Raw genomic sequence first — 119,316 nt, forward strand, 5'->3', positions numbered from 1 at the left:
TGTACTTCCAGTATCATGGGATAAACTAGATGAATGTGGTTTTGCCCCACATTAGGAAAAATTGGACCATGTTCTGGAGTTTGTTTGAAGCTTTCTACTCCAGATGAGACCCACATTTACCAGCTAGTGTAGATCCAACCATAGTGTATACTTAACTAAGTAGCAGATAGATCAGGCATGGGCAAACTTGGGCCCTTCAGGTGTTTTGGACTGCAACTCCCACAATTCCTAACAGCCGATAGGCTGTTAGGAATTGTGGGAGTTGTAGTCCAAAACACCTGAAGGGCCCAAATTTGCCCATGCCTGAGATAGATATTAGTGGCTGTCATTTTTTCCCCTCATTAAAAAGCCTGTTTACACCCAGAACTGCTACATCCATTAGGTATCTCTGCTACTTACTAATTTGTATGACTACATTCTAGCTAAGAAATCTTTCACTATATTTCAATATGAAGTTGGGATAAGTTCGCCAAGTTCACTCTGAGTAGGATGTATATTTCGTTGATGTGTCTGCAAATTCTGTTCCACCTCATAGCCGACTTCACAATGGCTTACAAGATCAAAGGAGAACAACACAATTCATCTAAGAAGGAAACCACAGAATAACAGTCGAAGAGCAACTAACAACTAGATTTTTACAGATTCCCATTTTAAATTTTCAAGGAATTGGGACAATTGCTCTCAAAAGTTTTTGCGAATAAGAAGATCTTTGTTGTCTTCCTAAAGCCTCATAATGTTGACGTAAGGAAACTGACAATCCTGTGGAAATGATCTATATGCAGAGATGCACGCCCATACATCAACACTAGGGTATTCCTTTGCTGCTTTGTTGGAGATTACATTTTAGATAAAACGAGCTTCTTGTACTTAAATCTCAAGGACTTTATTAATTCATGACTCTCCCATCTGTTCACATTTAGCAGGTGACTTGGTAGTTGGTATACAAATGCCACTAGAGGACAGTGTGGATCAAAATACGTTCTCTCTCCTGCTTTCACTTGAAACTCGTTTTTATTCTTTGTGAACAAAAGAGCAGCAGCAACCTGCTGTCTAAAACCAGAAAATATGTCTTTTCAATAGTTCAGTAGTGAGGTTTTGTTTCTTTCTGTGGCCAGTAAGATGTTAGCTTTCACACAGTGTCACCAAGTTATACCCGAAAGCAAGAAATACTTTCTCCATCTTCAGCAGCAGACACTTTACACTTTTACTGTGGTGAGATAAAAAATGAAGACTCCTTCCCAACCAGCTGCCTCAGTGCTGGACCACCACTGCCACAAAATCTGAAGATCTCCATCTTTCCCACCACTGGCAGACTCATTTCTCTCATTCTCCTAAGTGAACTGGGTTGAGTCAAACTCATTTCTAGATCTCTTTTTGTCTTTCTATATATGTTGTAGTGGTTGCATGTCTTCAAGTGATATCTGACTTATGAAAACCCTATAAGGGTATCTTCCTGGAAAGATTTGTTCAGAGGGAGTTTACATTTGCCTTCCTCTAAGGCTGAGAAAATGTGACCTTCCCAAAGTCAGCAATAGATTTGCCTGGCTGAGTGGGAAATCAAAATGTGGTCTCCAGAATTGTAGTCCAGCCACTACACCATGCTGACTCGCCTCCTTCTATCTTGTTGAGTGCCTTTAAGTTGTTTCTGACTTGTGACAATCTTAAAAGTAAACCTATCACAGGGTTTTCTGAGGCTGAGAGAGTATGATGCCCAATGCCACTCAGTGGGTTTCCACGTCAAGTGGGGAATCAAACCCCGGTTTCCAGAGTTATAGTCCAATCCTCAAAATACTACACCGTTTTAGCTTTCTTCTAATCATCCTGCTTACTATCCTTTTGAGCATCCCAAACAGTCAATCAAAATCATTCCTAATATTCTATATCTTTCCTCCGTCTCAACAGATCCTTACTTTATAATATATGTTATACATTGCATTACAACTATACCTTTATATAGTGAACACAACAACATTTTTTTTACAAAAGTCCAAAACCTCACAGCTTACAATAGCCACCATCATGTCCTGTGTTGGCTTCAGGATTGGGACTGTGATAGTTTAATAAATCTGGAAGGCATAGGATTGGAATAGTCTGCTGGGCAAGAATGTCAGAAAATGACAATAAAGGGACAAATAAATATTATATACATCTATATATAGGACAACAACTATACAGAACTCAGTCCAAACTTGACCAGAGATGCCAGGAGTGTCCCTACAAGGGAGGGAGGCACAAATAAGAGGGGGGCACTAATTTAATACACAAATAAGAATTAGTTACCCTCAAAAAATGTATCTATGACTCCAAATTTCTAGAATTACAGTAACTTAAAACTTCACCTGGGCATTTAGAAATACAGTTAGACCACCCCAAGAAAAGGGACTAGCAAGTTATCAAGGAAATGTAAATACAGCCAATATGAGAGATCTAAACATGAATTATTTTTGGTGTCTCACTCTATGCAATGCTAGAATTCTGGAGACTGAAGGAAAAATTCTAGCCTTTCCAAAAAAAAAAAAAATCCTGATCTGGAGGGGCAAGCTGTCATTTCTCCCCACTCTGTAGCTATGCCCCCAAGAGTGGTTTCCAAAATAATCATACATCGAAAACAATACTTTTAAAAATGTTTAAAATATCCTGATTCTCTAATTCACAAGAAACCTTGAAAAACCCAAACATGTGGCTCACAAGTTCATCCGCAGAAGTCTACAGGCATCCAGTAATGCCAGCTCATCGTTGTGCAAATTAGATGACATTTGAAGATGAAAAATCAACATAATAGTCATAAGGGCAACAGGGGAAAAGAATGATATTTCCCTAGCATCTACATATTGTAACATGTATGGGAAGAGGAAGGATGTTTGCGCAAAGGTATAGCCCAGAAATCAGGGAATAAACATTTGGCTTCTCATGACAGATTACTTTGAGCAGTTACATTTGTTGCACAATGAAATATCTAAATACCTTTAGACCAGTATACAGAGTTGAGACTGGTTGCCTTAGTCTTGACACTGACAAGGTATGTTTGAGTCCCTGTTGGTGCTTTTAGCATTCTCTCCGCAGCCTTCGAAAACTTGGAAACTCCAACTGGTTAAAATATGGCAGCCAGATTGGTTACAGGAACATTCAGGAGTCAGCACATTACACCTATCCTACACTCCACTGGCTGCCAATTAGTTTCTGAGCAAAGTACAAGGTGTTTGTTTTGACCTTTAAAGCCCTACATGGTTTGGGTCCAGGTTACCCACAAGATTACCTTCTCCCATACAATCAGCCCTGGATACTTAGGTCCTCTGGGAAGTGTCTACTCCAACCAGCCAGAACCTCTGTGGAACAACTTGCCGGAAGAGCTCTAACAGCTAGATCAGCTGTCCGAATGTAAGACACAATTGAAGATCTATCTCTTCCGGCAGGCCTACCCAGGCAGTTTTAACTATGAATTTTAAGCTCGCATCTTGTTCTGTGTATTTTAATATGTATTTTACACAAATACTTTTTATAATGTGTATTATATAGAATGTTTACAATGATTATGTGTGATGCTGTATTATTATTATTATTATTATTATTAAATATTCATCTAGAAATATCTTAGACTCCTTGGAAGGATCCTTTAGCTTATCTGTGTTCAATGTTTTCCCAAGTAGCATTTTCTTTAATTACGAAATACATTGCTCTATAATACCATCTCTGAAGGGTTTTGGCTGCTTATCTTGCAGGTGACAGCAAATTTTACTGATTTCTTACTTAATTATTTGAAGTGTCAAACCTTCCTTACTGATTATATATGTTGTATTCTGACAGTGAAGCCTTTGATACTGGTTGTCAAAGTTGGTACGATGGTAGGGACTGCTACCTCAAAACTGTCAACATTACTAGTCCTGATGTGAAAAGAACATTGTCGTAGTCAGTGGCCATATCTGCTTTACATGTAAAGTTGTTATTCTTAATTGCTATCAAGTTGACTTTGCGTGATGCTATGAATGAGAAACTTTGAAGTCATCCTATCATCAACTATCAACACAGAATTTTCTTGGAAACTCAGGGCAATGGCTTCCTTTATTGAGTCTATCCATTTAGAATGCAGTCTTCCTCTTTCCTACCATCTTCTATCTTGCCATGTAGTATTATCTTTTCTACAGAATCCTGCCTTCCCATGTTATTACCAAAGTACAATAGTCTCATCTTGGCTTCTAGTCCATACTCGGCCACGAGTGATTGTCCCTGTATCTTCAGATTCATCTATTCAGTAAAATATCTTCAGAAATGGTACTCTTTCACATAAAACCTCAACGGTTTATTTCAGCCATGTTTCTCCTTCAAGTGTACTAGATGCTTATTGAGAAAACTGGAGAGAAGAAGATCTCTATATGGAAATTAAGTTCCTTCAGCAGAGAATGTGCAAGTACTGAAATGTCATTCTGAGAAGTTGACATTATCTCTTCCATCGGCATTGTGGCAAACTAAGGAAATCCGTGGTTGCACATTTACCACTAAGAAACATGTATAACCAAGTGTTCAACTTGTATAAAATTAAAACAAAAGGTAAAGTGAGCTTTCTTTGCAGAAGCTGCAAGTTGAATAAACTATAGTATGCACAAATGAAGGACAAATTCACTAGTAGGATTAAACAAACTGTTCATTGTTGCTATTCATCTCACAATGGCTGGGTCCTTAATGGGGCAGAAAACTGATCCCTGTGTATGAAACTCTGCTTCTTGGTCATACTCCTCATGCCCTTAAATGGGAGGTTTTAGACCCAGCAGGATCAACTTTTGTGCAGAATCTGCAAAGAACTGGGCCTTACAACAGTGGAAGCTGTTGACTCCAATATCGGTAGCACTTAGTTGTTGTTGTTTGATTCTTTAAGTTGTTTCTGACTTATGGAGATCCTAAGGCAACTACAGCATCTTCTTGGCAAGATCTGTTCAGAAGATACTTGCCATTGCTTTCTTCTGATCTGAGAGTGTGCCTAAGGTAGCCTATTGAGGTTCAAGGCTTTTCAGAGATCAGAACCTCTATCTCCAGAGTTATAGTTCTAGTATGTCCAGGCATGGGCAAACTTTGGCCCTCCAGGTGTTTTGGACTTCAACTCCCACAATTCCTAACAGCTGGTTTTCTTGATGCACTTTATCTCATCCCTCAGTTGAGAATAATTTCATTGTTTAGCCCACCTGAGTTTCCCACTACATGCAGCATTTTATCTATCTACCTCATCCATGAGTTTTACAATTTCTATGCCTCGCACTTTGCCCCAGCTAGCCCTAGTTTAAAATTTTGTACTGTTTTTATACTTTGTTTTATTATGCCATTGTTACTATGTTTTGTTTTACTTTGTTATTGTATAAGCATTTTATTGGATATTGTTGTGGGTCTTGTATGTATTTTATTTTGTTTTATTGTAATTATTATTATTATTATTATTATTGACACAATGACATAGTATGACACAGCAAACAAGATAGATATGCTGGATTTCGTATCACAAAATCACAAGTCAAACACTTCCCAAGCGTTTAGGACTGTGTGATGTGTTTTCGGATGATGCGCGCAGATCCCAGTAGGGTGGCCTTTTGCAGTTGGCAGATCGTAATTTTGTCAATGTCTATTGTTTCCAAATGCTGGCTGAGATCTGACCCAATGTGCCGATCATCGTCATCATCATCATCATCATCATCATCATCATCATCATCATTAAAAGCTAGGAATGAGGGAAATCTCCCCACTGCACCACTGGGTTGAACATCCTCAGAGAACCATTCGTTATTATTTCCCTGTGTCTGAAACTGCCATACACAGTAGGAGTCTGGTAACTACCCTAAATGCATCAGATTCTGCCTGGTCTTGGAAAATACTAGTAGTAGGTTCACTAGTAGGCTTAAACAAACTGTTCATTGAATGTACTACTTGAATGGGAGGCAACTAATGAATACTAGATGCTGTTAGCTACATTTCAGGGAAATAAACATGGTGCATTATGGTCTGGTGCAGAAGTACATGGGCTGGCACCATGAGTTACCACAGTGGTTGACATTAACTTTAGTGATGCCACTACACTGTGATGTATACAGGCAGTCCCAAAGTTACAAAAGATAGCTTTGTTCATAAATTGAATTAGTATGTAAGTCAGAACAGGTACATTTTCCAAGCATAACTCCAGCCAATTTTTCAAAGCTCTGGATAGCATGGAGAGGGGCCTTAATACCCCTGTGGTACTTGTTTTGCTGTCTGTACCCCGTTCAGAAGATTTCGCCTCACTTTCTGTCCCTGTAATAATTGGATTTTGGAAAATTTGGCTTGTTGTAGAAACAAGGATTAGTGATAAAGCTTCAGTGGAGACACCTTTTCCCCATGATCACTCTTTCAGGAGTGATTTTCCCTTTGGAGGGGTAGATTTCTCTCACTCCCTGTTGCCCCCCCCCGGTTCTTAACTATGAGTTATCTTTAAGTTGAATGTTTGTAACTTGGGGACTGCCTATACTGTATTTTGGATTTTGTTGTAGCTTATTTTTAATCGTGCATTTTTATTTCATTTGATATTATTTTACTTTTATTCTGCCATGGATCTTCTGGCTCTGAATCTTTGGATGCAACAGATCCACAAAACTCCCAGTAAACACAGGGTGTTTTAATACTTTGTTTCACATTGTAACTCTCATGGGATGCAGAGTATACATCACAACGAACATGATGCACACTCCCAATTTTCTCATATCTGAGCACATGAGGGTAAGGAATGGCTCTCTCAGAAAAGCACGGACCACTCTGAATGGTCAGGTCTTCAGGCTATTTGTAGCTTTCAAAAATGTTCCCACAGATCTGTTTCAGTGCATGTATGTTTCACTTGCCCAGCATCAGTAGCTAGTGGTTTTAAGTACAGTAGTAGCAGTAATAATGATACCAAAAATATCTAATTACTAATAACATCCTATTGTTTTTAAAGTTTCATGAATTGTGTTTGTAGATGACTCTTTCACTTTCCAAGAATTAAGGCAATTTAGTTTAATTGATACTCAATATGGATAAGGAGATGGATAAGGAGACCTTGGCACAAACCTACATGCCGGCTATGCATGCAATTGGGAAATGTCATCACAGGACCTAATCACTGCATCCACAAGATTAGAGGTATTTTCACTTGCTCATCTTCTAATGTGATAGGTAGATCGGCCCAAGACTGTGGTGGAGGCTCCTTCTTTGGAGGTTTTTAAGCAGAAGCTGGATGGCTATCTGTTGGCGGTGCTTTGAATGCGATTTTCCTACTTCTTGGCAGGGGGTTGGACTGGATGGCCCACGAGGTCTCTTCCAACTCTACGATTCTATCATTCTATGATATATGCCCTTTTCCAGCACTCTCTTTTGGGCAAACAGGCCAGTCTCTGTGCCAGAGAATAACTGGGCATAAATCAGATGACAGGAATACAGAAAAACCTGTTGCAGAAGCCTCAACCTTCCTGGGTATTCTTCTCAAACATCAGAAAAGCTGTCCTCAGACAAAATAATTACAAAGGAAAACTGGAAAGGAAAACAGCAGAATGGGAATATATCTACAGACTCCAGCACATTGATAGTGGCTGGAACAGAAACAGTAGCACACTAACACTCCAGTCTCATCAGTGCCCTCCCATCTAATTTATCACGTCTCCTTTCTGATTTCCAGCCTGCATCATACTACATCTCATATTCACTACAGCATTCATGTGGTTATCTACTCTCACTCCTGTCTTTGTCCCCAATAACCATTGTTAAAACTGAGGTTGTCACTTCATCATCATACCCACAAGTTTGTAACCTCTGTTGCTATTCACAAATACAGTCTTCTTATGAAAGTTTCTTCCTAGGCACTTCACTCTATCCATCTGAAGAAGTACAACTTAGCTTACAACAGCATATGATACCAACTTCTCAGTCTCTATGGTGCTTCAGGATCCCTTTGCATAGCTTAACTGTTATCATAAACATGTAGCTGGTTGTCAAAATTCTGTTCATGAACTACATCTAGCCATAACAAGGGCAGATAGACAAAAGTTCAAATGGCTGGTATGCCCACAAATAGGCAGAATGCTTGGTGTATAACAAAATCAAAGTTTGTTTTCCGCAAATATTTTTGATCTGTGGTTCATTAAATCCATAGATACAGAATCTGTGAATATAGAGTGCTGACTAGCTTTTGCATGGCTGGACATAATTATGATCCCTGTGATCTCCAAAAAAAGTGGGTTACAATAGCTGAAGTAACACTGTTGTAACTTGCTAACAGCTTGTTAGCTGTTGGTTTTTAATCTACTAATCCAGAAGCCACTAATTGCCCCACAGGTCCCACCAAACATTCAGATTTTCAAGTTATTATTTGGAGAAGCTGTTCCAAAGTGGATACATTAATTTACAATTTTTATAGACCCAGAGGTCTCCGTCTGGTAAAATACTGAAATTCAGATGTGAATTATGGATAGCATGACAAAGGCATTTCTAGTAAACTGAAAGTAAAAGAATGTTAAACTCCAGAGTAATATTGACAGCCTTTCACCTTTGGCATTACACTTGGAAATTGCTAGACCCACCTTCCAAGAAAAATCTTTGTTTTCACTTTGAAACTAAAGTTGCTAAAGAAGTAGCTTGATGCTGACCATCAGTAAAAATAATGACTATAACAAAAGGGTGAAGGAAAGCAAGTGTGGTGGTTGAGTGTGAAAGAGAGGGAGGAGGCCACAGGAAAAATATTAATTTGCTTTGATGAAATTTAAATAGAAAATTGGAAAAATCTTGAAAATGCTTTCTGTCCCATATCTCACATTCTACTCTGTTAGTTCACTTAGGGCACACCTACATTGTAGAATCACCAATCTGGATGAGCCCTGGATTACTTTGTTATTCATGTGTGCCTTTAAGTCATTTTTGATCCAAAGTGACCTTAAGGTGAGCCGATCTCAGGGTTTTCTTGGCAAAATTAGTTCAGAAAAGTACAGTAGAGTCTCACTTATCCAAGCTAAACGGGCTGGCAGAAGCTTGGATAAGTGAATATCTTGGATAATAAGGAGGGATTAAGGAAAAGCCTATTAAACATCAAATTAGGTTATGATTTTACAAATTAAGCACCAAAACATCATGTTATACAACAAATTTGACAGAAAAAGTAGTTCAATGTGCAGTAATGTTATGTTGTAATTACTGTATTTACTAATTTAGCACCAAAATATCACGATATATTGAAAACAATGACTACAAAAATGGCTTGGATAATCCAGAGGCTTGGATAAGCGAGGCTTGGATAAGTGAGACTACTGTATTGCCATTGTCTTCTTGTGAGGCTGAGAGAGTGTGACTTGAAATCCAAGCTCACCCAATAGGTTTCATGGCAAACAGGGATTTGGACCTTCATCTTCAGAGTCATAGTCATAGCTCAAAACATTATATTAGTTACCTGGAGCCAGTCATTTTTTTCTTAGGACTTGATCAGATGGAGCTGGGGAAAGTAGGGAAATTGTCTTATTTGCATGTAGAATCTCATTTTCTTTGGATTCCATCTTTAAAGACAGAGAATTTACTTACCTCCATCACACAGGATCATCTCACTTTGTCTCTGACTCAACCATTCGTACACAGATGGCATCCTTTTAAAGGCAGACACCACTTTTCTGGTTTCCTTTCCCTCCCCATCTCCTTACTCTCAATCATGGAAGTCCAAAACCTTCTAGACTCTTGAACTTACTGTAGTTAATTTTAAAAAAAGAAAACAAAGTTTAAAAGCTAGCACTAGCGCAATTTCAAAAGCCAAGATTGCTGTGAAGGAGCAATGACAGAAAAAATAAAGTGGTAATATTTTGAATGTGAAAGTAGTGATATTTTAATTTTTTTTTAAAATTAAAAAATTACCATACCAGGCTCATGAAGTAGGATTTTGGGAGAGAAATGTCAATGCTTGGTAGGAGACTGTCGATAGGAATGTGCATTATTTCATATCATTGAAGCGATTCAACATGGACAAATTTGACAGATCCCATCCCATGTGTCCCTCTCTGCATCAGGAACTCAGAAGATTATTTCTGACCACCTCCAGTTCATCACCCTACCTCATTTCTCTACATTTTCGAGGTAATTCACAGACCAATCAGCACGGGGGAGAGGGGGAAGTCCCCTTGCGTCATATGATGGGATCCACGTTGTTTCATCTATTAACTGTTTTAGAAGTGTATGGAAATGGGTGGAAACTTGCATGTTATGAGGTCCTTAGTGGGCTGAAATACTCAGAAGGCATGAGATCCTGGACCTCATCATATGGAGGTCTGGAAGCCTGGCGACAGTGGGCAGTGCCCAGCTTTGTCCCCTTACCATTGTGGGTTGTGGGCTGCCATCCCACAATGTTCCCAGGCTGTCCCTGATTTCCTCCCTGGTGTTGTAGCTCAGCAATCAACTGAGGATTTTTCTGATTTCTCTGACATGTCAGAGGATGAGGCTGGCAGTGTCAGGAGAGAATTGTAGCCAGAAGAGACCCCAAAAGAGGCCAATGTTTTGGATTCCATAGAGGAAAGTGAAAGTACCGGGTCCCTTGGGAAATGGATTTCGGTTGATGGGGAGTTTCATGAGAAGCTAGATTAGGCTTGAGAAAGGAGGGAGTGAAAAATTGGCTAATTAGATGCTCTGAGAGACTCTGTGAGAAGACCTTGAAGCCCAGATGTGTTCAACATGATCTCATGTTTACTTGCTTGAGCTTAAATTTAGGAGTGCTGGCTCCATTCCTTTCAGAGGAGACAACGTTGCCATAGGAATGGCTCTCCTGTCTCTGCTCTCAAGTACATGATTCAAGTATTCTCAAGTTATCTGGTTCATGTCATTGTTTTCTTGAAGGATTTACCTTGGAAAAGTTCTTGCTTTCTGGTTTATGGATTTATGGTTGAAGTGCTGCTGTGGATTTTGATTGTCTTGATTTTATGTACTTTGGCATTTTTGGATTTTTACTATTTTGTATTTCCTATTCTGCTGAACCCTTTTGAAATGCCCCTTTCCCCTTTTCACCTGCTTTCTTCAATAAGCATCTTTAGATAGAACTAGCTGTGCCCGGCCACACGTTGCTGTGGCAAAGTGGTGGTGGTATTGGTTAAAAATTGTTGTGTAATTTTTATTTGACTTTATTTGCATTTTTTAATTAATTTTATTGTAAGTTATATTTTTATTTATTATATTTTATTATTTTCTTATATTATTTTTAGTTATTTTCTGTTATTATAGTATTTTACTAGCTGTTCCCGGCCACGTGTTGCTGTGGCGAAGTATGGTGGTATGGCAAATAAAGTATCTTATATTATCTGCTTAGAACTGGATTATATGAGGCCCCTTCTACACAGCTGTATAAAATGCACACTGAAGTGGATTATATGGCAGTGTGGAGTCAAGATAATCCAGTGCAAAGCAGATAATATAAGATTATAAATGGGTTATATAGCTGTGTGGAAGGGCCTTGAGTCTGCACTGCCATATAATCCAGTTAAAATCAGATGATCTGTATTTTATAGGCAGTGGGAAAGAGGCCTAAGTGAGGCTGAACTCTGCCTGTCCCCTGGGCTGAGTGGGCTGCTAAGAGACCAAGTGGACGGAGCTTAGCCTTCTAACTGGCAGCAAATGGCTAAAAACAATTCTTCCTCTCCCTCTAATTAGGACTTTATTTTTCTCTTCTTTTTGTTGTATGAACGCATGGATGAGGGGTTGTGCTGCCAAGTTTAGTGTTTCTGGGATGTGTAATTTTGTTGTTTTGTCCTAGGCCGAAATTTCATTACCCTTTTATATATATAGATTGTATTAATTTTTAGTGTTTTTTATTATTTTTTATTGGGTTGCTAGGAGACCAAGTTGGAGGAGCTTAGCCTTCTAACTGGCAGCAATTGGATAAAAGCAATTATTCCTCTCTCTCTAATTAGGACTTTATTTTTCTTTTTCTTTTTTGTTGTATCAACCTAGAGGCATGGATGACGGGTTGTGTTGTCAAATTTCGAGGTTGGGGGGCATGTAGTTTTGTTGTTTTGTGGGTCGCCGTGATGCCATCACTCTTTTATATATATAGATTACTGGACTCTGGTATGGTGCTGGATGAAAAGGTGTTTTCAGTGCTAGAGTGCAACACCCAGCTTCTTCAATGAGGAGACAGGTAGTCACTTGACTCCTTAGGGCTCCTTCTTAGCACACTGCTGGCACAGGGTCCAACGGAGCCCCACTGGAAGTAGCCTTGTGTCATTTGACGGGCTCTGACAGAATCCGTCCCGGCAGCATGCGAAGACAGGGAAAACTACCTGATGAGGTTGTCTGTCTGATCTTGGTAACTAAGCAGAGTTAGACATGGTTAGTACCTGGAAATGAGACTGCCAACCAATATGAGATGCTGGAGACTAACATATTTCTGAGGAAGGAACTGGGAAAAAAATCTTCTGGGTACTTCTTCCTTAAGAAAACCCTATAAAATTCATGGGATTGTAATACATTGACACACACACATACACAAAATGCATCTGGCGAGTTGTGATGCTAGAATGGAAAATGAATATTTCCATTTTCACTGGTTTAGTAACTGTAGATTTTTAAGTATGTTTTAATCTGTTCAATTTATTTTTTGCAATTTTAAATTATTTTAAATTGATAAAAGCTGATGTACTTGTACACTGCCTCAAATCTTTATATATAGGGCCAGATATAAATAGCGGTAGTTTAATTTTAAAAGATGGTCATGGATACATGAATGGCAGAAACATAAAAATAACAACACAGTAAAAATATCAATCAAGAAATCCTGGCTAAAAAGAATATAACTCCACTAAAATGAACCTCATAAAATAACATTTGTATTAATGCATTTTCCAGAACTATGTAAAGCATTTCTCCTAAATCCTAGGTGTTGAAACAGAAAGTTACATACAAATTTGATTTCCTTCAAAAGCATGACTGCTCAGAATTAACAGTAAGTCTTCTTTCCCACTCCTTCCTGTTAAAGAAATGGTTTTACCACATTGATGGGAAGAAAAGAAAAAGAGTTTCCCGCTTAAAAAAACTTTGTACCTTATTCACTAGTTTTCTTGCAGCACTTCAACATTTGCTAGGTTGATTCACCACTGGAAACCCCAGACTTTGTTACTGAAGTTGCCTGTGGGTTTTTGTTTTTCGAATAGTCTCAATCACAAATTTGATTCAATGCCCCACTAGATGGTGCCAAAGTGTTCATTGCTTTCCTTCTATTAATATAATACAGGCAGTCCCTAAATTACAAACAACCGAGTTACAAAAAACTCATGTTTAAGAACAAAAAAATCCTCATATTTAAGAACAGGGGTGAGACAACAGGAAGTGAGAGGAATCTACCCCTCGGAAGGGAAATTTATTCCTGAAAGATTTATCACGGGGGAAAAGGTGTCTCCACTGCAATGTTATCCCCCATCCTTGTTTCCACAACAAGCCAAATTTTCCAAAATCCAATTGTCACAGGGACAGAAAGTGAGGTGAAATCTTCAGGTCCAGAGATTGGAAATACTGTAGAGCCATCCCAATACAATTGTAGGTTTGACTTTTGCAGAGTTGAATATTCATGAATTTGATTTTTGTTGTTTATTCATTCATTCATTCACTTTTGATTCTTCGTAACCTCATGGATCGGCCCATGCCAGAGCTCCCTGTCCGCTGAAACCACCAGCAAGTCACTTCCAGGACACCTTCCATCCATCTTGCCCTTGGTTGGCCCCTCTTCCTTTTTCCATCCATTTTCCCCATCACCATACTCTTCTCCAAGCTTTCCTGTCTTCTCATTATCTGCCTCTAATATCCTTCCCTCCAGTGAGCAGTCAGACATTATTTCCTGGAGTATGGACTAGCTTGATCTTCTTGCGGTTCAAGGCACTCTCAGAATTTTCTTCCAACACCACAGTTCAAAAGCATCTATCGTCCTTCGCTCAGCCTTCCTTATGGTCCAGCTCTTGCATCCATAGGTTACTACGGGGAATACCATTGCTTTAACTATGCAGATATATATTCATGTTTTTTTCACTTTCTTGGGGTCTTGTGCCCCTAATCCCAGTGAATGTGGAAGGCTGGCTACATTAACCTACACACAACTAGTTCATTCATTCATTCCAACCTACGATGGGATAACACAGTAACATAACTATGGTATATTGTAACATCCAATACAAGCAAAACTAGGGCTAACGTCTGCTCAATTTCATGTTGCAGATCTCCAAAAACATGCTTCATAAGGTTTAAGGTACCCAGGGTAGAAAGCTGTTGATCAGGGTAAGTTTACCAATACTATTCGCTTATATTACAGGCAGTTCTCCACATTTGCAGGTTTACTTTTGCAGAATTGATTATTAATGAATTTGAGTAATAACTTTTTTCTAGGAATTTCCATGTCCTCCAGGATGATTCTATGGTCAGCATGCAATACATGGAGAGTTTGATATGTGTCGGAGGTGGTTCACTGTATCTGAAGCACCTTGAAAAGGCAACATGTGATGACCCTTATATATGTTTAAAAAGTAGTTGTGTATTTTGAGTCAGAGTTTATTCCAAAAGAAGCTGCAATGCAAGAGGAATGTTGCGTTGAGTACCCAGCTTTGGGGAAAGAGTGGAGTCTGAATAAAAATAACACAATACAATGTTGTACAGTACAAATGCACATAACACCGTTTTATAATAGTTTGTCTTCTAGGTTTAGTTCCGTCATGTAACATGTTCAGTCAATAGGCTACAGGCAAGGAAAAATTGCATCGTTTATTTGTAGCAATGTCACAGGCGTTATCCAATACATGTTTATGAAACTGATGAAACCACTTTTTCTCCAACATCCTCCGCTGGGGAAAATATAAAAGGACACCAGCATTGTATTTGAAATGTCAAGGAAAAAGAGATACCTGGCAGACAGATATGTGGATGCTCTATAAAACAATGCAAGCAAGAGAAGGAGAGGGAGGGAGAGGAATAACATCTATTTCTTACACAACAAAACAATATATGTGAGGGAAAAACCCACAAGGACATTTTCCTCTAGTGGGTGGTTTGGTAGTTCATCAAGGAACGTGGACTGTAGTTTGTGGAGCAAGGGAGTGACAAGTCCAACTTTTCACCAAATCTCTGCATTATGAGTGTATCTACACTATAGAAAGAATGCAGTTTCACACCACTTTAACTGCTGTGCCCTCAATGCTAAGGAATCCGGAAAGTAGTAGTTATATAAGGTCTTTAGCCTTTTCTGCCAAGAGTACTGGTTCCTCATCAAACTGCAACTCCCATGATTCCATAGCAGTTAACTGATGTCAAACTGCATTAATTCTTCAATGTAGATGTGCCTTAATTCTCAGGATTCCTGGGGGAATCCATGGCAGTTAAAGTACATAAAGATGTGGAGAATACACCGTGTGCTTTCATTAAGAGGCACACAGTGTATTCTTCAGTTGGCTGAATCCACCTCCCAAGAAAATGCCTGTGTGCACATGAAAACAAGAATCTGACTCATATTGAAACTCTGGTTCCATTCTTGAATCCTTGGGTCAGGGAAAGATGTTTTTAGTATACAGTATAGCCACAATAACAGTGTGTACTATACCAATGAGGATATGGGATTATCCAAAAGGAGAAGTCCGTGACTTGAAACAAAAAAGGTTCTGGTTTCCTATCCCTTGTGCAAGAGGATAATTTTATTCCTGTCTCTAAAGTTCACTTTTGGTTTTTAATTTGGAACACTCAAATAACAAGTTCAGGTTCAATTTTATTGTATACAATTACAGACCTGTTCAAAAACAAATGGATCATCAAAGATCATCGTCATGCACAAAATGAGACTAAAACGTAATACATCATTGTTATTTGCTGTCAAGTAGATTTTAACACAAGCAATTCTAGCCAAGAATCTGCCCATTAACAGTATATAAAAACGTATCTGTTATTGTTATCATTGGCAGAGAACCAGTTTATTCATTCAGTTCATTGGTCTAGTAATTGATATTGCAAATTGTCTTTTTGTACTCTGAGATCAGGTGCTCCAGGCAATCTGCAAGGGGATAGAGAAGGGGACATTGAATACTTTTTATACAACAATTTTTGTTGTTGTGTCTTTCCCAATTTATGGTAATCTTAAGGTGACTCTATCAGAGGGTTTTCTTGACAAGTTTGTTATGTGTGGTGGGTTGCCTTTGTCTTCCTGAGGTTGCAAGAATATGAATTGCCCATGGACACTTAGTCAGTTTCCATAACTGAGCAAGACTCTGAATTCTGCTTTCCAGAGTCACAGTCCAACACTTAAGCCATTACACCATATTGTATATAGAAGCAGTAAAAAAGAAGAAAGTTGCAATATATTTCCAGTAATTGTACATATGCACCCTTCACAAATCATGTAAAACAGTTACTTAGTTGTGTGAATGAACCACATTTATTTTGTTAGTATGGGTGTATTGCTGTTGTGTTTGAGCATTGAATGTTTGCCTTTGATGTTTAGAATCCGCCCTGAGTCCCTCTGGGGAGATAGGATGGAATATAAATAAAGTTTTGTTGTTGTTCGTAATCTTCTTTCCTTTACAACTATACATATTTAAAAAGCAAAATGTTGAGGTATTTCAAGCTGATGATATTATTTTTCAAGTAAAAACAAGATAAACTGGGTAACTATTTCTGTAATTATTTTCTTGATACTGACTTATCCTAAGTGTTAAGAGTCTTTCACCTCTGTAAATATTAATATAGGTGAAAAATACATGCATTTGTCTGAGGAAAGCTTAGGATAATTAAGAATGTATTATTTTGTATAGAAAGTATTGGCACTTTTTTGTTATTCTTCAGGGAGAGAGGGCGGGTTATAAATAAAGTGTTATTATTATGTTATTAAAGCTCCATACATTTCTGGTACCCAGGACAACTTCCCAAGTATTTAAAGTCCAGTTCTTTCGAATCAGTCTTAAAGCTGAGACTTTTGGCCTACTACTAAAAAAGCAAATCCACAACCTTGAAATCCACCCACCTCTGCTGAATGTGTTGCAAAAACGGGACATCCCATTAGAGGTGGTTTCCTATCTCACCGCTGCATGGTGAAGTGAAAAGCTGCACCATTTTCTGAGCAGTTTTTCTCCCATTCAACCTGAGCTTATTAATACAAAGCATTTCCAAATGTCCAATGGCAGCTGGTAGCTCCCATGTTGGAAGGATGATCTGGGTTTTAATTCCAGTTTTAAATAAGCATTGGAACCTGATAAAGCAACCACCATTCAGTTTGTTATGAAAATAAAGTTGTTATGAAAATAACGTTTTGCTTTATTAAACCAGACTCTAACTAGCTTCTTTAAGATGAGACACTGATCATTGAAGAAAGTCATTGGAAAATAAATATATCCACATGAAAGTCACCTGGAGATCCATGACCCAAACCCAAGAGACCACAGGAGGGTGAGACATCTAGACATCCAAGGCTAGGGGCCAGCTTGAATAGGTCTACATCGTAGTGGTACTTTTGGTTTGGTTCATTCTGCCATCGAAATCTATTGGGTTAACCTTGGGCAAGCTACACACCCTCAGCCTCAGAAAACCTCATGCTTGTCATGAGTTGGAAACAACTTGAAGGCACACAACAATAATGGTTCAGCACACAGGAGGGGTTTTTATACATTCAAGTATACATTCAATGAGTGATTGAAAGTACAATCTCCATCAAAAACTATGGGGAAAGTAAAGTTCTTTTGGTTCCCTGACCACTTTGGTGTGGAGGGAGCCATATTTCCCTGCTTGAGACTTTCATTTGTGAAAGTAGAAGCACAGGTCACAATGCCAAAGTCATAATGTGAGCAACACAAGTAGAGCAGTATGGGATATTAAGGGATTACTGATGTCATGTTTCAGAATTTAAGTAATGGAATGGAAAACAAGTTGCTAGGTCAGAACTATCCAAGGGTTTTCAAGCCAAAGCCTGAGCCATAGCGATAATCAGTTGTGATGTAACACCTTGTTGATGGTGATATCCTTATGCATGATACATTAAGCATCAATGTAATCCTACCGAATTAATGTACCATTCATATTTTAAAAACCCAAACCTAACTATTGAGGAAAACAAATATATATGCATACACATCTTTTAAGGCAGTACTCTTACCTTGAGATTCCTCCTCCTTGCTTAAGAACTGGCAAAGAGGATACAAACCCTGAGATCTGGCAACTCTGGATGTCACACAGGGATGGGATTCAGGTAGTAGATAAGGGTTTCCCCCTGATATTAAGTCTAGTTGTGTCCAACTCTGGGGTGTGGTACTCATCTCCATTTCTAAGCTGAAGAGCCACCGTTGTCCATAGACACCTCCAAGGTCATGTGGCCAGCATGACTCCATGGAGCATCCTAATCTTCCCACCAGAGTTGTACCTATTGATCTACCCACACTTGCATGTTTTCGAACTGGTTGGCTGAAGCTGGGGCTAACAGAGCACATCCCATTCCCCAGATTCGAACCGCCGGCCTTTTGGTCAGCAAGTTCAGTGGTTTAGCCTGCTGCGCCACCGGGGATTCAGGGAGCCCTCCAAAATCCCTGTCCTAGGCAGCAAAGCAAAGCTGGGATTTGCAGTTGAGCAACATCTGGAGAGTTGCATGATTATCATTGCTACTGTAAAGAGCAAAATTTTCTACTTATTTTAGCAGCACATTCAGAGGAATTCTCCAGGCTATATCGTTATTACAAGCTCCCCTCTTCAAGGAACAATTCAATGAAAATAGACAAAAAAATGACTTTTCAAACTTCACTATGAATAATAACATTTACTTTTTTAAAATTAATTAAGTTTTTTATTCCTGTCATCTTAAAAAGTCCCCCACTTTGGCACTGGATTGCCCCAAGGCAGGCACCCTCAAACTATGGCTCTCCAGCTGTCTTGAGTCCCAACTCCAATGGTCAGAATTCCTGACAATTGAACAAGCGGGCTGGGGCTTGTGGGAGTTGGAGGCCTAAACAGCTGGAGGGCCACAGGTTGAGGATGCCTGCCTCAAGGGCTTCTCTCGCTGCACTGAGAGGGGAAGCATCAATGCCACTTCGGGGGTCAGCTGCCATTTCCCCACCCAAGTATTCAAAAAGGCCAGAAGTTGTATCACGGCAGAGAGTAGAAGGGATGGGTTCTTCTTTGAGGATTTCCTGGGATGGACTAAGCTCTTGACTCTTCTCTACTCAGAGAAGACAATGGTACCTTTTCTTTGAAGAGAGTTAAGGTATAGTACTCACACTGACCCATGAATAAGTCGATCCAGATTTTCTGGGTTGATTTTTTTAACTAACGTTTTTATATATATTGGGTAGTGTGGCGGTTGGATGGCTAGTTCCTACCATCGGCAGCCAGCCAACACTTCCTGGCATTGCTTCCTGATTGACACAACGGATGGCAAATCAGCACAGAACAAAACACAACTTTTTTGTGAGATGGGGTGAGCTCCCGTCTGTCAGCTCTAGCTTGTGGGGACAGGAGAGAAGCCTCCCATCAACACATCCGGGTGTCCCCTGGGCAATGTCTCTGTAGACGGCGAATTATTTCACACCAGAAGCGACTTGCAGTATGTTCCCAAGTTGCTTCTGACACGATAAAATGGGAAAATCTGCATTGTCATTGCTGAGTCTGCAATATATCAGCAGTCTTACAGCTACATGTCTAATGGCAGTGTTCAGGTTTTCACACAATTTGATATCTAGCTTTAAATGGAATATAAAGGAACTGAATTGCTCGGTGCAACCTCTTGCTCACAGGTTTGTATGTTCATTATCCCTTTTGGTTTCAAATGCTGCCACATATTCTTCCTCTTTTCCATGAACACCAAGTCAACTCCTGAAAATGAAGGCTGGGCAGTTGCATAGGTAGAAAATACAATACATTCTTCATATTCTAGTTTCTACAATACGCTTTGGATTCTTGGCTGGATGTAGAGCACATAGTGGAAACATGTAGAAAACAAAGCGTTCTGTTCAAAGGCCCTCTGACACGTTTGATACATTATTTCGATATCAGTGCGGCTTCCCGATGTTCAGTAGTCTCCAACCATAAGATGAGGTCCACGGTGAAAGAGAATAGTGTGTGATTGCTTTTACATCTTAGGAACCTCTGAGGAAAATTTCATCTCGGCAAAGGACCGCTGAGAACATCGTGCCTGGGAATCAAGCCAAAGTTTAAGGAGCAATGTAATAGAGGACAGACTTTTTCGTGGTTCCTCAAGACTTCATTCAAGTGTTTTAATTCATCTGTCAGTTTGCTGATCTCTTTTTTCAGGGAAGTATTTTCTTGTTCCAGGCATTCATACTCCTGCAATGCATTATCAAAACAAATAAGAAAACAATACATTTTTATTTTGTTATTTCTTTCTCAAATGGTACATAGATGTTGGACTCACATCCAAAGAGAGATCCCAGCAACTGCTATGAAGTAGATAGAAACCATTCCTTTCACCCAGTCCAGCCTGAGCTAGAGAACCGGACCTTACAGGGCAGCCCTGAAAGACCAAGGCCCCTTCCACACTGCTCTATATCCCAGGATCCGATCCCAGATTATCTGGCAGTGTAGACTCGCATAATCCAGTTCAAACAGATAATCTTCAGATCCTGGGATATAGGCCAGTGTAGAAGGGGCCCAAGAAACCAAGAGCCAAAAGCAAAACCCAGTGGCCCATAGTCATATAGGAAACCTCCGATACTTGAAATAATTGAGGTTATTATGCCATACCCTCCAACTGTCCCAGTCTGGCAAAGGTAGCCCCAATTAATCCTCTATCTTCACATTTTTTTTTCTGTTGCTTTTAAAATATCCCAGTTTCACTTCTTCTCCCTTTCCCCTTAGCTTACTTTCATTGCCATGAAATAAGACCAATGTATGAACTCCCAAGCTGCTTTAGCAATCTTTGGCCCCATCTACACTGCCATATAATCAGGTTCCTGAATCCAGATTATCTGCTTTCCCGTTCAAAGCAGATAAACTAGATTTAGAAACTGGAGTACATGGCAGTGTAGATCCACCTTAAGTTGCTCCCCAGTAACCAATCATGGGCTAAAACCCCACAGAGCTTTCATACTTCCTTCTAGAGTTAATGCAGCTTGACACCACTTTGACTGCCATGGGTCAATGCTATGGAATCCTTGATCGTAGTTTGGCGAGGGACCAGCACTCTTTGGAAGATAAGGTGAAAGGCCTTGCAAAACTACAACTCCCAAGATTCCATTGAAGTGGTGTCAAACTGCATTAGTTATACAGTGTAGATGCAACCTAGTAGGACTTTGGGTTCAGCATATCCTCAGCACCTTTCCTCCAACTGACCCTTTGGAAACTATGAGGCCACAGTTTCTTTCATCCTTCTCCACACACAATGCCAGTGGTTCTCAGCCTGTATGTCCCCAGATGTTTAGGCCTTCAAATACCAGAAAGCCTAACAACTGGCAAACTGGTTGGAATTTCTGGGAGTTGTAGGCCAAAACATCTAGGGACCCACAGGTTAAGAACCACTGCACTATGCTGTCTTGGGTTGATGTGATTTCCAACAACCCAGCGAAATGCGAGGGTTACACATTCCCTACCACTGCAGTACAGGGAAGGAAGAGAGAATGAGAGTTGGCACAACAGTTTCACAATGCAAATGTACACCAAATAGTTAATTTCCTCCCTGATTTGAATGTGCATAGAGCAGAACTTATATCAGTGTGCTTAAAACACAACTACATTGAGACAGAGAGAGAGAAATACTTCTGTTCAGCCGCTGTGACCAAAATGCTTGAAGGTTACGCTGCATTACTGCACCACACCTGGAGTTGCTAGAACCTGCTTTCTTCCATGGAAAAGGCAGATTAATATCTTGATCTCCACCCTTAAAATTTTTTTCCCCTTAAATAACATTCATGATTGCTCATAAGAAAGCTTGCAATATGAATGATAACAATGGTGGTAATAATGGTCAGAAATTCAGGTTCAGCCAACACCCTTATTGCTATGCATCTGACTGATTTTCTTGAGAAAGAGCGTTACCATAATCAGTGAAGGATACATGAGAATGAGATGGAGTTGAAAGGATGCAGCAAATATGAGAAATGGGTTGCTGTGAGTTTTCCAGGCTGTATGGCCATGTTCCAGAAGCATTCTCTTCTGACATTTCACCCACATCTATGACAGGCATCCTCAGTGGTTGTGAAGTCTATTGGAAACTAGGCAAGTGAGGTTTATATATCTGTGGAAAGTCCAGGGAGGGAGAAAGAACTCTTGTCTGCTTGAGGCAAGTGTGAATGCTGCAATTGACCAGCTTGATTAGCATTTAATGGCCAGCCATAGCAGATCACTTGAGGAACCAACCTGGACACAGCATATTATTTGAGAATACAGAAATGCTGGGCCACTCTTAACAACCACCATGTCAGACTACACAGAGAAGCCACTGAAATCCACAAGCATGTGGACAATTTCAACAGAAAGGAGGAAACAGTGAAAATGAACAAAATCTGGCTACCAGTATTAAAAAAAAACCCCTCTAAAATCAGCTCAGTAAATAAAGAACAACACTCTGAACAAAAGGGAATGCCAAACCAATCTCTTGGTGGAAACACAGGAGGGCCTTTTTGGTGGCTGTTCCCAGGCTGTGGAACTTCCTCCCAAGAGAAACCAAAATGGCCCCATCCCTGCTGGCTTTCTGCAAGTAGGTCAAGACATTCTTCTGTCAACATGCTTTTGGGAAAGGGTAAGGGGAGGCTCTGGGGAGGATGGGTGGGACTGGGGGGGATATGAGTTTTAAAGCCCATTCTAATGTATTTGTGATATTTTAATTCTGTTTTTAAGGTAGGTAAAGGTAAAGGTTTTCCCCTGACATTAAGTCTAGTCATATCCAACTCTGGGGGTTGGTGCTCATCTTCATTTCTAAGCCGAAGAGCCAGCGTTGTCCATAAACACATCCTAGGTCATGTGGCCGGCATGACTGCATGGAGTGCCGTTACCGTCCTGCCGGAGCAGTACTTATTGATCTACTCACATTGGCATGTTTTCGAACTGCTAGGTTGGCAGGAGCTGGAGCTAACAGCGGGCGCTCACTCCGCTCCCTGGATTCAAACTGCTGACCTTTCAGCGGGTTAACCCACTGCGCCATTGGGGGCTCCCAATTCTGTTTTTACCACACTGATATTATTTAATTGTTTTTGAACTTCTGTATTACTCTTTTTAAACTGTTTAGTGTAGATAGATGTTAGGCACCTTGAGTCCCCATGGGATGTACTGTAAATAAAGAAGAAGAAGAAGAAGAAGAAGAAGAAGAAGAAGAAGAAGAAGAAGAAGAAGAAGAAGAAGAAGAAGAAGAAGAAATAGTCAACAACATCCAACAACAACCTCCAACAAAAGTTGTAGGTCTACTTGATTGCTATGCATTTGGGGAAATATATGACCAAGAAGGGACACGATTCACATTTAGGGAATAAAATGAATAAAGAAAAACAACTCAGCCATGACTCAAAACATTACAAACTCCAAATCACCTCCTGAAATTACTAGGAGGCAGGTACAGTTTGGACTATATTTCTTCATGAGAGGCGAAATTAATCTTCTCTGGGATTCCCCGACACAGTCTGTTGTAACAGCTTCATACTCATATTTTAAAAGGTGTTCATGGAGAAAAATCAATCCATGTGTGAGAGCAATATACTGTTTGGGCATTTGGTACATAGATCCAGGGAGCAAGGAGCTCTGCGAGTGTTCCTGAACTAAGCATTTGGCTATCCCAGCCTTGGATCCCCAAATGCTGAACTACAATAGCCACCAACCCAAGTCAACATGAGCAAGGATTGGGGTGGATAGGGAAGATATAGTTCAAGATCTTCCAATGAACAAAGGCTGAAAAAGACTGTGCTAGACAGCAGAAAGAAAGAGAATGATCTGAGATCTAATACAGTGAGTCTGAACTTCAGAGGGAAAACAGAAAGGAGCCGAGGCATTTTCCTGCCAGCTGCTTTTCGTATGCCCTTCTTCTCACCAAAAATGAATTCACAGAGTGCATCTACATTTCAGAATGAATGCAGTTTGACACCACTTGGAATCATAGCATCTGTTGGTTTTTCTGTGGATTATTCATCTGAATACTGACCAGGAATGACCAGTAGCTTAGCTATGGGGGAGAGGAGAGACAAAAGTAGGGTGTTGCCCCTAAAATAAGAGTTTTCATGACATTTTTTCAGTCCTTACAAAGCAGAATCAACCCTGGTTAGTACTCAGAGGGGAAACCAACAATGATGCATCCTGACAGATTCCTTAGAAACAGAAACATTCATGAGCCACGATGGCTTATCTGCCACAGTGCATGAGTCAGTCTTTCAGATGCTACAAAACCCTTTGTCATTTGTGCCTGAAACTGAATGCTAATATTTCTGGAAGGCAGGGCAAGAGTCACCTCATGGAGTTTGTCTGCTTTCTGTGTTTGTTTCTTTCGGCTTCTCTGTGCAGCCACTCTGTTCTTCTCTCTCCTCCTTACTTTTCTTTCATCATCTTCCTGACCCTGACAAAAAAATGAAAAATCAGGAGACTTTCAGTTAGTTAGTTAGTTAGTTAGTTATTCCTTCCCCACCTGATTCTTGTGATCCCTTAACATTCAGAAAATTGTGAAATGTTAGCAATAAAAAGATGTATCATCACCAAACAGGATGAGGGCAACATGAGCTTACGTTCCCGTTATACCCATCAGGAAAATAAAGAACAGAAAGTCCTGGCTGGACAACAATGAATTTTGATATACATTTTTGGTTTGGTTTGGTTTGGTTTGACTGTTATTGCATTCACACACAATAATTTATAGAATGTGGTTTGGACAAGGTTTTGAGAATGACTGGAATGCAGTTATCGAATCTGGCTACCAGTATTAAAAACTCTAAAATCAGGACAGTAAAATAAAGAATAACACACTGGAAACAGGAATTTCAGACAGGAAACAATCAGGGCCAGTTAACACCACCCAACAAAGGATTCCCCATGGCAGGAAGCAGCCAGGCTTTGAGGCTAGATCTACACTGCCATATAATCCAGTTCAAAAGCAGATAATCTGGATGCAAAAAAAGGATTATATGGCATTGTAGATGGGGCCTGCCTGAGCCTACAAGGAAGGGCAAGATTCTGGCCCCTCGTGTCATCTCCTCTTTATCTTAATAAAGCGTAAACTACTTTTGCACTTTGAATTCTATTTGTAGTAATGGAAGTAAACTGAGGACAAAGCGGGGAAAGTGGAAGGAGAAAGCGGAGCATTGTGAAACCAGCTGAGAAAGTGGGACAACCGAGAATTAAGCAAGACTGTCCCTGCTGAATTGGGGCCATTGGAGGGTGATGTGTTGTCAAAGGCTTTCATGGCTGGAATCACTGGAATGCTGTGAGTTTTCCAGGCTGTATGGCCATGTTCCAGAAGCATTCTCTCCTGACGTTTCACCCACATCTATGGCAAGCATCCTCAGAGGTTGAGAGGTCTGTTGGAAACTAGGCAAGTGGGGTTTATATATCTGTGGAAGGTCCAGGGTGGGAGAAAGAACTCTTGCCTGTTTGAGGCAAATGCGAATATTGCAATTGATCACCTTTATCAGGTTTAAAGTTTGGCTGCTTCCTGCCTGGGGGAATCCTCAGAAATGAAATGCCACTCCTGGAGACTTTTGGGTACCCTCTATATCAGGCATAGGCAAATTTTGGCCTTCCAGGTGTTTAGGACTTCAATTCCCACAATTCCATAAGCTGCCAAGGGGGGAAAGGAACAGCCCGAGGCTGTTAGGAATTGTGGGAGTTGAAGTCCAAAACACCTGGAGGGCTGAAGTTTTCCCCTGCCTGATCTATATTGTAAAATGAATACATCCTGACTTCACTTTAATTGCCATGGCACAATGCTGTGGAGTCCTTGGAGTTGTAGTTTTGCAAGGCCTTTCGCCTTCCCTGCCAAAGAGTGTTGATGCCTCACCAAACAACACATCCCAGGACACCATTACATTGAGCCATGGCAGTTCAAAGTGGAGCCAAACTGCATTCATTTTACTATGGAGATAGACCCCAAGGGCCATTCAGACCAACCCCATCCTGCTATGAAAGAAGATACAATCAAAGAATTCCTGACAAATGGACATCCAGCCTCTGCTTAAAAACTTCCAGAGAAGGAGATGACATCATTTCCAAGGCATAACTATCAAACAGCTGTTTAACATCAAGTTGGGTTGCTGTGAGTTTTCCGGGCTGTATGGCCATGTTCCAGTAGCATTTCCTACTGACGTTTTGCCTGCATCTGTGGCTGGCATCTTCAGAGATCTGTTGGAAATTAGGCTAGTGGAGTGTATATATATCTCAAATGTCCAGGTTGGGAGAAAAAATTCTAGTCGGTGTGAAGAAAGTATGAATGTTGCAATTGGCAACCTTCATTAGCATTGAGCAGCCTTGCAGCTGCAAGGTCAATGAGTATTTGCATTGAGGTAGCCTGGCTGTTGTTTGCCCGGAGGCATCCTTTGTTTAACTGGCACTTGATTGTTTCCTGTCTGGAATACCCCTATCTTCTGAGCGTTGTTTTTTATTTACTGTTCTAATTTTGGAGCTTTTTTTAATACTGGTAGCCAGATTTTGTTCATTTTCATGGTTTCCTCCTTTCTGTTGAAGTTGCTTGTGGATTTCAATGGCTTCTCAGTGTAGTCTGACATGGTGGTTGTCAGAGTGGTCCAACATTTCTGTGTTCTCTGATAATATGCTGTGTCCAGGTTGGTTCATCAAGTGCTCTGCTATGGCTGACTTCTCTGGTTGGATTAGTCTGCAGTGCCTTTCACGTTCTTTGATTCGTGTTTGGGCAATGCTGCTGCATTTGGTGGACCCTATATAGACTTCTCCACAGCTGCATGGTATACGATAGACTCCTGCAGAGGTGAGGGGATCCCTCTTGTTCTTTGCTGAACGTTGCATTTGTTGGATTTTCTTAGTAGGCCTGTAGATAGTTTGTAGGTTGTGTTTCTTCATCAGTTTCCCTATGCGATTCCCTTGATGTATGGTAGGAACACCTTTCCTCTGGGTGGATCTTTGTCTTTACTCTCCTGACTTGTTCTTGGTCTTACAGCTCAAGTTCTTCCATATATATATATATATATATATACACACACACACACACACACACACACACACACACACAGCAGAGTCTCACTTATCCAACATAAACGGGCCGGCAGAACATTGGATAAGCGAATATGTTGAATAATAAGGAGAGATGAAGGAGAAGCCTATTAAACATCAAATTAGGTTATGATTTTACAAATTAAGCACCAAAACATCATGTTATACAACAAATTTGACAGAAAAAGTAGTTCAATATGCTATGTACTAATTACTGTATTTATGAATTTAGCACCAAAAAATCAGGATATATTGAAAACATTGACTACAAAAATGTGTTGGATAATCCAGAACGTTGGATAAGCGAATGTTAATAGGCTTTTCCTTAATCTCTCCTAATTATCCAACATATTCCCTTATCCAACGTTCTGCTGGCCTGTTTACATTGGATAAGCGAAACTCTACTGTACAAGACAAAAATCACACAAAGCATAATAACGCCAAGAAATGAGATAAAAATAAATAGTAGGCATTAAAAACGTTTAAAACCAATTACAATTATTGTGGAGACTCATTGATTAAATTGTATATTTCGCTAAGCTCAGTGCAAATCAACCTTGCTGTCCTCAGCAATTGAATTCATTCGTCCAAAGCTTGCTTGACCAGGTAGGTCTTCAACTGGTTCTTGAAAGGTAACAGTTTTAATCTCAATGGGAAGGGAGTTCCACAGGGCCAGGGCAGCTTCTGAGATGGCCCTCTCTCATCACCGCCAACCGCATTTGTCTGTTTTCGAAGACTTTCATGGCCGGTATCACAGGGTTGTTGTCTGTTTTCCGGGCTGTATGGCCATGTTCCTGAAGCATTCTCTCCTGACGTTTTGCCCACATCTATGGCAGGCATCCTCAGAGGTTGTGAGGTATATTGAAGGGCCTCTCAGGTTGATAAGAGGCGATGCGGTCTGATGCGGTAAGTTGGGCCTAAACCGTTTAGGGCAAGCATGGGCAAATTTCAGCCCTCCTGGTGTTTTGGACTTCAACTCCCACCATTCCTCACAGCCTCAGGCCCTTTCCTTTCCCCCCTCAGCCGCTTAAGCGGAAGGGGCCTGAGGCTGTTAGGCATGGTGGGAGTTGAAGTCCAAAACACCAGGAGGGCTGAAGTTTGCTCATGCCTGATCTATACTGTGGAATGAATGCAGTTTGACAGTACTCAGGGCTACAGGTTCCTGGGAGCTGTAGTTTGACATGGCTTTTCGGAGGAGCCCAAGAGTGCTGTTGGAGACTCTCCAAAAGCCAGAAGATGTCCCAGGCAGCTAAAGTAGAGCCACACTGCATCTCTTCCACGGTGTAGACTGGAGAGATGCTGCGCCCTGGGTCGGCCCCCTGTGAGTCTCCCGAGCAGCAGAGAGGAAGCTGTCCGCCTTCCTTGCAACGCCCGCCCTGCCCTCCCTCCTTCCCCTGCCTTACCTGCGAAGCCCCTTCCGATGAGGAGCTCCTCTGCAAAGCCGGCGGCGCCAGGGACATCCTGGCCGGGGAAGGCGCCGAAAAGACTCGAAGCCGAGCGCCCAACGCGTGCGCCTCGGGAGGAGGAAGAGGAGCTCTGTCTGTGTCTGTTGCGTCTGAATTCGGAAACCCCGGGTAGGGACGTCCCGGCAGCCGGTTCCGCCCGGTTTCACAGCAACCCCCGCGAGACCCGGTCCGGATTATCCCTCGGGCTCCCCTTCCGCGCCGGAGACAACGCAGGAAAAGCCCTGCCGAAGGGACCCGGAAAGCGCCGCCTCCGCCTCCTCTCCTCCCTGGATGGAAATCACGTGGCGGCCTTGAAACCTCGGGAGGGAACTTGGGGAGCTGCACCTTCTCCTGCGCTGGAGGCGAGGAGGGAGCCCTGGAGTTTGGGAGAACTTCCAAGGAGCCCGCGCAGTCCAAGCTGCATTCATTCTACTCCAGGCATGGGCCGACTTCGGCCCTCCAGATGTTTTGGACTTCAACTCTGACAATTTCTAACAGCATACCGGCTGTTAGGAATGGTGGGAGTTGAAGTCCAAAACACCCGCAGGGCCCAAGTTTGTCCATGCCTGCTGTAGAATGAATGCAGCTTGGACTGCGCGGGCTCCTTGGAAGTTCTCCCAAACTCCAGGGCTGTTGTACAGTATAGAAGAAGCAGTCTTTGGTGTCCCTTGGCTAAGGCTCGGCACGAGACTGAAGGATCTGTTCGCTCTCCCCCGGGGATCCTTTTGGAAATGGACTCTTTGCCTTTCTTTTTAAACCAGGTTTGGGTAAAGTGTGGGCAGGATGTGGTCCGCCGGTTGGTTTTGACCGCCTTCAGTCTCTCAGGCTGGTAAAGGAAGGAAGGAAATAAGGGAGGGAGGGAAAAAAAGAAAGAAGGAAGGAAAGAAAGAAATGAAGAAAGAGGGAGGGAGGGAGGGAGGGAGGAAGGGAAGGAAGGAAGGGAGGAAGGAAGGAAGAAAAAGAAATAAGGAAGGAGGAAAGAAATAAATAAGGAAAGAAGGAAGGAAAGAAAGAAAGTAGGACGGAAGGAGGAAGAGAGAGAAGGAAGGAAGCAAGGGAAGGAAGGAAGGGAGGGAGGGAGGGGGAGGAAAGGAGGGAAGGAAGAAGGAAAGAAAGAAATAAGGAAAGAAGGAAAATGAAGAGAAGGAAGGAAAGAAACAAAGAAGGAAAGAAAGAAGGAAGGAAAGAAGGAGGGAGGGAGAGAAGGAAGGAAAGAAAGAAAAAAGGAAGGAAGGAAAGAAAGAAAGAAAGAAAGAAAGTAGGACGGAGGGAGGAGGACAGAGAAGAAAGGAAGGAAGGAAGACGGAGAAATGGAAAGGAGGGAAGGAAGGACAAAAGAAAGAAAGAAGGAAAATGAAGAGAAGGAAGGAAAGAAACAAAGAAGGAAAGAAAGAAGGAGGGAGGGAGAAAAGGAAGGAGGGAAGGAAGGAAGAAAGGAATGAAGAAAAAGGGAGAAAAGAAAAGGAAGGAAGGAGGAAAGAAATAAAAAAGAAGAAAAGAAAGAAAGAAAGAGGGAGAGAAGGAAGGAGGGAAGGAAGAAAAGAAATAAAGAAATGAAGAAAGAGGGAGAAATGGAAAGGAGGGAAGAAAGAAGGAAACAAAGAAAGAAGGAAGGAAAGAAGAAAAAGAAGAGAGGAAGAAAAGAAAAAGAGGAAGAGAAGGAAGGGGGGTAGATTAATATGTTGTTGAAGGCTTTCATGGCCGGAATCACTGGGTTGCTGTGGGCTGTATGGCCATGTTCCAGAAGCATTCTCTCCTGACGTTTTGCCCACATTTATGGCAGGCATCCTCAGAGGTTGTGAGGTCTGTTGGAAACTAGTCCAGTGGGGTTTCTATATCTGTGGAAGGTCCAGGGTGGGAGAAAAAACTCTTGTCTGTTTGAGGCAGGTGTGAATGTTGCAATTGGCCGCCTTGATTAGCATTGAATGGCCTTTCAGCTTCAAATCTGGCTGCTTCCTGCCTGGGGGAATCCATGTAGACAATTTCAATAGAAAGGAGGAGACCATGAAAATGAACAAAATCTGGCTACCAGTATTTAATAATTCTAAAATCAGGACAGTAAATAAGAAACAACACTCAGCTACAGGGGAATTCCAGACAAGAAACAATCAGGGCCACTTAATCACCTCCCAACAAAGGATTCCCCCAGGCAGGAAACAACCAGACCTTGAAGCTGAAAGGGTTTCAGTGCTAATCAAAGTGGCCAATTGAAACATTCACATTTGCCTCCAACAGACAGAAGTTCTTTCTCCCATCCTGGACCTTCCACAGATATATAAACCCCACTTGCCTAGTTTCCAACTGACTTCACAACCTCTGTGGATGCCTGCCATAGATGTGGGCAAACAGTTTGGAGAGAATGCTTCTGGGACATGGCCATACAGCCTGGAAAACTCACAGCAACCTGGAGATATATTAATTTTTCTCCTTGAAGTCTCCAGAAGTGGATTTTCACCTCTAAGTTAGACTGCCACCCAGCACTCTTAACATTAAAAACATTTTTCAAAATAAACAGTTTTTTTTTAAATAGACTAATTGAATTGGAAGTGACCACAAGCACCATCCAGTCCAATACTGTACTGTAGAATTAGTGCAGCTTGACACCACTTTACCATCCATGTTTCAATGCTGTGGAATCCTGGGAGCTGGAGACTGGTGAGGCATCAGCCCTCTTTGAGAGAAGGGTATAGACCAGAGCTTTCCACACTTTTCATATGGGTGGCACACTTTTTAGACGTGGTCCTTGGAGATCTCGTCCAACTCTAGCGAAGTATAGACTGCCTGGGATTCCCATGGGATATCCCTCTCTGGAGGGTTTTGAACCAAGACTGGATATCTCTCTTTTAAACCTTGCAAAACTGTATTTTTTTCCTTTTGGGGGGCATTTTAACACTCATTGTGGTTCTCCACCCTTCGTCCCAGGAGCACCATTTTGTCCTAAAGCTTTTGAAGGATTGCACAAGAAAGCAGAGGACCAATGCTAAGGAGACCCTCCTTGTTCTTCTGTTTGTCAGAACATGTTGTTTTCCTTGAGCGAGTGGAGTGGCACATTGTAGGAAGTGAGAGAGAAAGCCTTGACAAAAACCCTGGCCAAAAATACATTGGCACTGTCACTGTGGTCTGTGGTGGGGGCACCGTGGACCAAACCAGAAGGGACAGAATTGGAGTAAAAGGGAAAAAAACATTACAAAGTCTGGCAAAAAAGGAGTGCTTTCTAGGTAGCAGTCATGGTGAATGCATGCATCTTCCAAAACAATTAGACTTATCTTTATATATGCAATTTTGTGGTGTCTTGGTTTTCAGGCCTGTTCCTAGGGTTCTTTGGGGCGCTGATCCAGAAAAATGCATTGGATAGATCACATTAGCTCTAGTTTCTTAGATATGGTCATCATGGTTTTCTTGAGTGAGTAGACTGGTGGATGCCATATGTTTTGTACCTCAAAAACTAGAGCGGATGGAGAGAAACCTGTCACTATTTTTAGAATCAGCAGGTCAAATATACAGAGAAACAGAGCTAACAGTTGAAACGCCAAAATGCATGTTGATCAGTGTTATGAGCATTAAAAAGTAAAAATAGACACAAATTAACTTGTTCCAGATTAAAGCTCATTTGTCTATGAAGTTCAACAGGGACAAATGCAAGATACTCCACTGAGGCAGAAAAAAATGAAATGCAAAGTTACAAAACAGGGAATGCCTTGCTCTACGTGTGAAAAAGATCTTGGAGTTCTCGTGGACAAGTTAAACATGAACCAACAATGTGATGCAGCAGTTAAAAAAGCCAATGGGATTTTGGCTTGCATAAATAGGAGTCTAGTGTCTAGATCCAGGGAAGTCATGCTACCCCTCTATTCCAGACCACACCTGGAATCACACTGTGTCCACTTCTGGGCACCGCAATTGAAGGGAGATGTGGACAAGCTGGAATGTGTGCAGAGAAGGGAGACTAAAATGATCAAGGGTCTGGAGAACAAAACTTATGAGAAGCGGCTGAAAGAGCTGGGCATGTTGTTTAGCTTGCAGAAGAGAAGGCTGAAAGGAGACATGATAGCCATGCATAAATATGTGAGGGCAAGTCATAGGGAGGAGGGAGTAGGCTTGTTTTCTGCTGCCCTGGAGCCTAGGATGAAACAATGGCTTCAAACTACAGGAAAGGAGATTCCACCTGAACATTAGGAAGAACTTCCTCACTGTGAGGGCTGTTCAGCAGTGGAACTCTCTGCCCCAGAATGTGGTAGAGGCTACTTCTTTGGAGGCTTTTAAGCAGAGGCTGGGTGGCCATCTGTTGGGGGTGATTTTCCTGCTTCATGGCAGGGGGTTGGACTGGATGGCCCGTGAGGTCTCTTCCAACCCTATGATTTTGAGTCTATGAAAGCCCATGCTGCCAAATGTGCAGCAATCTATTTCCTACTGCACCTTGTCTTTTTTGTGAAGGCCCCTTCTAATCACCTATTGATTAATAAATATCATAGAATTTTCTTAGGCAAGGGATACTCAAAGGTGGTTTGCCAGCTTCTCCCTCTGAAATATAGACTTATTTTTTGTCAGTCTCCCATCCAAGTTCTAACCAGGACTGATCCTGTTTAGCTTCCATGATCTGATTTATTTTACTACAAGGATGGGAGTTTCCAGTTAAAGATCTTAATTCTGTCACAATCAACTCCACCTGTTATAGAAAGAAAATCAAGCTGTTTCTGATGTATGGTGATCCTAAGGCCAAAATGATCACAGGGTTTTCTTGGCAAGATTTATTCAGAAGTAATTTGTCATTGCTTTCCTCTGGGGCTGAGAGAGTGTGACTAGACCAAAGTCATCCACTGAGTCTCATGGCCGAGCAGGGATTTAAAACTTGGTTTGGAGTCAGAGTCCAATGCTCAAACCACTAGTTGCTGGCTCAGAAAGTAAATAATGTCCTTAAACAAAAAGTATACAGATCTATAAAAGGCGATAAGGATTTTTTTTTACTTTTTCTGAATATTTCTTCTAAAAATTAAACAGCATGCAAGTGCCCACTTAATAATCTAAAAGAATGTTAAATATTGGAAAGACCAATGCTGCAGTTTTCCTTTCTTCCATCAGACCCAAATAATGGCATTGGCACTGATATATAATATAGGAAGTTGATGTATATCAAGTGGAGATAATTTGTCAGATTTCAGATGCTTTAAGCCATGTTTCTCCTAATTCTTGACTATATTCTATGGGTGTAAGGGCTTCTGAGAGTTGTAACTTTTCAAGGTTTCAGACATGATCCTTTCCCAGCCACAACTGGAAAACCCAAGGACTGCAACTGGAAACATTTGCATGCAAAATGTGTATCTTTATGTGTTTCCCCCCAATGGGCTGAAAAGAAGACACCACCCAGTCTCATTTTCATATGAAGTGACCACATCACAACTTCAGGTTATCATAATTCTTGATGTTATGAGGCTTTCTAAAGTGACAAATAACATTGAAGCTGCATATCTGAAAACTTAATAGTCTGTGTCCCTACTAATAGTTTGTTCAAAATAGTTGTGGAACTATTGGGGGTAAATTAATTTCAGATGGCAAACAGTGAAAATGCATTATATAGAATATCTGTGATCCAAAGATCCTTTGCTTGTCTTGAATGGTAGGTATACCCATCACATTATGTGAAATGCAAGCTGCTATCTTTTGTGTAGCTCTCCTGTGGCAGACTTGAGCTATATTAAGAAAATAGCCAGACGTCTTCTGATGCAACACCAGTTTAAGCCCAAGTTAAGTTAAAAATAAAATAAACTTGAATGTTGTAACATTTCAAGCAAAGGAAGGATTTTAGACTTTTTACATTGACTCCAGACTGGAAAGCTGAAACCACACATGTAGCTGAAAGGAGAATTTTCTCAATATAAATGAAACTGTTGCATATTATTTGACACATCTACCATGTAAGTTTTCAGAAAGTAGCATTACTTTGCTTAGCAAGGTTCTTTATGCAGTAGGTCCTCCACATTTGTGGTTTTGACATTTGTGGATTTGATATTCTCAGATTGGAGTAATGTTTTTCTAGCAATTGTTGGGTCCTCCTGGTTCAAATATGAGAATTTCTTCTGGAAATTGGCCGTAGAATTTGATCATAGAATTGAGCTGGAGGGCCTAGATTCACAGATAGATGTTTTCCCATATTTAAAAATTAGTGTTTTAAAATCCCACTTTGGCCAAGGTCTTTTACCCCAACCCCAGGAAATGTGGAGCACTGACTGCATATTTGAACTTCCATCCGATTTGCCTCTTTAAAGCCAGTGTTACTCTTATCAAAACTGACTGAATATTTTCATGATTCGTGCTTGAACCAATCACTGTGCTGCTTATTTGTTCAACTTTCTTCTCCTAGCTCTTTTAAATTCTTGCTTTAAGCTCCAATAAATAATTTCATGTCACTCACTGTCAGATCAAAATGCTTCCATGCTTCAGTTTACACATTTCAATTAATATGTCACTTTCTTTCAGTATCTCTGGGATGTCAGATTGCATCATTGCATGGCAAGGAATTACCCATCATAAGTAAGCAATGTTTGATGTTTCTACATAGCATATTCAGCTAAAAGGCATTGTGAAGCAACCTTTCTGGCTTAAATAGGTTTACTATAACAAGCAAAAAGCAGTAGCGGGAACAGACCCTTGGAAAGTTCAGGCAGTACTATTGTGCAAGTGTAGTGTTTGTCTCCAAACATTTTATCTTTAAGGAGAAATAATGAGATCTCTGTGAAAAGAAGCTCTGCCTTAAGCAAAGAATTTAGTGAGAATTCTATTACTAATAAAATTTTCATAAACATTTGAAAACTTGATTTTCGATTTTAATTAAAGTGCCGTCACTTACATTTCAAGGAAGCATGTATTAAAGATTCATTTGATCAGTGACAGAATGGTGACATCAAAATTTAGAAAATCTATTTTTAATTCAAGCCATTGGTGTTCATAATATCCACCTCTAAAAGAAAGTTAGTGATCAATTTCTTTACTAGGGTATCTGATGTAATAATCATCTTATGTGTACATAACAGAGAGCCCCCTTAGTAGAATCGGTATAGCAGCAATGTTAAATAAATAACAAAATACAAAAATACAAAAAGCAGTATTTTATTAGCCAATCAAAATGCACCAAACACATGATGCAAGCTTTTGGATCTCTATTATAGTTTTCAATCAAAAATCAGAAAAAAGTGATGATGTTTCAGTTACATTTCAGCTACATTTTGTCTTAGATGTTGTTTCATTTGGATGTTGTCTTTCTGCATGGACAATGAAGTTAGCCCTATGTAAATTTTGTTCATTTTCAAGATATTGCTATGTAAGAGACCTCATTACAATCCAAAAATTGTGACAGACAGCTATGCTGTTCACCCGCCTCTCTGCTCCTTGAGAAGGGGAGAAATGGTGTACCTTGGAGTGTCAAATTTGCAGTGGAAAACAGGATTCTGGTCACTTGCCTCCTTTTCTCAAGGGAAGAGAAAGGAGTGCGATTTTAGTCATGATACATTTGCATGGAGTCAGTTCTGCTGTAAGGAAAACACAGTTCTGATCCTTGGCATTGTTCTTATGGAAAGAAAATGCATTTTGAAGTTTTGGAAGCATTGGAAAAGTGGCAGATTTGCAAGGAAGCAGTCTGGCCTAAAAAGTGTTCTTCTTCAGGAGGAAGAAAGGATATGGTAATATTTGGATGCATGAGGATGAATGAAGGCATATGTATAATGTGAATGCTGAGTAAAAATGTAATTCCCCTTTGTTAACCAATGTAACTATAGATTGTTTGTGAATTCAATGTAGTTACATAGAATCTGTATGTCTGTATGTCTATTGCCATTCTTTGCGCAGAAGTGTAAAAGTTTTGATACTCTCTCACACTAAAAATTGTTTAAACACCAGATCTAAAGATGGTTGCTTGGAGAATTCATCAGATATAATTTTTAAATTTTTTTGTCTCTTAACATGCATTGGACAAACAGGAGTTACTGGAAAAATGAGATGCTTAAAATCTCAACAACCTCTGAAACATGGACATCATCGAATATAGAAATTGCCACTTTGATTTGCATAACATATATATCATCGCTGACAATGGAGGCCCAGATCACTGCCATAAGTAAGCAGGCCTTTTTCATCTTCGCCAGGCAAGGAAATTGGCATCCTACCTTTCGACAGAAGCATTGGCAACAGTAATCCATGCAAGTCACCACTAGGTTGGATTATTGTAATGCCTTGTATGCCGGCCTTCCGAAGACAAAAACCCATAAGATCCGAATGGTCCAAAATGCAGCGGCCAGGCTGCTAGCGGGATCATCTATAAGATCCCATATTACACCCATTCTGAAACAACTGCATTGGCTACCAATAGAACTTCGGATCTCTTACAAGATACTGATCCTGACATTTAAAGCTCGAAATGGCCAAGGACCATTATATTTTAGGGACCGCCTCATTCCTTTTTTCCATCAGTGGTCACCTCGATCCTCCCAGAAAAATCTCCTATACGTACTGGGCCCTAGGGAGGTACGCCTGGAAGCTACAAGGCGTAGAGCCTTTTCGACCCATGCTCCAATTCTGTGGAACTCATTGCCTCCATATGTTAGAGCAATGTCGGAGTTGCGACCTTTTGTAAAAGCGCTCAAGACTTGGCTGTTTGGTTGTGCATTTAAGTAAATCAGATCTAATTTGCCAAAAAGTCACTGTTAAATGTTTTTATGTTGAATGTTTTTATATTGTGGAATGATATTTTAAATTGTAAGTCACTCGGAGCACTCTGGTGAAGAGCGACTAATTAAGAAATAAAGTGAAGTGAATAAAGAAAGTGAATGGTCTGGGTGTCAGCGGGCTGCTGTCCCCGCTTTCATCCCTTCTTTCTTTTCCTTTCCTCTTCCCTTCCCCTCTCCCTTCTCCAGCTCTAAGGATCTACCTCACACTGTCTCCATGGAAACATGGCTCTTTGAGATTCCTTCCTTCCCTTCCCCTCATACACGTCACATTTCTTTCCCTGTGACACCACAGCCTTTTCACCTAGAAAGCGCTGATCCATCACATAGCATTAGCCAATCCAGTGACATCACAGAGGGCTACTTTACCTAGCCTTTGTGGTACAAACAGACATACTTTGACTTTTGTATAGAGAGATGGAACAAACAGCCAATACTGAATATGTTTCAGCAGCCAAAGTTCTCATGTCATGGTGTGAACAGTATAATAAAATGTGTAGTTAAATATGTCACAAAGACAGAAATGTGAATTGAATTGAAATCCAGTGAAATTTTCTACTCTCTCTTATACAAAAACAAACTATTTCGGGGGAAAGGCTTTTTTTTGGGATATCAAGTTCATTGCTCCCTTGCAAGTTTAAAACCACTGGTAATTCCTGCTCTTGGATTTTTATTTTATAATGGCTGTTTCTTTATTTAAACTATGCAGACATAGATTGCCCTTGCTTTAGTACTGTTTTCTATATACAATTTTTCAACCCAGCAGGTGTTTTCAAAACTAATCAGAAACATTCCGGTGACAATTTTGATGCTTTAAACTAGAATTTGAATATAAATACAGCAGTTAAGTCTTGAGAAGTATGTGTATAAAAAGAAAGCTTTATATACAAATATACATTTTACAGAAGAGACAAATGTACAGAAAGCAAACACTACTCCACTGAGACACGTGTTTAAAATAAAATTTCATGAAAGACATTTTGTTATTTGATTAGTTACTTTATGAAAAATCCAAACAATAATAATTTTACTCACATAAAATCTTTTTGCCCATTTAGAAACAATGCTTTCCCCAGTAAAACTAATTAGGATTTTTTTTAAGTAAAAATGAAAACAACACTTTAAGTGCTAATTTTGGAAATTCCAAAAACTAACCTTTTTAGTGCAGTTATGGTATATAAATTAATGAACTCTTAAAAGATAGGGGATTCAGAATTTTGATAGACAGGGGAGGGCAGGAGATTGAGCTTTTTTTAAAAAAAGACAGAAACAATTAATCTACAGATGCCTCTATGATAGTTTCTGTACAAGCCAAAGCATTATGTATTGTTTTAAAGCAAGCACAGAGACATATAGTGGCAGCTCCTAAGCATGTAGGTCCAGCAATTCCAACTCCAGAATTGCCTCTTTGCAGCTTTCCTTGGATATATGTCAGCTTAGCACCATCAATTAAAAGGTTATAGTTTTAAAGAGACCTAGAAAGCATCATCACTCACTTTTAAGAAAACACAGATATATATCTATATGGAATTCACCTGAAGAATAACATAGTTTAATTTTTTCTCACAAGAATTCTAGAGTAAGAGTGCTTTAAATAATTGCTAAGCAATACACAGAGTAGTGGTCAGAATCCTATTAGGCAATTAGGATTATGTACCCTATAGTTATGTATTTACAACTCCTTTGTAGTTTTTAGTAGAGATCGTGAAAATCGCAATGGGATTTTGCTGACCAAAAAGCAGCAGACTGATATTCCCATTCCCTCTGTATGAGTGACAGAGGCCTTTTCCTTGATCGAGAAAGAGAACACCATCAATCCCAGTAACTGCTAACCAGTAAGTAGGGTTTGAGAGGTGGATCTGGAGAGGATCCATTACACAGCTCCATAGTTACGGTGTTACATAATATGCAATGGTCATATGGGATCATAGCTATTAATCCTAAACTGGCTTTTCTCGGGCAGACACTGAAAAACCAGTATGTGTATTGGGGGCCCTTCTGATTTAATTGTTTTAATACCAGACAGAAATATGCACCACTAGACTGTTTTAATGTAAAAGCAACACTTTATGGGAGTGAATATTTCTTTTAGCATTTCAAAAGCAGGTATATATATCCAAAGCTGCTTGAGAAAACCAATTGTTTGGCAGCAGATCTGGGACTGGGTGATTGAGTTTCCACTAAAGAACAATTTTGAATTAAGATGTTATGGACAGAAGAGGAATGATTCCAATAAATACTGGAATAAAAAATCAGTTGCAGAAGAGAAATCTGGGAACAAAACAGCAGGTGTGAAGAATAAGTTGCCCTGTTGAATTACAGCCCTTCCTCCAAGTCCTTTTTAGATGTTTAGTGAAAGATCCATCTGCAACAAGGCATATAAATTAGATTTTAAAAATGCAGACCTATGTTGTGATCCACATAGACCTTTCACATGCACTTTAGGCACTGGGCATTTGTAACTGGGTTGGGACCTTTCTTTCCTTTTTCTTTTTTCAAAAAAGAGCAGATACTTTGTGCAAAACTGCTCCTAAACACATAGGACCACATGAAATCTTATCCTTGGATGATGAACCAGAATCTTGAGCATCCTAACACATAGCTTTCTACACTGTGCAATTACTCACTGGAGAATGACTCCACCTTTTGTAAGAAACACAAGGTTTTGTTGCTGCCCATTTTGCTATAATGCAGTGACTATGCAGCAGCTCCAGGTTTCCATTTTGAAGAAAAATGCTCAAATTTAATTCAGAATGTACATAAGCACTCAATGTAATATTGATGAGAGTTATGAGAATATCTAGCAATGTACTCCTCCACACTACCATCTGAGATCTGTGTCACTGTACAGTTTCCAGATGACACCACTTCGGGTGCTTTGGCAGTTTGTGCTTAGTTGCTGCAGACAAATTCATATAAAAAAGAGGAAGCTTATGAAGCCATGCAGTTGTTCTCAGGTATAGAGACTGATCTTTCTTCGTCGAAGCGGATAGCGATCCTGTGGGGAATGCAATGGTCTCTTTATTTTGAGCAAAACAGAGTTACTAATAGCAGTTAGTGGGGGTATGACTTCCACTTGTGATGCGAGGTCTTTGACATTGATTTTGGTCTCTTTTTTCTCTTCTGAGACATAGACAATTTCTTGGTGGACTTTGCACTGTTCCAAAGTTGGCTCCAGAGACAGAACTTTTGAGAAGCCTTCTGCTTTTCCCACAAGAACCGACATAGACTAAGGTCATGTGCATAAAGGGGTGGAGAAAAAAAAGAGAAAACATTTAAGATATCAGAAATTAGGTATTATGTATTGGAATTTATAAACTTCAATTTATAAAGGCAATTTAGGTCGGCATGTAGAATTTAACAAGAAAAATCATAACTCAGAAACTAGTCAGGTGGCTGACAGAATAAAATTTAATTTCTTCTAGAGAATTACATATGCAGTATTACAGTTCCACAAAACCTATATGCTTATATTTTCTGCAGTCACAATAATAATGTATTTTAATAGCATCAATGCTCCATATTCCACAACAGTACAAAGGCGCTCTCAGTGCTATAGGTCAAACTATACAACTCCTCTCTTGGGTTTCAAAGCCTAGGCATATGTTCTGTGTTCAAATAAAATTTGACCGGAATGGAATTAGTTTCTGTTGTCATCAAATAAAATAACACTTTATTTATAGGCCGCCCTATCTCCCTGAGGGGACTCAGGATGGAGTTTCTATACAAAGAAGTATAAAACTGTTCAAAAATTAAATTAGACTGCTTCATGTTAAATTTTTGGTATTTCAAATACAACACAAAAAAACTAGTAATCCTTAGTTTAATGACAGAAAATATTTCACATTATTCTTTTAATATCTTTGAACTGGCTTCTACATACTCAAATCTTAATAGGCTAGCTATGCAAACTGGTGAGAGTAAAAACCCAACAGTTAAGAACCTCATCATCTTGATTCAATCCTAGATACAGCGGTATCTAAACATGCCCAATTAGCAGAATGATTAGAAGTCACTGTAGTAAAGATACAAGCTTTTAATAATAATAATAATGAAAAACTTTTATTTGTATTCCACCAACCTCTCCCTGGAGGGACTCAGCTTGGCTTACAGGACACACTTAATAGTGCAACACAATACGAATACAATAGAATACAAAGATGTAAAATAACAATAACAATAAAATTAAGCCCATTACACATAAAATGGTGATTAAAACCCCTATCAGCTGAAAATACTAAAAAACTTGACAAGCTATAAAATAGCAGCTATGTATAATACTTGTCCTCATAAAGTTCAACAGTGACCACTAAATTGTGAAATATAGTGATCATAATCCTTAAATATGATCAAAAGCTTGTGAAAAAAGCCATGATTTTAGGTGTTTCTGAAAAATCTGGAGGGTGGAGGCCACTCTAATCTCTTTAGGAAAAGCATTCCAAAGTCGGGGGGCCACCACTGAGAAGGCCCTCTCTCTCTCTCGTCCCCACCAACCACACTTGAAACAGAAGAAGGGCCTCCCCGGCAGATCTTAGGTTCATAGAAGGAGATGTGGTCTTGAAGACAGACTGGACCTGAAGCATATAGGACTTTATAGGTAATAACCTACACTTTGAATTAGGCCCGGAAACTTGTTGGCAGCCAGTGGGGCTGCTTTAATAGAGGCGTGGTATGCTTCCTATAGCTAGCCCCAGTTAATACTCTGGCTGCTGACCTTTGCACTAACTGCAGTTTCTGAACCATCTTCAAAGGCAGCTTCACATAGAGTGCATTGCAGTAGTCCATTCTAGATGTAACCAAGGCGTGGACCACCGTGGCCAGGTCAGGCTTTTCAGTTTACAATAAATTAAAATGCTTTGACTTGATAAGAACCACTGGGTTGGATCCAGGTCTTAGAAAAGACAAATGAATACTGACTGGATATAGATCAAACCCATTGTCTGATGTTATAAATCTCACCTTAAATGATTCTCCAATGTGTCTCGTGGCATTTTTTGTGGCAAGGCTCAAATCTGCCATATGGAAATCTGAAAGGAAAGAGAATAATTTCACCAGCTGTGTGAAAAGATAAAATGGGAAAAAGAAGAGTTGCCTACTACTAGACTGGGTTTTTTAAAGGCAGGGGAATTAAAAGACACAATCATGGGCAGCTGATAACATTTCCAGTACTTAAACAGTTTTAAAATATCACATTTCACTGAAAAAACATCAAAATTTTCCTTTGGTCTTCTGTTGATCCCTAGCTGGTCAGGTTTAGACTTACTGCGCCCTCCAACCTCCGCAGGGATGGAGGACCTACAAAAATGGTCCGCCCCAGGAGGCTTATGGATCCGGATGGATTCCTGACGGCTCTTGGGGAGTTTCCCACCACCTTGGCTGGTGATTCTGTCGATGCTCTGGTCGCCCTCTGGAACAAGGAGGTGACTAGGGCAATAGACACGATTGCTCCGAGACAGCCTTGGTTGCCTTAGTCGATGATCTACGCCGGGAACTGGACAGGGGGAGTGTGTCCCTGCTGGTTCTGCTGGACCTCTCAGCGGCCTTCGATACCGTCGATCACGGTATCCTTCTGGGGCGCCTTGCCGGGATGGGTCTCGGAGGTACTGTTTTGCAGTGGCTCCGGTCTTTCCTGGAGGGTCGTTCCCAGATGGTGTCATTGGGGGACACCTGCTCGACCCCACAATCATTGTCTTGTGGGGTCCCGCAGGGGTCAGTACTGTCCCCCATGTTGTTCAACATATACATGAAGCCGCTGGGAGAGATCATCCGGAGTTTCGGGGTTCGGTGTCATCTGTACGTAGATGATGTCCAGCTCTGTCACTCCTTCCCACCTGTCACTAAGGAGGCTGTCCAGGTCCTGAACCGGTGTCTGGCCGCTGTGTCGGACTGGATGAGGGCCAACAAATTGAAATTGAATCCAGACAAGACAGAGGTCCTCCTGGTCAGTCACAAGGCTGAACAGGGAATAGGGTTACAGCCTGTGTTGGACGGGGTCGCACTCCCCCTGAAGACACAGGTTCGCAGTATGGGTGTTCTCCTGGACTCATAGCTGAGCCTGGAGCCCCAGGCCAGGGGAGCATTCGCGCAACTGAGACTTGTGCGCCAGCTGTGCCCGTTCCTTGGGAGGTCTGACTTGGCCATGGTGGTCCACGCTCTGGTTACATCCCGTTTGGATTACTGCAACGCTCTCTACGTGGGGTTGCCTTTGAAGACGGCCTGGAAGCTCCAACTAGTACGACGGGTGGCAGCCAGATTAATAACTGGGGCAGCATACAGGGAGCATACCATCCCCCTGCTAAGCCAGCTCCACTGGCTGCCGATATGCTACCGGACCCAATTCAAAGTGCTGGTCTTGACCTATAAAGCCCTAAACGGTTCTGGCCCAATTTACTTATCCGAACGTATCTCCTCATATGAGCCAGCTAGATCCCTAAGATCATCTGGAGATGCCCTGCTCTCGGTCCCACCTGCCTCGCAGGCGCGGCTGGTGGGAACGAGGGACAGGGCCTTCTCGGTGGTGGCTCCCTGGCTGTGGAACACCCTCCCCACAAATATCCGACAAGCCCCAACTCTTCTGGGTTTCAGAAAGGCTGTGAAAACATGGCTGTGTGCACAAGCTTTTAACGAGTAATATGATAACGTCGACATGGTCCGATTGAAGGCTGAAGCATGAGGGTTTTAGACAAATGGATCTAATTTACGTGTGTTTTAATTTTTATAATGTATTTTAATGATGTATTTTTATAGTTTTAATTGATTATATGTACTGTTTTTGTTTTATTATTATGTTCTTGGCATTAAATGTTGCCAACTGTTGTAAGCCGCCCTGAGTCCCCCCGGGTGAGAAGGGCGGGGTATAAATTCTGGAAATAAAATAATAAATAAATAAAGATGTAATAACCCAGTGTCCTTGACTACAGAGCATAAATAAGGTGGACCAGAATTAGGCATAACTATTGAAACAACCCTTTGTTAGAAAGGTTAGTAGTCCATAAGCAACCAAAAGCAAAAGTAAATTTCAAGTAGTTTCAAATCAGCTTTAGTTTTCACTTACTGAAATGACAACTATTCCTTTCTCTTAGCATGTGAAATAAGTTAACCCCAAAAACAAAAATCGGAAAGCCCATCCACTGCAAAACAAAAACCTTCTGTTGGGTCAAGCCCTGAGAACAGGAGCTTTTAGAATGTGGGGTTTCTAAGTTGAAACTATTAAAAATATGGAAAATGAAATTAAGTAGAAATGACTTCTAAAGTAGTTTCCCTTACATTAAAAACATGTGCAGTTAAAACTGGTGCAATGACAACAGTTCATCCAGAAAAGCACAGTGGGAGCAAAGGCAGTCTTACCCATAACATAACAGAGCAACAGCAGAGAAGACAAAAGTCCCTAAAACTTTCTGAGTCACACATCACAACTTCATTCAAGAGAAGAGGTGCATGAGAACAGAAGCCTGTTACATCAGCCAATACAGGCCGATGTGTTTTCAATAAAAAGGCTTTACAGGAAAGTATAGGCTATTGCTTTGGGGACACTGGTTACAATCCCTCCCAAAGTACTGAGTATTTAAAACATTTCCTGGAGATTTGAGACAAAATTGCTCAGGGTCTGGGAGATTCAACAACCAGTATTATATGGTTGTGATTACCTCTCAAAATACCTGCCTGGTACCGTCATTTGTTTCACCTCCTTCCAATTCTATCCCCTCTAAACCTTGTTTCCATTTATGACCCTGGCTTGTTTTCCATTATCCTGTTGAAATTACAACTAAATACATGAAATAGAAATCTACAAAACCTCTCTTAATTTATCAGTTCCATTACCATTCCGTGCTGTGAATGGATCTACTGAATCAGTAGAATTTACATAGACATTGACTTACCAAAATAGTATCAATTCAAATAGCCTACTTTAGCTGGGATAGCAATAGGATTTAACCCAATGTATTAAGATTTTGTTTCATATGCAGACAGGTTTGGACAGCTGGAGTGCTAACTGGTACCGTGTTTCCCCGAAAATAAGACAGTGTCTTATATTATTTTTTACTCCCAAAGATGTGCTAGGTCTTATTTTCAGGGAATGTCTTATTTTTCCATGAAGAAGAATTCACATTTATTGTTGAACAAAAAAATGAACATTTATTCTATACTATACAGTAGTGTCACCACAAACCAACATAACCAAACCAGACAAACTGTGAATCTTATCAAGAATTTCTTGCTACTACCCTTATTTCCATGTACAACAATCTATGGTATGTACATTTACCAATCCTGCATGCTCTGATGTTCTGTTTGGGGGGCATGCTTCCAAACAAAACCTTTGCTAGGTCTTACTTTCGGGGGAGGCCTTATATTTAGCAATTCAACAAAACCTCTTCTAGGTCTTATTTTTTGGGGATGTCTTATTTTAGGGTAAATAGGGTATGTACAGAAGACCTGATGGTAAAAGGCACTTGGCTCATAGTAAAAAATCGGGCTAAGAAAACCGTGATAGATTTGCCATAAGTCTGAAACCATTTGAAGCACACACCAACAACAAACAATGACCTTTTCTGGTTCTGAAACAGTAGGGCCAGAAAAATGGTACAACTGCCCCCATTCCTACCTCTACAGAGTTTGGAAGCAGGTTTAGTTTTAATTCTATTATGTTTAGGATGACTATAACCTGGATCAGATGGACTAATTCCCTCAAAGTGCTCATTATGTATATTTTGTTTTATCCTCTGATAAATCCTTCCTTTCATCCAAGTAATAGAGCAGTTCTGATATACGTTACTGGGATAGGTCTGCTCAAAGTTCTGCATATACTTTTATTTTGGAATATTTGCAACTCAAAGCTTTGTATGAAGAATACATTTACTCATATTCCCCTATGTCAAACTTTAGTCTGAAGTCTCCTTAAGCAGACCTATATTCTTGTAGTCTGCAAAGCACAACGAACACTGAAGACACTATGGCGGAAATAAACTTATCTTCTGCCAAGAGTATCTTGGATGAAGCTAGCAATTTATTTATTTTTAGCCTTAGTTTCCCATTTGATAAAGGCAGTCACTGTTACAGCTTCCCAGTAGCATTGGACTGTTTTAATCTTTGACAGAACAGTATATAATTTGAACTGATCTAGCCCAGTAACTGTGCAATACATAATTAACCAATGAGACCGTTATATGTGAAAGGTATTTGGTTATTTAGTAGCCGAATTAGTTACATGACTTTCAAAACACAGGGAAATGAAAAAAGGAAATGAAAGGTAGCGAGTGATCTGAATCTCTTTGGTTTCTGGCCTACGTAGCTACTAAACAGGGATACATAAACATCACAGAAACTATGTAAGTATGGCAAACACATTCAATATAGCACATAAATCTGAGCAAAAAACACAAATCAATAATTTGTTTTTCTGTTCAGTTTAGAATGACAGATAAGAAGCATAGTCTGTGAGAAATCATAAAAGAACTCAAGAGTGTTAATAAATATTTAAAGCTCTAATTCAAAGCTATCTGCTGACTGACTATACTGTATTATTAGTATAGAGTGTGACATGATTTCTGAGTTTCTGTTCAAAGAAAACCTCCTAAATCAATGACATATAACAAAATTCCATATGCAGACAAATGTCATACCATCTGTCATTCCAGAAAATCTATTCTTCAAGTTTCCAAACAATTAAATTACATTTGCCAGACATTTTGCCAAATCTCATGTAATTTCTTTCAAATCAACTGCTTAATCTGTCTGTACTCACTAAAAATTAATCTCCACAATTTTTAGACTAGTGAAGGAGAAAATGCAGCCCATAGGCTGTCTGTGGCACCCCTCCTTTTTTGCAGCCCCTAAAACCTTCAGAACAATGTTTTTTTCAGGAAAACATCTGTCCTCAAAAACACCCCCAAACACTGCCTGAAGCAATTTAATGTACTAAAACAACCCCCTCAAAATTTAGAGAAGTGCTAAAAATCACCTGAAAAAAATCCAGAAGTACAAACTGGAAAAGAGTTCTGAGTTGCACTTGCAGTTGAAAAGGCAGAAAGGTAACTCTGTCACAGCTGCCCATCCCTACTTTACATTCCTGGATTGTGTTTGGGTTTCAAAAAGGCAACTGTATAAATTCATGATTATTTGGAGGTGGATAAATAGAAGAATAAAGCCATTAAACCCACAATTCTTGAAAAAGAGAGTGGTCATGAACTAAAAAGTGAAATAGTTTTTTGTTCTCTTCGCACTTTTATTAATCACTAGCTTGGGGACCCGGCGATGCCCGGGTCATTTGAGAATGGTATTATTTGTCTTTTAATGTTATGTATTCTGTGTTGTCAAAGGCTTTCATGGCTGTGTGAGGATGCCTGCCATAGATGTGGGCGAAACGTCAGGAGAGAATACTTCTGGAACATGGCCACACAGCCCGAAAGACATACAACAACCCTATTATGTATTCTGTTTGGAGTGGGTGAACTACAATTCCCAGAATCGTGGCTGAATCCTCCCGAAACCCTGTCAGTATTATAAGTTGGCCATTTTGGGAGTGTGTACCAGGTGTGGTGCAGTACTCTCTGGATTGGGGTGAACTACTGCAATTTCCAGATTCCCGGGGCAATTGCCCCGAAATATCTATCAGTATCCACAGCAGGCAATATTCAGTCTGTGTGCCAAGTTTGGTCTAGCTTCATCATTGGCTGGGTTCAGTGGTCTTTGGATGGAGGTGAACTACAACTCCCAAAATCAAGGGCCCTTCCCACAAATACCTGCAGTATGTTCAGTAGGTCATGAGGCTTCTCTGTGTGAAGTGTGGTCCTAGTGCATTGTTGGTGGGGGTGAGAATTTATCTGGTTGCAGGTGAACTATAACTCCCTTTTTCCCAAACTTGTCCAATATGTTGTATTGGTTATGGGGGTTCTGTGTGCCAAGTGTGATGCTCATTCATTGCAGGTGAACTATAAATCCCAGTACCTACTACTCCCCAATTTCCAGTCCAGTTCCCCTCCAAACCCACCAGTAGTCAAATCTGGGCATATCGGGTCTGCATGGCAAGTTTGGCCGAGAGCCATCATTATTTGGGTTCATAGAGTTCTGGGTGTAGGTGAACTACAACTCCTCTATATTCTCCAGTAGGAGTGACAGTGCTCTGACTTGATGCGGGGTGAACTACAACTCCCACCATGTGGAGTCAATCCCTAAACTCTTCCAGTAAGTTTAGTTGCAGCTCAGTTCTGCTCTGTTTGTTATGCAGAGAGATTGGAAAGGAAAGGGCAATGGGCGGGGCCATGCAAATTCCAGAGCAACGGAGAACCCTGGGATGCCTGCCTGTGGTGGAAGAAAAAGCAAAATCTAGGATGAAATGGTTCCCAAATGAAAGTATTCCTTGGGTGGTGGGGTGTAGTGATTGGGAAGGACATTGGCAGGGGCTGGGTTGCATGTTCATGGCGCTCGCTGTAACCGCAATGTCAGTGGAAAAGAGTGACTTGCCAGATTCTTAACCCTGGGAACTATAGCTTGTTTGTGGAGGCCGGAGGCTGTCTGTGTAAGCAGACATCCGTGCCACATACACACATACGGGTTTTTGCTTTTATTATGGATTTAGATTTAGATAGATTAGATTTAGATTAGATGTCTGTGTGCATACCTGCCAACCTAGGATAACATTTTATATACTGATTTGGTGGATTTGAATTGATAAACCTAATGGATCCAATGGGTCTACTTTAGAGGATTTGAGCCATCCTAAACACAAGGCTATTATTTTTTTGACAGACTAACAGCTACTTCTCTGGAAAAGAACAAATAGATTATGAGGTCTTTTAATATGAGGCTACACACAATCAGAAAACAATAATGCAATGTTTACTTCATTTTTCAGTTAGCATTAAACTATATAATTTTACGGTCTCAAACAAGTTACCTTGAGAAGGTTTCGATGTTATTTCTTGACAATTTCCAGCAGTTTGACGATGGTCCTGCACAAACAAATGTACATTTTAAGCATCTTCTCTTGGCTAGGTGTACATTTTTTTCAACACAACAGCACTGCTTATTAGAATAACTGTTTCTTTTGTATACAAAGGGGAAAGTTTGGGTTTAGGGAGTCAGGTTGTAGAAAATATTTATTCATCAGCATCATATATTTCAAAGCCTGGAACATAAAAAACCAGGTCTATTTTGCTTTCTGACCTCAATGCAATTAAAATCATATCTAAACAGTGCCCTCTGTTGTACAGTTTAGGAATTAAAGCAAGATTTTTTTTTCATGTCAGGAGCGACTTGAGAAACTACAAAAGGATGATTAAAGTTCACATCAGAACCAAAAGTCTATGCAAGAAATACAGGCACTAAATACTATTTTTAACTCAGCCACAATTGACCAGTGAAATTAACACGATTTTTATTAGTGTTGATTCACAATTCAACAACTGATTTAACAAGCTTATTCTTACTGTAAGCATAAGCAGAAACTTAGGTTGAAAAACTACCATCATTTCATGCCTAGTGACACAATTTGTGTCCAAAGCAGATGCTGCATACCTCTAAAACAAGCTGAGTGTGATAGAAAGAAATTTCATGTCACAATGATGTGACAAAGTGGGTATCACTGGAATGCTAGTGGCAGCAACATCCCCATGGGATGTCTAGTCTTAGTGTGGTGGACTGGGTAACTTAGACTTTTAAGCACAAAAGTCTATGTTTAAAAATTACTTAACTGTGAGACAGGTTGGATGATGTTGGGGAAGTCATCTACCACACAAGACCGTGGTAAACATAAAAGGGCATACCCTTCCTTTTTAAAAAAAAATAAATCAGAAATTACCAAAGGAAGGTTGAGATAGATTAGTTCCAATCTCCAAGGATTTTAAATATCATTTTATTTCAAAATCTTAAATCAAAATTTATATGAAATCTCAGATTATGCTACAAGGCAACTTGTACCAATGGGAATATTTCCTTAAAACACAGGAGTTCCCTCCTAGGAATTTATCTACCCGAGTAAAGGATGCTAGTGGGAATTAAAAGATATTACAACATAGCAAACAAGATAGATATACTGGATTTAGTATCACAAAATCACAAGTTGAACACTTCCCGAGTGTTTAGGACTGTGTGATGTTTTTTCAGATGATGCACGCTGATCCCAGTAGGGCAGCCTTTTGCAGTTGGCAGATCATAATTTTGTTAATTTTGCTAAGGGTTAGAAGGCACGATCATCAAGTTTGCAGACGACACAAAACTGGGAGGGATAGCTAACACTCCAGAAGACAGGAGCAGAATTCAAAACGATCTTGACAGACTAGAGAGATGGGCCAAAACTAACAAAATGAAGTTCAACAGGGACAAATGCAAGATACTTCACTTCGGCAGAAAAAATGGAAATCAAAGATACAGAATGGGGGACGCCTGGCTTGACAGCAGTGTGTGCGAAAAAGACCTTGGAGTCCTCGTGGACAACAAGTTAAACATGAGCCAACAATGTGATGCGGCTGCTAAAAAAGCCAATGGGATTCTGGCCTGCATCAATAGGGGAATAGCGTCTAGATCCAGGGAAGTTATGCTCCCCCTCTATTCTGCCTTGGTCAGACCACACCTGGAATACTGTGTCCAATTTTGGGCACCACAGTTGAAGGGAGATGTTGACAAGCTGGAAAGCGTCCAGAGGAGGGCGACTAAAATGATTAAGGGTCTGGAGAACAAGCCCTATGAGGAGAGGCTTAAAGAGCTGGGCATGTTTAGCCTGCAGAAGAGAAGGCTGAGAGGAGACATGATAGTCATGTACAAATATGTGAAGGGAAGTCATAGGGAAGAGGGAGCAAGCTTGTTTTCTGCTGCCCTGCAGACTAGGACACGGAACAATGGCTTCAAACTACAGGAAAGGAGATTCCACCTGAACATCAGGAAGAACTTCCTCACTGTGAGAGCTGTTCGACAGTGGAACTCTCTTCCCGGGGCCGTGGTGGAGGCTCCTTCCTTGGAGGCTTTTAAGCAGAGGCTGGATGGCCATCTGTCGGGGGTGCTTTGAATGCGATTTCCTGCTTCTTAGCAGGGGGTTGGACTAGATGGCCCATGTGGTCTCTTCCAACTCTACTATTCTATGATTCTATGATTCTATGAATGTTTAGTGTTTCCAAATGCCAGCTGAGATCTTTTGGCTGATTACCACCGGGACCACCTGTACTGGTTTCTGCCAGTCTTTGAAGTTCGATCTTGAGGTCCTGATAGTGGCTGAGTTTTTCCTGTTATTTTTCATCAATCCGATTGTCACCTGGTATGGAAACATCAATAATCCAAACCTTTTTCCTTTCTAAAACTGTGATGTCTGGTGTGTCAGTCTGGATTCGAAAGTCTCACAGTACCTTTGCGTGTTCATTTTCCATTACTTTTACAGGTTTGTGATCCCACCAGTTCTTTATTGCTGGCAGATGGTACTTGTGGCATAAATTCCAATGAATCATTTGGGCCACATAGTTGTGTCTTTGTTTGTAGTCTGTCTGTGCAATTTTCTTACAGCAGCTGAGGATATGATCAATGGTTTCATCAGCTTCCTTGCACAGTCTGCATTTTGGATCATCAGCTGATTTTTCGATCTTGGCCTTAATTGCATTTGTTCTGATGGCTTGCTCCTGGGCTGCAAGGATCAGGCCTTCTGTCTCCTTTTTCAGTGTCCCATTCATGAGCCATAGCCAGGTCTTCTCCTTATCATCTTTTCCTTCAATTTTGTCAAGGAACTTTCCATGCAATGCTTTGTTGTGCCAGCTGTCAGCTCTAGTTTGTAGTGCAGTCTTCTTGTACTGACTCTTTGCTGTGCTTTGAGGAGTTTCTGATTTTTTACTTCAATCAAAGCAGGTTATTATTATTATTTTAAGTGTACAAGTGTTAACTATTTCTCTTTTGAATTATCTCTTATTTTCCTCAGTTTTAAAGCCTCTGTGAAATTAATGTTTTTGGAAAAGACACTCCATACAAATGGATTACAGTTAATAATTGGCTAGGCATGCATAGCAACGTAGCTGCTCTGCATCCCATTGGTTTGATCAGTTATCAAAACCACTTTAAATTCATATTAGTAATATTTTCAACAGTCCAAGGTAGGTGTTACTATAAAGAAGACAAGGGCAGACAAGAGCATGGCCTAAACAAGATGAGTTAGCAATCATGGCTGAAACACAGTCCAAACAGGCAATTCTTACTTTAGTAGTACTATAATAAATGTCTTTTTGGATACCTATAACCATCTCTTAAACAGAACTTTAAAATACTGTGGATTTTTTTATTACACTAGAGTGACCTAGAAAGCATGACTTGGTGACTCTGGATGTTATTGCTCAAAAAGGCATGTTTCCAAGCGCTACTACTAACCTATCTATAAGCAAAATGACTGATTGAGTTTCCCTTTGAAATGCATATAACTTTCCCCAGAGAATCAAAAATTAGGTTTACTCACCAACAATTTTTGCTTTGTTTTGAGGGCCTTGATAACATGAATTTTCACTTCCCTGGGATATCGACTACGCTTGGAAGCCACCTCTACTATTAGATCATCTAGCTTATCTTCTAGAAGTTTGATAGTCATATCAACTTTAAAAGAAAAATATTAAACATTAATACATGAAAACACAGTTTGTTTGCAACATCTTTGCAAGAATGTGCTTTGTCCCAGAAAGACTTAACTATATAGATAAGAGAAGTATAAACAGATAAAACATTTAAATAACTACTAAAAAGATTGGAACACTTTTATCTTTATGTATCTTTTATTTTCTTTTGTACTTTCATCTTTTTCTCTTTCTTGTTTCTCTCCCTTTATGTATACTTTTCAATGTACTTAGAAATCTTCAATCAAACATATTAAAAGAAAAGAAAAACTTTGAATAATCAGTTCCTAGTAATGCTAAGAAATTCACAGATAAATTGTCTTCTTACCCTCTTCCCACAAAGATTAAGACATTTAACTTCAGTATCAAACAAGAATTAAAAATGAAAAATATAACACAAGCCATGGTTTAATCTTGACTTAATGAACACTCCAGTTTCAATTAAAAATATGGGTAAAAAGTGACTTTAGTTAAAGAGTGTGAACTTTCCATGTCATGTGATGACAAACATGAAAGCTATTTGAGTCTGTTACTATTAGAATTTAAAATATTCTTGAAATTAAAGTTTACTGAAAGATGAAATACATTAATAATTCAAAATGAGACAAAAGGCTAAATAGCCCATGCTTACTACTATATGGTTTTTAGTTAAAGAAATAAAGAACAAGATTATTTTAATGGAATTTAAAAAAAATAGTTATGATATGTAGGAAATTAAATTAATCTGAAGACCAAGGTGGGCTCTCACTATATTTTTCTCTGTACTGCTGAATTTCAATCCATTTTCATTGTAAAACACGATGTGTAAGAAGCACAATTCAGGAAGAATGTTTTGGCTTTAAAGTTATGTATATTCATTGGGGCTTAGGGGCACAGGACCCCTGTGAAAGTGAAAAATTATGAATAAAATGATAGCTGTTTTTTAACCTGAGAAAACAGCTCTTATGTCCTCCAGCATAACTTTTGCCAGAAGCTGACCACAAAATCACGTTGGAGGACCCAAAGATTCCTTGATAGGTGTTTTCTCTAGGAATCTTTAGGCGTGCATCTACACTGTAGAATGGATGCTGTTTGACACCACTTTAAATCCCATGGATCAATGCTATGGAATCATGAGAGTTATCATTTTAAAAGGTCTTCTCTGCCAAATAGTGCTGGTGTCTCACCAAACTACAACTCCCAGGATTCCACAGTATTGAGCCAAATTAGTTAAAGTAGTGCAGATGTATCCTAGGTACTCCATAGGATCACTGAATTGTACTAGAAGACTTTCACTTTATAAAATATTATGTACAATCCATATATTAAAATGTATTTCTATGAAATACATATATTAAAATACACAGAACAAAGATTAAAATACAGTAAACACAGGACATGAGTTTAAAATTCATAGTTAAAAAATTGTCTGGGTAGGCCTGCTGGAAAAGACAGGTCTTCAACTGTCTCCTAAATTTTGACAGCAAATTTAGTTGTCAGAGCTCTTCCAGCAGGTCACTCCACTGTCTGGGATGCCAGTCAGGTTCTGGTGGGTTGGCATAGCTGCCTCCCAGAGGACCTCAATGCCCGGAGTGGATTGTATAGGAGAAGTCGTTCCTGTAGGTAACTTGGACCCAAACCAAGTAGTCTTTAAAGGTCAAAACCAACACTTTGTACTTTGCCAGAAACTATTTGGCAACCAATGGAGTGACTTTATCATAGGTGTAATATGCTCAATCTTGGATGCGCCTGTAACTAATCTGCCATATTTTGAACCAACTGGAGTTCCCCAACTTGATGCAGAGGTAGCTCAATGTAAACCACCTGCAGAAGTTCAAGTTTGAGGTTGCTAGCTTGTGTACTACCAACTTTTGGTCCTCTGATTCTAGAAAGGATTTTGCACAGCAAAATCAAAGATTTCTTTTGGAATCCCTCCTCCTCCTAATATTTTGAACTGCTGTTGGTTTACTCTGTGAATGAAGAACCCGTTGTTACAGAGGCCTGAGCATACTAGCCCTCTCTAATTTGTTCTCTGCACTCACCTAGTGAGTCAGCAGATGGCAGTAAAGTTTGGTAATCCCCACTCCATAATTCTCAATCTACAGTTCTAACCTAAACTCTTATAGACTCTTAAGAATTTTGTATTCCAGGGGTCTTAACTTACTGACATTTCATAAAATGATATCCAACTCTTATGTTCTGAATACTATTATCCTTAACCAGAATCCCACTCAAGACTCAGTGCAGGTGTAGCTCAGTTAATAAAGTCTCTGACAAAGAAAATGCAGTAATTTTCACAAAGTGCTTTTGTTCTGATTAGCTGGATGTTTTTCAGCAGCCTTGGCATTGGGAAGATAATGAAAGAAAGACTTCAGTGTTGCATTGCAGCAGGGTGACTTGACTACTACTACTACTACTACTACTAATAATAATAATAATAATAATAATAATAATTTTAATAATAATACTTTATTTGTACCTAGAGTGGCTTACAGACAAACATAATAAACCAACAATACAATTAATAACATAACCAATTACACAATCAAAATTAACATGACAGATCAATGCAACAATGCAACTAAATAATGCAACAGAGTTTGAGTTGAAAAAAATGTGGGATTTTACTCTGCTTCTTGCTACTGTAGTTGTGTATGCTTGCCTACAACAAGATAAACAGCAGTGTGAACAGCAAAGCAGAAAGGAAAGGGGAAAATAAAATTTTCCCCCTTTAAAATTTTATATAATGATTTTATTTTGCAATGGTATCTGTTTTATATGAATTGTTGTTTTGTAGATTGTTTTATATGAATTGTTGTTTTTACATTGTTTTTAGGCATTGAATTTTTGCCTATTTATTGTAAGCCGCTTTGAGTCCCCTCGGGGAGAAAGGCAGGGTAAAAGTGATGTAAATAAATAAATAAATAAATAAGCAGACTTCACCAGCTGCTTATACAGTAATCTCACTTATCCAAACTTCACTTATCCAATGTTCTGTATTATCCAACACAGTCTGCCTTTTAGTAGTCAGTGTTTTTGTAGTAAATGTTGCAATGTTTTGGTGCTAAATTTGTAAATACAGTAATTACTACATAACATTACTGTGTATTGAACTGCTTTTTCTGCCAATTTGTTTTAAAACATGATGTTTTGGTGCTTAATTTATAAAATCATAATGTAATTTTATGTTTAATAGGCTTTTTTCTTAATCCCTCCTTATTATCCAACATTTTCGCTTATCCAATGTTCTGCTGGCCCGTTTATGTTGGATAAGTGAGACTCTACTGTACGATGTTTTCTTGTGGTGTAGGAACTTATTCTTATTTTTTCATTTTATCTTTGCCCTGAAGCCAAATTTTCTGTTTCAGTAATAGTATGCAGGAACACAACCATTTTGTTAAATGAGATATGCCTGTACTTAAATTAAAAAATAATTCACCCCTGTTAACATCACTGGAATCAAGTTTGTATCCCCAGACAAAACTCTTTACCAGCAAATTTCAGAGATTAAAAAATAGATTTGATTAAGCACATTTAGGGTTGAAGAACTCCCAACTGGAAGGGATCCTATTATCTTTCTCTCAGATTTTCACTCTATTCAAAATATCTTTGACTTAATTTTCCTGAGCCCATGAAAGTTGGAATCTGACAGACGAGGACAAGTTTATTTACCTTATTCACATTAACTTATTTTTCTCTCAAACACTTCTATGCCAGGAAATTGAACTGAGTGTTTCTAAACAATGCCACCAATTCTATCGCATGAGCAAGTAAATTCCATTGATATATACAAAATTCAGAGGACCAAAACAAATATAACCACATAAACATGGTAGTAAAATAAGCAATGTATTGTGGGCTTTGCATTAAGGGAATAATTTTCTTAATGTATACTGTGCATTGGAGACAATAAAGGACTGTTCAGTCCTCCAGAGATACTGTATCAATAGATTCAATCATCCAAAGCTTGAAAAGTTTTTTTTAGAAAATACATTAAAAAACAAACCCTGATATTTCCATTTCATATAAGTCTTTTCCCATTTTACGACACCACTGTATTTAACAGAATTTGAGCACCCTCTGATTTTGGTGCCCATGGTTGTCCTGGAATTAAATCCCAAGGGATCTGAAGGGCCCACTGTAATTATTTCTCACAAACCACTTTCTGTAACGTAAGTATATATTTGGAATAAAGCAATAAAGTGGAGCATTTGATTGGAAGTACACTCAGTATTAGACAGCTTTATTAAACGAGACATATAAATGTACACATACTAATTATTTTTATCTGTGCAATCCAACAGAAATATTAAACACGAAAGAAATTACAAGTCAAAGCTTTTGTACCATTATGAAGATCATCAGATGACTCCTGCCACGGCTGCCCATTAACAGTGATGTTCTCTTGTACAGCTGTTTCAAAGTTCTGTAGAAAAAAGTGTGCATGACAATTCTTTAAAATGTTGTTTTGAAAGTTTAATATAAATTAAAAAGCTAAATTAACATTTACCATTCCAGCAAACATCCTCTTTCTCCACTTATATGGAAAGAACACAGAAATCTATGAAGTAAACTCAGGAAGGATGCTAAAATGTGTCGCCTCAAATGTGCTTCCTTGCCACAACTTTGTGCTGCTACCATTTTAAAGTTGATTTTTTAAAATTGTTTCAAGTGAATAGGCATGTATACATTATTTGTTATTTATAATGTCCATTTTCTTATTTAAAAACACATAACAAAATAGGGGGGTTCAGAGGGCCGGAACTGATTAATAGCACTTCAATGGGAAAATTCATGTTGAGGTAAGATCAATTTGAGTTAAGAGCTCTGTCATGGAACAAATTAAATTCTTAATTCAAGGTATCACTGTATTGCTTATGTTTTCTTACTGCAAGCATTATGGAGCTGTCCCATAGTATCATTTCAGGTGGAAATAATTATGCGAAGTATTTATTATTTATTTATTTATTAATTTTAACTGATTTATAGTGTATTGTACTGTTTTTATATGTCTGTTTTATTGTAAGCCGCCCTGAGTCCCCTGTTGGGTGAGAAGGGCGGGATATAAATATTGTAATAAATATTGTAATAAATACATGCATTTATACCCCGCCCTTCTCCCCGAGGGGACTCAGAGCAACTTACCTTCTGCCACGAGGGCCAGCAACAAATATACTATAAAAACAAAACAATTAAAACATGATAAAACATGATAAAAAGTATACAAAAATTAAAACGCTGCAAAGCAAGTACTGCAAAGTTCTTTGATATTTAGGACAAGTGCACATTTAGCACTTGTGCCTTTGAGATTGGGGAAAGGTTAAAGGACATTGTAACACCACACATCCTATCCACAAGCCTTATCTCTAAACCTCACTGTCCTTACTAAACAGAACAAACTGCAGTCTTCCAGATGTTACTGCATCACAACTCCCATGAGCTCTAGTTATATCTAATGACGAATGCAGGAGTTGTCCAGCATATGGAGCACCACATAAAAGGACACAGCGGGCTGGGTTTGGCCCACGAGCCTTGAGTTTGACACATGTACTATACACAAAAAGAAATGTGCTGTAGGGTCTCCATCTTACTAATGACTGAGGCCAGGGACTGTTTGTGGGCTGGGAGATGCATCTAGAGCAATCCTTTGAAACACTATGCCCCACCCTTTCAAGGGTTAATAGTTTCATATGTGGGTGGTTTGTGGTTGCAGAGATATAGCAATTTCAAATGGATCCATTTTTAAAAAACACCTTGATTTCAACTCTGTGAGGAAAGGCAGGTAAAAATAATACTTATTATTATATGAAATATCACAAAATCTGAGGGAGGAAAATCAGGATTCTAAGCTTTTTGGGAAAAGGGATGCTCCATTTGTATTTACATCTAAGGGCCCTTCCGGACAGACCCTATATCCCAGGATCTGATCCCAGGTTTTTTGTTTATACCAGATCATCAGGTAGTGGGGACTCATCTAATCCAGTTTAAAGCAGAAAATCTGGGATCAGATCCTGGGATACAGGGCCTGCTTGGAAGGACCCTTAATGATCCTTGTTGAGTTACAAAGAACACTTAAAAGAGGAGCCAACAATCTGACAGAAAAAAGGGGAGCCTTGAGGAGAGGTGGGAAACAAATAAACAAAGAAGAAGAAAATATCCCAAAATCCAAGGGAGGAATAAAAATCCTGATTCCAAGTATTTGGAATCTAACAACCACCATGTCAGACTATACCAGTGGTTCCCAACCTGTGGTCCGTGAACCACCAGTGGTCCGCAAGAACTAAAATATGGTCTGCGGCCTCACCGCTACTACACAGTTGCAATGAGAGCGACTGGTCTCACCAAACCCTCTTACAGTGCCGAAGCAACAGGGATGTCGGGAGGGGAGAGGTTGATTACCCGCGAAAGGCACTACAACAAGTCTCCTGATTGCTGCTTCTCCTCCTCCATCTCTCCCTCTGAGCAGAGCTGTTAAACGTGGTGCCTGGAAGTGGGAGCGCCTTGGTGTCTTCCTTTTTAGGCCTGTTCCTGGGGTTATTTGGTGTGCACTGGATAGACCAAATAGCTCTAGGTTATTACATATGGTGTTCTGTGAGAGAGCAGATAGCAATTATGAGATAGCATATGTTCTATATCAGACACTAGAGCTGACATGGTCTATCCAATGCAATTTTCTAAATCAGCACCCCAAATAACCAAATTGTATCTAAAGTTGACTAAAAGCGGATTTGTAACCCTTCTGGTACTAATGTTGGAGGGGTGGTCCCTGATCAAAGTGGTCCCTGATCAAGAAAAGGTTGGGAACCACTGGACTACAAAGAGAAGCTACTGAAAACCAGAAGCATGTGGACAATTTCAACAGAAAAGAGGAAACAATGAAAATGAACAAAATCTGGCTACCAGCATTTAAAAACACTAAAATTAGGACAGCAAATATAGAACAACACTTAGAAAACCGGGAAATTCCAGACAAGTAACAATTAGGGCCAGCTAACACCAAGGAGTCTCCCAGGCAGGAAGCAGCTAGGCATTGAACCTGCAAGGCTATTAAATGCTAATCAAGCTGGCCATCTACAACATTAACACTTGCCTCAAACAGGCAAGAGTTCATTCTCCCACCCTGGACATTATTCCAAATTTGCCTAGTTTCCAACAGACCTCACAACCTCTGAGGATTCCTGCCATAGAAAGTGTCAAGAGAGAATGTTTCGGGAACATGGCCATACACCCTGGAAAACTCACAGCAATCCACAAACGCTACATCAAAATTACACACCCTTCCTAGTCAGGCTTTTTTTTGGGGGGGGGGGGGAGGACCAATTTATGTATTTTAAACAGGCCTTTAACGACTCTGAGCTATTAATTTCTAATGACCTCATCACATTAGAGCTTGGATCCACTTTCAATCCACTTTGGGGAGGGGGCTTTAAACAGCTCAGCCAGACAGATCCTGGGCCTCACCAAACTACAAACCCCAGAATTCTGCAGGAGGCAGAAACTGGATTTAAAGTGGCTTCATGCTCTAGTGTGATGAGGCAGTTAGGAGTCCAAATGTTGAATTCTACCTTAGTGTTTACCTCTTTTGAATTCTTCTGATTTGTTCTAACCGCTCTGAGTCGCTATTACGAGAAAAAAGGCGGGCATATTGACAATAATAACACCAATAATGATAAAGTTAGCGAGTTCCAAAGGGCGCTTGAAAGGGAAGCCAGCAGCCTGACAGCGAAAGGGCCTCTCCTTTTCCTTCTCCTCCTCCTCCCTCAGGCCTTCTCTCCTCACCCCGATAGCCTCGGCCACGGCCTGCTTGAGGGCCTCGGCCTCCACAGCCTGCCCCGCGCCCAACTTCTCCACCAAGGGCCCGTATTCCCCGAGCAGCTCGGCGGTCCAGTCACGGGAGCGGCACGGCACCCTCGGGTCGCAAGGCGGACAGGCAGAGGGAGACGTTGCCTCCGCCGCCTTCATTTCGCCCGCCATTTCCCGCTCTCGCCAAACCGCTCGCCAACATCGCCCCGCCCAGAAAGAAGCGGAAGAGCCGGACGGACGATATTGAGCCCCGCACCGAAGGAGTCTCTCAACAAAACAAGTCCGTGTAGAAACGCAGCCTCTCTCGGTTGTAGTTCCAGGTTAAAGGATGGGGGCGGTGGATTGCCACTGTCACCTCGCGGCTCCGGAGTTTGAAGGGGTGAGTTCGGAAGAAAGATGGAAGGCAGCTCTATCCCTGCTTTTGAACTGTATGTCTCTGAATGTATCTACACCAGGTACGGGCAAGCTTGGGCCCTCCCTTCAGGCTGAGGGGGGAAAGGAAAGGGCCTGAGGCTGTAAGGAATGGTGGGAGTTGATGTTCAAAACACCTAGAGTTGAAGGAATGGTGGGAGTTGAAGTTCAAAACACCTAGAGTTGAAGGAATGGTGGGAGTTGAAGTTCAAAACACCTGGAGGGAGGGCCCAAGCTTGCCCATGCCTGATTTGGAGAAAGCAGACAATTTGGGATCCTATCCTGGGATATAGGGCAGTGTAGAAGGGGCCGAGAAAGTGTGACTTGCCCAAGGCCCCCTCCACACAGCTGTATAAAATCCACATTGAACTGGATTATATGGCAGTGTGGACTCCGATTAACTCAGTTCAAAGCAGATATTGTGGATTATCGGTCTTGATATTCTGGTTTTTATAGCTGTGTGGAAGTGAAGGGACACAAGGGGCCGGATTTAATCTGATTCATAAATAGCAATGGTATTAAGAATAGTTTGGTTAAATAAATAGTCTTCTTAAGTGTTAGAAGAGATCAATAAAAAGAGTTTGCCACAAACACCAACAAATGACAGCAATAAACAGACCATTATATTCCTTAGAGATGTAAAAGTCACTGGCTCAGGAAAGTCACACCAGCAGACAATATTTTCTTTGGAGACAGTGGTCTTAGATGTAGGAGTCAGAGATGGCATTTTGTTTTAGTTTGATTTTGATATATGGACATTTGTTGCTTGCTGTTTTGATAAGCGTCTGACCAAATGGTGCCATGTGTAGGATGAAAAGAAAGAAGGCATGGAAATGGAAGAATTTTGAAGGTGTGAAATATCCTTGGAAATCCTATAAAAGTTCAACCAAGCTGTGCCCTGATGTAGCACTCCTCTTTATTTCATGCTACCTGCAGATCTTGTTTTGAAAAATAAAGTCTGTTGTATCATATCTTTGCCTCAGAATTTAAAATTGGAACGCATGACTCTGAGGTCAGAGGGAGCCAAGCCTCTTCAGAAGGATCCTAAGTTGGTTTCTACCGCTGATCAGGAATTTCAATCCCAATCTTCCAGAGTTGTAGATTTCAGCTGTGCAGCATTCTTTAAAATGTTGTAAATGTTGTCCGATCTTTTGTCCATTGGATCAGTGGTGGAGGAAAATTATCTTTCCAATACTGAATTGTCAATATTTTAACAGTCAAAGGGGTATAAAATGTCAACCTCCATTGACTATTTGTGATTTTCCAGGGTGTGCGACAACTCCAAAATGCTTGCAGTAACAACAACAACAACAACAACTTTTTATTTATACCCTGCCACCATCTCCCATGGGGACTCGAGTGGCTTAGAAAGCACACAATGGTGCCATACAACATACAGTATAAAAGACAATATATCACCCTTAAAACCAATAACACATTAAAACCAGGCATATAAAATTAACAAGAGCAATAGTATCAATAAAATATAGCAATAGCAATTAATTAAAAGATCTGTACAATCAATTTAGCCTTCCCTGTCTAAAAATATTAATCTCACTGCAATCTTAAACATTATCAAAGGCCTGCAGAAAGAGCCAAGTTTTAGCTCTTTCTGAAGGTGTTGTAGTGTGGAGGCTTGCCTAAGTTCCTTGGGGAGCGTGTTCCAGAGTCGGGGAGCCACCACCATGAAGGCCCTCTCCCTCGTCCCCACCAACCACACTTGGGATGGAGGAGGGACTGAGAGGAGGGCCTTCCTGGCAGATCTTAGAGCCAGCACCGGTTCATAGGAGGAGATGCAATCACAATGATAGGTTGGGTTTTATAGGTGATAGCCTGCACTTTGAATTGGGACCGGAAACTTATTGGCAGCCAGTGGAGTTGCTTCTTTAGCGGTGTGGTGTGCTCCCTATAATTAGCCCCAGTTAATAACCTAGCTGCCAATTTGTGCCATTTTCAAAGACAACCCCACAAGAGTGAATTGCAGTAATCCATTCTAGATGTAACTAAGGCTTGGATTGCTGTGGCCGAGTCAGGATTTTCAAGGTATGGTCGTAGCTGGCACACAAGTTTTAACTGTGCGAAGACCCTCCCAGCTACTGCCGACACCTGAGTATCAAGCGTCAGCGCTGAATCCAGGAGGATCCCCAGACTGCAGACCTGTGTCCTCAGGGGGAATGTAACCTCATCGAGCACAGGTTGCTACCCTATATCTCGCTGGGCCCTGTGACTGACTAGGAGGGCATCTGTCTTGTCAGAATTAAGCTCCAACTTATTAGCCCTCATCCAGTCCATTACAGCTAACACACCCTGGTCCATCATCTGGGGAGCTTCCTTGGATTTAGGTGGAAAAGAGTAGTAGAGTTGTGTGTCATCTGTGTAGAGGTAGCACCCAACTCCAAAGGAAACATTAACAATACAGTGATCCCTTGAGTTTGTTCAGCTGTGTGGAAGGGGCCTAAGTCAAACAGGTACTGTTCTGTTATCAGGGTGGAGGTCACAAGGGGGCACTAGATAAAGAAGGATAGTCCATTTTATGGTGGGGGGGGGAGTTGAAGAGTGAAAACCATTTTCCCATTTTCACTGGTTATTCCCCTTCCCACTTCCCTTTTCATAAATGAGGGTTGTTTCAACAACAGCAACATGGGTGGTGGAAATAATAGGAAAGCAGGGGGGAATGATTATTTTCTTTCATCTCTCTCCCCCCCCCCCCCCCCCGCAATAGACTATCCTTCTCTGTCTAGCGCCCTCTTGTGGCCTCCACTCAGATAATGGAACAGTGCTGTCCAGCATTCAAACCATTACACCACACATGATTATGTAAATATAGCTCTACTGAGATTTTTTTTTCCTGCCAGGGGTGTCTGTACCTTACCTTCAAGGCCTTTCCAAGTGACAAGTCAAAATTCTTGTTTACTTGGGAATCATTGTTAAATTGATGGGACTTGCTCATGAGGAAATATGCCTAGGTAACGAGAGCTGATATAGAATCACAAAATAATAGAGTTGGAAGAGACCAGATATCATTAATTTTTTGATTTATTTAGTATTTAGTATGTGCAGTATCTGTGTTACTTTCACTACAAAATTTAAGATGTTTATCAGACAGTTTTTCATCTGGTGTCTAATAGGCGATTGCTTCTATATTTTGAATTCTGACATAAAGGCTTCTTCACAACCTGACTTCCTTGTCAAAGATTCTATATTCACATGGCCCTTCCCATTCACTATAAGATTGATGTGGAAGGAGTTATTGAAGGAAGGAAAAACAAATGTACACTTTGGTTCTTTCAGCTTTTACCTTCTTTACCCATTATTCTACTGCTTAATTATTTAAAAATATATTTCAGGACATAGAGTGTGTATTGGAAGAAGCAAGGAAGGTATGTAAATGTATGTTTTTAAATGAAAAGTTTTTCCTTTTCTCAAATGCAAATTAAAGGAGTCTTGACCTGTTCTGTTAATTTTTTGAAATTTATTTAAAACAACTTTCTTGTGCTACTAAAAGCAGTTCTCTCAAAGATATTTAAACCAATTTTTATTATGTTTATCTATATTCTAGGCAGTAAAAAACAAAATGTTTTCTCCTTTGTTGGTGTTTTTTATTGAAATGATATTCTCTGTGCAACTGTAATTGGCATTTGAGGTATCTTGCGTCATGATATCACTAGGGGCTGAATAATTCCAGTTTTGGTCCTGAAATTTTAGGCCCTGGGGTGTTCCTGAATCTGGTGACCATTAAAGAAAGCCATTAAAGAAATAGAAATCATTTGTTTAAAAATAGCATTGTAATTTTTTATTTTCAAATGCATATGCTTAGAATCAAGAATATCATAAGACTTCTATTATCGGTAATTGTTCTAATTTTTTTTGTACTTTTAGTCAAAATTATTGGCCCTGGTAGCAGTTGCTGAGCATTCTGGAGATTTTGAAAAAATTATTCACCTTTCAGAAAGGTATTGAAATGTCCAGTTCTTTAACTTCTCCTAGGTTAGGTATAGGTTTTCCCCTGACATTAAGTCTAGTTGTGTCCGACTCCTAGGGTTGGTGCTCAACTCCATTTCTAAGCCAAAGAGCCAACGTTGTGTGTAGACACCTCCACGGTTATATGGCTGACATGACTGCATGGAGCGCTGTTACCTTCCTGCTGTTACCTACCTATTGATCTACTCACATGTGCATGTTTTCGAACTGCTAGGTTGGCAGACGCTAGGGTTAACAGCGGGAGTTCATCCACTCCCCGGATTGAACTGCTGACCTTTCTGTCAGCCAATTCAGCAGCTCAGCGGTTTAACCCGCTGCTCCATCGGGGGCTCCCTCCTACACGGGATGAAAAATGTTGCAGGGTAAAATCCAAAGAAACACGCAGAGTTCCTAGTTGGGTTTTAGAGTATACCTCTTAAACAACACTTCACTAATTTTGCAACTGAAGGTGTGGGTTCAGTGCTTACAAGGATCTTACTGTATTCATTAAATAGAAATTTGAATGAGCTGTTGTTTATATCTAAGCAATCAGAATAGGAATAATAATGACCAGTTTCTTTCTTACAAAATTCTAATGTAGATATCAAGTTTTTTAAACCTGAAACTGCAAACATTTTACTTAATAGTAATGCATTTCTGACACTTTTCACCTTTTTGTATGTTATCCAGGTACTCAGGATTTGTCTTTGGATGCCTGGGAATCCATCCAATTCAAAGCAGTCCAACAGGACAAGAACGCAGTGTTACTTTGCAGGTGACATGGAGATAAGTTAAATTGCTGTATCATTTTTGTAGTGTTTCTTATTTTCCCAGCTACCTTTTAGGCTGTGTTCTAAGGCCACATGCCAGTAATGTGTTATGTCACTGTTATTCACACATTGCTTTTTATTCAAAGTGAAATGACGAGGGAAAGTGCATTTTTTAGAAAGTGGAACACCTTTGGGTTCTCTACACTACCACCAATTAATTTCTAGTGTTTCTCCTTCATTACCATTTTTGTCTTTTCTCTTTTTTGCCCATATTTTAATGGAAGATTCCACACACATTCAGCCCATACCCCTTTTCTATCTGCAGGAAAGTTGACTTTTGATTCATTTATATGTGTAACTCATTTAAACTTTACCAAAGTTATTTTAACCCTTTCTCAAACTGTGTAACCCATATCTGCAGTGAGTTAATAAGACAACCTGGCATCTAAAAGATATTGAAAAAATACTTTTCCGTGTTGTAATCTTACATTTGTTATAGACCCAGAGGGCAGCATTAAATAGGGCATGATAGACTTTGGATTTATTTTTAAAAAACGAGGATTGTGTTCAGCTCCATGAACAAATGAAGATTATAAGTTTTACTAGTTTTATTCTTTTCACATTTATACTAGTTCTTTCTACAGGACCTGGATGAAGCATTGCCACTCATAGAACTCTATAAGGACCATTTGTTGGCCATAGGAGAGGTAAGCAGAATCACCACAAACATTATGCTTTCAATTTTATCCCTGCTTCATATGTATAGTATTGTTCTTCTTATGTAGTAAGCCTTGGGTGGAACATTTTAACCATATCACTTAGAACTATGCCTTACAGAGTTAAATAGGATTTCTTTCTTTGCAAATATTCCTAGGATTACAACCTTCCATAACAAACCTGTGCTTGTTTACTTAGAATTAAGGCCAACTATGTTGGGGACATTATTTTCATATGAGGATGCATACTTTAGGCCGTGCCCCTGTACATATGAATCTGGGAATAAATCCAGTGTGGTATCATGCTTTGAGCATTGGACTAAGACTTTGGATTCCATGGTCTAAATCCCAGCTTAGCCATTGAGGGCCCTTCCAGACAGCCTTATAACCCAGAATACCAAGGCAGAAAATCCCACAATATCTGCTTTGAACTGGGTTATCTTGAGTCCATACTGCCATATATTCTAGTTCAAAGCAGAAAATGTGTGATTTTAATCAGCTGTCTGGAAGGGGCCTGAGACTCACTGCATGACCTTGGATAACTTAGAATCATAGAATAGTAGAGTTGGAAGAGACCTCATGGGCCATCCAGTCCAACCCCCTGCCAAGAAGCAGGAAACTTACATTATCTCAGCCTCAGAGGGAGGCAAAGGCAAACTCTGCTCTGAACAAACATTGCCAAGAAAACACCAAGATAGGTTTGCCTTTAGATCACTGTAAGTCGTAAATGACTAGAAGGCACACAGCAGCAAATCTATTAGATTAAAAAGGCATAAGATTGTCCTTTAGAAGATAATAAGCTAGGCTTGTTAGAAATATGTGGAACAAAAGCTTCTATATGTACTTTGCCGGGTATATTCATGGCTATTATTTTAGCTGCTATTCCATACAGTATGCATGTGCCATAGCATTCCTATTTAGGACCATCATAGCTAATATATGCATTCTGTGAACAATGAAAGATAGGACAAAAGTATTTAATGAATGTTTCAGATATCGAATCTCTACCACACATACATAGTTGTCATACATGATTATTTCCTCTTAAGTTGAATTTGTATGTAAGTTGGAACAGGTAAATTTTTAGGTGTACCTCTAGGCATATATGTTTTGAATAGCATAGGGAAGGGTTTTCAGAAGATTTCACTGCTCTTTCTGTCCTTGTAATAATTGGATTTTGGGAAATTTGGCTTGTTGTGGAAACAAGGATTAGAGATAAAGCTTCAGTGAAGACACTTTTCCCTCCTGATAACCCTTTCAGGAGTGAATTTCCCTTCTAAGGGGTAGATTTTTCTCACTTGCTGTTGTCTCGCCCCCATTCTTAACTATGAATCATTTGTAAGTCGGATGTTTGTAATTCGAGGACTGTCTGTATTATTAAATGTAGATTTGATTACATTTAGAGTAGAAATAGAGAGTGTGTGGCCTGTGTTTGTAAAACTACAATTCCCATTGGCTGTGCTGGCTAGCACCTATGGAATTTATAGTCTAACAATATTAAGAGGGTCCTGCTCATTTGAGCATATTTTAATTGCAGCTCTAGCTGAATCCACTTGTAGTTGATAGAAAAGAGTCTAATTGTTGAAGGCTTTCATGGATGGAATCACAGGGTTGTTGTGTGTTTTTCAGGCTGTATGGCCATGTTCCAGAAGCATTCTCTCCTGAAGTTTTGCCTCACAACCTCTGAGGATGCTGCTATAGATGTGGGTGAAATGTCAGGAGGGAATGCTTTTGAAACATGGCCGTACAGCCCGGAAAACACACAACAACCCAAAGAGTCTAATTTTTCCATTCTTCCCCCAGGTTGGTCTGGATTTTACACCAAGGATTGCCAGCACTGAAGAACAGAAGGAAGGGCAAAGACAGGTTTTAATCAAACAGATTCAACTGGCAAAACAACTAGATTTGCCTTTGTAGGTCTTATAAGGTGTTCATTACCAGAAAAGTTATTATTTGTATCTGTAAGAGGATAATACCCAAACCCCTAACCCTTTGAAATTGTTAAGATCAAGTTACTGATTAATCTAGGTGCTATAGCAATTGCGTTGATCTTATTAAAATTCTTATTGCGGCTTACATAAATCTGACACTAATTGAGATAAAATGTTACTTTTACATTTTAGGGTAATTGGTTGTTTTGTTGTATAATATTTGTATATTGAGGTTTCTCAAGGCATTGAGGTTTTGAGGTTTCTCTAGGCATTGTACTAATAACCGTTTTCTCCTCCCCCCACCCCATTTTGCTATAATAAGCAGCATAATGTTACATCAAAAATACCATTGTTCACTTGTTTATGTAACCTTTAATGATAAATATGTCCTGAGGCTATATGCTGGATAATGATAAGTTAAAACATCCTTATTCAGTCAAGCCCAAAACTGTAAGAAATGATCAAACGCCATTCAAGTAATTGGCTTATTGGACCATGAAAGTCCAGCTCAGTTTCTTTTTTAAAAAATCTCCTGCTGCTGTCTTTTGTTCTCTTTATTTATGTTAGAAATGTCCACTCCCGCTCAGCTGGAAGGCCAACCATTAACCTCTTAAAGGAACAAGGTATTATTTGGTTTTAGTGGGGCTTTTTGATGATCTTTGGGAGTTTTTTCTCCCCCAAATTCATGAAAATCTGGTATGAAGCTGGCCAAACTTACTGTGTGGAACATAGTCAACTTTTCTCTTGTTACACAAGAAACCTTTTCCTGCTTCATTGTAATGTCCATAATAATTTTTAATTATAGATACTAGTCTGGATGCATGAAGGACACAAAAGTTACACTTTAGGGGAATCTGTGTTCAGTGCAAACAGTTGTATCTTTGGGCCGGGACTGTCATCACTTATTGCAAGCATAGCCAGTGGTGAGGGGCCATGGGTCTTGCATTTCAGTAACTTCCAGAGAGCAACATCTCTGATGTAGCAGTATGAAAATCATAGCACTTAAATGTGCTTGTTGTCCTCTTTGAAAAATAATTTATTACTTATTGTTATATAATTTAAACTGTCCTAAGTGCTTTAGTCAAAAGGTGGTGTGCAAATAAGAACTATTATTTCGTATACTTTTACATGGCATACTACATGATTCTCGCATCTCTATTTTATTTTAACAGAAATACTGTGGTGTATGTTAGATAGACTAGGCTGAGGGGTAGTGATTGATCCAAGGTCATCCAGAGATCTTCAAGATTCAGTGAGGACGTAAACTTTGATCTCTAATATGAGTGCAGTGCTTTAATTACAATAACATGTTCTACAACATCATCTATTCCTGAAATTCCCAATCAGACTTTTGACATAAGTGTCTAGCACCACAATTCAAGAAGGATGTGTCCAGAAAAGGGTGACCAAAATAGTCAAAGGTTTGGAAGCCAAACACTACAATGGTCTGCTTAGGGAGCTAGTTATGTTTAGCTTGTAGAAAAGAAGGCTGAATGGGCACGTGAGAGCCATGGCAGGGGGTTGGACTGGATGGCAACTGTGGTCTCTTCCAGTTCTTATTTTTTATTCTAAATAATTCAGCTTGAAACACAAGTATTATTTTTGTTGATTCTTGTGTTTTCCTTAGGTGCTGAAAGGGTGCTGCTCCATGCCTTTGATGGAAAGCCATCAGTGGCTATTGCAGGGGTGCAAGCTGGATACTTTTTCTCCATTCCTCCTTCCATTATAAGGAGCGAACAGGTGAGATCAAAAGGATTCCTCCATGAGATTTCTTCTCCATATCTGAAATATTTTTTGCTGGTCTGCCAGAATCTGCTTGGGTCATATGCAAATGATATGCACTGCTGATGGACAAGGAATCAGAGGAAGATGAAATGGTCTAAACCTGGTGGTCTGGTTCCATCATAAATAAGCAAGGAAGTAAAACTTTATTTCTATCACGCCTATCTCCCTAAGGGAACTCAGGGCAGCTCACAATATAAAAGGTAAACATTCAGTGCCATAGAAATACAACAATAAACTAAACAAATTCAGATAAATGATACAAAATGTTTGACAATAAAACAGTCGCATAAAAAGTGGTAATAACAAATTACACAATGTCAATAAAAGCAAGGTTAAAGTCATGCCTATATTCCATTCCATATTTCATAAAGCCGGATCTTTAAACATTCATATCTCCATATGCCTGGGTACATAGAAAGGGGTTTTTTCGCTTCCTAAAGGAGGACAGCGATGGGCCCTTTGTGATATGTAGTTCTGAGATTTAGCATGCTTAGTTGATGCTTACATTTAACACTGGAATCCAACATTTTGGGAAACCTTTTCAATATGGAGAAGTGTGGCAGGAAATATCCTACAGTAAAAAACTACACATCCTTCTCAATGAAGTAATGTTGACAGCTGGCAAGGCTACTTGTTCTATTTGACTTGCAGTAGTTCTTTGTTATTTTCATGATGTATTATTATAAGATCTTTTTGTTTAGGATTTTGAGTTATGCTTTAATCTTTGTGGGTATGTTCACTTTCCCTCCTGCAGCACATGAGAAAATTTAACCAACATTTGTTTTTATAAGGATTATAAACAAATCTGTGCAATCTGAGTAAACACCCCCTCCCATTTATGGCCTGAAGATGGATATCCTGCTATTGTCATTGAAATGGGCTTGGGATGCACACATGGAGAAGTCAAGCGGAAAGGCTTTTTCTCATTTTATAATTCATTTTACTCCCAATTTAATAGACTAAATAATAGCCATATTTCAATGAAAACAGGAACTTGTCCTCCATGTAACCAAAACCTAGAGTAATTCCCATGATTCTTGATCTTTAGATGTGTAAATTCATTCATTGTACTAACAATACAAAATGTTTACAAAGGTCTTTATATATTACACCCAATATAGAGCAAGTAACTTGAAATATTATTTAAAAACCTACTCAGAATGCAGTGGGGATTTCTTCTGAATTCTTCTGGAGGGGATTGTACTCTTTGATTGCAGCCCTATAAATATTTCCTTGGTAGTAAGTCCCATTAAATGCAATAATACCTATAGTAGAGTCTCACTTATCCAAGCTAAATGGGCCGGCAGAACCTTGGATAAGCAAATATCTTGGACAATAAGGAGGGATTAAGGAAAAGCCTATTAAACATCAAATTATGTTATGATTTTACAAATTAAGCACCAAAACATCATGTTATACAACAAATTTGACAGAAAAAGTAGTTCAATACGCAGTAATGTTATGTTGTAATTACTGTATTTATGAATTTAGCACCAAAATATCATGATATATTGAAAACATTGATAACAAAAATGCCTTGGATAATCCAGAACCTTGGATAAGTGAGTCTTGGATAAGTGAGACTCTACTGTATTTATAAATATAATTACATATACTTGTGCATTTATAATTTGATTAATCAGGTAAGGTTTTAAAAGTTTATTTTCCAGTTATTTTTAGAATTAAGATCATGTTCTTGAAACAGGGAATGGAAAAGATGTTAAGAGTGTGGTTTTCTTCTTCCAGTGACTGGCAATTAATAGGTTAATGAAGAAACATTATTTCCTATCCTTAAAGGATCATTTGAAGCCAGGTTTTGGGGGGAATTATTTATATTTTAATTATAGTTGTCTGTTATTTAATTGAAAACTCTATTTTAGTATAAAAATGGAGGTCACTATGTTAGTCTGTAAGTACAAAATAGAATCCAAAGTCCATAAATGGGCAATCCATTTATTAAGACCAACTATAATTTCATAATACTATGCTTATTTTAGCTTTACGGCATTTTTAATTATTTGTTTTAATGCTTGATTATGTATTCAGAGACTGTAGATGTTAATGACCTATTTTATTTTCCCCAAGAAGCAGAAGTTGGTAAAGCAGCTGCCTCTAGAAAGCATTTGCTTAGAAACGGATTCTCCTGCACTAGGTCCTGAAAAACAGGTAAAGTATTAACTGACTTTTTTTTTAACCAAGATCAGAAATAACACATAAAATGTAAGAAGTAAATAGCAAAAGAAATGATGATGTATATAGTTCAGAGTTAAGAAGACACAAAGATGTACAAATGGGAGAATTTTTAATGGAACGGATATTGATTCGACCCCAAATTGACAGATCAGATATGTCATCATTTCAGGTGTGATGTGATCATGACAGTGGTGCATGCCGAGTTTCTCAGACATCACTGATTTGGGTCACATAAAATTTTCTAGATGTATTAAGGTGTAGTGCAAATTATGAGCTCCACTCCCAAAGGTGAAGCGGAAATAAAATTATAAATAATTGGAGATACTGGGTCAACATGAGTAAAACTAGGGATGTTGTAGGGTTAACTTTCTCACAGCATCACAAATGAGGCTGGAATAAAGTTCCAAGTAATCAACTAGACAGGAAGAAAGAATGCTGAGTTGCTCTTTGGTCTTTCAATACTTTTATGTGATCTTAGTTCTTCTGTGTAAGATTAAAGTAAAGTAAACTAGGTGATGTCTTCATTACATAGTAAAAGGGCACTCCTGATCTTAATCCCTGAAACCAAAGAACGTGGCAGTAAAGAATGGGAAAGCCAATCTTAATGGTGGAGAAATGAGAGAGTGGTTAAGTTAATGAGTCTCACCATACAGTCAGAACCATTCTTTCAGCAGATACATTTGATTGACAACAGATCTTGATGGAGAAACCATAATCCTATTTTTGCATTTCAGGTGAGAAATGAACCAAAGAATATCTTTATTGCTGCGGAATATATTGCTAAAATCAAAGGAATTTCAGTGGAAGATGTTTTACACAAAACAACACAGAATGCACTGAAGGTTTTTCCCAAATTAAAAAGTATCCTCCAGAAGTAGCGGTGTCTTAGTCTAAGGCAGACAACATCCCTATTATCTGGAACATATGGACATAATACATTTTGTCTTGAGTTTTTCTGTCATATCTGTCAGTTGACTAATAGGACCAAAATAGAATATGTTATTCTATTTTGCTTAATTTAATGACGTTCAGTTCTTTCTGAGGACATTTAGCCACAACTATAATTTCACATTAATTTGTTAATTCTCTTTGGGCCTAATAAGCAATAAAAGACAGAAGAAGGGGTATTGGGAATAAAGCCAGCTCATTTATTTCTCATATTTGTATGTATCATCTCTGTTGTTCAGCCCAGCATATGTGGAAATTTTCACCCTCACAGCCGTACCAAGGCTGGTTAGAATAGACTGTGATTTCCTTTTTTGAGTGCTTTTTAACAGAATGAAAATCTAAACTGGTTTTTCCTCATTTAAAATGAATAACTATGGTTTTGTAATTCTGTGGACAATCTCATGAGCTGCTTCAGAGTAAATGTGACACAAAAATAGATTACCATAAGAGCTGGAACATATTGAATGATGCGGGAGGGAGAATTAGTAACCATTGTAGAGAAAAGTAATATGAATAAAGTACACTGGAACACGCCATTACATAATATGTGTTCATCCCTTTGACCTTAATGTGGGGAGCAACAGAATTCTAAAGTATTTCTCTATACTTGACTATCTAGTTATGTGCTGTTAAGAAATTCTATCTCATTTCTACATTTTCCATGGTGGTATTGCTATTAAAAAGCAGCACAACATTGCTGGAACCCAAAAGTTAAGCTCTATATTCCGTGGACCATAGGACGTCATTTACCTATGTAGTCCACTTCTATTTACTTTGATGGCAATGAATGGCCTTTGGAGGAAAAATAACTGCAAAGAGGGCACATTTGCAGTTACTGTGCAATTCCCCTGCCATCTAGGAGCAAAAAAGGCCCAAATCTCTAAGAAAGGAAAGTTCCTTAAGTCTTCTCTTAAGGAGATCCCCAAATTTGAGGAAAATTGGAACTATAAAATAGGAAAGCAATTGTAAAGTTTATGACAAATGATAGAGTGAAGAATTAGGGCACAGATCCAACTCCTGTTGGACCTGACCAAGGCTATTATATGGCACTTGTCACATGGGGAGCAACAGAGTTTTCCATTTGGTGCTGGCATGAATGAGGAGTTGGCAGTCACAAAGGGGCAGCTAGCCTCTATGATTATGTGAACAAGACAGTTTATGAGATTAGACAACACAATTATCACAATTATGGGCAAACCTACTGGCATTTTCCTCAATTTTAGTCCTATCACACTTTGTTGTCCTGTTTGAGCCAAACTTGTCACGGGTGAGACATGACCATCAGTGCAGATCATCATTGCTATCTGTCATTAGGGGTTCCTTCCTATTTTTCTTCTCATGAGCCACTGCTCTAGTTTTCTTTTCAGAGTCCAAAGACTGGGATGATTTTAACTTTTTGGTAGCATGGAGAGAAAACTTCCTTACTCAGATCTGTCTGTCATGTCTCTCCCTAATAATACAAGTAGAAACCACCCTGCTGGAATTTGGCATGAGTAATGCTACTTTTGGGACAAGAAGCTACACTACTCTTCCACCCCATCCCACAGGTACATAAATAAGGGACAGATGCAAACTGGGATTCTGCTACCTTTCATTGGTTACTTCATCTTTTTTATCTTTTTTGAATTGAAGTGGCCAAAGATTGGATCTTGCTCCTTTTTAAAGCATGCACGCTTATAACTGAGCTAGACTGGGTCTGCATGTTTCCCCAGTGTAACTTGTGGAATTTGTGAGAGTGCCAAGATATCTAATGATAACTGCAGCTCTGAAATTAAAGAAAGCCAAAGCAGGAACATTCTTTGGAGATTTTTCCAGCAACCTGGGGCTAAGCAGTTATTGCTGGCTAGGAGCAAGTAAGGGGAGTAGCTAGCTAATGTCCTGTGCTCCTTTGAGCAGCACATTTATCTATCCTGTCTTCACCTCGAGGTTGGGATGAAGGGAGCAATGCAGCTGTCTCCTGCCTGATTCCTTTCTATGGAGAGAAAGAGAGAGGGAAGTTTGATATATAGGTAAAGGTAAAGGTTTTCCCCTGATGTTAAGTCCAGTCGTGTCCGACTCTGGGGGGTTGGTGCTCATCTCCATTTCTAAGCCGAAGAGCCGGCGTTATCCGTAGACACCTCCAAGGTCATGTGGCCAGCATGACTGCATGGAGTGCCGTTACCTTCCCGCCGGACCTATTGATCTACTCACATTTGCATGTTTTCAAACTGCTAGGTTGGCAGAAGCTGGAGCTAACAGTGGGTGCTCACTCTGCTCTTCGGATTTGAACCTGGGACCTTTCAGTCTGAAAGTTCAGCAGCTCAGCGCTTTAACACACTGAGCCACCCAAGGCTCCACTATGCATTATTTGTGCATTATTTGTGTCTGCTTGTAAGTAGCTATTATTGTCAGCCCTTTATGTTAATGAAAGAAATCAGAGCTGGAAAGGAGTTTGAAACACAGATTGCTAAGAGATAGCTTAGGGCATCTGCCACAGAACGTGGAAGCAGATGGAAAAAGACACCTAGCTACAGATACAGTATTAATGTGGATTAACAGGAAAAAAATGAGCATCAAGTTTTTAAAGGGACCTATATAGCTTTCATCAGAGAGCAGCATTATACTTTCAGTCAAATAGCTGAACTCTAAGGAGGAAGCAGCTCTTCTTGGGGCATTCATTACCTTAGAAGACTCCTAAGCATTGCCTTTCTGGATCTATTAAACATGGTGTTTTGCTTCAAATGGTAGCCACCTCTAGTTTTCCATTTGGAATGTAGGTTCTCAGTACACCATCTCCATAGCCAGACCTCCAAGGAGAATTCAAGAATGCAGTTGTGGAGAACACTCCCATCAAACCACCCAGCAGCTTTTATCTCCACTAGAAATTAATGTTTTGTAAAGCTGATGCATCGTAACTGCACAATGACGGTTTGTCATGGAGGGCAGAGGGGATTGGTTCCTAAGCACTGAACCAGGAGAGGAGCCTGCTGCTTCACCACCAGGGAATTTCTTCAGCATATAGCTATTGGGTAGGCACCCCTTTGTGCAAAGGTGTCCTGCAGTAGAAAATGCTATTAGGATAAAACTCCACAGGACTCTAGCCTTCATAAATAAAAATAATAATGACGCATTTGCTATCTACTGCTTGGAGTGCATGGAATCCAGGTACATATTTTTTTTCATAAATTCAGATTTATCTTGTGCCCTCATCAAAACAGAATCAACTTCGTGCCCAGTGCCTCCTTTCTAAGTGATGCCTTAGAATACAAATAACCCCGAGACTGTTTTTCAGATCACTCACAGTTTCAGAAGCATAACATCAGGGATACAAAAACAGTTTTACTATGCTGAAAGAGTGGACATGTTAAAGACGGGACTGGCAAGGTCAGAATGGGATGCCACAAGCATGGAAATGGAAACTGAAGCGGCCTTTTTACTATTCCAGACAAACTACATTCTCAGCTAGGGCCAACCAAAAAGACTTTGTTCCCTGAGATGAAGGTCAAGACAACAACTCTCTCGATTTCACCTTGCCAACTAGATTGACAGTTGATTTTTACTTTGATACTGGTGATGAGGCAGAATCCTCCAACACTCCTGACAACAGCAGTAGGAGAGCCTCAGGTGAATGGAGGATGCTGTGATAGCCACTCCGTACCTTTTAGTACTTGTTTCACTCTGCCCAATGGTAGGACTGGCCCTTTTCAGTTTTTCTGGGAAATATATTTTAACAGAATAATCTTGGAATGTGTTTCACATTCAATATGTTTATTTTCCAGCATGTATCCCTGTTACCTATAAAATCCTACTGAACTGCCAAAGTTCATCATGGGCTTAAAAAAACTATGCAAGCAAAGCTCAAGTTGCGGCAGATTCTCTACAACTGGTAAAGCTTCAAGCACTACCTTAGTAACAAACTGAATATCTACTACTAAATGCACCTATAATCAGGCAGTATTTCTTTTTAAATATTTCTGCTCTTTTTCATGGGAACATCAAATTGCAGTCGACAGCCGCGAACAGCAACTGTTAGTCTATAGTCTTGCTACTGAAGAAACTGATCAGCCCAGTAGCCATGCAACCAATGTTCAATTCACCTAATACATGTTGTTTACATGTGAACAGACTCTACCTTTTTGTGGCATATGGTAAAATAGGTGAGAACACAATAATCCCTAAGTTCAAGACGGCAATGAAGAGTTTTCATAGAATCTATTCTTGGCTGCACCTGTAGTTGGTCATTCACACAATACCTTTGTCTTAGTGAGTTCATGCTCAAGGAGAGGTGGGCACCAATCACATATGTACATAAAATATTTTTATGAGATTTTAACAGTAACAAAATGAGGAAATATTTATTTGTGAATAAGATGTTCCCAAAGGCTGAGCAGATGTAGCATTTGGTCAAATAACATATATTTTCACTAGGATCATCAATACAGCCTTCCATATCCACAGATTCTGCATCAATGGATTTCACCATCCACAGTTGAAAATATATATATATTTAAAATTCCAAAAGGTTAACTTTAATTTTGTCATTACAAATAAGGGATATCATTTTACTATGCCATAGGTTATAATGAGACTTGAGCATTCATGGATTTTGGCGTCCATGGTGGTTCTTGGTCCAAACCATAGCAGATACCAAGGGCCCACTATAATGTAAAATTAAAATATTTATTGGCATCTTTTACACATCTGGTATATCATTTTACCTTACTATTGTATGCAGTTCTGCACTTCTCACTTTCAAAGGTCATCTAAGGTTTTCAGGTTTTGTAAGGTTTTGCTTATCTTGGCTAAAACTTGCCATTCCACGCAAGAGAAGCACATTAATAGCCACTATTACAAGTAAAGAATGTTTTCATTTATTTGTTGCCAAGTTTGTCTTGGCTTAGTTGACATGCTATTAATCAACACACATGCTATCTTTTAGTTTCAAATGTTTTTATGCGATTCAAGAAATAAATGTACTGAGATCAAAGTTTATGGCCAGCTGAAAATGTATCTTAAGTTTGGGTGGAGTTTGGAAGAAACAATTTTTTGGGATTACCACTCCTAGAATTCCACTAGCTAGGCTGAGTGGGTGATTCTGAGAGCGATTTCCCTCAAATGAACATTTTTTTGGGTGGGGGGTGGGGGGTGGGGGGGATATCTCATTTACAAATAAATGTTGATGTTATCAAAAAACCAAACCCAACTCTTGAAATATTAATTTTATTATATTTTTTCAACACTTTACTATTTTGCAATGCCGAACTGGCGGTATCCCCCACTTCACCTTTTGCCCTGCTTCCCTTGACCCCGATGACCAACTGCACTCACCTCAGCTCACCCTTTGTGTGTAAATACATTGTCTTGGGACAGGCTCCACAGGAAACACAGGAGTGCCTCCCAATCCGATCCCAAACTGCTATCCCCTGTACATGGAATATTCCCATGTATGTAATGCCCCCCACGCCTGTACAGGCACACATATAAATGAATGAGTGTAGGTTTCCCTATCCCTTTTTCAAGAATTCTGTATAACTTCGATTCTTGTATGCCCTTCATAAAACCCTCTAAATTGAAACGTGGATATATGAGCTGATGCAGGAAGGAAAATATATGCTCATACTAATCTGCGCATTAGTCACAAACCAAACTGAGCCTGATTAAGCTACACTACATATGCGAATGTCTACAATGCTTGTTTGTGTACCTGAGGCAGTCTTGGTTCACTTAAACCATTGTAATCATGCTGTCACTTAAGAGGTTTTTCAGCTTTATTGATAAAGTCCTGAGATATCTGCTTTTGAAGATCAGCACACAGATCACCAATATTTGCCAAACATTGAACCATTCCATCTACATAACTATTTATTGAGTTGAACCAACTCTTCCTTTGTGTAAACCGGATGGGCAGCTAACTCAATCAAGAAGTGTTTTGCATATTGCCCTATCATATTCTGATGGTCTACGCCACCCTCCATGGCAGACTTTTAAATGGATTTGAACATTAAATGACAGTTGTTTATTTTCCCACCATGGGGAGAAACCCCAACCACCAGTGATGGGAATGTGCTTTGACTAAACATAATAATTTTTTTCCTGGAAGCCTGTAATTCTGAGAGAAGATCAGGAAGACTCTCTAATATATAATGTTCAGTGTTTTTATATATAATGGTCCTCATGGAAAGAAGTCATAACAATTATGTTATATACTGCAGCATGTCTGGAAGTGAGTGTTTCAGCACGGAGCACCTGATGGGGAGAATGGGGAGATGCTGTTGGTAGGTTTATGGGCATTGGCTTGTAGCGCATGGCGAGCAGCTAACAAGAAATTGGCCAGAAAATGTGCCCGTGGAATGAGGGAACATCACCAGTATGGGAGGAGACAAAAGCCTGTGTTTTAATGGTACAGTGAAACCTATGCCCCCCAAAAGCAACTGCAGTTGGAACAAATCTTGCTCTTCCCAGCAACTGCTGCAAACTGCTGAAGTCTGTTCTCATAGCCTTTCTCATTAATATAACCTTTACCATCTTGATCACTTTTGAATTTTACTTGCCACATTGTCCCAATTGTCATCAATGAAATGTTAAATGGCATTTGTTGTGAACATTAAAATGATTATTCTTTACTCCATATGTGTGTGCATCATGTGAATAGATAATTTAAACAAAGCAACAGCTGTGGGCTTTCAGGCAGTTAGAATTACCCTATTTGGATACATCCAAATAAATAGATTGGGTATGTGGGCACACAGATTAAGCCGCATGACAGACAACTTTCTCGATGACCTACTTGCCATCCCTTCTTGTCTCTTCACATCTGGTATCTGAAGGGGCAGCTTCACCTTGCTAAATCGGCTGGACATGAAAAGAAGTGATAGATTTATGATATTCTCTGACTACCTACTTTAGAGACAGTTTTAGGTGTTGAATGATGACTCTGGAGACCAGGGTTTGAATTGAATCCCCACTCGGCCACTGAAGTCCAGTGAGTGACTCTCTTTGGCTCAGAGGAAAGCAGAAACAATCCCCATCCCTGATCCAATCTTGCCAAGAAAACCCAGTGATACAGTGGCCATAAGTTGGAAGCAACTTAAATGGACACAACAGTAGTAACAACAACAACAACAACAACAACAACAACAACAACAACAACAACAACACTGCAGGTGGATGCTTTACTTCGTCATAAAAGTTGATGTAAATGTCAACTATCAGGTTTTGATGTAGAACTGGAAGCAGGCGTCAAAATAGTTTCTTTGTGCAAAATGTCTCGGGACTGTGCAACCCCCTATGAGCATTGATTTCGCCCAAAAAATGGGGGAACTGTAAGAAAAGGTCTGTACTTGGTGGTTGACCTTAGAAGGAGAGGGAGAGAGCTAGAGAGAAATTGCAGTTACCAGTCACTTTGAATCATGTAGTGGTATTTTCAGTTATGTATTTTTGAAAGGCACAAAGGCATAAAATCTGTGTAATGTAATTTCTATGCTGGATTTGCACCTCTTCTGTATTTTTTATTTAAGGCTATAAGGTTGTACCATATATTCCAATAATACTGAGAAGAACAGGCAGAGGTGTTTTGAGATCATGTCCATGTATTGGATGCATGGAACTATGTGTCATTTGTGTGTGTGTGTGTGTGTGTGTGTATATGTGTGAATGTGTGTGTCAAAATACATTTTTTGAAATTTAAAGTGCAATTCTGTTTACAATATTCAACTGCAATTAGCCTCAGAGAACCCAGAAGGAAACACACAAACTCTACACCTTTCTTCTTTTTCTTATAAAGTCATAGCCCAGTGGGTTTCACCATATTTAAAATAAAACTTGTGATTCTTCTCAAGGGACAACATGGGATGGGGGTTCACAAAGGAAAGTGTGATTGAGGTACCTGCTAGGAAGATATGTAAAATTGCTATTACAGTAGATTCTCACTTATCCAACACTCGCTTATCCAAACGTTCTGGATTATCCAACGCATTTTTGTAGTCAATGTTTTCAAAACATCGTGATATTTTGGTGCTAAATTCGTAAATACAGTAATTACTACACATCATTACTGCGTATTGAACTACTGTTTCTTTCAAATTTGTTGTAAAACATGATGTTTTGGTGCTTAATTTGAAAAATCATAACTTAATTCAATGTTTAATAGGCTTTTCCTTAATCCCTCCTTATTATCCAACATATTTGCTTATCCAACATTCTGCTGGCCCGTTTATGTTGGATAAGTGAGACTCTACTGTACTACTAACATCAATTAGCCAGTGACACTAATGTAGGGCTAAAGCATCATATGTATTTCACTGACAACATCAAAACACAAATCAAGCAACTGTCATGGCCCACATACCAAACTGAGGTGGTCCATTTAGCATCAAAGCCTTCCACTACATAGTCAAATGAAAAATTGTTTTTATTCCTCTCAGCTAACCAGCTTTTAATGAGAAATAAAACAACTTTGGCAATTTGATTTTCAAATTACTTTTCTGGCTTGAACTGAATAGGGCTTCTGCCAAAAATGGGGGCAAAAGGGGGCTGGCAGTTCTGAGTTAGTTTCATTGAAGTTCTTTTTTCCCTTGTAGCTCGATTCAGGGCCTACTTCTCAGTTTATAAATATGCTTCGTTTCCTAGGGGTGAAATTTAAGTTTTGCAATTAAAAAAAAACAGACAAATGTAAATGAAGTGACATGTACTTCTCAGTATTTAATTCCTATGCTGCTGGTGTTTCTGGTTAAAAATTGAACCTTGAAATATAGATCATTGGAGATTATGTGCAAATTACATTCAAGTAGAAACAGGAGAGAGTTGGTTACAGCAAGGCTTTGAGAATGGCCATTTCACCTTTTGATCCTATGGACAGAAGGCCTTTTACCATTCAAAAATATTCACTGGTCACAACTGTGCAGTGATGCAATGGCTGTAAAAATAGGACGGTGAGAAAACCCTGCCTCTTCAGATTCCAAAATATTCTAAAGCTTTTAAGTGCAGCAAGACTAGCGATAGCAGTGTGGGGTCACTTAAATATTTACATGGCATCCTGTATCTGCAATCTCAGAGGGACCACAGATAATATATTGTATATGTATATACATATACAATAAAACAACATGCTTTAGCAATATCCTGGCTGGATTAATAAAATACGCTCTACACGGGGCTGCCTTTGAAGAGTGTTTAGAAACTTCAAAGAGCTGCAGCCAGGTTGCTAATGGGGGCTGGATACAGGAAACACCCAGCAGCTTCACTGGCTTCCAGTCCATTTCCAAGCACAAATCAAAATGATGGTTTTGACCTATAAAGTCTTCTATGGCTCAGGTCCAGGCTATTTGAAGGATTGAATTTTCCTTATAAAACTGCTTGTGCTTCGAACCGGTAGAGTCCTGGCCCCAGTAGGGTGACACTTCTCTTTGTATTCTCAAAGGTACATCAGGTGGCAACAAGGAATAAAGTCTCCTTAGGGTTTAACCCCAGGTTCTGGAACTCCTTTCTCAGAAAAGTTAGACTGGCACCCTCCCAACTTTCTTTTTGCAATGCACGGCATCTTGTTAATTGTTGTCTTGGGGCATGTGTGTTTAATGATGTTTTAATATGTTTTTTAATGATTTGATAATTTAGGTAAAGGTTTCCCCCCAACATCAATTCCTGTCATGTCCAACTCTGAGGGTTGGTGCTCATTTCCATTTCTAAGCCAAAGAGCCGGCGTTGTCCATAGACACCTCCAAGGTCATGTGGCTGGCATGATTGCATGGAGTGCCATTACCTTCCCGTCGGAGCGGTACCTATTGATCTACTCACATGTGCATGTTTTCAAATTGCTAGGTTGGCAGAAGCTGGGGCTAACAATGGGAGCTTATCCCGCTCCTCGGATTCGAACCAGGGTCCTTTCAGACAGCAAGTTCAGCAGCTCAGCAGTTTAACCTGCTGTGTGTTTTGTGATTGTTTTAAAAAAAATAACTAATGTGTTTTTTAATTTGTTGTAACTTACTTTGAGTCCTAAGCTTGGGAAAAGGGTAGGACACATCTAACAAAGGCAATGATGTAAAACAATTATGAATGAACTATTATTAATGATCTATTAGGCTAATTTAGCATGAACACACAAGTTCATTGCAATACTGAGTCTGATGTGGGCTTTAGCCCTGTGCTGGCACAAAGCCCTATCCCTTAGCTTAACCAGGGGGATACAAGGATATGTGCAAACCCCTTCCACATGCAATTAGTTACACGTGGAACTTAGAAAGGATGCTTTTTGAATTACAACCCAAGGATTCCCTGACCAGCAAGACTAATGCCCATGTTGGTGTTCTGATCCCAATAGTCCAAATAAGAACTTGTTCCAACTCTGCAAGTCTGTTTGACGCGTTTGTACACATGTTTAATGGATCCTGCAAAATATTTTAGGAACCTTGAAAAAGCAGGGGTCACCAAATTGGATAAAAAAGATCACCAAAGCAGTCTGGGTGTGGATAGATGTTTGGGACAGAATTTCCATGGCACTATATTGAGCTCAATTCATGTTGGGGATGAATGCTTAGGTTTTTTTTGCCTGATTTCACCCCCCCCCCCCCCCCCCAATATGACATTTGATGTGAGCTGCTTTAGACATCATCGGCCATGGAAAAATCACATATTATATTTAAACTGAAATAACCTATTGGGAATGAGTAGTCTTTAAAAAGTGTAACAGAGTAATGTAAGTATAAAGAAAAAGGTTTGGAAAAGTCTTTAGAAGAAATGTTGCCGTTAGCATTGACTTTGACAACAAAGACATTTACTCCAGAAAGCACTTTCTTACGCAACAAATATGCCCCTTCTGTTTATTTGGAGTGGCATCTGTTGGCTTTGGAGACTGCCCAACATTTTCGTTACTTTTTAATTTCTGTCTTACCTCCACAAAGGCAGAACAGAATGCATTCTGTTTTCTCTGGGGTAGGAATGGTTAGTGGTGGCCCATGGGTTGTGTTTGCTCCCTGGGGCACTATCAAATCAGTCTGGAAATCCTATCATGTTTCACTGAACACCTGAGCAAAAATGCTGCCAACAACATTACATTTTAGGGAAATATAGTATGTTACATTTACAGCTATTCCTGCCTCCTGCCTCATGTACAGAGGAGGAGTTGTTTAAAGCTACAGACAATGCGGTTGCTGTTGCCCGCTTTTGGTCCAAAACTATTTAGTTGCTTGTAATTTTTTAAAAATTTTTTTTATTTCCATTATTTGAAATGTACAATGCTTTTGACACGAAATATATATATATATATATATATATATATATATATATATATATATATATGCGCGCGCACACACACACACATCCCTGTGGTGTTTGTTTTGCTGTCTGTGCCCCTGTTCAGAAGATTTCACCCCACTTTCTATCCCTGTGACAATTGGATTTTGAAAAATGTGGCTTGTTGTGGAAACAAAGATTGGTGAGGAAGATTCAGTGAAGACACCTTTTCCTCATGATAATTCTTTCAGGAGTGAAATTTCCTTCCTGGGGGTAGATTTCTCACACTTTCTGTTGTCTCATCCTCATTCTTAACTATGAATCATTCGTAAGTCGGATGTTTGTAACTCGATAACTGCCTGTATATGTAAGTAGTTTATAGTTCATGTGATTTTGTTCATGAAACTCTAGAATCATAGAATAATAGAATCATAGAGTTGGAAGAGGCCACCTGGTCCATCTAGTCCTTTGGTCCTCCAGGTGTTTTGGACTTCAGCTCCCACAATTCTTAACAGCTTGTATGATGGCTAGGATTTCTGGGAGTTGAAATCCAAAACACCTGGAGAACCAAAGGTTGGGGACCACCGATCTAGTCCAAACCCCTGCCATGAAGGAAAAGCATAATTAAAGCACCCCTGACAGATGGCCATCCAGCCTCTGTTTAAAAACTTCAAGTAAGGAGCTTCCACTACATTCCAAGACAGTGAGTTCCACTGTTGAACAGTTCATACAGTTCTTCCTACAGTTCAGGTGGAATATCCTTTCCTGTAATTTGTACCCATTGCTCCAAGTCCTAGTCTCCAGGGCAGCAGAAAACAAGCCTGCTCCCTCTTCCTTATGACATTATTTCGGATATTTAAACATGGTTATCATATCTCTTTTCAAATCTCTCTTCTGCAGGCTAAACGTACCCAGTTCTTTAAGCTGTTCCTCATAGAGCCTGGTCTCCAGAACTTTGATCATATTAGTCGTCCTCCTCTGGACACCTTCCAGCTTGTCAATCTCTCTCTTAATTTGTGGTGCCCAGAACACCACCCCAAGTATGAGGATGATCTGAAGGATAGATACTACATTGGGGAAGACTGCCCAAGAAGACATATAGTGTACACCACAATCCTGAGAAATAAGTAGAGTGTGGGAAAGTACCTTTTTGGATTATTGACCAATCAGTCAAAGTATCTTCAAACCATGTAGAGTTTAATGAAAGAAGGAAGAACTTGACAACAATATTCTTCATTCAGCTGTTCAGTACTCCAAAAGAAACAGTTTCTGAGGAACAGATCAGCCAAAGATAGCATGGTCTGTAAATTAAAAATAATAGGTAAAAAAAGGAGAACAGAATCACTGAGTTATATAAAACAAATGTCCTATGTCATCATTTGGTTAAAGACACACTGTTAATACAGTATTTTCCCAACTTTGGTGCCCAGAAATAGGCATAGTATTTCTGTTGAGGTCTGACCAAAGCAGAATAGGATGGTGCTATTACCTCCCTTGATCTCAACGCTATGCTCCTGTTGATGCTGTCTAGAATTGCATGAGGTTTCTTTTAGCTGCAGCATTAAACTTGTGATTAATGTCATGGGAATATGCCCAAGTGTCTCAGGCTGAGATTCCACTGAGGACAGAAGGGAATGATGCTTGGAAGTATTATATGTGCATATATGTATTTATTTTATTCCAGCAGAGCTTTATGGTCCACCAATAGTGGAGAGAAGCAAGCACAATCCTAGCAATTGGCCAAACTTTCAAGGAGATATTTTGTGTGTGTGTGTGTGTGTGTTTTTTTAATGGGACAAAGAATGAAAAATTACATCGTTATTACTCAAATTATCATATGTTGCACACAGGACTGGTTGGAAAGAATTTTTTTTGGGAGCAAAGTTCTTTCTGCTCTTTGTCAGTGGCATTTCTCTTGACCATAAAAGTTAATCCCATGCAGAACTGTAGGCAATTTTAGGCTAAGATAAGGCTAAAACTAGACAAATAAATACAGCCTTTCTCCTCATTGTTCTAAAAGTGATGGCCAAACTGAATCCAATAGCAATAGTATAACATTTCATCCTGTGCATATTGGCCTGTGGTTTTAAAGTTACTTTAAAATGGAAATGGTATTGGTACTTCAGTTAGAATTGAATCCAAAGAAAAAATGAATGGTGTGGTGGAATAAGGGAAAAAGGAAAGAGAATGCAGTGAACAGATAAAAAATACAGGCAAATGAAGAAGATGGACAATATATAGGAAAGAAACCCTTAGCGACTCCCTTTAATTAAACCCGACATTTTAAGAAAAAATTAACCAATTTAAGTAGCAGTAATATTTATCCACAGTACAGTATATATGCGCTTACCTTTTTCTGGAAAATGCCTTTTTTCTCTATTCTGAGGAGGAGTTATCCTTATCCAAGAGGTCCTCCCACTAATGTATTCATGTTTATCTACTATATAATTTTCCATTGAAGAACGGTTCGACTGTGGAAAATGTCTCCTCTGAGGTCTGAGCCAGGTTGATTCAAGCTTGGTTTCCAGCCAGCAGTTGGATTCCCTCATCCGATTATAAGCTATTAGGCGTTTTTGCTCTTCTGCAGACATGGCTAGTTGAACAGACCTATACATATGAGATAAATCCTTGCTTCAATGGACCAAAGGAAGCAGCCTCGTGAGCTGATATCCTTGCTTGGTTGACATGGAGATGAAACCTAAGATGTACTCTCAACATAGGAAAATTGACCTGGATAGTCAATCCTGATAGGTACGTGAGATATAAAGAAAGGAGAGCCCTTCTAGCAGCCCTACTGAAGCATTTTTAAAATACTCATTCCTAAAATCTCTTTAGTGGCAGCTTATGATGAATTCCTTCTTGAGGCTGGCCTTGCAGTTCTTAGCATGGAAGCTGGCCTTATCATTTTACGCTATAGTCCCTCTATAAAATTGGGTTCTGGCTTCCAGATGATTTTGGGGTGGACATATTCTTTGTAGAAATTGTTTCTTTGATCTTAGGCTTGTTCCTAAACTACTAATGGAATATTTTCTATATCAATCAATATGCGGACTATACTAGCCCAAGGTCGTGACAAAAAGCAATAGTTGGCCACGGTGGTCCATGCCTTAGTTACCTCCAGAATGGACTGTTGCAGTGCGCTCTACATGGGACTGCCCTTGAAGATGGCCCGGAAACTACAATTGGTCCAACGATCGGCAGCCAGATTGCTAACCGGAGCGAATTACAGGGAGCAGTCAATCCCCCTGTTTAAGGAGCTCCATTGGCTACCAATCACTTTTCGGTCCCAACTCAAGGTGCGGGTTATCACCTATAAAGCCCTGAACGGTTTGGGACCCGCCTACCTTCGTGACCGCCTTTCCCTCTATGATCCTGCACAATCTCTTTGATCATCTGGAGAGGCCTTCCTCTCTCTTCCCCCTCCATCACAAGCGCAGCTCATTGGGACGAGGGAGCGGGCCTATTCCGTGGTGGCCCCCGGCTCTGGAATTCCCTCCCCAGGGAGAGTAAACAAGCACCCACCCTGCCAGCCTTTAGAAAAGAATTAAAAACCTGGCTCTTCCAGTGTGCCTTTGAATAATTTAATTCCCATGACAGACCCCATCTAAATCGCTATATTCTGCACTTTATTCTGCTCCTCTGTTGGAAATAATTTGACTTCCTACCCCACTCCATATCCTCTTGGGAACACTTGAGCACTTTGTCCATTCATAAACGGTGTTGCAATTTATATCTCTGCACTTTTGTTTAGACCGCCCTCCCATTTTAGCTATTTTGCTATTTTGTGGTTTTTGCTTTTTATCACCCTTGTATTTTACTGTTTTATTATTGTATTATATTGTACTTTGTGGTTTTAACCTGTTTATTTTACCTGCTTGATGATGTTGTTTACATATGTATTTTTATTTTGTTCACTGTTTGTTCTTTGGGCTTGGACCCATGTTAGCCGCCCCAAGTCCCTGTGGGGAGATGGAGGTGGGATAGAAAAATAAAGTATTATTATTATTATTATTATTATTATTATTATTATTATTATTATTTACAGAACAGTGTAAATATGTAACAGAAGTAAATATGTAACAGAAGACACTAAACAAAGGTTATTATCAAGTTCACACTAAGAATAAAATCTGCAAATTGCAGATAAATGTTGGGAGAAAATACCCTATATACTCATATATAAGTCTAGAAATTTCAGTCAAAAAATCAACCTGAGTAATAATAATAATAATAATCATCATCATCATCATCATCATCATGGGTTAACTTATCTATGTGTCAATGTGACTTCTTATCAAAAAAGGAACCAGTCCCTTCTCTAAGTATTACGGTGAAAGGTGATGGTTTAGTCTGCTCTAGAATAATAATAATAATAATAACAACAACAACAACAATAACTTTATTTTTATATCCCGCCCCATCTCCCCGAGGGGACTCGGGGCGGCTCACATGGGGCCAAGCCCAACAGCATACAATAAAATACAGCAGTATAAAATACACAATATAAAAACCTAAAAGAAGCACTGATATCTCTTGTTCTCACTGCCATGGGCCCGGGCTGTGGCGCAGGCTGGAGAGCAAGCCAGCTGCAACCAGCTGCAATGAATCACTCTGACCAGGAGGTCATGAGTTCGAGGCCCGCTCGGAGCCTATGTTTGTCTTGTCTTTGTTCTATGTTAAAAGGCATTGAATGTTTGCCTATAAGTGTAATGTGATTCGGCCTGAGTCCCCTTCGGGGTGAGAAGGGCGGAATATAAATGCTGTAAATAAATAAATAAATAAATAAATAAATAAATAAATAAATAAATAAATGGGATTACTTCTGGACTTTTTTTTAATGCAGCAGCATTGCTGCTCCATGTAATAACCTTCAGCTTATCCATGGGTCATATCAAAATCTATAATTTGGCCCCCAAACCTGCTCTAGCCTTATATATGATGTCGACTTATACACAAGTATATAAAGTAGGTGTTATCTGACATTCTTCCCTTCATTCACTTGACATCATCCAGTCACCTGCATTCCCAACCCACTCTTTTAACAGACTTTTCTGTCACCAAATAATCCTCCTGTCCAGAGATAAATCCCTCTTTAAAATCTTCCTCTCCCACACAGAAATTTAAAATCACAGAATCCTCTGTGCTGGGATTGAGTGCCTTCAGTTATTCCCAAACATTACTTAACACTCACAGAATGCTACTCCATCATATATTTGCAAGTTTTGTTTTTCTTTTTCCTCTTTCCCCTGCAACACAGCATTCCACCAGGATGCAGCTTACAAGGAAGAGGCATAAAAATAGGATTAGCATGTTTTGAAAAGAAAAAAAAGAGCATGCATTTCTTGTTTTCAAACCAGTAGTACTACTAGCAATATTTCTAATCTTCATTGGAGTTACATAGCCATTTCACCTTCCCTTTTCCCCTTCCGTGTCTTCTGACTGCTGCCTCACCAACTGCATCAAACTGCCTTGCTACATTGCCCCCAGATGGCCAGATGTTCCTTCACCATCTGGCATGGCTAGCTTGCCTTTCCCCTCAAGGTCTGTTTCCCTACTTTTCCACACCCCGAATTGCTGTCACTGTCTTTTTTCTTTCTTTCTCCTTCTCTGGTATCATCTACCCTGCCATATCTCTTGGGAAGACAGGCAGACAAACATCAACATTGTGGAAGAAACCAAGCTCATCAGCATTGAACTAATTATTCTCTTCCATCAACTTCGCTGGACTGGCCACGTTGTCCAAATGCCCAGTCACAGTCTCCCAAAGCAGTTACTTTATTCTCAGCTCAGGAATGGAAAATGGAATTTCGGTGGACAGGAAAAAAGATTTAAAGATGGGCTTAAAGCTAATCTTAAAAAAAAAACTGTGGCATAGACACTGAGAACTGGGAAGCCTGGACCTGTTCGAACTGGGGGTCAACTATTGCCAACAGTGCTATGGATTTTGAAGAGACAAGAATAGAGGGCGAAAGGGAGAAATGTGCCAAGAGGATAGCACATCAAGCAAACCCTTGTCCAGATGATGATGATGATGATGATGATGATAATAATAATAATAATTTTATTTTTATACCCCACCACTATCTCCCCAGAGGGACTCGGGGATCACTTTACATCTGAAAATCTATGTCCTCAGACTGAAATGCCATGTCAATTCAGCATAGGCCTCTACAGTCATCTACAGACTCATCACCAAGTCTTTACCCCTGGAAGACAATCATACTCAGCCACGACTGATTGCTTATAGAATAATACACTGCCATATAATGCAGTTAAACTGCTTTTTGAAACTGCATTCTATGGCAGTGTAGATGAGAACTCTGAGAGAGGTGGACGGTCCTTCTTTGGAAGCTTTTAAGCAGAGGCTGGATGGTCATCTGTCGGGGGTGCTTTGAATGTGATTTCCTGCTTCTTGGCAGGGAGTTGGACTGGGTGGCCCATTAGGTCTCTTCTAACTCTATGATTCTATGATTCTATGATTTAGAGCTCTCAATGGAGCTGCGAAGACAGGCACTGACAGGCAGGAGGCAAAGAAGCAGAAGACATTTTTTAAAAATCTCCAGACATTTTTAAAAATCAGCTGCACATTTTCTTTCTCAGGAGAGGAAAAATGAGTATGTAAAGGAACCCTATGCAGTCTCCATCTATAATTCAATCAACCATGGCTCACTTTTTAAAAATTCCCGAAAAGCAAACCTTAATTTGGTCATTTTATACAAGGAACACTATTTTTCACCATTGTATGGAATAGGACTTAAGCATCCATGGATTTTGTTATCAGTGTGTTGGTGGTCCTGGAATCAAACCCCAGAGGATACTGAGAGCCAACTATACAAAACAGGGTCATTCTACTATCCTTTCTGAGACACTACTCCATAGTGTTGTATGTTAACATAAAACTATCGTGTTAATAGTTTTGCCTCCAGAAAAAACAGCTGTTAGACTTTCTATCCCACTTTAAAAAGAACAGGAGAAGTCAGCATTATCAACATTTCAGCAGTTTGACATCACTTTAACTGTTATGTCCTCGTGTCCTCTTGAATTCTGAGATTTCTCATTTGGCAAAGTACTTAGTATTCTTCAGTGGACAGTTGCTTCCTTTGAGCCCTAGCCCTACCATCTATCTCTTATTTTGTTTATTCTGAAATAAAATAAGGGAAGGAGGCATATGTTCTCTCATCTCACTGGAAAACAGTTGATATATTAAATGTAACCACTAAACTGTTTTAAAATGACAGTTCCAATACATATCCTTGCATCCCACTATTTATATCCTTTCATTTATTCCTACTTTTGGTTTTTGATTCAATCAATGAGAGAATCTACTGTCTTTCTAATCCCATGACTGCTAAATTTGCTTGGGAGTTTTTATTGCAGAACTTTGTCAAAGACTTTTTAAAAACCCACATCAGGCTCACCCCATCCAGGTGTTTGCTGATACATACCTGACCCTATCAGCGCTTTGATTTCTGGCAATGAGGAATTGTCAGTTGGGTTCCCAAGTTGGATTTCAACAATGAATGGAAAACACAGAACCTTAAGGAAGTTCCAAAAGTGCTTAGCAACAGTCATTTCAAGCCTTCATAACTATGGCCGCTTTCACACAGCTGAATAAAATCCCACATTTTCTGCTTTGAACTGGAATATTTGACAGTGTGGACTCAGATAACCTAGTTCACAGTAAATATTGTGGGATGTAAACAATCTTAGCAGATTAGAGAGATGGACCAAAACAAACAAAATGAAGTTCAACAGGGACTAATGCAAGATACTCCACTTAGGCAGAAAAAATGAAATGCAAAGATACAGAATTGGGGACGCCTGTTTTGACAGCAGTACGTATGAAAAAGATCTGGGAATCTTCATGGACAAAAAGTTAAACATGAGCCTACAATGTCATGTGGCAGCAAAAAAAACCCAATAGGATTTTTGCTTGCATAAATTGCTGTATAGTGTTTAGATCCAGGGAAGTCATGCTCCCCCTCTATTCTACCTTGGTCAGGCCACATCTGGAATACTGTGTCCAGTTCTGGGCACCGCAATTGAAAAGAGATGTTGACAAGCTGGAAAGCGTCCAGAGGAGGGCAACTAAAATGATCAAAGGTCTGGAGAACAAGCCCTATGAGGAGTGTCTTAATTTGCTGGGCAGAAGAAAAGGCTGAGAGGAGACATAAATATGTGAGGGGAAGTCATAGGGAGGAGGGAGCAAGCTTGCTTTCTTCTGCCCTGGAGACTAGACGTGGAACAATGGCTTCAAACTACAGGAAAGGAGATTCCACCTGAACATGAGGAAGAACATCCTCACTGTGAGAGCTGTTCAGCACTGGAACTCTCTGCCCCAGAGTGTGGTGGAGGCTCCTTCTTTGGAGACTTTTAAGCAGAGGCTGGATGGCTTTGAATGTGCTTTGAATGTGATTTTCCTGCTTTTTGGCAGGGGGTTGGACTGGATGGCCCACGAGGTCTCTTCCAACTCTATGATTATACGATTTTCTGCCTTGATATTCTGGGTTATATGGCTGTTTGGAAGGGCCCTAAGCTAGTATATTCAAGCTTCAATTTATTGGCTGAACTTGTTTTAGTACGTAAAATGCAGCTGCTCTTCTCTTTTCTTGAAAGTTCAGCAGGTCGGATGAGGTTTCTCTGAACAGAAGTGGTGCACAATAAACCAAAGACAAACAGTTAATAAAAAGTACTACAATAATAAAAAGATCCCTTACAGGTGCTATTTTAAAATGATTTTTATTAAACAAACAAAAACATTATTGTGAAATACAACACAAAATGAAAATAAAACAACAAAACCCACAATTTGTTGTTATATATCAAAGTAACTAACACACTTTTAACTGTTATTTTCAAGAGCAGTGAAGTGCAGTAGACTCTTAGGGCCCTTCCACACAGTCATACAGTATAGCTCAGAATAACAAGGCAGAAAATCCCACAATATCTGCTTTGTACTGGGTTATCTGAGTCCACACTGCCATATATCCTAGTTCAAAGCAGATAATGTGGGATTTTATTCAGCTGTATAGGGGCCTCAGTTGATGGGTGTCCATGGGGATTGGAAGATGCCAGATTAATGGTGTTTCTGGTTGCTTGAGAGTTACTATGGAAAATAAATCTTATGTCCCCTAAACTGCATTGACTTGGTATTAACATTGAAATACAACAACTAGGAGCAAATTAATACAATGACAAACTTAACCTAATGTAACACAGGGCCTTTCCACAGAGCCATATAACCCAGAATACCAAGGCAGATCATCCACAATATCTGCTTTGAATTGGGGCTTTCAACTGGGTTATATGGCAGTGTGGACTCAGATAATGATAATGATGATAATAATAATAATAATAATATTTTTGTATGCTGCCTCCATCTCCCCAGCTGGGGACTCGGGGCGGCTCACACAGGGAACAAGCCCAATATAATCACATAAAATGCAGGGATATGAGAGAAGCCTCCCACAAGGATGGTAAAAACATCAAAAACATCCGGGCATCCCCTGGGCAACGTCCTTGCAGATGGCCAATTCACTCACTCCAGAAGCAACTCAAGTTGCTCCTGACACGAAAAAAAAACAAAACCCCGCATAAAATCATAAAATAACAATTTAGACATCAGACAACACAATTTAAAAACAATTTAAACAAGTCATAGTTTAAAACAACATAGTTAAAATGTTAAACAATCATCCAGGCATTAAAGGTCCAATATAGTAAAGGTAAAGGTTTTCCCCTGATGTTAAGTCCAGTCATGTCTGACTCTGGGGATTGGTGCTCATCTCCATTTCTAAGCCGAAGAGCCGGCGTTGTCCTTAGACACCTCCAAGGTCATGTGGCCGGCATGACTGCATGGAGCATCGTTACTTTCCCGTCAGAGCGGTATCTATTGATCTACTCACATTGGCATGTTTTCGAACTGCTAGGTTGGCAGGAGCTGGAGCTAACAGCGGCCGCTCACGCTGCTCCCGGGGCTTGAACCTGGGACCTTTCGGTCTCCAGCTCAGTGCTTTTACACACTCTGCCACACGGGCTCCAATGTCCAATATAGGATAACACCCAATTCAAAGTAGATATTGTGGGATTTTCTGCCTTGATATTTTGGGTTATGGGCTATGTGAAAGGGTCCTGGGTTATCTGAGTCCACACTGCCATATATAATTAAGCTCAAAGCAGATAATGTGGGATTGTACACAGCTGAGTCCATACAGCCATATAACCCAGAATATCAAGGCAGGAAATCCCATAATATCTGCTTTGAACTGGGGTTCTTTCCACACAGTTGAATAAAATCCCACATTTTCTGCTTTGAACTGAAATATATGGCAGTGTGGACATAGATCACCCAGTTCAAAGCAGATAATGTGGGGTTTTCTCCCTTGATATTCTGGGTTATCAAGGCAGAAAATCCCACAATATCGGCTATGAACTGGGTGATCTATTCTGGGTTATGGAGCCCGTGTGGCAGAGTGTGTTAAAACACTGAGCTGCTGAACTTGCAGACCAAAAGGTCCCAGGTTCAAATCCGGAGAGCGGAATGAACGCCCGCTGTTAGCTCCAGCTTCTGCCAACCTAGCAGTTCGAAAATATGCCAATGTGAGTAGATCAATAGGTACTGCTCCGGAGGGAAGGTAACAGTCATGCAGTCATGCCGGCCACATGACCTTGGAGGTGTCTACGGACAACGCTGGCTCCTTGGCTTAGAAATGGAGATGAGCACCAACCCTCAGAGTCAGACATGACTGGACTTAACGTCAGGGGAAACCGTTACCTTTACTTATTCTGGGTTATATGTCTGTGTGAGTTATCTGAGTCCACACAGCCATATAACTCAGAATATCAAGGCAGGAAATCCCACAATATGGGCTTTGAACTGGGTTATTTGAGTCCACACTGCCATATATTCCAGTTCAAAGCAGAAAATGTGGGATTTCCTGCCCTGATCTTGGGGATTCTATGGCTGTGCGGAAGGGCCCTGTGTTCCACGTGGCCTCTATTGAGCTGGAAGGCAATTCAACGAAGCCCCGCCCCCTTACGTCTCAGTCAGAAGTCCCGCCCCTTCTCTTTGAGATTGGCAGTCCGCTCATTTTTCCCCAGCCTCTGATTGGCTGAGAACCTGGCTTGGGAAGTCGGCCGAGCGGGTAGAGCCGTCTGCGCATGCGGAAGCCGGTTGCCTGCTATCGCTCGAGGGAGGCGAATGTTGCATTTTTTGAGCTGAGGGGAGGGAAGGCAAGAAAGAAAGCAAGCCTGGCTGAATGAGCGACTGGTGCTGGTTGTGTGAGGAGAGGTTATGGAGGGTGGAGGCTGAGGGAGCGAGAACCAGGTTGGGGCAGGATAGGTAAGGTCTGGCGAACACCTGAGGAGGAGGCGGCGGCGGCGGCGGCAGAGGAGATACTATTAAACAGGCTGAGGGTGGCCTTGGCCTAGGTGTGGGGAGAGCAGAAGTGAGGCTATCCTCACATATATGTGTTTGTGGGGGTATTTAGTGAGAAATAATATTGCAGTAGCATAATAGTGGGGAAAATAGAGGGAGGCAGAAAGGAAGAAGCAGTTTTCTACACTGAGGATGTATGCTATAGGATTGGAGTAGCCTTGGGAGGCCTGTTTATTTAGCTCTGAGTGTCTAAACTATGTGAAATAATACTACAATAGTATAGTAGTGAGAGAGGGGGGCAGAAGAGGAGGAGGAGTTCCCTGAGGGTAGGAAAAATGCATGCTATGGGGTTGGAGCAGTCTTATAATTATGTGTATGGTGAATTTGTTTAGATCTGAGTATCCCAGCTGTGGAAAATAACATTGCAATACGTTAGGGGTTGGGGAAAAGGGGCAGTGGAAAAGGAGGAGTACTTTTCCGGCAACAGGGAAAAATGCATGCATTGCCGTGGGGTTGGAGTTGTCCTACAAGTGTGTATGTGGGTGGTATTCAGCTGTCTAAACTGTGTAAAATAAACTCGCAATAGTATAGTATAGTATGGGGAAAGGGGTGGAGCAGTTCTTTGAGAAGAGGAAAATGCATCCTATGTGGGTGGAATAATCTTGCAACTGTGTGTGTCTAAGGGGCAGGGTGGGGTGTGTTTAAAGAGAGAGGCTGCAAAGCATTGGGGGAGGTAGTTGTAGGGAGAAGGGATTGCAGGAAGGGGATTCTCAGTAGGTAGAGAGTGTCTCTGATTTGGGAACTGACTAGAGAAGGGGAGTGGCTCAAGGGTCAGGATGGGTGGGGAGGGAGCTGATATGGGGGAGCCTGGGGAGGGTGGGGAGGAGAGTGGTGAGCCCTTGAAGGTGGCTGTGGTGCATCCCTTTCAGCAGAATGGATGCCTCTTAGGCAAAGAGATTGAACACAGCAGCTGCTCCACACCTTTGGTAGCTGAGAGTGATGTGGAAGTTGGAAGCGGCATCCATTCCTTTCCAAATCTTGAGGAGCATCCTGAGGTGGAAGCTATGCTGTCCTCCTCCACCTCCACGGCTGGAAGGAAGCTGACCCCTCGGCTTTCCAAGCGCAGACTGGTGGTGCTGGCTATCTTCAGCTTGTACTCCCTGGTAAATGCCTTCCAGTGGATCCAGTATAGTATACTGACAACTATCTTTATTGAATACTACAATGTGTCCACTTCTCAGATTGATTGGCTCTCCATGGCATACATGGTGGCATACATTCCTCTGATTTTTCCTGCCACTTGGCTGCTAGACATTCGTGGCCTTCGCCTCACTGCCTTGCTGGGCTCTGGACTCAACTGTTTGGGTGCTTGGATTAAGTGTGCCAGCATTCAAAGAAACCTCTATCCAGTTACCTTGTTGGCACAGATTGTGTGTTCCGTAGCTCAGGTTTTTATTTTGGGACTGCCCTCTCGGATTGCCTCTGTCTGGTTTGGACCCAAAGAAGTGTCTACTGCTTGCGCTGTAGCTGTTCTGGGAAATCAGGTAAGGGGGACGAAGGATGCTTGGGTTGGATATGTTTGTTAAAATGTGTTCATGTGAAGAACATATGTGCAAAATGGATTAAAATACAAGAGCTTTTATGCATAGGATGAAAAGCGTAATTGTTTTGTGGGCATTATGTAGTTGCAGACTGTATTGGTGCTTAAAGCAGCTTTATTTGTGAAAAAGCAAAGGGTGTTTGAAGTTGAATCACAGAATTGGGAGAGACCTCTTAAGTCATCAAGCTTTCTGATGTGGTGGATCTGCAACTTTTTTCAACATGCCAGAAATGTACTGTCTTTGTGCCATATTATAATAGTTGCAGTTTCCTACACATTTGCTAAGAACAGGTAGTCATGGACCACCACTCTGAGGAACACTGATCTAGTTCAAACTCTGCTAAGGCAGGATTGTAATTGTAATTTATGGACCCCACGGTAGTGCAATGGGTTAAACCCTTGTGCCAGCAGGATTGTTGACCGAAAGGTTGGAGGTTCAAATTTGGGGAGTGGGGTGAGCTCCTTTTTGTCAGCTCCAGCTTCCCATGTGGGGACATGAGAGAAGTCTCCCACAGGATGGTAAAAATCAAACATCTGGGCATCCCCTGGAGAACATCCTTGCAGATGGCCAATTCTCTCAAACCAGAAGTGACTTGCAATTTCTGAAGTCACTCCTGACATGAATAAAAAAATAAAAAAATGTAATTTATTAATATTATTATTCATAAGGTAAGTAAGATTACCAAATAATAGACAGCAAGTAGTGTTATTTCTATTATTATTATTATTATTATTACTACATTTACTATGTTTATTTATTTATATCCCACCTTTTCTCACCACAAAGGAGACACTGTGATCCCAATGGAGATAACCCAGTGAGCCTTACTAACACAGTAACTTTTTGAAAGCCTGTTCTAGATTGGACTAGGATTTGGATTGAATATTGATTTATCATATAAAGGCACAAGCCATCTCTTATATTTTTTAAGTCATATGTTTCTCCTGCCATTACTGAGGAGAATTCTGAACATTTACAGACTCAGAATCTCAGCTATAGAGTTACAGTCGTCATAGAGTGAATAAAAAATGCCAGTATATTTCACGGTCAGTTATTACTGCTGAGGTTTTGGTGAACCGTTAGAGTGAAAATCACTGGCTGGACAAGTAAATGCATACAGAATATGGTGTATGAAACTCTGCCAGAACAGTGTATCACATTACCTATATACAACTTCTCATGTTCTAAACGTAGCCAAGAAAAGTGTGTTATTGAAATACCGTGACCCTAAATAACTCCATGAGTGGCTAACACTTCGCAGGCTTTCTACCATTCTTTTTGTACTTTTATATAATAATATAATAAGCTGCTCTTTCAGCTTTTAAAACTTGTTATTACATTGGTATGTCTTTACAGCTAGGCACAGCAATTGGCTTCTTATTGCCCCCAGTCTTAGTTCCAAACACACTTGATGATATGGATCTCATGGGATATAACATCCGAAATATGTTCTATGGAACAGCAGCCATATCTACATTCCTGTTTGTCCTAGTAGCACTTGGTAAGTAAAACATAACTGGTCATTTTACTTCAAATTGGAGAGAGCAATGCAATTTGAATTCATAAATGTGAAACACTCTGAATTGAAGACTGGGATGCATCTATACTGTAGAATGAATGCAGTTTCACCCCACTTTAACCGCATGGCCCAGTGTGCTATGGAATCTTGGGAGTTGTCATTTTACTTGGTCTTTAATGCTCTCTGTCAAAGATTACTACTCCCTTGTGAAAGTACAAATTCTGAGATTCCACACACATTGGAGAAAATGCATTTTATGTAGGCAGCCCATGGTTTAAAAAGGCTCAATAAGGACTTAATAATTCTAAACACATGCCCACTTCATCACACCTGGATCTCCCCTTCCCATATCTACTAAAATAATGTGCTTTTGACTTATGTGGCAGAGGGATTTCTTCCAATCTGTGGAATGTTTCCCCACATCACTGTCTTCCCTGTTTTTTTTTTTTTTTGGTTTTTTTTTGGGGGGGGGCAAATTTTACATAACCACACAAGTTTGTGACTTCTGTCCAAATGGAGGAACCAGCTCTGAAATTTAAAAAGGAATGTATTCTGATACAATACCTGTAACTGTATCGTGGTACAAGTACAATACCAGATTTTAAAAAAATACAGTATTTTAAAAATGCAATATAGTACCAACAAAAAGGAAACTAGTAAATTCAGGGAAACTGAAAACTTTCAGTGGGAAACCCACAATCTGTTCAACTAGTTCTAGCCATGCAAACACCACAATCTCTTAATCCACTTACGGCAATGTAAGCTACACATCTGTTAACAGAGGGTGAGTTGCAAAAGAACTATAGACGGGTATAGCATCACATCAAAAAATCTCGCTTCCAACACCCATGGAGAAAAAAGGATGAGCAAAGTCTGTTGTTGCCCCATTTTAGAAAAGGAACTGTTGGCAGACCCTTTGCCCATAGGTGCCTATGTGTTACATATGAAATGGACTATGTGTCATGTGATAGGATCTATAGCAGTGGTTCTCAACCTGTGGATCCCCAGGTGTTTTGACCTACAACTCCCTAAAATTCCAGCCAGTTTTCCAGCTGTTAGGATTTCTGAGAGTTGAAGGCAAAAACATCTGGGAACCCACAGATTGAGAACCACTGACCTATAGGAACCAATATGCATCAGATACAAAGTATGTCTGTATGATAAGGTCCACAAAATGTATCAAACCACAGAAATGGGAATAAGATAGAATAGGAAAAAGCTTATGTGGAAGGCATTTGGATTGGAGAGGAATAGAAAGCAAATTAAAGAAATTAGTGCAGGCAACTCTTAAGACTGCATTAGTATTTATTTATTTATCTCTGTCTCTATTATTTACACATATATACTACCTTTTCGCCAGTGATCTCAAGGTAACTCACATGGCCCTACCTATTTACTTTTTAAATTAAAAAATAATAAATAGAACTACATAAAAACTAGAAATAATCCCCAAAGGCAGTGATAAAAAGTTACAGTTATTAAGTGAAAGGTTGAAACAATATGGCAATTTCAGTAAGAAAATAAAAAATCTTGGATACAATGCAAAGCAGTATCTGTAACACTTGATAGCAAAAAGTATCTGAAAAATAACAAAAGTCCAGTGTCAGCCTGGGAATCATTGCAAGCTGAAAAAAGATAACATGTACTTGAGCTGCTTCTGGGTTTGGTGACATTTGAGTAGCAAAGAATGATTGACAAAGCTTATATTTGTGTCATTTTCTTCCTAGTGTTTAAGGAAAAACCTAAATATCCTCCAAGTCAGTCTCAAGCAGTTCTCCTAGATGTATCTACAGAAGATCACTCGTATATAAAATCAATTGCCAACCTGTTCAAAAATGTTCCTTTTGTTCTTTTGCTGATAAGTTATGGTGAGTATTGGATCATGTGTGTAGATCAGAGGTAGCCAAAGTATAGCCCTTGGAGAGGACATTTCCACGCCTACAGACAAAAGCAAGTTTTTGCAATAATAATAATAATAATAATAAGCCCTGAAATGCTTCACAATGTCTAATAGGATAGTTGGGGTGCATTTCCACCATATTTTTCAGGGAAAGTTATGTCTAGGGGAGCCTTTTGAGAACCCAAAATGTGAAAATGCCCCCATGCCCAGTATAGGAATTTGAAAGGGGGGGGGGGGGTATTTAAATTTTTTAATGAGAGGAAATTCATCCTTTCAAGATCTCCTAAGGGCCAATGCACCTCCCTAGCATTCCGCATTGTGCACTTTAATATAGATTATATAGAGCATATGCACTTAAATTGATAAAATAGCATCTTACACATTATCAAATTTTCTTAATGGGAATATATGACAGCAAATTGCTATATGGGTTATTCCATTATTTGGCAAGTTTCAGTTCATTCAAAAATGCATGCAAACATTTCCATTTTGAATTTATATTAATGCTCCAATTACTGTAGTTATCTAATATTTTCCTTAAATAGAACTGATGCTCAAAAATAAATGGTGACCACACAAATATTCTCCTAATGTTTTTATTGAAACATTTATAAAGGCAAAGTGTCAATTTATGAAAATGTAGGATAACTTGTTCAGCTCCTAACAGGTTTTGCAGCAATGTTATTGCATCATGTATTTTGATCTTTAAAATTAGTAAACTTTGTTCTGTATGATTCTGACATTTCATGCTGAAGCAAGTTTAGGTCTTGTTCAGGATTTCATGTGAGTTCTGGAAGTGTTCCACATTTTATTGGACTATTTTACACATAAACTACTGTGAGCCACATTTGCTTTTTATCTGCTGAACATGTTTTTGATGCTCTGCTAAGTGGTGGCTGAGGTTCATGGGACATTTATTGCCTGTATCACCCATCTGCAGTAACAAATGATTAATTTAGATAATTCAGTCTCAGCAATGCAAGATCTCTGTGTTTTCTAGAACATTGTTGGATCTTGCATGTGATTGCAGAAACAGTTTAGTCACAAGCACAGGAGGTTGACCACTTCTATTGACAAATGTGGCTCTCTTGATTCTGCTCGATTCACAGAAAGCCTGTTTTTGATTTCTTGGCTCACTGGCCAGTGTGTTTGCGTTGAATGACTCATTGACCACACAAGATAGGGATTGTTTTTAGTCTGTTTTCATCATAAACCTTCATCTTTCCCAGCTCCTTCATGTATTGATGCTAAAGAAAATGCCTTTATAGATGTTGCAATCTAAATTTGCTGTAGGATTTATAATTAATTTTACTTGATTTTGTTTTAGTAACGATAACCATTTTTTTTAACTTTCCTCTTATAGGAATAATGACTGGAGCTTTTTATTCAGTTTCAACTCTACTAAACCAAATGATAGATTCTCATTATAAAGTAAGTTTCTTTACAATTTCTTACAAATGGTTTTCCTTATTGATGTTTCATTTAAGGATCATTGCTTGGTTATGTTATTGTTAGGGGCTTAGCAGTAGCATTTTTGCTGATGACTAGTGAAGATCTGACTCAAGAATCAAATATTGCACACTAGACCAGTAGAGGAATTGATCAGCTATGTGGATAAGTGGTAGATATGAAAGATGTGATTTGGAAGCATTTCCTGTTAATAGGGAGGTCCATCGTCTGTCTTCTGAGAAAATCTTTTTGTTTGTTTGTTTCCTAAGCATGTTAGACAACATCAGACTTTACTTTTTATTATTTTAAATTTTCTGACTTTAAAAAATGTATGATTTATAGTGCAGAAGTCTGTTCTAATGTTATTTAAGTTTTTTTAAGCATACTACAAAGTGAAGTCTCTGGCACTGTAATAAATTGATGCATCTCCTTAGCAGTTTTTCTTTCCCTGATTGATCTGAAATACATTCTTAATGAATCAGTTCTTTCGTGAAAGATACAGTGATAGCTATGAAATTTCTCTACATAGGATGTGGCCATATTTTACTTAATGATTCTAAGATCCTATCATTTCTGAGACAAGAGGGTGAGAGAGAGAGACTACATGCATATTTGCTGTGGCAGATAGAATATCACTAATAGATAATTCCACAATTGTTTTATTCAAAGGGAGAAGAAGTGAATGCAGGAAGGATTGGCCTGACACTTGTGGTAGCTGGCATGGTGGGCTCAATTATTTGTGGTTTATGGCTGGATCGCACCAAAACATACAAGTAAGTCGGCAAGTGATGAAATTGTTTGTTGTTTTTGTCGCTGTCACTTAGTTTAATTCTTGTAGTCGTAGACCTCTAGATACTGTTGGACTGTGGCTCCCATTAGCTTTAACTAGTGTAATTTGTGATGAGGGACATCTTTATGTGTGGTTGGGAATGAGCATCACAATGACACTCGTCCCTTGTTTCATCTGGTAATTCATGGCCTTCTGCATAGACATCCTGCCCTAGTTCAGATTTTTTTTTCAGGACTTCATATATTATAGCTTATGAAACAAGAGGTGGCATCACAGCAAAGTTCCTCCTCCACCACCACCTTTTATGTCTTCTTGTTGTATACTACCTTTAGAACACATTATTTCCTTTATTGAGACAAGTGTCTCAAGCCAGATCTTACCGGTATGGCTGTAATTTATCAAACAAAGAAAATAATGCACCCCACATCTTACGCTAACGTTTTGAAGTTTTTTGTGCTGCTGAAAACTTGGGTTCAACAGAAGCCAGAAATGTGGGACTCCCCCTCTAATGAGATTTTAGAATCATTTGTTGGTAGATAATTACTCATCTATAATTAATTGCATTGTATTCTTTTGCAACTGCTTTTCTTAGGTTGATGTTTTTTTATATTATCTTGGTTAAGCATTTATGATTACATACTACAGCTGGCACTCCACACTTGTGAGTTTGACAGTGGCAGATTTAATTATTCATGGATTTGATTGATATGTTCTCTCTAGAGGTCTCTTGGTCCTCCAACGAGACTCCGTGGAAGTTGACCACAGAGTCACGTTTGTCATAGAGTTGCTGGGAAGACCTGGGAAGTTCTAGAGAGAACATTTTATTGGCATTTATAGATCTTCCAATATGATCAAATTGCATAAGGGGAACTAGGTATTCCTAGAGAGTTGTCCTTTCAGGTAAAAACATGTTTTTAAAATTTACAGTTTTCCCACTTTTCTGAAGGTCCTAACCCCAGTGATAACAGATGGCCAACTGTATTGTTATTTTACATAAATAATATTAATACTAATCATCTTTACAGAGACATGTGATTGAAAGGTTGTATATTTCTATGTTTACAATGCAATGTGGTTTAATTAAAACTATAGAAAATAATACAGATGACAGTGACATGACTGTGCTTTTTAATATTAACTTTGTGCTTTTTTCATAGGCAGACAACATTAATTGTGTATATCCTCTCCTTTGTTGGGATGATTGTATTCACATTCACCTTGGATTGTGGTCACCTGATAGTTGTATTTGTGACTGGTGGAGCACTTGGGTAAGGATGCATAAAGTTTTAACAAAACATGTCATTTTCTGGAGTGGTGTAAATTAGAAGCCTTTGTTAAACTTATGTATTGTGGCTTTTTAGGAAAAAATACATTTAGTGGAGAATGAGGTTTCGGAATTGGATGTTAAAGCTAGTTTTTGTGAAGTACCAAGTACACTGCAAAATACATTGTTGATACGCCTCCATCTAATGGCAATAAATAGCAACAAATAGTTGAGTTTGATGCTTGATCTTTAACTGCTGTTGTTAATCTGAATTTTGGATATTTTTGACAGCTTCTTTATGACTGGTTACCTCCCCCTTGGATTTGAATTTGCTGTAGAAATCACATACCCAGAGCCAGAAGGCACCTCATCAGGGCTTTTGAATGCTTCAGCACAGGTACTGAGGGAATACTTTGTAAAGTATATCTGCTGGAATAATTATTACTCAGAATAGAGTTCAGATAGCTCACAGTCTTGTAACAAATTTATCTACTGCTTGAAAATATTGTGGATGCTTGAGATAGCTAGTCAAAATAAAGCAAGAAATTTTGGATCTCTCTAATATATTTAATTCCTTTTATAGCTTGCCACATATTTGCTGATAATATTCAGAAGCCACTATGTATGTTCCATTTAAATTTGCATGGAAATATTATTGATTTGCTCTTAATTAGAGCAGTACCAAACTGGAGGATGAACCAAATATTGGCCATGAAGTATGAATTTTTTGCGTGAGATTCGCAAGTCTGCTCTAGATTTCTTTTCCTCCACATCTGTCCTTTCCTGCTTTGAATGCAGGATAACATTACTCAGCTGTTTTCCCACTGGAATCTTAGGTGGGCTGTGGGGAATTTTTCCTTTTGCACTGTTGCACACATCAGCAAGATGACTAAATAACTCTGCTCAGTCAGTGTTGTGCAAATATGCCTTTCCCAAGAGTAATGAGTAAATAGAAACCTATCCGTGTCTATGGGGTGGGAGGGAGGATGAGGCAACAGTGTTTTTGATAGCTACCATTGCAGTGTTTGTTGACGGTGTTCTTAACAGAGATAATGCTTTTTATATGCATCATTTTTAAAACTTGGCCTTTCTGCCAAAAAGGCTCACAGGTCTTTTGTAAAAATTGATTTTAAAAAAGCCAGGCAATCCTTGGCTTGAACTGAGTCTAAAACATATAATGCAAAAGAAAGGAAGGTAAGAGAAAAACAAATTGTTCTAGATACCAGTTTGAATAACTGGAAAATTCTGATAATGTCCAGTTTTAATTAGAGTTTGGGAAGGAGAGATGCCTCATGGAAGTAGACTTTAAGCACAGCCACCAAGGCGATACTGTAACATGAGCCCTGCAAACAAACACCTTGCAGTTCTTTTTTGTATTAGTCATTGTCTAAACAATTATGGATAATCTGAATGAGAACCTTCTTGTATCTTAATTACAGATATTTGGAATAATCTTTACACTAATTCAAGGGAAACTCACAACAAATTTCAATCCTCGTGCAGGAAACATTTTCCTCTTTGTATGGATGTTTATAGGTATCATTTTAACAGGTAATTAGTTAGCTTTTTATCAAATTAATGTATACACATGTCTTGTTCCTGCTGGAAAATTGTCAGTAATATATAGTTCCCCTTAAAGATTTGATTCATTTGTTAAATTTCTGTATCTTTTCATTTTAATCACTACAACTTTTTGCTACTTGTTTTTAAAAAATCTCTATATTAATAGAGAATGGGTCTTGAGATTAGGAATACTTGTGAAACAGTAATAAAAACTATCCCAGTTAATTTCCAAAAACAACTTAAGGTTGGAGAAAATGAATACAACTAATAGAACAATGGCTTGCATTCCTTTGGCTTTGAAGGGGAAAATGGAAGTAGGCAGTACTCTAAAAGAGAGAGAGAGAGAGAGCGCTAGTCAGATTCAAGAGAAGGGTATAAATAAATAAATCTATGATGAGAATTTCAAGATAGGACCCAAGCAAATGAATCAGTGAGGACAATGAAATGCTCCTTAGTTTTCCGTTATCAGAACATTTTAATAAAGGGAAATGTTTGGTAAATCAGTTAATGGGTTGTTGAAATAAAACGCCGCATAACTGAAGAAAACCAAATGGCCACTAGATTCTTCAGAATTCTAATAATGTCACAACCTAGCACACCTTTCATATCTGAAAGGGGCAAATATTTAAACATAAGCTCGCTCGTTCTTGATTTTATGCATCCTTCTAACTTTTCTGTATTAATAAGGATGGTTGCTATGGAAATATTTTGGGTTTTTTTCTGTATACATGGAAATATGTGGAAAGAGAAGTCTGTATGTAAATGAACTTCCCCTGCAAAGTGCTTCAATTAGTTGAATATTTCAATCCTTGCTATCTCTAGTTTCTTCATATTGAAAGGCAGTGCCCATGTTATCTGATATCATTCAGATGTTGGTCTTCCTGCTGTCTAAACTGTTTATTCCAGTCCCTGTTCTAAAGCACCTCCCCTTCCCTGTTTCTGATGTTGGTGATTGCTTTCTAGCATACTGGGCCATATGCCTACTAGTCTTTACCTAAAAGTTCCCTAAAAAGCAATGTTTTGATAGTTATTTTCAAAAAATAGAAGTGTGTGTGTGTATGTGTATTGATTCAGACGTAAGCAAACTTTTGTAAAGACTGAAAAACTTGCCCAGCAGAATTATTCACTGCATTGGAATTGAGATGCAATTCTTTCTTTCTTTTAGCTTTAATCAAATCAGATTTGCGGAGGCACAACGTGAATTCAGGGATAAATGTTGATGCTAAATCTGTAAGTAGTTTTAATCTTTTAATTTTCTGGCATGATTAGCCACTAAATCTGACATGTGGCGTAAGACTATTAATGGTATTATGGTGCCTGTTGCTTCAAGTAACCAATTGTGCTTGTCATTATTTTAATGAAATAGTAAAATTCTTTCATGGAGTCTATTCTCTTTTTTACTTTTGGTGATTAGGAGTCTCAACTCCTCTTCCTCCTCCTCCTCTTTCTCCTTCTCCTCCTCCTCTTCTTTACATATGATTTTTTAATCAGTCATATCAAGGGGAACCTCACCAGATATTATTGACTGACTGAATTAGCCCTCAATTGTATCTCTATTTTTCTCTCACAGGCACCAGTTGATTCTAAAACAGAAGATGGACTCAATAAAATTGTATCAAAAAGCCAACCTGAAACAAAAATTTAAACAGGATGATGCTAAAGTTCTGTAGTTGTCACATTATACCAAGTGGAAGTAGCCTGATCATAAGATTTGTATTCCTGAAGGTAGAGCCATGGCTTCCAGCAGAGATAATGCCACACAATTTCTGTATAAACTAAAATGCACATACATTACTGGGGACACATTTTCCAGTGATTATACTGAGAAGTTCCACCATGTTTTTTTAAACGCATTCTTACCTTATTTCTGAAATCTATATTTTTAAAACTATATGAGACCAATTTCAATGCTATGACAAGTCGCAAATAGGTTCAGATTGAAAACAGCACAGTCCTTTTCCTTTCCCCAAAGATTCACTCCCTGGATTTTGGAGCAGGTTTTTGGTGCACGTGAAAGGACCACTAAAAGAGTGGATTGTCTCCTCCTTGGACTGAATTCTGTTTTGGAGCAAATAGATGACCAGAGATAGACATGGCCCACGAAATGTATGCAGTGAATGGACTGCCATATGTTAAGGAAGTGTGTTTTTTACTTGGATTTTTATTGTCATTATTTGGAAATGTTCACCTACCCTTTTGGTGGAAATGTCATTGCACACCCAGAGTTTTAGAATTGCAAATATTGAATGTGCTGTGCTGTACGTTTTATTTGTCATTTATTTTGATTTTAGAATCATTATGATTTATGAAATTTTTGAATGCACATCAAGGACCTATATACATTTTTTATTCACTGGCAATACTTTTCAGCCTGTTATTTTCCTTTGCATTCTAAAAAATGCATATTTTTGTTGCATGGGAATGGCAAAGAAGTATTTCCAAATCTTTCAAAAGCTGTTCTGTTAGCTGCTCTCCACTTGTTCATGAATGTGTTTTAGCGAACAAGAGATGTGAGTGAATTGAAGAGCCCACAGTGGGTCTTCTGTTTCACCTGGTCATAGATATATTCAGATTTGTAAGATTACCATGTGATTCAGTGAATCATGTAACAGAAGAATCAGGACTCATTTCTAAGGCTGTGATTCCTTTTTGCAGTTGGGAGAATATGCCAGTGTGTGTGTTTGCTGACTGGTGGAAGTTCATGAGTTTTTATCTGTCTAGAAATATTAACTGTATGTCTCCTAAATCTTCTTCCATCATGGTATCCCTTTACAGTTTGCCTGGGAATGAATAATTATTAACCCTTCCATCCCCCCTACTTTTAAAGAAAGAATGAAAGTGAAAAGTTTCTTTTCCTGAGCAAATCAATGCTGCTACTATCAATTATCAAATCAGTAGGAACAATTTTTCTCCTGTTTGAAATGGAAGACAATTTTATTTTCTATTGCGAATTCTTCTGATATGATAGTGTAAGTGCATTTACTCTGTAGCATCTCTCTACTAACCTATGGTAGATCAACACTGTGGAATGCATGCAGTTTAACACAACTTTAACTGTCATGGTTCAATGGTTGGAAACCCCAAAAGGTGTTGTTTTACAAGGCATTTCACCTTCTCTGCCAAAGAGTGCTGGTTCCTCACAAAACTACAACTTCTAGTATTCCATAGCGATTAACCATGGTAGTTAAAGTAATTTCGCACTGCATTAATTCTGCACTGTAGATGGACCCTTAAAGAGAAAAGGCATGATCCTACTAAAATAGACTTCTGAAGTCCCATTATCTGAAATAGGACAAATTTCCTCTGTTTTAAAAACCAGTTTGCCTGGGTTGCTGAGAAAATTCAGAATTTTCCTGAGAATAATGCCTGTTAAAATTGTGTGTGTCTGTGTATATTGAACCCTTCTTATGTAAGCAGTCATTTAGTCATACTCAGTCTTTCCAGTGGGACATGTGGCCTGTTGCTAGCACAGCTGCAACCTTTCTTCATGACTTCAATGATATAGGAATACAGGCAGTTCCACTGAAGCTTTATCACCAGTCCTTGTTTCCACAAGAAGCCATTTCCAAAACGCAATTATTACAGGGTCAGAAAGTGAGGTGAAATTTTCTGAACAGGGGCACAGACAGCAAAACAAACACCACAGGGATGTTAACTCTCCCCTGCGCTATCCAAAGGCCCCCCATGCATATATGGCTGAAGTTACACTTTAAAAATGTACATGTTCTAACTTATATGCAAATTCAACTCAAGAACAAACCTACAGAATTTATCTTGTTCATAACGTTGGGGATTGCCTCTACTAATTTTGTCCCTGTTAGTATTCACCTTATGTATAGACCTAATGCTAAAAATACTGTTAGTTCAGTGGTCACTAGTACTAGTTACTACTTCCTCAGTATACTTCAGGGTTGATCCTATGTCATAATATAGTGATGCTGACATTTAGGTCACACTGCTTTTTAAATATTAGATCCTGGACATGAAAGCTTGTTCTGATGCCTAATTTAGAAGGGCTGTTCTCACTGTCTAACAATGCACTATCTTCAGCACACATTATGTGCTAGTATTATCATCCATTTATGTGCAGCTGAATGTCAACAAGTTCTTTAAAAACCGTTGTCTAAATCTGGTTATGCTAGATATACATGTTCAGTATCTTGAATACAGCTTGCATCCCCAGTCTAGAATTGAAGTGACCAACATCCCTACCCCTTTGTCCTAGCTTTAATGTGGAGTTTAGAGCTCAAAGAGATGTTGGGTTCCTTTTTTATAGCATTCAGTTCATAGTTTTGAAACCTTAATCCTTTTAAGTCTCCTGTTTCTTGCCAAAGTGCAAAGTTACTCTTTACAAACTGTAAAGCTTTAAATACATTTGACATGGCAGAGGACCTGCTGTGCTTTTGAAACAAGGTAGTCTTATAATGAGGGCTTAATTGCAGCTAAGATGGATTGATTCTGAAATAAGACCATGTAGGTCTTAGCCTGGGCTTTGGTCACATATCAACAAATTGTTTTATATTAAACATATAAAGAGGTGCTTTGCAAGTTTTAACTAATGAATTGGCTTGCATAGTATTGGTCAACAGGTAAGTGTGCATTTATAGCATCCCTTATAGCAGGGGTCCCCAAACTAAGGCCTGGGGGCCGGATGCGGCTCATCGAAGCCATTTATCCGGCCCCCATGGCACAAGGGCAGAAGGGGGTTGGGCTAAATGACCCAAGGGGTCTCTTCTCTTCCAACCCTTATTATTATTATTATTATTATTATTATTATTATTATTATTATTAACATTGAGGCTGGGTGGCCATCTGTCAGGAGTGCTTTGCTTGTGCTTTCGGTGCACAAAGGCAGAAGGGGATTGGACTAAATGGCCTAAGCGGTCTCTTCCAACCCTCTTTATATTATTATTATTATTATTATTATTATTAACATTGAGGCTGGGTGGCCATCTGTTAGGAGTGCTTTGCTTGTGCTTTCGGTGCACAAAGGCAGAAGGGGATTGGACTCAATGGCCCAAAGGGTCTCTTCCAACACTTTTTTATTGTTGATACTGTTGTTGTTGTTATTGCTCGGTGGCCAACTATAGTCCGGCCCTCCAACGGGCCGAAGGATCGTGAACTGGCCTCCTGTTTAAAAAGTTTGGGGACCCCTGCCTTATAGTTTTCCTTTTTTAAGCTCTTGCGGGAATCTAAAGAGAAATGAAAGAAACCAAAAGTATGTTTGATCTCTCATATAACATTATTTTGGAACTCTGATCAAGCCCAAAGCTCTTCTTGACCCTTAAATGTTGCCCACCCATACTTTAGATTATGTGTGTGTTGGTTTAATTCTTAGAATATGTCTTTGATATGCTGTATCCCCAGTAAATTAACTGTTCCATACTTTTAAATGGTTTTCAAGTACTGTATAATTTTAACATCCACAATGTCAGTTATAGTAGACCCTTCATGAACTGAACGTTGGATCTGCATAATTTCATTTTGTGTTTTTAGACTTGTTTACTGCTCTGTGTGCTCAAAATGAACAAACCTTGAAACTGCTTTTTAATGTTCTTTGCAAATGTTGATTATTATCATGTTTTCTCCCAAGTTGACCTCATTTTGGAGCAAGTGTGTGATGTATGTGCAAGCCTGTGAGACAGAAAAGTCTACAGTAGTACTGTACCTACAATTTTGACGGCATGTGTAGGATTTCTGTGTCTCAGTATTTTTACCATTGTGTAGACATAATCACATTTAAAAATTGTGTTATGAAATGCACATTTTTCCTGATGAATATGTAAGTGCCTCCTCTGTTAATGCTTTTATTCAGTATAGTATTTCTTGTCCTTTTTGATAAGCCTCTCAAAGAAGTTAATGGCATGACTAAATCCAGAAGCCAAGCTCTTAAACCCCAGGGCAGGATGGATGGAAAACATGCATTCCTCCAGATGTTATTGGACTATGAATCCTATTGTTCCTTAATATTGACAATGCTGGTTTAGGTTGTTGAAACTTGTAACCCCACTTATAGAGAGTTGCATGAGTCCAACCCTGCTCTAAACCAATGTTTCTGCCTTGTGTCTTAGAGATGAAGGGGGGCAGGAAACTTTGATTTTCTGTGCAGTACTATGTCAGTTACATAGTCAGGGCTTCCACTGAGCCATCTGAAAGCCTACATGTACTCCTAGGTTAAAAATTATCTCTATGATCCATTCATTAATCAGCTTGTTTGTGGATCTTCTTTCAAAAAGGTACCAAATCCATCTAACAAATTTTACAGGAATTGAAGAAATGTGCTGTGGGTAGGCATTTTGCTCTAAAATGTCGTTTTCCACATCCTGCACCAAAGTAGTTTGATACATTTTGATAGCTTTGATCTCTACATGAGTCCCCTCAGGTGAGAAAGGTGGGGCAAAAATGTTGTAAATAAATAAATAGCCAACAATGTTCTGCCACCTATAACTCATTTTTCATTTTGTTTTTATTTGGTACCTTTTTGGAAATGAACTCCACATTTGTTTCAAGACTGTGTTATCCCGTTTGCCAGGACACTGTTATTAATCTGTACTACAGATGTCTTTCCAAATATTAATGTACTTGCCTACCTGATCTTATAACTGCGGAAGGCTCTTCAGCACTGACAGCAAAATGAACTCTTGGATCCGCTTATCTTATGACAATGCAATGGCACAAGGACAGATTAAACCAAATCTGGACCCTAAGTTCTCACAACATGTTTACTAGTGTATTTAATAGAGTCAGATAGAACTAATGCAATCCTGGAATGTCTTAAAATAGTTGCCTCTGATTAAGTTTGTAAACTCTGTATCAGTTGCTTTAGCCAATTTTATATGTCCTGCCTTTGACTATCTTAAGAGGAAATGATGACATTTTCTGTGCTGACGCTCCTTGTGGGTCATGTGGATATGAATGGGAAAACATGAATATTGAAATGACAATAATCTGGGTAGGCAAAATGGAACCCTCCAAATGTCATTGGACTCTTAACATTTCTCAGCATTGAATATGCTGGCTAGGGGCCAAGGGCAGATGAGCATTGCAGTTCAAGCATTTTGTAGGGTTGCATTTTAGCCTGCCATCAATGAGACCTCTCTGTGAATGGATGCCGTGTTTCATTAATTATTCCAAGTACAGTATTTTTTAACTGTCATATCTGTCATATCTCCACTGGGCATATTTCCCACAATCACTGTGATATTTTAAAATTTGCTGTAAATGGCTGACTATTTTTAAAAATTTACTCCTTTTTAATAGCTCTCTTTTGAATTAGCAAACCATATCTCGATCCAGTGTTTTATTCATTTTTTCTAAAGGCATGTTATTCAGCATTATCTGCATGCTACTTTTGAGGCATAAAATGACCTATGGTCCATTCACATTATATCATTACGGCATGATATTCCATTTAACTCTCATGGTAGCTTCCTAGGGAATCCAGGGATATGCAGTTTAGGGGAGGTCAGTTAGAATGTTCAACCAGAGAGCTATAGTGCCTGTCCGAACTACAAATCCAAGGATTCCATTGGATGTTAATCTGGTATTTAAAGTGACATCATATTGCTATATGCGTAATGTGGAAGTGACCTTGGTTTCTAGATGGCACCAAGCCACACTATGTACCACCTGTTTGCACATGATTTCATTTTCAGATATCCTTCCAAGCCCTGTGCTATAAGTATTAGACCAAACTATTGAAGCTTAGAAACCTACTTAAAGACATGACTGTGCTAGCCTTGGATTTGATCTGTTTGTTGCAGATTCTTGCTCTGTATATTTGTCAACATGGGGGTTGTTTTGGAGAAATCGCAGTATAAAAGGGTCAAGCAGTAGTCTGCAGAGCTCTGATGAATACTATAAAGACTATGAAATACTTTCCTCATTGCAAGTGTGTTCCCAGTGAATAAATATAGCTCCTCTTCCTAACAGACCATTTTATCTAATTAATCATGGCGATGTCGAGAATTGTCTGAAAATTTAATACCTGCTTAACTGCAGTAAAAAACAAAAGGACTGACTGTCGGAAAAGGTACCTATACCATGGCTTTCTTAATGAATTAGTATGGTAGATATTGATGGTTAGAAACAAGTTAAAGCGCATACAATTGCCAAATTTAAGGTCTGACTTTCGGTCTGCATATTGAATATATTTTTATCCATTTTGATACAATAATGATACAAAAGAAGGCTTAGTCACTAGCCTCCCTGTAAGATAATCCTCCAGAGTTCAATTTTGCATATCTAATGGCAATCAAGAACAACTACCAGAGTTTTTGTTTAAAAGTAGAGCTGTCCTGTAATGGAGTCTCTCCAGGCCTGCACTTTAGACTTGTGTCTGAGGGGCTATAGTCGTGGTTCTCAACCAGATGTTTTGGCCTTTAACTCCCAGAAATAGTAACAGCTGGCAAGCTGGCTGGGATTTCTGGGAGTTGTAGGCCAAAACACCAGGGACCCACAGGTTGAGAACCACTGTGCTATAGGAAGAAGCAAAATGACCCTGAAAGGGTTTCAGTGGAGCCCCAGCATCTGATGGGGAGATAGGATCTCAGATACTTCTCAGTCAATCCTGGTTTTTAACCAGCTTCCTCTCTTATTGGAACTCTAGTTTTGGAGCAGAGAGGAAAAGGCATTTTGTGTTAGTGGGAGCACATATGAACCTTCTGAATCTACAGTCTTATCGAGCTCCAATTACATTCCCAGCATGTTGGGATTCAGTCTAGTCCAAACCGGTCTTCATGAATTTCCAGAGGGAAGGGGTTGAGTTATATTTAAGAAAGAACAATAGCTTCCTCTACATTTTGCCTTAGGGAAAAAAGGCTTTTGGACAGTATCTTTTCATTAGACCTTCAGTTCCCTTAGAGTTGTGTCCTAAAATATAAATACCAGTATGAAACGTTTTAGATCTGGGAGGGGTATAATAGTAACTACGGACCTGGTGAGGCCCAACCACTGCAGAGTTGTTGTCCTGGCCATGATTTTTTCTATGTCTCGGACCCATGAGCTTCCTAATTGAGATGGTTACAAGTCAGCAAATGACAAATTAGAAAAATAAACATATCCTTGTCCTCTTGAATGTATTTGAACTGTAACTCATTTTTGTATTGTTTGTACTTGCCTATATTGGGGGTATCTCTATTGCTGTACTACTAAATAAAAGTCTTGTGGAAAGAGTGCTGTTTGATTTTTGGCTATATATGTTTTCCCTAAAGTGTTGCTTTGAATTTAAAGTGATTTCATCAGTCTTTTATTTGCATGGTGTAAATCCATTAGAAAATCTTTATTTCAGCGTTATGTTTCAAAGGCCACTGTTATTGGCTCTTCAGTTCAGATCCTCCATAAAACTGAATTAACTATGCCTGTTTAAAGATATAGCAGAGACATGCCACTTTAAGAACTAATGTTAATGCCTACTGAAGATTGCTTATCTTGAATGCCCTGCTGCACTATCTTGTTTGTAACTTGGTCACTGCCTGTACTGACCATCCTGTATTGCAACTGAGTAAAAAGATGAAAAACGAAAATATCAGATCCACAAGGAGGGCTGTGAAATGATGGATTTCACAGAAATTCTTTAACCATAAATATATAAACTGCTCTTAAAGCATCCAGTTGCCGAAATAGGTTGTGCTAACGGTTTCACTGTCACAATTGATACCCAGGGAAAATGGTAATCAAATGTGATATTGAAAAAAACTCCAAGTAGTGGAAATTAACCAAGAGCTATGAGTAGTTTTAGAATGACCCAGAAGTATTCATGAATAAAAGGTAAATTGATACAATATCAGACACGAGAACTCTGTGGATCTCACTCCTAAAGGTTCTACAATAGAGTACCTTGGAAAAAATATCTTACTAGATTTTCAAAATAGGGTTACTAACAGCAAAAAATCCCACCCTATTACAAATTCATGTCAAAATTATACTCAAATGTGCAAAAGGTGAGTTACGTGGTTCTCATCTTAATGAAGACTGCAGATACTTCCCGAGCAGGAATGGAAGTTGTATAACCCTGCCTTTTACATACTGAATTCCAACTCCCAGCATCTTTGATTGAACATTGGCTGCAACAGCTGAGTACTGGAATCTGGAGGTCTTTGGATTTTCCACTCTTGCCTTAGAATTAATATAGTTAAGTTTGTCATTCAACAGTTTGCACTCTAAGGAAATATCACAAGGAATATCCTTGAACTAAATGACCAAATTCTCAGTATAAATTTCATTTCGAGGGGCATGAACACTAAAAAGCTATGTTGTGCTTTCTATTCTGCAAAATGTTCAGGAGTGCCACTTTTCAAATGCATAGAATCATAGAATAGTAGAGTTGGAAGAGACCTCATGGGCCATCCAGTCCAACCCCCTGCCAAGAAGCAGGAAATCGCATTCAAAGCACCCCCGACAGATGGCCATCCAGCCTCTGCTTAAAAGCCTCCAAAGAAGGAGCCTCCACCACACTCAGTGGCAGAGAGTTCCACTGCTGAACAGCTCTCACAGTGAGGAAGTTCTTCCTGATGTTCAGGTGGAATCTCCTTTCCTGTAGTTTGAAGCCATTGTTCCGCGTCCTAGTCTCCAGGGCAGCAGAAAACAAGCTTGGTCCCTCCCTATGACTTCCCCTCACATATTTGTACATGGCATTGTGCCTAACATTGGAATTTTGACAGTTATAATATGGATATTTATTGTTTAAGTGCTTGCTAAGCTATACTACCTTTTTAGGAGGGGTTTCAAGAGCACATGCAAGGATATTTTTGGTAGTCTCCCATCTTGCCATTAACAAAACTCAAATCTGAGTAGTTTCTCATTGGATTGAGTCAGCCGTGCCCTCTGTGTTAGTAGTCAATCAAGAGAAGAGAGATACTTCTTTTTAGAAGAAAGTGCTCAGACTCCGTTGCAAAGTGACCATTGGGATTAGTGGTATTTGGATATGCTACTAGAAAGCTACATGTTACATTCAGTTCTTGAATGGAAACAGTACCAATCTGTTGCAATAAATATTGCGAAAGAATTGTATTGCACATGAAAGACCATGAAATGCAAGTAATACAGTCTGTGATAGCCCTGTGCTTTATATAGAAATATCACAGATTGTACTTCTTGCATTTCAGGGCCTTCTGGCACTGCTTCCCATGTGCCCATGGATTAATACCTGGCAACTGAGGATATTTCTGTGTGCATCTGGGCTCTGGTTTTCAAAAGCTTATTCAGCTATAAATGTTAGCCTGAAGTGATACATGGCTGCTCTCATGGGATCCACTGCTCCTGACTAGTGAGAAGAGCCTTTTTAGGTTGAAAGGGGTTGATAGATACGGCCAATATTTCCTGATGGATAAAGTTAAGAGATTAAATTGAATCTCTGTTTCACATAATTTTATGTGCTCTTTCTCATCAATACATTTGGTCTTCTTGCTGCCTGGCACTTCCAGAGTACACTCTGATGTTATTCAGCTCCCATGTGTTCCGGTTTCATTAGTGAAATGTTGGGTATGGTCCTAAGCAGAGAGCCAGTGTGGTGGTGTGGCTTGAGCGTTGGTCTACAACTCTGGAGACAAGAGTCTGAAAACCCCACTTAGCTGTGGAAAGCTACAATGTGATCTTGGCAAGTCACACACTCTTAGCCCCAGAAAAATCTATGATAACTTCACTTAATTGGAAATGACTTGAAGGCACACAACAGCATCTGAAGGGCAAACACAGCCTGTCCTCATAGTCTGTGATTTCAGTTGAACCACTACCTTTCTGCTCTAGGTCTCTCTTAGTGGGGATTTTAGAGACAAATCTACGTACAAGATAATTACGTACTTTGTGTATATGAGATGACTCCAGATAGGTGAAGACAAGTCCGTTTCTGCAGGCATCCTTCCTTTCCCATTTCCAGTTTTGTTTTATGCCAGTTCTCTTTGGATGTTTTAAATGGAAAAATTTGCATACATTTTAGTATATATTTTACAAAATAGACACTTCAATGGACGCAGAACCCTGTTGATTAAAGTGGATTCATGCACATTTTAAAATGTGCTTATAACTTCTTGTGGTATGCTTTCCAAACATGTAGATGCTTTTTTTTCCTTTGTGGAGTGTACCACAAGTCTGGACATTGTCAGATTTTTGACTCCTCTGCTGGGTCTGTTTCTGTTCTTAGAAGTTCAGATTAGACAGATCTGTAAAAAACAAAATCTAACAGAGATAGCTTCCTGCACATCCCTGGAGATTAGGCTTGCTCAAATAATTCGTTTTTCCCGTTAACCGTTATTAATTCGTTATTTTCGTTTGTTTTGAAGCAATATACGGCATTGGTTGTCCACACGTCTGGATATCGCGGTTTCGAATCGCGAGAGGCCGTTTTTCGTTATGTCGTCGTTTTTTTCGTTAGGAAAAAAAAGCTTTTGCAAATCACCCAAACTCCCACCATTCAGGCCCTTTCCTTTTGCCCCTCAGCAAAAGGGGCGTCACGGGCTCAGCCAATGGGAGGGGGCGAGGGGGAAGGAGGCCGAGGAGGAGGAGGAAGACGGAGGGGGGAAATGGCCGCTGCCGCCTCGCCTCAGCTCAGGCCTGATACTCAGAGGTTTTGACGTCTGTGCGAAGCTAGGCAAGTGGGGTTTATATATCTGTGGAAGGTCCAGGGTGGGAGAAAGAACTCTTGTCTGTGGGAGGCAAGTGTGAATGTTGCAATTGGTCACCTTGATTAGCATTGAATAGCCTTGCAGCTTCAAAGCCTGGCTGCTTCCTACCTGGGGGAATCCTTTGTTGGGAGGTATTAGCTGGCCCTGATTGTTTCCTGTCTGGAATTCCCATTTTCTGGGTGTTGTTCTTTTACTGTCCTGATTTTAGCTTTTCTGTAGCTAAAAATGCATATAAAATTGATTCTATAGGGAGGATAAATGATTGGATTTCAACTCCTACAGCTTAGCTTTCTCTGCCAATAATGGTACCATATCAAACTAAACCTCCCAAGATTCTGTAGCAGTGAGCCATCTTGGATATTGTAAGGGATTTATTATTATTATTATTATTATTATTATTATTATTATTATTATTATTATTATTAGACCTTGCTCCCAGGAAGGTGCCTTCGCTGTGGCTCCCAACTTATCTATCTACCTTTCCACATATTCTCCACATTGTGTGTATGTGTATGTATATTATATATACATGAGCCCCGATGGCGAAGTATGTTAAAGCACTGAGCTGCTGAACTTGCAGACCGAAAGGTCCCAGGTTCAAATCCCGGGAGCAGAGTGAGTGCCCGCTGTTAGCTCCAGCTTCTGCCAACCTAGCAGCTTGAAAACATGCCAATGTGAGTAGAT

At 39.6% G+C, this 119,316-nt stretch overlaps 5 protein-coding genes across 14 annotated transcripts; 2 read left to right on the top strand and 3 right to left on the bottom strand.

Moving 5' to 3' along the window:
• Positions 1-14,726: 14,726 nt before the first annotated feature.
• On the bottom strand, positions 14,727-39,160 carry batf3 (basic leucine zipper ATF-like transcription factor 3). The gene is made up of 4 exons (XM_003216013.4): positions 39,107-39,160; positions 28,518-28,988; positions 24,392-24,496; positions 14,727-20,289 (listed from the first exon to the last, which is right to left on the bottom strand). Exons 1-4 carry the CDS (start codon positions 39,158-39,160, stop codon positions 20,104-20,106), a joined length of 816 nt encoding a protein of 271 aa, XP_003216061.3. The 3' UTR covers positions 14,727-20,103.
• Positions 38,133-60,801, bottom strand: nsl1 (NSL1 component of MIS12 kinetochore complex). 2 transcript variants are annotated; one of them, XM_003216014.4, is made up of 6 exons: positions 60,607-60,801; positions 57,175-57,253; positions 52,698-52,831; positions 49,170-49,224; positions 42,233-42,300; positions 38,133-40,502 (listed from the first exon to the last, which is right to left on the bottom strand). In XM_003216014.4, exons 1-6 carry the CDS (start codon positions 60,799-60,801, stop codon positions 40,227-40,229), a joined length of 807 nt encoding a protein of 268 aa, XP_003216062.2. In that variant the 3' UTR covers positions 38,133-40,226. The 2 variants fall into 2 exon arrangements, with proteins under 2 accessions (XP_003216062.2, XP_008124038.1); XM_008125831.3 differs by lacking the exon at positions 42,233-42,300.
• Positions 60,802-60,872: 71 nt separating this feature from the next.
• Positions 60,873-73,880, top strand: tatdn3 (TatD DNase domain containing 3). Of its 8 annotated transcripts, none has more exons than XM_008125825.3 (10): positions 60,873-61,009; positions 64,389-64,421; positions 64,921-64,994; positions 65,692-65,776; positions 66,416-66,478; positions 68,291-68,400; positions 68,986-69,041; positions 70,046-70,158; positions 72,289-72,369; positions 73,131-73,880. In XM_008125825.3, exons 1-10 carry the CDS (start codon positions 60,959-60,961, stop codon positions 73,272-73,274), a joined length of 810 nt encoding a protein of 269 aa, XP_008124032.2. In that variant the 5' UTR covers positions 60,873-60,958; the 3' UTR covers positions 73,275-73,880. The 8 variants fall into 8 exon arrangements, with proteins under 8 accessions (XP_008124032.2, XP_008124033.2, XP_008124034.2 ...); XM_008125826.3 differs by having other exon boundaries at positions 72,292-72,369; XM_008125827.3 differs by having other exon boundaries at positions 72,295-72,369.
• An 11,845-nt stretch (positions 73,881-85,725) lies between these two features.
• spata45 (spermatogenesis associated 45) lies at positions 85,726-92,078 on the bottom strand. 2 transcript variants are annotated; one of them, XM_062968379.1, is made up of 4 exons: positions 91,995-92,076; positions 88,421-88,508; positions 86,900-87,156; positions 85,726-85,850 (listed from the first exon to the last, which is right to left on the bottom strand). In XM_062968379.1, exons 3-4 carry the CDS (start codon positions 87,138-87,140, stop codon positions 85,831-85,833), a joined length of 261 nt encoding a protein of 86 aa, XP_062824449.1. In that variant the 5' UTR covers positions 87,141-87,156; positions 88,421-88,508; positions 91,995-92,076; the 3' UTR covers positions 85,726-85,830. The 2 variants fall into 2 exon arrangements, with proteins under 2 accessions (XP_062824449.1, XP_062824455.1); XM_062968385.1 differs by lacking the exon at positions 88,421-88,508 and having other exon boundaries at positions 91,995-92,078.
• A 3,620-nt stretch (positions 92,079-95,698) lies between these two features.
• flvcr1 (FLVCR choline and heme transporter 1) lies at positions 95,699-115,185 on the top strand. Its single transcript, XM_062971950.1, has 10 exons — positions 95,699-97,470; positions 98,884-99,028; positions 100,774-100,914; positions 102,310-102,377; positions 103,065-103,168; positions 104,343-104,453; positions 104,741-104,846; positions 105,889-106,000; positions 107,178-107,242; positions 107,583-115,185. The coding sequence occupies exons 1-10, from the start codon at positions 96,763-96,765 to the stop codon at positions 107,655-107,657; spliced, it is 1,635 nt and encodes a 544-aa protein (XP_062828020.1). The 5' UTR covers positions 95,699-96,762; the 3' UTR covers positions 107,658-115,185.
• Positions 115,186-119,316: the final 4,131 nt, after the last annotated feature.

Source organism: Anolis carolinensis, chromosome 1, assembly GCF_035594765.1.
Source record: "Anolis carolinensis isolate JA03-04 chromosome 1, rAnoCar3.1.pri, whole genome shotgun sequence".
Classification (NCBI taxonomy): domain Eukaryota; kingdom Metazoa; phylum Chordata; class Lepidosauria; order Squamata; family Dactyloidae; genus Anolis; species Anolis carolinensis.

Excerpts from the sequence above, each read along its gene's own strand:
- batf3 (XM_003216013.4), bottom strand. The coding sequence starts at position 39,160 with ATGGAGCTGTGTAATGGATCCTCTCCAGATCCACCTCTCAAACCCTAC. Across the intron at positions 28,989-39,106 it reads CTCTCAAACCCTACTTACTG|AATGAATGCAGCTTGGACTG; the intron begins GTTAGCAGTTAC and ends TGCCTGGAGTAG. Across the intron at positions 20,290-24,391 it reads AAGCAGACAAACTCCATGAG|GAGTATGAATGCCTGGAACA; the intron begins GTGACTCTTGCC and ends AATGCATTGCAG.
- nsl1 (XM_003216014.4), bottom strand. The coding sequence starts at position 60,801 with ATGGCGGGCGAAATGAAGGCGGCGGAGGCAACGTCTCCCTCTGCCTGT. Across the intron at positions 49,225-52,697 it reads AAACAAAGCAAAAATTGTTG|GACCATCGTCAAACTGCTGG; the intron begins GTGAGTAAACCT and ends TTGTTTGTGCAG. Across the intron at positions 40,503-42,232 it reads ACATTGGAGAATCATTTAAG|TCTATGTCGGTTCTTGTGGG; the intron begins GTGAGATTTATA and ends ACATGACCTTAG.
- tatdn3 (XM_008125825.3), top strand. The coding sequence starts at position 60,959 with ATGGGGGCGGTGGATTGCCACTGTCACCTCGCGGCTCCGGAGTTTGAA. Across the intron at positions 68,401-68,985 it reads AAACAACTAGATTTGCCTTT|AAATGTCCACTCCCGCTCAG; the intron begins GTAGGTCTTATA and ends TATTTATGTTAG. Across the intron at positions 69,042-70,045 it reads TAACCTCTTAAAGGAACAAG|GTGCTGAAAGGGTGCTGCTC; the intron begins GTATTATTTGGT and ends TGTTTTCCTTAG.
- spata45 (XM_062968385.1), bottom strand. The coding sequence starts at position 87,140 with ATGTCTGCAGAAGAGCAAAAACGCCTAATAGCTTATAATCGGATGAGG. Across the intron at positions 85,851-86,899 it reads AAGGCATTTTCCAGAAAAAG|ACCATGCTATCTTTGGCTGA; the intron begins GTAAGCGCATAT and ends TTTAATTTACAG.
- flvcr1 (XM_062971950.1), top strand. The coding sequence starts at position 96,763 with ATGGGTGGGGAGGGAGCTGATATGGGGGAGCCTGGGGAGGGTGGGGAG. Across the intron at positions 97,471-98,883 it reads TAGCTGTTCTGGGAAATCAG|CTAGGCACAGCAATTGGCTT; the intron begins GTAAGGGGGACG and ends ATGTCTTTACAG. Across the intron at positions 104,847-105,888 it reads TTTTGAATGCTTCAGCACAG|ATATTTGGAATAATCTTTAC; the intron begins GTACTGAGGGAA and ends TCTTAATTACAG.